At 40.7% G+C, this 115,124-nt stretch overlaps 3 protein-coding genes, 2 long non-coding RNA genes and 1 pseudogene across 6 annotated transcripts; 2 read left to right on the forward strand and 4 right to left on the reverse strand.

Annotated features, from left to right (window-relative positions):
* Positions 1-1,704: 1,704 nt before the first annotated feature.
* Positions 1,705-24,331, reverse strand: LOC122647628 (50S ribosomal protein L20-like). Its single transcript, XM_043840981.1, has 2 exons — positions 24,135-24,331; positions 1,705-1,985 (listed from the first exon to the last, which is right to left on the reverse strand). Exons 1-2 carry the CDS (start codon positions 24,318-24,320, stop codon positions 1,794-1,796), a joined length of 378 nt encoding a protein of 125 aa, XP_043696916.1. The 5' UTR covers positions 24,321-24,331; the 3' UTR covers positions 1,705-1,793.
* An 11,520-nt stretch (positions 24,332-35,851) lies between these two features.
* On the forward strand, positions 35,852-59,354 carry LOC122647629 (annotated as a pseudogene).
* Positions 59,355-63,775: 4,421 nt separating this feature from the next.
* On the reverse strand, positions 63,776-69,408 carry LOC122647630 (dolichol-phosphate mannose synthase subunit 3-like). 2 transcript variants are annotated; one of them, XM_043840983.1, is made up of 3 exons: positions 69,242-69,408; positions 68,991-69,128; positions 63,776-63,950 (listed from the first exon to the last, which is right to left on the reverse strand). In XM_043840983.1, the coding sequence occupies exons 1-3, from the start codon at positions 69,341-69,343 to the stop codon at positions 63,891-63,893; spliced, it is 300 nt and encodes a 99-aa protein (XP_043696918.1). In that variant the 5' UTR covers positions 69,344-69,408; the 3' UTR covers positions 63,776-63,890. The 2 variants fall into 2 exon arrangements, with proteins under 2 accessions (XP_043696918.1, XP_043696919.1); XM_043840984.1 differs by having other exon boundaries at positions 68,991-69,098; positions 69,242-69,402.
* A 10,212-nt stretch (positions 69,409-79,620) lies between these two features.
* On the forward strand, positions 79,621-90,910 carry LOC122647626. The gene is made up of 5 exons (XM_043840980.1): positions 79,621-79,812; positions 80,087-80,201; positions 80,366-81,064; positions 81,292-81,400; positions 90,757-90,910. Exons 1-5 carry the CDS (start codon positions 79,730-79,732, stop codon positions 90,780-90,782), a joined length of 1,032 nt encoding a protein of 343 aa, XP_043696915.1. The 5' UTR covers positions 79,621-79,729; the 3' UTR covers positions 90,783-90,910.
* Positions 83,195-94,317, reverse strand: LOC122647627. The gene is made up of 3 exons (XR_006330940.1): positions 94,194-94,317; positions 87,434-87,439; positions 83,195-83,204 (listed from the first exon to the last, which is right to left on the reverse strand). It is a non-coding gene; the product is annotated as an uncharacterized LOC122647627 (long non-coding RNA).
* Positions 94,318-98,652: 4,335 nt separating this feature from the next.
* Positions 98,653-110,613, reverse strand: LOC122647631. Its single transcript, XR_006330941.1, has 4 exons — positions 110,591-110,613; positions 110,309-110,313; positions 105,156-105,158; positions 98,653-98,793 (listed from the first exon to the last, which is right to left on the reverse strand). It is a non-coding gene; the product is annotated as an uncharacterized LOC122647631 (long non-coding RNA).
* Between the last annotated feature and the right edge of the window lie 4,511 nt (positions 110,614-115,124).

Genomic DNA, 115,124 nt, shown 5'->3' on the forward strand with positions numbered 1-115,124 from the left:
CAAAATAATGCTTCCTTCTACCAAAAAACAATAACTCCATCCAGAACATTTTAAAACCGGGTCTGTAGTTCCTACACAAATCAAAACAGAATAGTGTAATACAAGGAGTTGTGGCATCAAACTAGAACAAGTTACACAATTATCATTATACATATCACCAGGGGATTAAGGGTTGGGGGATATAATTTCAAATCAGTGATCCACCGTGACACATTAATAATAACCCAACTAAGATCGGGTTTTAAAGATCCATGCATAACTTTGTTTCTAAATGTCCAAATAAAATAACAACTGATGAGAAAACTACTAAAAAGAACCATTTGAGAGATCGCTTGTCTAGAATCTTGGCATGGAAAATACAGATGTAGAGATTTCCCAATGATGAGGCGGAAAATAATTCCGTTGTCAATCTCAAAGGACCCGTACCCCATATCCGCTTGATCCATTCACATGATTGAAAAAAATGCCAATAGTATTCCATATTGGATCCACAGAAAACACAATTAGAATCAATGTATAGCCATTGCGAAAGGTGAGCCTTGATCGGGAGACCTGCATGTAACACACGTCAAAAAAAGATTTTAAATTTTAGGTAAACTGGGAGTTTCCACAAGAACTGCCACCACGACAAGTTTTGTGTAGAAAGATCCTATGTGTCTGTTGTAGACAGGAATAGGAAACAGAATGGCATCTGCTCTTCTTATTTAATGTTTCTAAACGTATCTGGATTTCAGGGCCGTCGAGGGTTCGAACAGAGAATTAGCTCTATACGAATCTTTCTTGAGTGATTCTATTCTATTAAATCTGACAAAACTAGAATTTCGTCTATTTCAACTATAAACTTGTATTATCTTCGAATTTCTCCACAACAAGTGTGTCTATTAGCATATACTGCTCCCAATCCCCTTTTATGATTGCTCAAGTCATTTCAAGATGGTTCAATGACTCTAAGCTCTCATAGCCCAATACTGTTTTAGAAAATCTCCAAGGAATGTTATCTGCCCCTGTATGAATAGTTGAAAACCAAGCACTATCATCTGTGGATACCAAAGAAGCTAGATGGGTTTCTGTTTTGCTATTAAACTCTCAATTTCTGTTTGCTAATATGGATCATTGTTTTTCAGAGAATGCTCAAGTGTTGGAAGCCAGAGGACTTTCGCAGGGCTTGCGATGGTCAAGGGAGCAGGGAGATCTGGAATGGTGGTACTAATCTAATGACATGGCTTATGCAAGGAACTAGATCGAGCCCGCCTTTGGAGTTGTTTTCTATCCCGTTATAAAGGTTAAACTTTGCATTTTTTTGAACCAGGTAAGCTACTCAAGCTAGAATCACTAAGCAAGAACAATATATATATCTCAGGATGAAAAATAGGTTTCTTCTTCCTTGATCTATTTTAGTTTCCATTTCCATCAGGAAAAAAAAAACAAAACAAAAGTTCACACCTCCTAAAATATAGATTAGCACCAAAAAGAAAGCATGTACATTAATTTTCATTCAAGAAAAACACTAGCTAAGCAAATACAAAAGAACATTAAACCCTGAAAGCAAATTGGTCCTCCTTGGTAATCATGTCATAGTTATCTTAGAAATCTTTTTCCAGAAATTTGTCACTGCATGATATCTATGTTCTCCCCTCAACCTCCTGAAGATGCGTTAATTTACAATTGGGATAAAGAAATCCGCAAAGCAGAGCATCTCTACAAAGGTAAAGAAACTTATCAAAGATTTTTCTGAGCTTTTCAGTTCCATACGGCCTCTCGCATTGAACTAGGAGTGTTATCATACTGGACAGTTAAACAAGAATCGCAAGGCCTTCCTTTTTGGGAGGAAGTTCCACCTTCTTGTTTCCAGGGAATGCATTCCTTGAGATGTCTACAAGGGCCTTGAAGCTATATGGCTCATGCATCGAGATCTCTGATAGTACTTTCCTGTTTAATTGGATGTTCTCCTCCATCAGCCCATGCATAAAGTTACCATAGTTTACCTGACACAGTAAATATATAAATAAATTGAGGAAAAGTAAATGAAATTTTAAAATATTAAGGCTTTGCTTGGTTGCAAGGGAACATAAAGGGAAGGGAAGTGAAATTTTTATACTTAAAAAAGAAACTTTTGTAACCATTACCCCATGTGACTATATTACTAACTCCAAATCATACCATGTTTGGTCATTAAATCTCACTTTACTTTGCATCCATTTCGCTTTGGTTTAAAAAGTAAAATAAAAAATACATGTAAAATGTATCATTGCTAAATATGGTAAGAAACTTAAGTAATTTATACAATCACATGGGGTAATGATTATAAAAGTTTCTCTTTTTGGTTTAAAAAATTTCCCTTCCCTTCCCTTCTCTTCCCTACCCTTCCCTATAATTCCCCTTCCAACCAAACGTAGCCTAAAGGAAACACATAACAAAAACAATAGTAAGTCATACTTAAAAACCTTAAACATCGTATCGTGAACTAGATAAGGCTGATACATAGTGTTGTAATATGGGTACAAGGGTATAATTGTCAATAGGGGTATTTTGGTCTTGTACTCATTCTAGAATTTTCTATTCTTCATTATAAATAAAGTTGGCCTGTGTCACTTTGACACAAATCATTCTCCCTAATTTTCTAGATTTCATCATGGTATCCAGATCAAAGGGAAATCAACCTACGGTTTCGGGTTATGTTTGAGATTCGAAAAACAGCAGCCACCTTCCACCCAATTGCAGCACCAGCACCAGCACCGTAGCAGCACCATTACCACCACCACTTCCGCCTTCCACTTTTTCCGCCACCACCACCCCTTCCGCCTCCTCTCTCCCTTCTCGCGTCCCTCTCTCTCTCTTCTCGCGAGACTACAGCCCCACCTCCCTCCACTTTTTTTTCTCGTTTTTTTTTCCCACTTTTCTCCACCTCTACAGCCAAAGCCGCAGGGTTTTTTCCTTCCATGGCTCTCTCTTTCGGCCTCCCTTGGTGGTGAGTGTATCCCACCAAGGGCCTTTTTTCCCATCCACTATGTACTAAATCTCCCGCTTATTTTGGAGATTTTTTTATGTTCTGCTTCTCTGCATGAAGCCTTGTGATTATTTTTTCCTGTCTCTGCAGCCATGTCAGACGATGAAAATTCTGCCATTTCTTCTGGACAAGGAGGGTCCTCTGTGCACCGTGAGAAGGATTTCCCTACCTTCCAGACTAACTCTGTTAAACTTGATGGCAACAATTACCTCATGTGGTCAAGGTCTGTTTCGCTTGTTGTTGGTTCCCGTGGTTTGAAAGGCCATCTAACGAGCACCTCTGTTCGTCCAACTACTACAGGGAAGGCCCAAGATAAATGGGATCTCGATGAGTGCCTTGTAATGTCTTTTCTTCTCAGTTTGATTAATCAGTCTATTCCCAGAGTTACCTTCTGTTAGAGACTACTGCCTATGTCTGGAGTGTTGCCAAAGAAACCTATTCTAAGGTTGGTAATGTTGCCCAATGCTATGAACTCCGCCGGAAGATTCATAAGATGGAACAGAAAGATCGCACTCTTAGCCAGTACTATAATGCTATGCGAGGTATCTGGCAGACCCTGGATCTTTATGGGAAGTTTACTGCAACCTGTTGGGCTGACACTATTGCCTATCGCCAATGGGAAGAAAAGCTTTGGGTGTATGATTTTTTGGCGGGGCTGAATATGGAGTATGATCCCATCCGTGCTCATGTCTTGAATAAGGATCCCTTTCCTACCTTGCATAGGCTGATGCAATTGTGGCCTCTGAAGAAAGCCGACATGATGCTATGGTGCACCCTCCACCTGTGGAGTGTGCTGCCCTATATACTGCTCCCTCCAAAGGGACTATGACTTCTTCTGCTTCTGCTGGCTCATCTGGGGTCCAACATCGTGGTCCTGCTGCCTCTACTGGTCACGTTCTTGTGAAGTGTGACTACTGTGGGAAGGAACACCATACCAAGGATCGTTGCTGGAAACTCCATGGTCGTCCACCTGAGCCTCGTGGGCGTGGTCCGTCAACAACTGGAGGTAGTGCTGCCCACCAATCGATTTCTGAGGATGCTTCCTCTAGTACACCACTCTCGACCAGTGAGATGAGTCACCTGCGGAGTTTGATGTCAAGGCTGGAATCTACTACTTCAGCACCTTCGCCCACGCCAATTGCTTCCGCCACACCGCACCTTCCTCCGATGGGGCTTCTTCCACGTGTATTTCATTTTTCAGGTCATAGCCTCCTCCACAAATCTTTTTCGATAATCGACTGAGCCACGATGACATAATGAAACCCGGTCAAATTTCATAATAAATTTCAACTTTTCGAACTGTGGTGATTTCAAGTTCGGGTTCAACTTTGCTAACATACTAGCCTCCAAGTTGTGGGCCGTCCTGATTAATAAATTCGGGGCGTACTCTAAGCATCTCACGACTCGCCCTGTAAAGGCATTCCGATCAGCCAACCACTGCGCCTTTAAATGAGTCCGAGGTGTCTAGCGGAAGACAACACATAAGCTTGCAGCATGTTTGATCGATGGCTACAAGCCTGCTCTCTCTCTTTCGCCTTCACGGCAGACTTACTTAATTAAACTTAATGTAAGTATAATTTAAAATATATTTATATAACGTTTTGCTAACAACCAAATAGAGTTAGAAGGGTATTTTAGTAAAATTGCATCAGGACTCAGCTTCCCGAGTGGGGAATGTAATTCCCGCTTACTCCGTATCCCGGATCATCTCGATGTCGCGTGACATCATTCTCAGAGCCCCGGAATAAGGTAATAAATACAAAAGAATCAATTTTAGAAATAATTTATAACCAAATGACCATTCGCCCTTAGTGGTTAAGTATCCTATATCTATATAACTTCTCATATACTATTTACAAAACACATTACAAAGTTAGAGAAGCTGAAAAATTGCTCCACTTGAGAAGGAAGAAAGAAAAGGGAAAGAGAAGAGAAGAAGAGAGAACAAGGTCGCCAAGGCTTACCTCCCACAACCGAACCTCGAACTCGAATCTCCATTAGTGCTCTCAAAGACTGCTTCGCCTCTAACTGCAAGCCCCGAGAACCCTCACGATCCTTCTCCTTCTCCTCTAAGTTTAGTTTATTTTTAGTCTAAATACACCTAAGATGGCTGGACTCCATTAAAGCTTCAAAGCTTAAGTAATAATTAGATTTTGTGAGATCAGCCTTTAACTATTTCAGCCCAATCGGATCCTGAAATTGAGTGTTAAACTCTAATCAAACCTTCAATGTCAAGCTATTACTTGTATAGTAAACCCTAACCTAGCTAATTTAGGTTTAATTGAAGAAATTCCTAAATTAACTAACTATTTATAAAATGAACACCCAAAATAGATCGACCCACCTTCAATTAATCATGATGTGAATTTATGATGATGAATTCGGTAAATTATAATTCAGATCGTCTTGCCTTCATCATGTTTAGCTACTTATCGCACTAGGTTGATATTCATTACCCGATCGCCCCTTACCAACAGGGGGGAAAGGTGTTGGAGCCCGACCCGTGCGGGTAGACCGATGTGTTAGTTCCAGGATGCCATCTTCGGCCCCGTGTTAGCGGGTCCCTAATTCCGCTTATGGGAATAAGCAGCAGGGGTTGGTCTGTTTGGGGTGTCGGGGTCCGATGTGTTAGTTCCGGGCCGCGGGTCCTCACCGTGGTAGAATGGTTTCGCTCGGGTGACCAAAGGGTTAGTTCCAGGGACCAGGTTACATCTACCACTAGTAGTAGTACTTATACCCATGAGACTTAGTATTTATCTTTAGGAACATGTTAGTTTTTGCCATGCATCGTGGATTTATTGTGTTTGTATGCTTGTCAGACCCCCTCATCGGGCTCGGTTGAGAGCTCACCTATGGATATCCTTATTTTTCAAGTGATTTAGTTACTTCTAATGTTGGATTTGCGGCGCCGAGTTGGCGCACGATACTTCATGCACGCGATGATTGGGCAACCTCTCGATCTTGCCTCGATAGTCCAGGCTACCTCTCCACTCTTTTACGCTTTATAAATGCTTTATATATTTATAGAATAGTTTTTTGTATACTTTTGCTTGTGCTACCTTTTGAGAACTGTATAGTTGTATCACAAGCCTTATCATTTATATAAATGAAATATCATTTAGACTTCTCTTACTAATGATGTTATCTCTATTAATTAAATTGTTTCCGCCTGCCTCTCGACATCAGATCGCGAGCAATGATCGTGAATAGGGTACTGCACTTGTGATCCTTGGGGATTGGTTGGATGTCAGAGACATCCCGCCACACTTGGCCCTTAATAACCGGGCCGGGGTGTGACAGATTACATGACGAGTTCTCCTAAAAAATTTTCCCAGTATTTTCCATTAGTTGGTAACCATAAAGTCCGGGTTGCTAATGGCTCTTTTTCCCCCATATCGGGCAAAGGTGTTGTTCATTGTTCCCCTTCCCTTTCATTATCTTCTGTTCTCCATGTTCCCAATTTTTCAACTAATCTATTATCCATTAGTATTACACGTGAGCTCAATTGTAATGTGATTTTCTTTCCTTCTCACTGTGTATTTCAGGACTTGGAAACGGGCAGTATGATTGCATATGGTAAGATGGAAGGTGGCATGTACCTGTTAGAGCAGCCCCCTATTGCGTTATCTACCGTGGCTTCTCTCCCAGGATCAGCATCGAAAGCCCTTGCTGATTTGTATACTTGGCACCGTCGTGTGGGCACCCACCCTTAAGACCTGTTCAGAACTAGAATACTAAAACCAGAACTGAGAAAGCTTGAATGATCAATTGTGATCACCCAGGCACCTTTATTTATAATGTTGGAATATGAAATTACATGACCAAAATACCCCTGCCTAGCCGATACAGCTAGGCAATACATAAACAACTATAAAACATAATAATAAAGCACCCAAAAGACCAGAATACCCCCACGGTATTCTGGTTTACATTATTCAACACTCCCCCTTAAGTTGGAGCAAATATGTCGATCATGCCCAACTTGACTAGATTAGGGTGAAATAATTTTCCAGGCATACCCTTAGTGAAGATATCAGCAAGCTGATCCGAAAAAGTCACAAAGGGAATACAAATCTGCCCATCTTCTAATTTCTCCTTGATGAAATGCCTATCCACCTCAACATGTTTGGTACGGTCATGCTGCATCGGGTTGTGTGCTATACTGATTGCAGCCTTGTTATCGTAGTACAGCATCATAGGAAGGCAAATAGGGAGACCCAAGTCTTGTAGCAGCCCTTTAAGCCAAAGTAACTCACAAATTCCTTGTGCCATAGCTCTGAATTCAGCTTCGGCACTAGAACGAGCAACTACATTCTGCTTCTTGCTACGCCAGGTAACAAAATTTCCACCTACAAAAGAACAATATCCAGAAATGGACTTCCGATTTGCTGAACCAGCCCAATCAGCATCGGTGTATGCCTCTACCCGTAGGTGACCATGTGAGGACAAAAGAATGCCCTTTCCAGGAGCTGACTTCAAATAATGTAGAATACGAAGAACAGCCTCCATATGAGAAGTGTAGGGATCATGCATAAATTGACTCACTGCACTTACAGCAACAGCAATGTCTGGACGAGTGTGTGAAAGCTAAATCAGCTTCCCTACAAGTCTTTGGTACCGGCCTTTATCAACAGGCTCACCACCATTTTCCTTGAGCCGAACAGTAGGATCCATAGGAGTATCCAAAGGGTGGCAGCCTAGCAAACCGGTTTCAGCCAACAAATCTAGGACATACTTTCTTTGGGAGAGAAATATGCCTTTTGCAGATCTGGCCACTTCAATCCCAAGAAAGTATCTTAATTTGCCTAGATCTTTAATCTCAAATTCCTGGCCAAGGAAGGTCTTCAACTGTCTGATCTCATCACCATCATTGCCAGTAACCACTATATCATCAACGTAGACTATAAGAACAGTGAGTTTTTCACCAACCCTCTTAATGAAGAGTGTGTGATCAGCATTACTTTGCTTATAGCCCACAGAAATCATGGCCTTGTGGAATCGACCAAACCAAGCCCGGGGTGATCGTTTAGCCCATACAGCCGCACGCTTCACTTGCATACTTTTCCTCTATTACGCTCACAAGAGAACCTGGTGGAATGTCCATGTATACCTCCTCCTCCAAAGTGCTCCATTCAGAAGGCATTTTTAACATCTAATCAGAAGCAACTCCCAACCAAGGTTGATTGCACAAGATAACAACACACGAACTGTATTCAACTTTACAACAGGTGCAAAGGTCTCCTGGTAGTCTATGCCGTATGTCTGAGTAAAACCCTTGGCAACGAGCCATGCCTTATATCTATCCACGGTGCCATCCACCTTCTGTTTCACCACAAAAACCCATTTACATCCAACGATTTTCTTCCCAGGTGGAAGAACAACAAGCTCTCATGTGTTATTTTTTTTCAAGGCTTCCATTTCTTCCATTATGGCTGCCTTTCACTTTCCATCTGATAAAACTTCCTGCCAATTATTAGGAACACGAACAGAAGAAAGAGAAGTAACAAAAGCACGAAATGATCGGGAAAGGGAGTCATAAGAGATAACATGAGATATAGGATGCTGAGTACAAGTCCTGATACCTTTGCGAAGGGCAATAGGCAAGTCAGGAGAAGGAACATTACCAGGTGGAGAGGCAGGTTCTGGATCCAGGTTCGGCAATTGGATGGGTACAGGAGCAACAGTGGATTGAACCTGATTATGTCTCCTTCCATAGGTCTTCATAATGCTAGCATCAATCCTCCTCTAAAATTCCCTAATGGTCCTCTGGACAGGAGTTTGGGCTTGAGAGGTCTGCTCCCCCTGAACAGGAACCTCAGTCTGGACTGAAGTGGTCTGCTCCCCCTGAACAAGAACTTCTCCCCCTGACTCAGGGGGAGGACCAGAAGTAGGCTGAACAGACTCATTATAGACAGACTGGAGTGGAGGAGGATGCTCAACAGTCAACACATCTTCGCTAACACTCTCCCCCTGAAGAGCTGGGGACACATAGTAGGAGAGACGCTCATGATACACAACATCCATGCTGACAAAAGTCCGGCGGGATGGAGGGTGATAGCATTTATACCCCTTCTGAGTGGCAGAGTACCCCAAGAAAATGCACCGAAGACTGCGGGGTTCAAGCTTGCCCGGGGACCTGGTATCCCGGGCATAGCACACGCAGCCAAACACCTTAGGGGGAACAATAAAGGAGGAAGAGCCAAGTAGTAGCTCAACAGGGGGTCTAGAGTAAAGGACCCGACTGGGCAGCCTATTAATTAAATAGGCGGCAGTGAGAACAGCATCCCCCCAATGAACTGAGTGGACGTTCCGGGCAAACAAAAGGGCACGAGCGACCTCTAAGAGGTAGCGGTTCTTCCTCTTAGCCACACCATTTTGGGCTGGAGTATCAACACAGCTGGTCTGATGGAGGATCCTATGGGCAGCCAGGTATTTTTGGAACTGACCTTCCATATACTCTCGCCCATTATCACTCTATAAAATTTGAATAGTGGTATGAAATTGAGTTTGAACCAGCTAGTGAAAGTGCTGAAAACATGAGAAAACCTCACTTTTGTTGTGCATCAGATAAACCCAAGTAAACCTAGAATAGCAATCAATAAAGGTGACATACCACCGATGACCCGAAAGAGCAACTTTTCTACTAGGACCCCACACATCAAAATGAACAACATGAAATAAAGAAGATGACCTTTTATTAGAAATAGGATAGTTGGAATATGTCTGTTTGGCCAAGACACAAGGCTCACAAAAAAAGTCTTCTTTATTATAAGTTTTGCCTAATGCGGGAAATAAAGTAGATAAGGTTCCTAAAGGTGGATGTCCTAGTCTAGAGTGCCATAAGTGTAATTCAAAGGAAAAAGATGCTGGTGAACAAAGCCTAGAAGGTAAAGCCTGTGTAGATGCAGGATCTCCATCAAGCAAGTACAATCCGCCATACACTTTACCCGATCCAATCGTCTTCCCCGAGTCCAATTCCTGAAAAACACAATTAGTAGGAAAGAATGTCACTTTGCAGTTTAAAGATTTAGTGATACTACTAATGGAGAGAAGGTTAGTAGTAAACTTGGGAATATGTAACACAGAAGATAAAGTCAATGAAGGAGAACAACCAATGGAGCCCTGCCCAAATAAGGAGGAGAGGGACCCATCATCAATTTTTACTTTGTCTTTACCAGAAGCAGGGAAGTAGGTATTAAAAAGACTAGAGGAACCTGTCATGTGATCAGTAGCTCCAGAGTCTATGATCCAAGGAGTAGAGACTACTGATGCATAATGACCAGCAAAAGAAATACTTGTATGGGCAAAGAAGGAACTTGAATTGGCAATAGATGTAGTGGGGGCAGCAGATGTGTTCAACAGACGCCGGAGAGCTTGAAGTTCTTCCTGGGAGAAACCAATGTCAGTAGTGGGAGCTGAAGCTACACTTTCAGTGTGATTGGCCTTGTTTTTAGATTTAGCACAACGTTTGCTCTCAAAATCAGCAGGCTTTCCATGAAGCTTCCAACACTGAGCCTTAGTGTGATATGGTTTGTGGCAATGATCACACTTCACAGGCTCTTTACTAGCAGCAGTAGCAGCAACATTATCAGCAGAAGTGTCAGCAGTGATGGAACCAGTAGTCTGTAAAGCTGATCTGTCAACCTTAGGAGTAATCATCATAGCAGCCCTCCTTGTCTCTTCACTGTAAACATATGAAAATGTTTCCTCCAAAGTGGGAAAAGGAACCCGGCCAAGAACCTGCACCTGAATAGGGTCATAATCATCATTAAGTCCAGCCAGGAAGTCATAGACTCGAAACTGATCCACATAAGTGTGGTAGGCTGTAATATCTGCAGCAGTAGTAGGCAGGAATCGAGCATAGTGATCCAATTGCTGCCATAAGCACTTGAGGGCAGCATAGTACTTGGTGAGTGTCATCTCTTTCTGGGTAGTGTTTTGAAGAGTCTTTCGGATCTCATAAATCTGAGCAGCACCCCTTGAACGACCATAAGTACCCTTGACAGCAGTCCATATCTGAGTCGCAGTGTCAAGGAGAAGGTACTGACTAGAAATGTCAGTGGTCATAGAATTCAGAACAAAAGACATCACCATCGCATCATTGGCTGCCCATTTAGTGCGGGCAACCCCTTCTTCAGTGGGCTGTTTGGTGATACTAGTAAGGTGGCCAGTGAGTCCCCTGCCAGCCACAGTGAGGGATAAGGATCTGGCCCAAATCAGATAATTGGTACCATCTAGTTTTATGGCAAGTAGCATAGGGCAGTGAAATCAATCCTAGTCCGATCTCCTCCAAGAGTGCAGTGATGTAACCTCTGAGTCACCCATAATGCAGCAAGGTAAAATTCGAGTTTTTTGAAAACAAACTGAATTTCCAAAAATTCTGTAGTAGTCGATCTGAAATTGGACAGAATTCTGATCTTCAAAAAACCGCAGGAATTCAAGGCTGAAACAGAGTTGAGTACAGCAATATAACCAGGGAATAATCCCTCAAAAAATCTTCCCAAACAGCAGCCTAGAAGAACCAAATCGATAAAGTGTCAGGGTTTTGCAAAACCCTGACAGTTGAGATCGATAAGAAGGGGAAAGAGGCTGCAACTGTGGGGTCTTCAATCAATGTGAAATCGGAGAGGATAGATGCTGTCGTAGGCCTGCATTGATGCTCCAAAGAAACCAATCGATCTCCCAACTGTTATGAGATCGATCTCCAAAAAAAAACTGAAGCAATCCTGAATCGCAGAGAGAGATAATGGCAGCAGCTATCGATCTGAATTAGGTTTTAAAATTGAGGTGAGATGGAGGGCAGCACTCTAACCATAGATGGATCACCTCATGGGTGCTGCCCTAAAAAGGGTTGAATGGATCAAAGGAAGAGAAGAGAGAAGGGAGAAGGGAGAGGAGAAGGGAGAGAGGAGAGGAATCAAGGGAAAAGGGTTTTTTTGAACAATCGAGCAGGTCTTAAAACCCTAGCTCTGATACCATGTTCAGAACTAGAATACTAAAACTAGAACTGAGAAAGCTTGAATGATCAATTGTGATCACCCAGGCACCTTTATTTATAATGCTGGAATATGAAATTACATGACCAAAATACCCCTGCCTAGCCGATACAGCTAGGCAGTACATAAACAACTATAAAACATAATAATAAAGCACCCAAAAGACCATAATACCCTCACGGTATTCTGGTTTACATTATTCAACAAGAACTCTTTCTAGTTTATTTCCTAGTTTTACTAAGTTATGTAATTTGAATAATTTTCATTGTGATGCTTGCATTCTTGCAAAGCAAACTCGAAATACTTATCCTATGTCAGATAATCGTAGTATGGTTCCTTTTAGACTAATTCACTCTGATGTGTGGGGCCCTGTCCGTGTGGTATCTTCTTCTGTTTATCGATGGTTTGTGACTTTTATTGATTGTTTTAGTCATACAACTTGGGTTAATTTAATGCAACAGAAGAGTGATGTATTTTCTATTTTCCAGCATTTTCACCATATGGTTTCCACTCAGTTTCATGCTAAAATCAGAATTCTTCGGTCTGATAATGGCACTGAGTACTCGGTTGGGACATTTCAGTCCTATTTTTCTGCCCATGGGATTATCCATCAAACATCCTGTGTTGATACTCCACCTCAAAATGGCATGGCCAAAAGGTAAAACCAACACCTTCTTGAGGTTGCTAGGTCCATTATGTTTGCTATAAATGTTCCTATTCGTTTTTGGGGGATGTTGTTACCACTGCTGCCTTTCTCATAAATAGGATGCCTTCCCGTGTCCTCAATAATAATAGTCATATCGAAACTCTTCTTGGTAGTGTTACCTTTCCTATCCCTCTTGGAGTCTTTGGCTGTGTTGCTTTTGTTCGTAATCACCATGTCCATGGAAAATTAGATCCTCGGGGTCTTAGATGTATTTTTTTGGGCTACTCTGCTACCAAAAAAGGATATAGGTGTTATCATCCTTCCACTCGAAAAATTTTTGTTTCCATGGATGTTGTTTTTCAGGAAGATGTTCCTTTCTACCCTGTCCCTCTTTAGAGGGAGTCCGTTTACCAGGAAGAGGTCCTTCAAATTCCTATAGATTCCCCATGGGAAGAAGATGTTCTTGAGGATGGGGTTACAAATTAGGAACACGTGCAAAGCTAGAGTGAGGCTCCTGTTCAGGGGGAGATTCCTGTGTCTCCTGGTGCCTAATGGAACTACCATTCAGCCAGAGAATGAAAAATGGTTCAAGGAGATAGGTCACTTCGAATATATGACAGGAAGAGAAAGCTCGACTAGAACTGGCCTACTACCATCTTTCTTATAAGATTGACCGAAACGGTCAAGTTCTACTAACTCTGAACCCTCTGGTAAGCTTCCATTTGTTCCTCCTTATGATCCTACTCTAGACCTTCCTATTGTTGTTAGGAAAGGTAAATGTAGTTGCACTCATCACCCGATTTCTAATGTGGTTTCTTATGACTCATTGTCTCCTAGTTTCCAGAACTTTCTTGCTTCCCTATCCTCTGTTTCTCTTCCTAACTCTTGGCAGGAGGCAGTGGCACATTCGGATTGGAAAGAAGGTATGGAGGAAGAGATGAGAGCCCTTGGCAAAAATAACTTGTGGGATTTGGTTCAGCTTCCACTGGGAAAGAGAGCTGTAGGGTGTAAATGGGTATTTGTGGTCAAACACAAGGCTGATGGAAGTATTGAGAGATATAAAGCCAGGCTAGTTGCTAGAGGCTTTACCCAGACGTTTGCGATTGATTATTTGGCTACGTTTGCTCCAGTAGCTAAGATGATACTGTGAGGGTCCTCCTGTCTTATGCCGTAAATCAAGGATGGAACTTATTCCAGTTTAATGTAAAAAATGCTTTTTTGTATGGTGAATTGGCTGAAGAAGTCTACATGGATATTCCACTAGGTTTTGATTCTCAGAAGACTCAGGGAAAGGTGTGTAAGCTCAATCGAGCTCTTTATGGGTTGAAGCAATCTCCTAGGGCATGGTTTGGTAGGTTCCACAAAGCTATGGTCTCCATTGGGTTCAAGCAAAGCAATGCAGATCACACACTCTTTATTAAAAGGACTACCAAATATGTGACGATGTTGATAGTGTATGTTGATAACATTGTCATTACAAGGAGCAGCCAGGAGGAGATTGATGCTTTGAAGAAATTTCTGGGTACAAAGTTTGAGATCAAAGATCTGGGTATGCTGAGGTATTTTTTGGGAATTGAGGTTGCCTACTCTAACAAAGGAATCTCTTTATCCCAAAGAAAGTATACCATGGACTTATTATCTAATACAGATATGTTGGGATGTAAGCCAACTGACACTCCTGTGGAGTCTAATTGTCACCTTCGATCCAAAGAAAGGGAACCTGTTGATAGAGAGCAGTACCAGAGACTGGTAGGACGTCTGATTTACTTGTCCCACACTCGTCCTGATATTGCCTTTGCAGTAAGTCTGCTAAGCCAGTATATGCATGACCCTTACTCTACACATATGGATGTTGTCCACAGAATTTTGAGATATTTGAAAGCTTCTCCTGGAAAAGAAATTTTGGTTTCTCCTTATGGACTCATGAAGGTTGAAACATGTACAGATGCAAATTGGGCTGGGTCCCCTGATGATAGGCATTCTACTTCTGGCTACTGTACTTATGTTGGAGGAAATCTTGTTACCTGGAGGAGCAAGAAGCAAACAGTTGTTGCTCGTTCCAATGCAAAGGCTGAGTTTAGGGCTATGGCCCAAGGTATTTGTGAGGCTCTTTGGCTCCAAGGATTGTTGCAAGACCTTGGAATTAAGGTTGATTTGCCTATGCGATTGAACTCTGACAGTAAGTCTGCAATCAGCATTGCTCACAACCCTGTTCATCATGATCGAATAAAGTACGTGGAGATAGACCGTCATTTCATTAAGGAGAAACTTGACAGTGGTCAGATGTACATTACGTTCGTTCCCTCTGATGATCAGCTTGCGGATATTTTTACCAAAGGCCTAAGTTCTAAGTTGTTTAGTCCTATTGTTAGCAAATTGGGCATGATTGACATCTATGCACCAACTTGAGGGGGAGTGTTGTAATATGGGTACAAGGGTATAATTGTCAATAGGGGTATTTTGGTCTTGTACTCATTCTAGAATTTACTACTCTTCATTATAAATAAAGCTGGCATGTGTCACATTGACACAAGTCATTCTCCCTAATTTTCTAGATTTCATCACATAGATAATGCAAACATTAACATGGACAGTAACCAGTCTAGAACTTGATATATTGAAAGAACAATGGTTGGATTGGCTGATCCAGGTCAGAACCAGCTGAGGTCAATCGAGAACAGTGTCTGGTGGATCGAGTCTTCTGGGCCAATCCAACCGATTCTCTTACAATGCAATGTAGCAAACATGATGGACACATGACCAACATGCAGCAGCACACATGTCACCACCTTGTGACTTCAAAAATAAAAAAAGGACAGGGGGAACAGAGCTAACCAAAGGAGAAGAAGAAGAGAAGAGGGAGGGGGAGGCTCGTGGTGGGGTGACTCTTGGGGACAACAGGCCTTCAAGATTTTCCAGCAGCTGACCACATGCTGGCACCGGTGATCCCATGCTGAGGCAGGGCAAGGGCGGAGCCAGAGATGAAGAGGGGGGGTGGGGAGGAGAGGAAGAGGGGAGAGAGAAAAAGAAAGGAGTGTTGCAGTGGGACTCTGGGAGGAGGAGGGGGACGGAGGGGCAGGGGCAGGGGCAGGGGCAGGGGCAGTGGAGGGGAAGGAGATGGAGAGAGAAGGGAGGGGAACAGAGAGACCGGGGGGTTGCAGGGGCAGGGAGCTAGGGAGGAAGGGGAGAGGAAGACGGAGAGGGAGAGGGGGGGTGAAGAGAAAGTAGTGGGAGTGGGAGTGGGAGTGGGAGTGGGAGGGGGAGGGGGAGGGGGAGGAGGAAGGGGGAGGAAGTCGGTGGGCTTTGCAGCAGGAGAGGGAAGGGGGGAGGAGCCGAGAAGGGGAAAACTCTGGAACATCAGAATATTGTTTAAAACCTTTAATTAAAAATAATAAAAAAAAATTCCTAAGGCCGATCCAGGACCAATCCCAAACAGGCCTGATTCTGGCTGATCCAGACCAATTCCGAGGACGGATCCAGATCCTCATTCGATCTTTATAACTCTAAAGTGTATAGACTACAGCGACACAATGGGATAATCTTTGTCAACATTCTAAGTTGACTCTTTGAGGTGTCGACTCTAAGAAGTTTACCGGAGACTATTAACTGTAATTTTTCCAACCCTCAAACAATCATATATGGGAAACAACTAGGCCCAAAAAATTGCATTTAATTAATAGACATCTGTTTGCATCAGACAATAGTCACCATGTACCAATGGAATGAATTGGACATTCAAAAAAACAAAAAACACAAAACATTTGTTTCTGGAAAAAAGAAATACAAAATAGAAACCCCTGATTCCATGGCATCACAATCTGACGTAGATCACAAGTCCATATGTACCCGCAGAAACAAGCCCCAAAACCAGCCCAACAAGGTTGTGGGATTTGACTGCTGTGAGAGGTAGCTAGGTCTGATGATGTGGCAAGTTTTTGTTGGTCCGATGGAGCATCACCTAAGACAGCCCCAGCCCAGAGAGAAGCATGAAGAAGGTAAGAGACCAAGACAGAAATTTTTATTAAAAAAAAATAAAAAGTTAGTACCCGAGTTACTGTTCACATGAACAGTGATTTGGAGGCTGATATGGACAGCTAGTGTGAAGATTAGCTGCTGGATGTTGTTGGAATATTCTATTAGAAGCTGCAATTTACTTAGTTTCCATTTTTGTATTAGTTTCTTAGTTATATTAAGTCTAGGTATCTAGTAGTTTCTAATTTTGTTTCTTTCATTTTTAGTATTCATGTTTGTTTAAAAGGCTGGGTTCTATAAAGCCTTATTAGTTTCTAATTTCAGTTTGTTATTATTTTTGTTATAGGAACTACAAAGTTTCTATTTTTGTTGTAAGCTACTTGGTAGCAAGCACTTTCTATTTTTATTGTTTCTATTTTGGGCTTCTATATTAATGTAATGCCTTTAGAGGCCTCCAACAATTGAATGAATGGAATCATGTTGCTATTTTGCAATTTATTGTCCTGAGAGAGGATGAGAGGATGAGATAGCCAAGATCATTGTTTCAACAGCTGAGATAGCTGTGGGTGAAAGGCCCAAGGCTGAGATAGCCTACTATCGCTATCTCCACCTTCATCAATCGAAATCTGCTGGGTTTTGAAGCATAGAACCAATGCCCGCTTCTACCCCATTCCATTGGCTAGAATCATCCATATTCACAAACCTTCTATTTTCATCCCCCCTTCATAACTTCACTTTTGTCCATCAAAATTACACCAAATTTGCTGCAGATCACCTACTCCACAAGGCCTCCCCTCGATCCTCATTGGAGCCCAAACAAAGTGTTGGTTTGTGAGATAACTCTTAACCTTCTATTTTGGTGTCGCTGCCATATCTTCCAATTCAATCATCAGAATCAAGTGAGACTTTCAGCAGTGCTTCTACTCCATACAAGCACCAATCGACTTGAGTTTGGTTCCCTTCCAATGGCTGGTTTGGCTTTTATCCACTAAATTCTACTTTCTAATTTTCAGACCTGCCGATAACTTGTGACCTGCTCACCCTATTCTGTCCCTGTTTAGAGGGTTTGCTGAATACCCTAGGACCTGCACTCGATAATATAGTCCTATATTGGTAGGAGACCAACTAGGAGCCAATAAACTAGGATCTGATCTGAACTGGTGATCCGATTAGGCCAAAATTAGGGTTAGAGTTTGTGCTATTGGTTATGCTAGGCAAGTTTAGGGGAGTCTATCAGTGAAGATCCTGAGATGTTCTGATAAGCGGAAGTGTGTAAACTAGAATAGGAATAGGTTAGGGTTATGGGTTTCGGGTTTTTGGAAAGTGTAAAGTGAGGGATTCTTGGGTTTAATGGGGGAATTCAGGAGTGAGCTATGGATCGAGTTTTCCAAGTATGGAAAGGAACACTAGGCCAGCTTTGGGCGAGGTTCTGATGGTTGGGATGGGCTGGGCAGAAATTAGGGCTTATGGGGTTTTAATGGAAGTGATGGAATCTAGGGTTTGTGAGGAAGTTTGACGATCAAACTCAGATCGAGTTTCCCAACTGAGGAGGGGAAGATTTGATCCAAATTTGGGGCAGAGATGTTGGTTGGTTTGGTCTGTGGGTGACTTAGGGTTGTGGGAAATTGAAAACAAGAAGGGGGAAAACTTAGGATTGGGCTGTAGAGGATTAGAAGAAGTATGGGGTTGCAGGTACTTCCAAACTTACTTGCAGTAGTAGAGGACGATCGGCAACAGCTTGCAATTGCAGTAACTTGAAATAAAAATTGGATCTTTGACAGAAACCTGAAGTAGAAGTTGAATGAAACAGCAATGGGGAAAACAAATAACCAATTCGAACCACCCGGCTTCCCACCGCAATGTGTCAATCAGATCAAACACCGATTCCTTCAAACGATCCACCTGGGCTTCACACCGCAAGGTGTCTATTGGATCAAACACCAATCCCACCAGCCTTGATCAAACACAAGACAAAAATCTTCAATGGAGAAGAAGAGCAGAAAAAGCTTTTCATTAATATCAAAATTCGTGTTCAATACTTCTTTCTTAAGATCAATCATGTCACCTATTAACCTATTCAGCTCCCTAACACTATCCTCCCTGCTGGCCATTGTATGGCTCTGATACCAAATAATGCAAGAGTCGATCTCGAACCAGGGAGAAACCAGTGAGAGATCGATTGCAGCCAGGATCAACACGGTAAGGATCTATTAATGGTGTGTAACAGCAGCAAATCTCACCCTAGTAGGGAGGAAGGGTGCTGAGATTAGGATCTTCGAAACAGCAGCAGAGACTAAGAAACTGATGCAGACGCAAGCGTGGAAAGTGGTCTTCTTTGCCTCTGGACAGCAACAGCAGATTCAGTTGTTTTTTTAGGATGCTCTCTAGATCTTCACAGATGTAGTAGCAGGTTGCAGCACTTGATTGCAGTCACACAACAGCAGGAACAGTAGGGAATCAAATAAGCGAAGTAGTAGAGGATAGGAGAAGAAGAGAGAAGGGGAAAAGGAGATTCGGCTCTCACCAGCCAAGCTCTCTCAGCCCTAGGATTTTGGCTCTCTCAGCCAGGCCCCCAGCCCTTCATGTCACAGCCATTGGACAAGAGAATCTTTTGCTTCAAAGCAATTTTTTAATTCAACCATTCAAATCTTCGGGTGGCTGAGAGCAGCCTTACAATTATAAAGGAGCAAAAACTTGCTTCCCAAGAAAAGACAAAAGTAGAAACTAAGTTCTGACTAAATCTTAAGAATTAGAAACTACTCTAACTAGGACGGAAATAAATAGAAACATAATAAAATCTTCTAAATCTTCATTGTGGGACCCAGTTGGTTGACTTAATTGTTGCAGCCGAAATCTCCAGCCTGTGGTCCCCATCAGTTCTAACTTATTAGCTTTAGAAGAATGACAAAATTGCCCCTTCACTTAAGAACTTGAATAACTAATACTTAAAAGACTAATCTGCCCCCACAATTTATTCAAGAAATATTCTCATCAAACCAAAATAAAGGGTTGTGACACTGTTCACGTGAACAGTGTTTTGGCCTATTTTTCTTCAGGTTTTAATCTGCATCACCTTGTCACTATAGGTCTCAGCAGAACCACCCTTCCCTTCTTTGACCTCTAATATGAGTAACTGAGGTGACCATTCAGTGATTTAAAACAAAGTCAACCAAGATAAGATGGAAGGAGAAGTTGAATAGATTATCAAGATGAATCTCATTAACAAATTCCATGACCTCCCAACCTACTTTGAAGTATGAACAGCATAGAAGTTGCATCAAGAATCACAATATATGAAACCCCTCCCTGAAACCAACTTGCTCCAACACTGAAACAACAAAATTGGAAATATATGTCCATCATAAGCTAACTGGATATGGCTGTGAACATTGTGACCCTCCCCAGACCCCGCAGTGGCGGGAGCCTCGTGCACTGGGTATGCACCTTTTCATAAGGTAACTGTTCACATACAGATTCTTTCACCACTGCCACTGATATATTTTCAGATACACACTTATCATACTCCTCATTATCCTAATCTGTAGTTCCACACTCATTTCAAATGACTTCAAGTTGGAATCTGCAGGTAAAACTTGTTTCACTAGAAATATCTACCATGCTCTTTTTGGATGTCCAGATTGTAAGGGAAGTGGTTTTTTTTTTTTTTTTTTTTTTTTTTGGGGGGGGGGGGGGGGGGGGGAGGAAGAAGTTATACTTTCCATACTGTTTTGTTCGCTTCAGAAACTGTAACCTTTTATGAAAAGGCATTTGCCCTTAGTTTGCAATGCATTTCTAAGCTGCTTTCTTGTGATGTACTGATACACTCGTCTCGTCAGCTCATGTCTCTTCTGGAAGTTGATAGTAAACTTCTTAGAGAAGCCCATAGTAATATTCCTTCTTTTTTTTTCTTGGTTGAACATCGAACACTTTTTAGTGCATTTAGTTAAAAGGAAAATGTAGGAACTTGAATTATTCAAATACCACCCCCATCAATCAAAACAAGCAATGAAAGGAAGCATGAAGTAACAGCCAGCAGCAATATTAAAAAACTATGTGCTTGTCTTTGAGTGATTAATGATACTTCGTTATTCTACTGCTTTTAAATAAAAATAATGTTTTTAGAATAAACGTGAAACAAGAAGGTTCTACTCAGTATCATCTGTTGGTACTAATGACATGATCAATAAACCATATGTAAACAATTTCCCATTGACAAGCCATAAAAATCAGAAGCAGTGCTCCTGTCTTATAGTTATACTTAACTAATGAGACTTAATGATGCAGGCAACATAAGGTGGACCCCCTCCCTAATGAGGACATCAGCCCAGTTGATCTGGATTTATTGGTTCTTTTGGTTCAATAAACCAGCCCCAATTTGGGCCACCATTCAGCCAGCCAGATTGTTGTTACTGTTCACGCAGCCACTATTCACGTGAACAGTACCTTGGGGTCCAATATTGACAGCTGGCTTTGAAGAGATGCTGCCAATAGTTGTTAGGATATTAGATATTGGTTTCTATTTACTTGTTTTCTTAGGCAACAAGTTATTTCCTTTGTTTGGATTATTGTTAAGCAGATTTTTGTTTCCTTTTTGGTTTCTTTTATTTGTTGGACAAAAGATTGAGTTTGTTAGTTAGTCCTAGTTTGATTCTTTCTTGGTTAGCAAGTTATGAAGATAAACTAGAAGTCTTATTTCAGTTAGAATTTTCTTATTTTAGAATTTCCTTCTGTAAACAGTGTAAGGCTATTTAGATAGCCTCCATCGATTGTAAAGATTTATGGAATGAAAGAATGAATTGAAGCCTAAGGCTGTGTGTGTGTGCACACCCCCCCCCCTCCTACTTCTTCTTCTTCTCAAGGTTTCTCCTCTTTCTCCCCCTGCTGCTTCTTCTTCTTCTTCCTCTCATGGTTTCTTCTTTCCCCTGCTAATCTGATTTCTTCTCAGATTTCCCCTCTCCTATTCTGTTCCCCATTATCTAGTATCAGAGCCCAAACTCGGGTGAATCTCTTCCCCTCTCTCTCTCTGATTCTTCATCCTCTCAGTCTCTCTTCCCTGCTATTTCATCAGTCTCACTTTTCCTCATTCTATTCTTCGTCCTTCTCTTTTCTATTTCCTCTTCGCTGCAGTTGTGACTGAACCTCAACAGCAACCATACCACCAAGCCCAACCCCACCCCCAGCAAACCCTATCCCTGCATCTCCTGAATCTCTCAACCCCATCCTTCACTCCCACATTTAACAAAAAAAAAAAAACAATCCTGTTGTTACCACAGCACCCTTCCCCTCACTTCCGACCCCCACAACAACTTCCGCTGAACCCCCACCCACCGTTACACCACACTTCTTTTTTCTCTTTAGCTCCACTACCCAAATGAATCCTAATGACTTGGACTTGGACAGAATAATTCAATAAAATGAAGAAACTATAAGAGCGCTTCAAGCAAACCATGAATTGTTGAAGGCTGAGTTAAAACTCAACAATCAGAATTCGATCCAGGCAATTCCATTGGCAGATGAACATCAAAAAATCGTGACTATTGGTCACATTATTGATCCATTTGATTATCTGCTTCCCCATGGTTACTTCAACCAAGATTTTTGGTTAGTGTGTTTTATACAAGTTGAACACTGATAGTTGGCGTCAATCACACGATTTTGATTCTGTCGTTCTACAAAACTCGTGGACGAGTTTTTCTGAACTCCAGGAGAATTGATGCAGGCAAAATATGGTGGACCCCCCCCCCTTAATGAGGACATCAGCCCAGTTGATCCTAATTTTCTGGTTCTTTTGGTTCAATAAACCAGCCCTAATGTGAGCCACCATTCAGCCAGCCAGATTGTTGTTACTGTTCATGTAGGCACTGTTCACGTGAACTGTACCTTGGGGTCTAATATTGACAGTTGGCTTTGAAGAGATGCTGCCAATAGTTGTTAGGATAGTAGATATTAGTTTCTATTTACTTGTTTGCTTAGGATGCAAGTTATTTCCTTTGTTTGGATTATTGTTAAGCAGATTCTAGTTTCCTTTTTGGTTTCTTTTATTTGTTAGACAAAAGATTGAGTTTGTTAGTTAGTTCCTAGTTTGCTTCTTTCTTGGTTAGCAAGTTATGAAGATAAATTAGAAGTCTTATTTCAGTCAAAATTTTCTTATTTTAGAATTTCCTTTTGTAATCAGTGTAAGGCTATTTAGATAGCCTCCATCGATTGTAAAGATTTATGGAATGAAAGAATGAATTGAAGCCTAAGGCTGTGTGTGTGTGCACTCCCCCCCCCCCCCTCCTTCTACTTCTTCTTCTTCTCAAGGTTTCTCCTCTTCTCCCCCTACTGCTTCTTCTTCTTCTTCCTCTCATGGTTTCTTCTTTCCCCTGCTAATCTGATTTCTTCTCAGATTTCCCCTCTCCTATTCTGTTCCCCATTACTTAATCGACTGAGGTTCTGATGGACTACTCATGTGAAATCAATTTCTAATCTTTCAAAATTGATTAGGACAAATGCCATAGACATTTGAGAAATCAATGAAGGGTTCCATAGATCAATCAGCAACAATGGCAATCTCTTCATATGACCAAGCTTTACAAGAAGAAAGAAAGAAAGAAAAAGAGAGGTCGAGGAGGAGAAGAAAGAACTGACAGTCACAACTTACAAATAAATGTCAAATCATGGTTTAGTTTAACTCTTGACTTGTTGGATTAGGCACAGGATACTAGAAACTGAGTTTAAAGTCTCCTGCTTAGGTTTTGTTCCTTTTCAGGGATAGTAGCACAAATGATGTCATCTCCTCTGTTGAGCCTCTAGCATAGTTGTCAAGGAGTCACCTACACGTCCTGGCTCTTTCTTGGGTCCAAGGTGACAGGACTCCTTGTTGATACTTCACAAGTTTACGTTGATTTATATTTATTATTTTGGTTCGCGATGAATTTGCTTATATTGTATCCAATACTTTTTTTATTATATGCTGATTTTCTCATATTAGCTTATTACTAGCAATAATTATATCATATTGCATTGATATGGATTCTATGTGACATACATGCATAATTATATAAAATTATCATTGATATATTGCCTATGGGCATACACTTGCCCTAGGCCATCCCTAAGCGAGCACCTCATTGCCTTGGCACCTCTCCAATGCTTTAGGTGGCGTAGGTGCCTGGATAACTATGGCCTCTAGTCCACAGCTTAGACAATCATTCCAAATCATTTTTTTATCAACTAAGATACCAATAATCCCAACTTAGCTAATGAAATAAGATAGATGACACCAAGAGTTTTGAGAGTGGGATGGCAGAATCTCAATCTTACTTCTACCACATCTCACATGCATCCAGTTCAATGAAAGAAATTTGATGAACCCACAAAGCAAGGCAGGCACAAGATGAGTTAGAGAGCTACAACATTTTCTTTGGGGTTATTAGAAATTCTTTTATAAAACCCAAAACCCAGTCCATTAAAAACCATAATTTTTAACTTTTTTATGGGTTTTCCAGTTGACTATAATTAAGAATCTTACTCCATGAATACGAGTGCCAGCGTTGATTCTTTCGATCCAAAGGGAGCGCATGTCCCTCTTCTTGTTGCGTCGATCTCTGTAAGAATACTGCAAAGCTTTCTCCACCCTCTCCCTCGCTATCCTTATACAGTTCTTCGCCCTCCCTCTGAACCCTTTGGCTAACTTGAATATCTTCTTCTTGTTCATCTCTCTCTCTCGTCTCTGCTACCTGGCAACGCTGCTTGGATTATATATGCCCTTCTGAATAAAATTATGACTGTCAGATTCATTCGAATGAGAATCTTGGGTATTCCCAATGAACGGTTTGATACGAGTTCTAAAAAGATTCGAATCGGACGGTACAGGATTGGAACTGTTCCTTATCGGGAGCGTCAACTCTGCTCCTGCACCCCGGCCAATGGGAGAGCGTGCGGGCATTGACCATTGGGAACAGGTCAACAGGTTCGTTGGTCTTTTACGTGCGCCCCTATTTTTAGATACAGCAATTCAACTCCTCTACTTCCACCTGCCCCTACAGCCGTGTGCGCCCCCACATACAAGCAAGGTGAAAGTACCGCCTTACCCCTGTCCAAACGCCTAGCCCCCAGCATTGATAAGGCAGTCCTTTTCACCGAGCTTGTGTGTGAGAGCGCACGACAATACCAAACAGGCGGAAATATAGGAGTTGGATTCACCGAGCTTGTGTGTGAATTTGCTTATATTGTAACCAAAATTTTTAAATATTTATATTTTAATTTCACGCATATTTTATTATTATTAAATTATAAAATAATAAGTATAAATAATCTATTTCATATTGCATTTTATCACATTTTGGGTAGATTTAGGTTTCAGAATCGGGGTAACCAAATAGTTATTCTATCAGTTTCGTTCATCCATAGATACTTTGATCTATAGATGTTACATCTGAAAGTGTGGGTACATCCAAAAATTTACACAACCAAACGCATTGTAACGAAAGCTCACCCATTTGTTAGCCGTCAGCGAACCTTCTTTCACTATCTTACATCTCCCGACTCTTTCGTATAGTCCGAGAACCTCTACTAGACCATGGAAATCAAGTTGCAGAGCAAGCTTTCTGGTTGAGAGAACACCCAGAATCCATTACACTTGGAAGCTCAATCTACCCTGCAACAAATACCCTTATCAAAGTTTTTTTCAATTTGTAATTTTATTTTAATGGAAAAAAACAAGTTTATTAAGCAACAAATTTGTACAAGTTATAGATGTTATTTACTACGTTGGAACCGAACCGTATACCGTTCGAAGAGACCTGAATAGCTCCGTTCGAAGATCTTCTGCAGGTACTTCCTTCCTCTTTCGCGCTCTCAATCTCTCTATCTCTCTCTGTCCGTCTTTCTCTGCTCTCTCTGTCCGTCTCTCTATCTCTCTCTATCTCTCTCAAATTCGTTTTCAAATCTGTTCATTGTCTTCGTCCTGCAACTACCGTTTCCTCCCCAAGAAGAGAAGCAAGGCTCCAATCTCCATCATCTTCTACCGCTAGAAGCTCTACCGCCTGCTACCTTTGTTAGAGAGCGATCTGCATCTCCATCGTCATCCAAGCCTAACGTACCATCTGCTACGCATCTGCGTCTCCTTCAACTCATCTTCTACATTTTAGAGGTCTGCATCTCCTTCATCTCTTTCTTATTATTCTGAAATAATGCATTCATACAGCCTTAGTGACCTAGGGTTTAAAACCCCCTCTCTGATTCCTGCTTCTCTATATCCCTTCCAAAGGCGTAATCTCCTTCAACTCATTTTCTACATTTTAGAGGTCTGCATCTCCTTCAGCGCAGGTAATGTCTCCCTTCTTCTTCTTCTTCTTATTATTATTATTCTGAAATAGTGCATTCTTACGTTTAGTGACCTAGGGTTTAAAACCCCCCTCTCTAATTCCAGCTTCTCTGTATCCCTTTCTGATTTAGATTTCGAGCATTTTGGTTCCAAAATGAACATGTTCTTTCTTCTCTCTCAACTCCTTGATAATGAAATTGTTTGTAAATTGAGTTAGTAGACTCCCTGACACAGTAGATTTAGTCATTCTGTTCAAATTGAATTGCTTCCCATGGGATAGATTCACCTGTCATGCTTCTTGTAATTGCCTTGTGGGAACCTACTGTTATAAGAGGAGGTCAAGGTCAATTCTGTAGCTATTTTGTATAAACCTCAGGATTTCACTACCATTTGTAAACCATTACATATTTATTTGGGGGTGAAACCGTTCAGTTCTACTGCCCCTTGTTGATCTCCCTCCCTCTTTCTCTCATATTTAAGATGTCTTGCCTCTCTCCTTCCCTCTTTTCTGTTAAGATGAAGGAATGATTAAATAACTGATTTTGGAGGGGGATTTTGGGAATTGCTGCTTTTGAAAAAATTATAATAACTGTAGTAAAAAGAAGGAGAAAATGTAGGTAGGTAGAGGCTATAGATCAGGATCGTCTATGGCCTGCTGCCCGTAGCAGCCTCCTAATGAGGTGCGACGCAATGACTGCCTTACCCCTGCTCAGGCAAGGCGCTCGGGCAGGTGTAAGGCGGTCATTGCACCGCGCCTCATTAGGAGCTGAGGCTGCTACGGGCAGGCAGACCGTAGACAATCCAAATTCATGGAGGTCCTACACACGTGGCCTTGCCTAGTAGGCTGTGATTTAATGCAGGGATTGTGGGTCAAAGCTGCATATTTGGTTTTATTTTTCGAATTACTGCTTCTTAATAATCTAGTCATGCTTCAACAGGGATAAATAAACATGAAAGTAGTAAAACTACCAACCAAAGGCTAGAAACTTGTCAGTTTTCCTTCTTCTCGGGATGATTAGCAAACTTCTAATGCTTCTATTAAAATGAAAGTTTATCTCATTTGATGAACTGGAATGGTAATTACTTCACACCATATAGTACCTTCTAGCATGCCATTCTGAGAAGCAATATGACTAATTATGCCATGGAATTATCTTCTACAGTTCCAACCTTGCAAGAAAGCCCCCTTTTTGAGGGGATTAATAACCTTGTAAGAAAGACTTAAGCTTTACTATTGATTAATTCTAGTTATAGTTCTGGGAAGTGGGAACTTCTCCTACCTATTCAATAACACTATTCGGACTATGGTATCATTGGTTGGCATCAGTGCAATTTCACATGGTACCAGGTTTTATTTTGAGAAATGCCAAGGCACTAACAGATGTGCAATTTCAGCACAAATGTGCTGTCCCATTTTTACCAACACTGCAATAATATCCAATGTGTTAAAGTGTTTGTACCTTTACTTGAGCCAACTGATTCAAGTTGCAGCATTGGCCAAATGGTACTGTCTGAGGTTCTTGAGCTTTGTCCCTTATTTTTTCATTAATGTATGTATGTAATAGAGAAATCCTCTTTGTGAGGTTGTCATCATCATACTCACCATCTGTATGGTAAAATTGGGGGAAAAAATACCTGTTACTGAAATAGAACCATATGGAATGCAAATTAACAAAAATGGTGGTGATAGTTACCAAAAAAGGAAGAAGTGGTGGTGGTGGCCTCAATGAAAGAGGTGGTGATGGTGGTGGTGCTAGTGGGGAGAGGGAGAGAGTCTGAAAAGGACTGATAGAAATCCAGCCATGATTATGAGATGGACTTACAATCAAAATCAAAACAACTACTCTTGGTCTTTGGTACTACATGTTTCATTTTGAACATCTTGTGTGGAAAATAAAAGGTTGTCAGCCGTATAAAGTACTAATATTTGTTGTTTGTGCGCTGAAAGGTTACTCATAATAGAATGGATAATAGTTATAGCTGATTGGCTGTTGAGTGTGGGCTTAGTTCATCGGTAGACATGTAAGTCTTGTGTATGTCATGTCTTTGTTTTGGTTTTTGTGGAAATCTTGGATCTAGTAGTGCAACTTAGTCCAGGTTAGGTTGAGCCAGATATTCCTGAACCTGATGTGGTTTATTTTTGTCTTTTTAAGATACCTATGTCTTGTATACTTGTATGTATATGCATCAAATGGACCGCAACATAGATACCTTTCTATTTAGGGATTTTGGTGTGTTGAGTTTTGTCCTAATTTAAAAAAGGTGTTATTGTAGATATACATTTACATGGATATCGTTCACGCAAATGATGAGGCCTACCGGAAGCAGAAGCGAAAGCGCAAGAGAATAATTATCTTAGCTGTTGTTGCTGCTGTTTTAGGAGCGGAATATTATTAGAGGAAGTATCTCCGAAGACACCCTTACCGTGATGAGAGTCACCGTGGCTATATTGAGACACAAAGAATTATAAGGGTATCCGACACCACATGTCGTACCATCACAAGAATGACTAGGAGTGCATTTTTTAGTTTAAGTCATTTGATGAGAGAGAGGGGACTTCTTTATGATAGCAAAGCATTGCTAGTGGAGGAGCAGCTGGTCATTTTTCTAAAAACAATTGGCCACAATGTTAAGCATCGTATCAGTGCGCATGATTTTGGCCATTCTGGTGAGACCATAAGTCGGTACTTTAACATTGTGTTGGGTGCAATACTTCAATTGTACCCCATATTAATGATGCCTCCAAGTACCACAACGCATGATCGAATATCAGGTAACCGTTGAAGATTCTACCCATGGTTCAAGGACTGCATTGGAGCCATGGATGGTTCACATATCCTAGCGTGAGTTTCAGTAGACCAACATAAGAGATTTCGTGATAGGAAGGGAAATATATCTCAAAATATCCTAGCTGCTTGTGATTTTGATACGAAGTTCACTTACGTACTTGCTGGCTGGGAAGGATCAGCATCAGATTCTAGGATATTAGATATTGCCCTTCACAAGCAAGGAGAAGCAAAGTTAGTGGTACCGAGAGGTAAATACTATCTTGTTGATGCTAGATTTGCCAACAAGAGGGGGTTCTTGAGGCCATACCATAATGTTCGGTATCATCTGAAAGAGTGGAGAAACTCTAACATGCGTCCGGTTGATAAAAAAGGAATTGTTTAACTTGAGACATTCATCGTTGCGCAATATAATTGAACGTGCTTTTTCACTATTGAAGTCACAATTTAAGATCTTGAAAAATCAGGCAGAATACCCTTACAAGACGCAAGTCAATATTGTACACGCATGTGTTCTTATGCACAATCATATTCTTTCTAAACATAGTGTTGAAGATGAGGACTTTTTTGGGCAAGAGAGTGAAGATGAAGATTCTAGTTCCGTTGATGAAACTGATGATGAAGATTCTAGTTCCATTGATCAAACTGATGCTGAAGATGCTGATGTTCACGGTGATGCTGAAGATGAAGATTCTAGTTCTTAGAAAATATGATCTTATCAATACGGTCAGTGCTTATATAGTAGAGAAAGATCTATTTCGTTCATCGGGGGGCTTGGGTTCGTCGTAGGAATCTTTCTAGTTCTCGCTCCCTCCTTCTCGGCCCTCTTGCTCACTATTAGTTCGCTTCCTAGAAGTAATTAAACTGCTCTCGATTTAGAGAAATGTTATTGTTCTCTAAGAAATTTGACTAATCAAATGATTTTATTTTTACATGAGACTTTTTGTATTAGGTAGAACACAAAACCAGCTTTCCAACAGATCCAAGATTGCATAAATCTAATTTATATTGAAGGAGTTATGTTCCGGTCAAACCTTATTTGGTGTGTGTAAATGTTGTCAAAATCGCTCTGAATGAAAATATTTTTTTAAATATCAAAACAAATGAATCTTTTACCGCACTTTGGGTTTTTAGCAATGTTTTACCACATTGAGATTTATGGAATTTTTAGATTCGAGAAAAAACTCAGCATTAAAAAGTTAAAAATTTTACCTACCGTTAAAAATCCAGTTTTTGTTCTTGAACTAGGGGTTTGACTTTTTATCCTTTTGGAATTTGGAATTTGATTTTTTAACTAATTTTATTGGATTCAAATAGGGGGGTATTTACTTATTTATGAATAACATCTTAAGTAAATGAAATACAAATTTAAAAACATTTACTTAAATGATACTTGGCATAAATAAGTGCCAGAACCTGGTCCGATATCAATTAAGCCAGTGCAAGGCATCCTGCACTATGGCGGCAGTCGTCTAGGCCCCTAGAGATCTGCTTGGACGCCTAGGCGGCGCCTTGACAACTATGTTGGGAAGGTGAAGTTAAAGGTGGGGTTGAGATTTGAGAGGGATAAATAGGGAAATTTAGAGTAGGACTAACTTAAAAGGCAGGTCAATTTTCAAAGATTGGGTACCCAAAATAACCTTTTCATGAAAATTGGGCACCTGTGGTGTAATTTACGCTTATTTTTTGGATAAAACAAAGTGGGACCCACTTCTTCCTCCTCCGTATTCGTCACTGTCCTTAATACTCTCCCACTGCAAACTCTCTCCCTCTGCAACTTGACGCCCCTCCCAAAGTCACATTGCCCTGTAATCAAGGTTTAATATTTCGCGATATCTCGATATCTCGGGCCTATCGAGATATCCGAGATACCCGAAATATCGCGAAATATGACCAAAATATTGCATTTTTTCTGTAATATTTCGGGGGTCCATCTCTAGGGTATTTGGCCATATCTAGGCCTAAAACTTCATAGACAGCCTTATTTAAGCTTAATAAACACATTTAAACCATAAAATTGCAAAAATATGAATTCAAATTGGTGTTTTGGGCTTACACCCTTGATTGACATACGATCGCCGACCCTAATGTATAAATAGTTAAATACACATAGATTAGGCAGTTAATATTTAATAATAGTATTTAACTTCATTACATTTCAAGTTAAAGCCAATACACATTGATGAGTACCATGATTCTCATAAACTCCATAATATTCAATAACTCAAAACTCAATAGCTCAAATGCTTAAAGCCTTAAAGGTAATACACTAAGTGTCAAAGTCACAAGACTCGCAAGTCACAACTCACAAGTTCATAGATCAATGAAATCACAACTTAAGTTACAAATTACAAATGCTAAACTACTAATAGTAGTTGCTGTGCCTCCTTGGATCAATCCCACTCATGCCTCGCTAGAGTCGACGTCCATTGCTCTCTGTTTGAAGGACATATGTGGACCACGGTATAGAATCGAAGAAGAAATGAATGTAGTCATCCACAAGTGTCACGTAAATAGAATCATCAGCATACTGCCATACTGTAGGTAACCTATCCTAGGATATAAGCTAGGGTTACCAATCAATCCAGTCCGTGAAGAAGATGATCCACTGTGATATGATGTTGGCATCGGCGCAAGAGGCGATGGCATTGGCTGCATGTATGGCTGGTGAGTTTGGTAGCTAGGTCCGCTAGGGTATGCAAAGATGTTATCTACAAAAGATGATCCAGTATGTCCCTGGGACTGAGACTGGTAGTCATAGTCCCCGACCCCACTAAACTACCCATATGATGATGATCCATATCCATATCCACTGTAAGGTTGTGATGCACCATAATCCGATGCCAATGGAGTGGTATGTGCGTTAAAAGATGGGGCACGCCAATGTCCAGTCGGTCCTCCCTCCCTATCACCAATACTCATCAATCTCACTCTTTTGTTGAGGTAGATAAACATTCATTACCTCATATCGGGTGGGGCCCTTGAATCCTTGGCCACCTGCAATGGTATTTATCATGGTATCATAATGGGGGCCTTTGGTGTTTCGGGATGGTATGGTATAGCATCCACTTAGCTATTGATTCTTTAACCAATCCCTTCAACCCCTTCCATGCTCCTTTGATTCTGGGTCGATCGCTTCCTTTCGTTTTATGCAATTTAGGATCGGATGTTGATGGTGGTGCTGATCTGGTAGAGGTGTTGGGGCTGCCCTCACACTTTGTGATCTTCTAAAAGGATTCAAAGATCTAGGACCTCCGGAATCGCTAGCTCCTCCACTACCCCCTACTCTTTGTCTCCGATCATCTTGAAAACTTACTCTACTCTTGAAACATCGCTTAAAATCCCTAGCCTCCTCTGCTGTTTGTATGTCATCGAATGCAATCATCATCATCATCATCATCATCATCATCATTGTATCATCTTCCTCCTCCCATCGAACTCCTCACTGTATCCTCAAGTTGTTCTCTTATCCTTTGCTTGTCAGCCTTCCTCTTCTTCTTTCCCCTCAAACTATCACCAATCTCCCTGGCTACTTCAGTAGGGACCATATGACAACCTACAACATCTTTAGATCCTCCAGTCAGATGTTATTTAAGTCTACTGGATCCACCTCCCATAAATTGCATGTGACAATAGTTACATATAGATTTTCTCTTATCCCCATCAATGGGAGTGCCATGTAACCATGCAATGTCACCCCTATGCTGGCTGGCTGGTCTCTCTTGTTCCCTCCACCCCCTTTGTTGACTACTTTCCCCCACCTTTTGCTTGCCCTTCACACGTTGTCTGTCACGATTCGCCATAATGATACTTGTTTACTGTAATGTAAGTAACACAAATAATTAAAAAACTTAATATAGATGCACTTCAATTGACACTTTTAGATTACTAATACACTTGTATAGTTATTTAATATTTTTCCCCTAACCCTTATATTTTTCACATAATTAAAACCAATTTTTTATATATAATGTTAATATAAGTATTGACCTAACACAACAAAACCAAAAATTAATAAACATAATATACATGTAATGCATTTCAAAACATATAGAAATAACTTTCATATTTTTTCATTAATTTTTAAACTTAAAACTCATATTTTTCCTTATTTATTTTTATTTTTTAATTTTTTATATATTTTTCTTAATTTTTGAAAATTAAAATAATTATTTAAGGGCAGAAAAATAAATCCGACACTGTGAAGCCGTAGATCGGCCATTGGTGTCTAACATATATTTAATTTATTACCATTTAAGTCATATTACCCCTAATTATTTCCTATTTTAGTTGTAGGAAAATGAATTTTTAAAACCAGAAAAAAAAAAAAAATACATATGGGAAATTTTTTTTGACACCGTGAGGCTGTAGATTGGCCTCCGGTGTCTAACATGTATTAATATCATCAACATCCAACAGCATTTGTACAAAGTATTTTTAAAAAAAATAGTTTTAGAGAAATAGAATTTACCTTAAATAGTGAAAATAGGCTTGGATGATGAGCTTAGATGACCCTCCGACGTCTTCCCGGCGACAAGGAGCTTTAACAATGCTTGGATGATGCTTGGAAGGGAGGAAGAAGAGCAAAAAATGAGGAAGAAGAGAGAAAAATAGAGTTTCAGTAGCTCTCGGTTGAAATATCGACCAAGAGCTGCGAAAGATGGTATAAAATGGCCCCTCACGTGACACTATTTGTCATTTTTTCAATATCTCGCGATATATCGCGAGGTCCACGATATTTCGTCGATATCTCATGATATATCGACGAAATATTGTATTTTTTTGTTTCGGATTGGTTTTGTATCTCAGACATATCGAGATATACGAAATTTGGCGATATATCGCCGAAATTTCGTGAGATTTTCAACCATGCCTGTAATTCTACCCCACATCCATTTGCAACCCTCAAAATTTCTCTTTTATGGTTGTAGATGTTTATCAACCACTGCTTCAGTTTCCGCCTTTCCGAAAGTTGAATCAGAAGTTGCAAATTTTTCTTGCTCCCTTTGCAGCATTTCAATCCCATTAGCCCAACCGGTGTGTATGCTCTTCTTTCAATTTCAATTTTTTTTTTTTTTTTGGTGTTTTAATTTCTCTATCTAGGCCGACAAGTGTTTTTGAGATCTAAAACTTCACAAATCTCTCCTGTTTGTTAGTAAAAGGAAAAGAAACGTCGGATGCATGTTGTTTGCCTTCGCTGTTTTTTTTTTTAAATTACTTGTTGGGTTTTGTTGAATATGTTTGCTGTGAGATCTGGGTTTGAAGTTTTAGGTTGTAGGTAGGATTTTTCTTTTGTTTGGGGTTGAGAAGTTTCTTCTGATTTTTTGGTGGATAAACAACAATAACAAACTCAGCCTTATCCCAACTCAATGGGGTCGGGTACATGGATCCAAACAGAACAAAATAGAGAAAACAGAGAAATACTCAAAAAAGGGGGAGAAAAGAAGGGAGAAGAGGGATGGGGAAAGAGATGAGAAAAGGCAAAGGAAAAAGACAAATGGAAGATGGGAAATAGATAGAAGGATGAAAGATAGTAATACGTAAAAGGCACAACCCAGCACTTCAGGATAATCTCAGCCTGTGGGTTTTAAAATTTCAGCCTGTCTTGTGAAAATATTTTCTTATCTTTCTTCCTTATTTTATCTCTCTCTCTTCTGGTGAAGGGTATGGGAATAGATGAAGATGGAGAGACTGGGATGGGTGATAAGTTCTTGGAACGATGAAGGCCATGGTCTTTGATGTCATAGGTGCTTGAGCATTTGATTACTTGACTTCAAGCATAGTAGTGGCCTAGTGAGGTGTAATTTGCATAACAAGCTTTTTGAGCTCGTTGAGTGCCACAATTCCTCTAATTTTAGTTAAAACAATGTGATCTTTTGGCAGATTTCCAAGTCTGCTTGCTCAAGCCTTCTATGTTTTTGTCGATTCCTCTCAACCGTCCAGCTGCGATAAAAAATGGGAAGTCCGAAGCCCCCTTGTGAAGCTCCCACGGATGGATCTTCAACTCCATTACGTTCTCTCGTTTCTTCTTCCAAAACTAGCGGTAGAGAAGAAAACCTGTTCTCATCGATGTCATTGTGAAGAACAAATGAACTGAGAATAGAGGGGGTGGGAAGAAGGAAGAATAAAAAAAGAAAAATTGGGAAGGTTGAATAAAAGAAACAAAAAGGAAAGAGAAAAAGTGGGGGTTGAACAAAAAAATTTCTGGGTTGCCACATGTTGGCTCAGCAGTGCACTTGAGGAGGATGGTCACTTCATGTAAGTGAAGATTCACCAGACTGCTGGAACTCTCCCTTTTCTCCCTGACTTCCGCTTCATTGTCAGCTGCATCTCAAACCGGCTAAACTCTCTTCTTCTCTGAGAGTTTGGAATGATTTTCTCTCAGTGATATATTTCAAAACGATCTTTTTCAGGCTTGAACGAGGGAAATCTTGGGTAGGACTCTTCTTTCATCCCCTTTTGACAATTAAAGACACTTCAACAAACCAAAAATGGAAAATCTTCTGTGCAATTTTTTCTGCTAATGACGGAATACTTGATATTTTTCCTTTTAGTTTTAATACTGTGGCATGGAAGCTTCACAATTTTCTTCAATCTTTCTTAAACACCTTTTCTTATCTTGTGTATTTAATGATTTCATTCATGGATTCTTTGTATCATATATGAATTGGGTCTAAGTTGAGGAGTTGCCCTTAGGCGTTTATCAGAACAAACTGAGAGACGCTAATAAATTACATAAGCTTTCAGCTTCGAATTTGGTTGCTGCAAGTCATACCAAAATTGCTAATTCTCAATTTAACACCAAAACGTACCAACTATTTAGTAAAGGAAAGAGAAGTGGAAGAACTAGGTCATCCTCTTTCTTTTGATTAATATATGTAACTTTGGCAACACATGTATCATTCATATTTTTTTTCCATCTGATCATTGTGTTAGATTGATTTCAAATTTGATTGTATTGGTTACTGTTGCATCTTGTCTCCGTTTCCTTGTGATTTTCTTCTTTTTGTATGTTTTTTTTGGGTGTGTCTCAACTTGTGGGATCTTCTTTTGTTTGGTTTGTTTTTCAAAATTTTCAATTAAGTATAATCATTTTAAGTTTTTTTTTCTCGTATCCTGATTCTCGGTTTGTAAGAATTGTAGGATGTCAATAGGAGACTACTTAGTCTTGCATACTAGTTGATATATTGAAAGCTGTGAGAGGTGCAGTCTTTGTGTGATCTTTGCATTTTGGTAATTATGTTCTCCTCATTAGAAATTGTGATGTAATATGAGGCAGGTGGTAGTGATTTTATTTGTTATTTTTTCCCTTAGTTTTTCAATAGATTTCCTACTTTTCTTTATTCTCAATTTATCCTTTTTCAATTATAATTAAAAGGATTACAAATAAGAGACTTATGACAGTCTAATCCTAGGATGACCTGGATTGCAAAAGAGCACCTGCTGAGATGGGGTTTCAAATCATGTCTCTTAAGAGGGTTTCACTTCTTATATAAAATATTTTCTCTATACACAACATGAAAATTAAGAAATTTATACAGACAATTATATTTTATTGTTTGTCTGCTCAATCTGCAGGTTTCTCTCATGGGATTGAGTAAAACTGAAATTAACTTGAGGAGGTTGCTTGCAGCGGCACCTCATCAACAGAATCAAGCAAAACTCATACATGTAAGTGCAAAATACTCTTCTTATACCCATGAAGTGTCACATGTTAAGATCTTATAGCTGATGCTTGTTTGGACCATTTGGTTTCGTGTCTATGACCTTGCTCTGGTATATGATTTCAAAATCATTATGTTTTTCTGACTGTTCTCTCTCTTAAAAATCTTTAGGTGGATTGTAATTTCTTGTTGGAAATGTGTTCATCAAATGTTGTCTATAAACAACATCATTGTTTATTTATGATTATGATTGCATGACATTAATGGGCTGTGGTTGTCCATAGGTTTTCACCTTAAATCTTCTTAGTTTTTATGACCAGGGATGTATTTGGGCACGCCGTTCATTTGGTCATCACATTGTGTGTGCTCACAGATGTTGATTCTGTGACACAAATGTGAGTGTATATTGAATTTGATCACATGAAAATTGTTAAGTGTACTGCAGGGGTATTATTGTCCAATACCCTGCGGTAATGTGTTGGCTGTTTGATGCAAACCCGAATGGGTAAGCAAGCCAAGATCGAATCTGGAAGAGAATAGCTAGGTATGAAAATAGTTAGCTTTGTAGAGCTGGAGTCCCACCAGTCTACCAACCGTAGGAGTCCCACCTAGGCCAATCCGGAAGAGTCCCACCTGGGTTGCTGAGTCTCTCAGCTCTTGTTTCTCACAAGGGTTCTCATAAGAGGATTTTTGTTTTCAAAATTCTAGGTTGCCTTCGAGAGCAGCCAGGACTTGTATTATATAGAGATGAAGCTTGAGTACAACTCAATAACATTAAGAGACTTTTAGAATTCCAAAACTCCTTTGGAATTCCCCATACATAGAGAACAATTCTTAGGCACAGAAATCTGCCCCCAAGACAGAGAAAACAAAAGCCAAAACATTGAACCCCACCCCCAATACATAGAAAACATAAACCAAGAAAATTAACTAACTCTTGGAATTCTAAAAGACACACTAAGAATACCAATAGTCTTCTCCAGTTGTTGTTCCAAAATAATGGACCCCAGTGGACCCAAAAAAAGGAACCATATAAAATAAATTCTGTAGGGCCAGGTCATGGCGAGTCTATCTGTAAGGTCTGGGCTTGGCTTGGTGCTGGTCTTGGACCAACATGTGGACTAGGTTCTGGAACAGAACCTTGTGAACCAATTTCTCCCTACATCACTGTTAGTCACGTTGGGGGTTTGTCTTTGTTGGGATATGGGAAATTGCGACTTGCGTCTAGACTGACATAGCCCCTTTATTTATAATAGAATGAAGAGAAAGTTGGGTTACAATATAATGACCAAACTACCTACCCCCACACCCTATATTACAATACTCCCACCTCAAGTTGGTGCATAGATATCACACATGCCCAACTGGCACAAAATCAGAAGAAACATCTTGCTACTAAAACCTTTAGTGTGGACATCTGCTAACTGCTCACTAGACTTAACAAAAGGAATGCAAATAAGTCCTTGCTCCAGTTTCTCCTTGATGAAGTGGCAATCAATTTCAACATGCTTGGTGCGATCATGCTGAATTGGGTTGTATGCGATGCTGATCGCAGACTTGTTGTCACAGTATAACATCATCAAAACACGAACAGGCAAGCCCAAATCATGGAGAAGACCCTTAAGCCATAACAACTCACAAATACCATGTGCCATATCATGAAACTCAGCCTTTACACTAGACCAAGCTACCACAACCTGCATCTTGCTACGGTAGGTAACAAGATTTCCACCAACAAAAGTGCAATATGCAGATGTGGATCTCCTATCATTAGGTGAACCAGCCTAATCTACATCAGAAAGGCCTCTATACACGTGACATGAGGCGAAAAAAGGATACCCTTTCCTGGAGTTGACTTCAGGTACCGTAGAATCCGAAACACAATCTCCATAAGAGAAACGCAACCATGCATGTACTGACTTCACCAAACTCACATCATAGGCTATGTCAAGCCTAGTGTGAAACAAATAAATAAGACGGCCAACCAGCCGCTGGTATCTGCTTTGATACCATGTTGGGATTTGGGAAATTGTGACTAGTGTCTAGACTGACACAGCCCCTTTATGTATAATAGAATGAAGAGAAAGTAGGGTTACAATATAATGACTATACTGACCAAACTATCCCTACACCCTATATTACAATAGTCTCTAACATGATATACTTGTTTTGTTTTCTTCTTTTAGTTTCTTTTTGTGTTTGTAGTTAGTGGTGTGTACTCTTAGGTAGGATTCCTACTTAGAAATTAGAATACACTTGCTATTAGCTTGTAATTGTGATTATAAATAAAGGTCAGAGTTACCACAATAGATTGCACATTGAATCTATCGTGGTTCAGCTATCTCTTCTTCCTCCATCACATTCTCTCCCTTCTCTTCTTCAAGCTATTGAGTTGACTGGTTATTAGTTTCTTCATTGTTACATGGTATTAGAGCGAATATAATCAGTCTTCACCTTCAATCTCACATCCTGTTTTGATAGTCCATTCAAGGATTGCGACTTTTTGTTGCAGCAGCCTATGCTGCTTACATTCTACCTACAGCCCTAGTTTCTGATTACATGAAGATAAGCTAGGGCCTTATACTATCTTTTTCTTGCTGTTCATGGATCTATCAGTGTACCGAAGTCAAGTTATACCCATGTAATGGCTATTGGCACAGGTTCTGGATTTTTTTTTTTGAAGATATTGAGATCTTCAATTACTTCTCATCGGGCCAGCAGTTCCTCTCTTATTTTGGAGGTTGGTTGGCACTACAAAGGGGTATACTCAATCCATAGTATAGGCTAATCAAAGTCTCTGATTTTCTGCAATTACTTTTCTCCTCTAGCCCTGGGAAACACTCTGTTTTTGGGAGATACATCAGAAAATTTAGTTTTGCAATTAGTTTAGATCTGACCAACAGATCTTTCTAATTATTTAGGGTATTAATGCCCTACTATACCAGGGCACTCGACCTTACTTGTGTGTCAATCTGACACCTGCATTAGATCCTATTGTCAATCACCCATATTCTGGGTTTCTTTATATTCAGAATTGATTACTGTGGTGCTGGTCTCTGGAACTTCATCTAATTCTTGCGATATTGAGGGGTATTTGTACTCTATTGGTCTTCTATATTTCTACTCCTTTGGAGGTCGATCTATCAGGTTTTCAGTTGCTGTTTGGAGCAGATTTTTTTTGCTGGCCATAGGTACTTTACCTGGCCCTATCGACTTCTCTTATTGGTTGTCTTAAGTCTTTACTAGTTGTTTCCCGGAGTGCATGATGGCTGATCCTAAATTTCTACCAGACAATGTAAATGTCCAGATTACTATCATTAAATGCATTAGACTTTCCAATTATTTATTATGGGCTCTGGCCGTTGAGGTTTACATTCATACTAAGGGAAGATGCAGTTTCTTACTTTCTCTGCTGATTCTAAAGATCCAGATGCTGTCAAATCTTATGAGGAATGGATGTTGGAGAATTCCTGATGTAGTCCTATATAGGCAAGGCCTAATAGGAACCAGGTAAAATCAGAATTCTGGAACTGTTTATAGATGTGGGCTGTTTAGGGTAAAATTAGGGTTTGGACTAGGAGTTTGAACTAGGGTTTTATTTAGTAATGATGTGCAGGTTTTTAGGAAGCTAATGATATAGGTTTTAATTAGGTTTAAACAAGAAATTAAAATTCTAAAATTCTAGGGTTAGGGTTTTGAGTTTTAGGAATGAAGGGGATGATGGGATTTAGGGTTTTAAGGGGGAATTAGGTCAAGGGGTTCTGGCCGAGTGTCACTGGTATGGAGAGGGTGGTTCGGTTGAAGTTTGGTGTGGTTTGGATGGTAGTTTAGGTCTGGGCAGGTTTTAGAGGCTTTAGGTGTTAATGGGGAAGAGGGGGATTAGAGTTTAACTGTAGGAATGGGGGCAGAATGGGCGATCGAATGAAGGAGATGGCCTGCAGGAACTGTGGTGTAAAATTGGAACAGATCTGATGGGGGAAGGGGCTGGACAGGAAACTAGGGTTTAAGATAATTAAGGTTTAAAGGGGAATCGATTAGGGTTAGGTTGGAAGGTTAGAAGGAGGAGGGGAAATACTAAAACAATAAAATAACTTACTGATTTGCAGGTTCTTCAATGGCAGCTTGGAGAAACTTGATTGAAGAAGAAGAAGGACCTCCCGATCTACAAGATGCAAGGAGTCGCCAGAGTCCACCAGCCCTAGCCCTTGATATGACTCACAAGGGGTCTTGATATGACTCACAAGACATGTCTCTGAAGAGAGAAGCAGCAGGAACAAAGGCTAACAGCAGGAGATCGATTTTTTTAAAACATAATAGGTGGGGGAGCCTCTTCCCACGATTCTTATTAAATAAGAGGCCAAAGGCCTTATTCCTACATCTATTACAATTCAAATCTCCCACTTAAATCGTGGAGAGGTGGACCAATTTAAAAACAACTTAAAAACTTAAAAGAAAAGACTCATCTACCCCTAATGACTTAAAAACAACTTAAACTACTTAAAATAAAGAAGATTCCCTACTAGCCAATAGGATATAAGAACCTCTTAGCCAATAGGATCACTTCACTTAAATTAGACCAATTGAACCAAGTGGATGCAACCAATTTAAATCGGTTCAATTAAAAACACAAAATAAAAACTAAGTATGGAAATAAACTAAACTAAGGCTCCTACTAAAACCCTAGGTTTAAGGTGGATTCTTCAATTCGAGGAGGCTAGGATCTGCCTCAACTCTTCCCGACTTAGAAACATTCATCTCCGATGAATGGGTGAGATCCATGCAACACTCCGGCAACTTGGGGCTGAGCTTGTTGACATCATGAATGGGAGCGCAAGTACTATGCTTGTGTGAAGAAACTCGTCCACGAACCTTGTGATGAGGAGGAGGAAGCAACATGTGGGCAATAGCTTCAACACTCCCCTGGCAGAATTCTGTTGAGGTTAGAACAGTGGGAATATGGTCTTCAAGTCATGGGGCCTTCTCTTCGAAGAACCAAGGGGGCATCACAAAGTCAATGTGTTCAACCTCCATAGGGTCTTCAACATTGATAACCTTCTCATTCAGCCCCCCCCCCCCCTCTTCAAGAACAGTAACTTGCTTGTCATTGTCTCCCTGTGAAATGTTCCCAATTACCTCGTCACAATCAACCACATTATCCATGAGAGCTGGAGCAATCGTATGGACACCTCGAGCACCACCATCTATATCTTCAAGGTAACATTCTAAGTCTTCATCACTCTCAGGGGGTAGTGCATATATACCTTGCTCATCGTGCCCTTCAAGGGTTTCCTCTGCCTTAGCAGCCACATTAACAGGTCTATGCTTTTGTGGGCAATCTTTGGCATAATGCCCAAGCTCAATGCAGTGGAAACACTTGTGGGGTTCATTGCTGTCCATGGGAACTTTACCTTTATAATCAGCACGTGGAGGGGCTGTAGGGCGGGAAGAACTACCAACGGAGTAGCTTGATCAAGTAGAACCAGCAGTAGAATTTCCAGCTCGATTGTGGCCCGTGGTAGTAGACTTGAATGCTGTAAAAGTTTTGATAGTTTTGATAGTACCCTCAGTGGAGGAATCAAATCTTCTATTTCCAGCCAATAATTCTTCAGCCTTCAATGCCTTCTCGAAACAGTCCTTGATGTCCAAAACATCAACAACTCCAATAGCCTTAACAATATCAGATCTCAATCCCCAATCGAAATCGAGATAACATCTAAGTAGCACTCTCTCTGGTATCAGTACGAGAAGAAAGAGAATCAAACTGCTGCATGTACTCGGATATAGTCATAGTCCCTTGCTGAAGGGAATTGAGTTGATCTTGCATCTGAGCTCTATAATGTCTAGGCAAATATTTCTCCTTCAAGTCATACTTCATGTCCTCCCAGTTAGTAGGTGCATCACCTACGTGTTCCATGTCTCTCTTTGTCTTTCGCCACCATTCTCAGGCAGGGCCAATCAGTTTGGTACGTGCCAATCTCATCTTTCGATCTTCCGGCAAGTCATACTAGTCAAAATAATCATCCAGGGCAGCAAGCCAGTCATAGAACACCTGTGGATCACCATGCCCATTATACTCCTTGAGCTCTAGTTTGACCTTCTGTGTATCGTACCTCCTATTTGTAGCTTCATCTCCAGTGAAGTAGGTTCTCATGTATTCCTCAAAGTTAGGTCTTCGAGGTGCTTCTGTAGTTCTGTCCCTATCTTCTATGTAGTCATCTTTGTCAGGTCTACGTCGGTCCCTATAATCTCTATCGTGTCTGGAATGATCTCTGTGGTCCCTGTGACGTCTGGGATGATCTCTAGGATATTCATCCCTTCCCAGAGTTCCATGTACTTCAGAATGAACTTGGAATCTGTCCTCCTCTACATATAGAGGGTTGTTTACAAGAAGCACAACTTGCCTTTCTTCCAATCGTGTCACTTTGTCATTAAGTTTCTGCAGCATATCCATGATTACTATCATGGGATCAGGTGGGGGGGCAGATTGGTGTCTGGGGTTGGATTACCATGGTCGGCCATGGCTCTGATACAAATTTGATGTAGTCCTATATAGGCAAGGCCTAATAGGAACCAGGTAAAATCAGAATTCTGGAACTGTTTATAGATGTGGGCTGTTTAGGGTAAAATTAGGGTTTGGACTAGGAGTTTGAACTAGGGTTTTATTGAGTAATGATGTGCAGGTTTTTAGGAAGCTAATGATATAGGTTTTAATTAGGTTTAAACAAGAAATTAAAATTCTGAAATTCTAGGGTTAGGGTTTCGGGTTTTAGGAATGAAGGGGATGATGGGATTTAGGGTTTTTAGGGGAAATTAGGTCAAGGGGTTGTGGCCGAGTGTCACTGGTATGGAGAGGGTGGTTCGGTTGAAGTTTGGTGTGGTTTGGATGGTAGATTAGGTCTGGGCAGGTTTTAGAGGCTTTAGGTGTTAATGGGGAACAGGGGATTAGAGTTTAACTGGGCAGAATGGGGGTAGAATGGGGGATCGAATGAAGGAGATGGCCTGCAGGAACTGTGGTGTAAAATTGAAACAGATCTGATGGGGGGAAGGGGCTGGACAGGAAACTAGGGTTTAAGATAATTAAGGTTTAAAGGGGAATCGATTAGGGTTAGGTTGGAAGGTTAGAAGGAGGAGGGGAAATACTAAAACAATAAAATAACTTACTGAATTGCAGGTTCTTCAATGGCAACTTGGAGAAACTTGATTGAAGAAGAAGAAGGACCTCCCGATCTACAAGATACAAGGAGTCGCCAGAGTCCAGCAGCCCTAGCTCTTGATATGACTCACAAGGGGTCTTGATATGACTCACAAAACATGTCTCTGAAGAGAGAAGCAGCAGCAGCAAAGGCTAACTACAGGAGATCGGTTTTTTTAAAACATAATAGGTAGGGGAGCCTCTTCCCACGATTCTTATTAAATAAGAGGCCAAAGGCCTTATTCCTACATCTATTACAATTCAAATCTCCCATTTAAATCGTGGAGAGGTGGACCAATTTAAAAACAACTTAAAAACTTAAAAGAAAAGACTCATTTACCCCTAATGACTTAAAAACAACTTAAACTACTTAAAATAAAGAAGATTTCCTCCTAGCCAATAGGATATAAGAACCTCTTAGCCAATAGGGTCACTTCACTTAAATTAGACCAATTGAACCAATTGGATGCAACCAATTTAAATCGGTTCAATTAAAAACACAAAATAAAAACTATGAAAATAAACTAAACTAAGGCTCCTACTAAAACCCTAGGATTAGGGTGGCTTCTTCAATTCGAGGAGGCTAGGATCTGCATCAATTCCACTACTAAGATCTGGTTGTGGAACAGTATGGATCCCGCTATTGCAGCAAATGTCATGTTCCACACCACTATAAAAGGAGTTTGGAATGATTTAAAGGAAAGCTTCTCTCAAACAAAGAATATGCCCCAGACTTATGCTTATATGAGAAAATTTTTAACTTCAAAAAGGAGGACAAGTCTTTGAATGAGTATTTCATCAACCTCTTACTACTGATCTGGAACAGTTGAAGCTTCACCGGGCTGAATTTCATGTTGCCAAGTTTCTGGCCAGACTACTTGACTTTCAGTCTGTTTAGGGTCAGCTCCTTGCTGGGGAGAAGGTACCCTCTCTTAATGAAACATTCACCCGCCTTCAGCATATGGTTACTCTTTTCAGGGCTGGAATCTCACCTTTTCCTAAGCAGGGATCTGCTTTTGCTGTTACTAGCCAAGGCCGAGGTTGGAAGAGGCCATGGTCGTGGTGGTCGTGGTACAGGTGAACAAAAAATTGATTGATCCTCCAGACCATGTTCCTTTTGTGGCAAGCCCAACCATATAGTTGAGACATGTTGGGCTATACACGGTAGACCAGATTGGGCGGACCAATTAGCCAATATTGCTGTGATTGATGGTAATACTATGAAAGTATCTTAAGGTGACACCAATCTTGCCTCTTAATGTGGAGCTTCTTCATCAGGTTCTCTGTCTCGAGACGACTACAATCAAATGCTTAAACGTCTCCAACAGCTTTAGCCATCCACATCTACTTTCTCATCCATTGCCACTTTGGCCCACTCAGGGACATCAGCTTTCCTTGCATCCATATCTTCCACTCCATGGATAATTGATTCTGGTGTTTCTACCCATATGACTGGTAAGTCAAAATTATTTTTTTCTCTGTCCAAAGTCCGTAACTACTCACCTGTCATACTTGCTAATGGATCCTCTACCCATGTGACTGGTCATGGTACTATTTCACCTATTTCCTCCATTATTTTGTTTTCTGTTCTTCATGTCCCTCAATTACTTTTAAGTTTTTTTGTCAGTTAGTCAACTTACTAAATCACTTAATTGCTGTGTCATTTTCTATCCTTCTTATTGTGTGTTTTGTAACCTTTAGATAAGGAGGACGAGTGGTAGCAGGCTGGAGCAAGCTGGACTCTACCATCTGAATTGCACTGGACCCTCTTTTTATTGCTAATACTACTATGACTGGTGCCCTTTCTCCTCTTCAATGGTGCTTTTGGTTGGAGCATCTCTCTTTATCAAAGCTTGTGAACTCAGGAAGCATCATCGGTCATCTTTTCATGCTCGTAGTTGTGTCTAGAAGTTCGTCTTTATCTGGGGTCCCTGTCATTTCAAAAATAGGTTAGGTTTTTCTTATTTTGTCACTATTGTGGACTATTATTCTTGTTTAACTTGGGTTTATCTGTTGAAAGATCGTTCAGAGTTTCTTTTTTGCTTTTAAAAATTTTATAATGATATAAAGACCCAGTTTGATGCTTCCATTAACATTTTTTGATTTGATAATGTTCTTGAATACACTCAGCGTGAAATTTCTAACTTTTGTTCGTCTCATGGTATGATTTATACGAGTTGCTCTTATACCCCACAACAAAATGGGGTTATTGAACGGAAAAATAGACATTCATTGGAGATTGCTAGATCTCTCATGATCCATATGCATGTTCCTACATATTTTTGGTGTTATGTCATTCTCACTACTTGTTATTTTATCAACCACATTCCCTCTTCTATGCTAGCTAACCGTTTACCTTTATCTGTTTTGTGTCCAAAAACTCCCGTTTGCTTTGTCACCTTGAGTTTTTGGGTTTGTGCGCTTTGTTCATATTTTGCAACCTTAGTTTGATAAGTTGTCTCGCCCAAGGGTGTAAAGTGTGTTTTCTTGGTTACTCTAGAACGAAGAAAGAGTACAAGTGCTACGATCCTCTCACTTATCGGTAGTTTGTCAGTTCCGATGTTACCTTTTTTGAAAATACTTCGTATTTCCCCTCTTATGACTAGCTCTTCTATAGATGCAAATATTGGTTGTGCACCTCCTCTTCCTATACTTGTGCCTTTTGATGATGCCTCCAACCACTACTCCGTCTGCACCATTGCAAGTGTATCAGTGGCGTAAGGAAATAGTGTCGTCTCTAGCCGAAGCTTCTACTTCTTTGTTTTCTACTGACTTACCAATTGCTCTTCGCAAAAGTACCCATTTTTGTACTCAGACATCTATGACTAATCTAATTGAAACTTTTGATCTATATCTCACTTTTCATCTCCGCTACATTATTTTGTTTTCTCATTGTCTACTAACTCCATTCCTATAAATCATCGTGAGGCTTTATCTCATCCTGGATGGAAAGTGGCTATAGAAATAGAAATGGATGCCTTGATATCTCGATAGACATGGACCCTAGTAGATTTGCCTCCAGGCAAAAATCTTGTGTGGTGTCTCTGAGTGTACACAATTAAATATAACCCTTATGACTTAAAGCTCGGTTGGTTGCGTAGGGTTATACTCAGACTGATGGTGTGGATTACTTTGAAACGTTCTCACTTGTTGCTCGTCTTAATTCCGTGCGTGATGTAGATCAAAGCATGAAGAAGAGAAGGACTAAAATAGAAGTAAAAAATTTTTTTATTGCTCACTTGAACGTGAACTTTTTTTTCCCTTCTATTTTGGTCCTTCTCTTCTTCATGCTTTGATCTACATTAGTGCGTGTGCTTATCTCCGTAGTTGTGAATTTAGACTGGCCTCTGTATTAGTTGGATATCAAGAATGCTTTCTTATATGGTGATCTATACGAGGAGGTGTATCTAGAGCAACCTCCAGGGTATGTTGCTCGAGGGGAGAATTTTTCATATAGTCTGCAAGCTACACAAGGCAAAAATTTATGGTTTGAAACAATCACCTAGAGCCTGGTTCGACAAATTCAGTTCAATTATTACTCGGTGTGGATTCACACAATGTTATTCTGATCACTCTATTTTTGTTTGGCACTAGGATTCTAAAGTGATAGTTTTGGTTGTGTATGTCGATGACATTATCATATCTAGGGATGATGCATCTGAGACTACAGTAGGTAAAATTTTATCTCCATCAACATTTTCAGAAGGAAAAATTGGGTACCCTTGGGTATTTTCTTGGTATTGAAGTACTACAGAGTAGGAAAGGTGTAAGTATATCATAGAGAAATATGTGTTACACCTTTTGTCTAAGACTGGTATGCTTACTTCTAAACCAGTTGATAGTCCAATGGATCCACACTAGAAGTTTGGGCCAAGTGATGGTGAAGAATTGGAGGGCAAGCACCGATACAGGAAATTAGTTGTGAAAGTCATTTATTTGACTGTTACTAGACCTGATATATCCTTTGCAATTGATGTTGTCAGTCAGTTTATGCAATCACCGAAGAAGACTCGCTAGGAGGTAGCATGTCGTATCTTAAGGTATCTGAAGGAGCCCTAGGAACGGGACTTATCTATCGACCTCATCAACATGTTGATTTGGTTGGATTTTCTGATGAAGATTGGGCTGGTTTTGACGGTGATAGAAGATCTATCACAAGTTATTGCACATTTATTGGTGATAAACAAGTTACTATCTACATTGCCAACAACCCAATGTTTTATGAAAGAAATAAACACATTGAAGTTGATTGCCATTTGTGCAAAATGTAGTTATACGGAAGTTAATTGTTACTCCTTTTGTTTCCTTTGTAGATTAGCTAGGTGATATGTTCACCAAGCCTTTGTTTGGTCCTACTTTTCGGAAAGTCTATTCCAAGTTGGGCATGGGTGATTTATATGCTCCAGCTTGGGGGGAGTGTTAAATTGTTAAGTGTACCGTAGTGGTATTATTGTCCAATACCCTGCAGTAATATGTTGGCTGTTAATCACGTTGAGGGTTTGTCTCTAAAATGATATACTTGTTTTGTTTTCTTCTGTTAGTTTCCTTTTGTGTTTGTAAATTGTAATTAGTGTTGTGTACTCTAAGTAGGCTTGATCTCCTGACTTGAGAGGTCTTTATCGTTGCAACCATGCATTATGGGTTTTGATGTACCAATGGTTGATGTCCCTAGATTATATCTCCATGCGTTGGATTCATGGTGTTTGACTGTGGATGAAAGAGATGTTCAATAAGGAATCCACTCCCATTTTGGTCGAATATCAGAGAGAGTATTTTGACATGATTGGATTAAAAATCTGGATCCAATGTCACATTTTGTAAAATGTTCACAAAAGTTTTCAAAAATATTAATATGTATTAACATTTATTTTCTAAATGTTTTGAGAACATTTTGAGATACCCAATTTAAAGTTCAGATTTTCTATATGGTAGTTTGACAAATCTAAGTTTTGACAACAACTATTTTATGCCTATAGGTTTGTCATGTGATATTGTTAAGTAGAGAGACCAAGTCGATAGTTGACTACTGCAACTTTGGGAGGAAAAGAGTTATAACTACTAACATTGTGCTTATTGGTAAATGTCTTTAATTGGGAATTGTCGACATTATCCACTAAGCATTTGTGGTGGATTATCCCACTGTTAGCGGTTGAGTGTTGTATATGCGGCATGATTTATTAAATATTAGAGAGAGAGAGAGAGAGAGAGAGAGAGAGAGAGACAGAGACTCATTATTTAATTAATAAAAGTTATAAATAGTTAGAGTGTACACTTTATTAGTTAATAAGATTAATTAATAAAAAAAAAGGAGATAATGATGGAAGATCCACCTTTTTAGGGGAGAGAGGGAAAGAAGTCTCTTCTCTCTTGACTAATCTCCCTCTTCCCATCACATGTCACCTTTTTAACCAAAAAAAAAAAAAAAGAAAAAAAAAAAGAAGGCTTGAGATCCTTATCCTATATATGATTTCCTAAGAAATCATTTTCTCACGGTTCTATAGTTTCGGAAGCCAAAAATCCTCCCTATCCTCTCTTCGTATTTAGTTCAAGATTTGAATTGGTACCGGTAAGTGTTGCCATTGGAATATGCCACATCTCTCAGATGCTATATTGGAGAAAAGTTACAATTCCTTAGAGGTGTTGCACCTGTGTAATGCAAAAACTCGACATCGAACCAGAGAAACCAACGGGAGATCCATTGCAACAGGATTTATACAATAAAAGAACAAAAGTTAAATAATTAAAACTCTTTTTTATTGCTATTTCCTGTTCACATATGAAGGAGGACGTAAAAGGATAAGGAAAAGAAGAAGAAAGGGATATAGAAGGGGGAATAAAATCAGCTATCTCAGCCCATCATCCTCTCACCGTTGCTGCATCTCAAAGCATCATCGATAGCTCTTTTCTCTTCAATCTCTGTCCCTTGTTCTGTTCAGCTGCATATTTATTTATAATAACCCAATCACTGTTCACGTGAACAGTGCTCGTGGTACTGTTCACATGAACAGTAACTCTTTTTCTTTTTGGGTGTTCTTCATGCTTCGATCTACACCACTGTGACACTTAAAGGTATCTGTTTCTCCCGACCCAGTAGATGGAATTTTGTTTTGAAATCCCTATACCTTCAAATGGAATGAACCTTAACTTAAATGAGATTAGAGAAATAGAATTTAATTTCCGCTACATCCTAAAACACCTACATTTCTGCTTTAAATTGTGCTTAATAAGCTTCTGGAGTGGGGGTGATGGTTCCTGCTAAACTACCATATTCTGTGTCTGGGTTTTATTTGATAGGAAAGGAAGAATAACTTTTTGGCAATGCATGTTGATGACTCTTGTATTCTTTATACATGAGGAATTTTTCATTAGATTGCTACGCTATACAGGTTTTGGAAATCCAAATTCTGATTTGATCATTGTGTTTTGCGTGCTATGTTGCTTTGAAGCAGAGATTGATTAACAATCTTTCTGGATTTTTTATTCATATGTTTTAAAGTGGTCATTCACACTTAATGTGATTTATTTATTTATTTATTTTGATCTTGCAGTATGTTGCTACTTTACGAGAGCAGTTGGAACAACTTGCACAAGAGACTACACCAGATGGCTTACCAAGGTTTCCCTACTTTATTAAGAAGTTGTAAATTGTACATTTCCTTCCACACTGCTTTCACATGAAGGGGGCAACTGCTATAGAGTTCCTCCTGTTGGTCTACCTTGCTTATTGAAAAATTTCAAGAATTTTCCTAGTTCTCACATCACTTTTATTCAATTTTTTTTTTTTTTGGTTCTTTAGATTCTTCATTGGCTTTAGGTGCTTTCTTTGCAGATTTATGTTTGTCCATATTTTGGTCTTATTATAATAGAATTGAAAGGAAATAGTCCTGTTAAATTGTGGTCCTAATAGGGGGTCCACAATTTAACAAGTCCATATATTTCCCTCTTTAGAATAGCAATATTTATGTTGAATACTTAAAATATTGGTTAGAATAAGCTAACTGAAGTTGTAAAAATGTCATTGGTGGGTTTATAAAATGGCTTAATTAGGGAGAGTAAGGACATGACCATGTTTAGAGTGCACTAGACAAGAAGAAATTTTATTTGTCATGACATTGAACACAATCTTAATTTTTTCTGGGCCTTGTGAAAGTTATACAGTCCATTTTATTCCATATGAGATGTCAAGCTTATCTTTGTTACAATGTCAAACATGTGTATGTGGTTCCATAGGGAGAAATTGTGAAATGTGAAGAGTTCTCCAAATATTGTTTTGGCTCATGGCCCTTTGTTGTTGACTAAAATTTTATTGGATCTGATAAGAATATGTTCCTAACCAAGACTGACCAGGAAAAGAAAATCTGGGTGTTTAAATAAATGGAGTGTTCATGTCCAAATATTTTGATACAGCCAACAGGACAAAAAGGGAGAACAATCCCTAGATCGATCACTGATTCCAGCCTTTCCAGCACCCTTCCAGTAGTTTCTATCAGCGACATTCTAGGAGTTCTAGTTTCTATGATGCAGATCTCATCACCAGAGAAGAGAAGGACATCAGAAGAAAGCCCAGCAAGCCCAGCCCACGAAACAGATCTGATTGGTCCATGCGGTTCCAGTTTTGGTCCTAGACTGAACCATCTATTTCAGTCCAGTATTAGTCTGTGTGGGATTATTTTGGGTTGTAATTTTTTTCTATTTTATTGTCTCTTAGGCTAAACAGGTGTCATTTATCCCAGCCTCTATTAGTTACTATTTTCACTAGTTAAGTTCTAAAATGTTTATTTTCTGTTGGGGACCTGGGGTTTCTATTTTGAAGAGCCGTAACCTGTAAGGAACCCTCTAGCCCATGCATGAGAGGTTCCATATTCTTCTACTTCCCTTAAGGTTATAAATAAGAGGAGGGGTAGACTTCAGCGCCATGATTTTGACAAACTATAGCTCTATGCTTGTTATTTCTGTGTGGTGCAGAATGTTCTCAAAAGCAACAATAACACCTTGGTGGGATGGCAAGAGGACTGGGGAGATGCTGGTCAAGTTCTAGGTGGGAGTCTTAGTCCATATCAATCTTTCTGTATCAAGGACAAAGAAGCAAATTCTTATGAAGGGGTCTGCTTATTGCCACCCTATGGATATTTTCAAAGGAAAGGACTACTAAGCAATTTCAAATTGTCTACTTGGATATATGAATGATGCAGTTGCACATTCATGGCTTGACCAACATGACCCAGGATGGAAACTCAGACCGAGAAGAACCTGGTTGTCAGTTCAATAGGGGTATTTAGGATATTCTTATGGGTGATTTTTGTTATTTGAATTTGTTTGTTTTATGCTTGTTAGCCAGAATCATGGGAGACTAAGAGTTAAGGTTCAGGTAAATTTTGTTGCCAGTTTCAGGATACGATTAGAAGATTTGGAGTCTTTTTTCCTCTTTATATGCATGCATGTAATCAACGATTAATCAGATTGGATTGAATGATATAAAATTGAGATCTCTGAAGGCTGTTAAGCTGTTGCCTGCGTGACCTGTTGGTTGGTTGCACAGTTCTTCTTCCTTCCTTTCTCTCTACTCAAACCAAGGCTGATTTCCTCCTTTAAGGTTTTAGTTTTGCTAATCCCTTCTTTCCCTTTTACTTCTCCTTCGTTATTCTTGTAGCAGCAGAGAGACCAATAACCAGTCCTTACAAAGTTTTAAGAAGAGAAAGAGAGAAGGAAGAAGAAGAGAAAAGAGAGAAGGCATGATAGAAGAAGAGAAGGAAAATCCTAGATCACGAGAAGAGTCAGAATGTGTCTATCGTGATCTAGCCTTACCACTTATAATCTTATATTATATACAAGTCATATACTCTTGGTAGGAATGAAAGTGAATAACCAAAAGCAACATAAAAATGGAAACTACAAATCTACAACTCAATATATCACCACGTGAAGGATACTCCCCCCCCCCCCCCCAAACAAAAGATGGAGTATATATATATCTCCCATACGCAGCTTGGAACAACCACTAAGAAACGCAGGCCTAAACAATGCCTTAGTGAACATATAGCCAAGTTGACCGAGTGATGGATTAGAGATCAGTTTTTGCATAACATCATTCCTCACAAGATGACAATAGACCTCAATATACTTAGACCTCTCATGGAAAACCGGATTATTGGCAATATAAATCGCAGCTTGATTATCACAATACATCTCCATAGGTTTGGTAATTGAGAATCTCAACTCTTGAATAAGAGATTTCAGCCACATCATTTCACCTGTATGTGCCATAACTCTGTATTCAGCCTTGCACTCGACCGAGCCACTGTAGTCTGCTTCTTACTCCTCTACATAACAAAATTTCCATCAACAAACGTACAGTACCCAGTAGTAGATCTACAATTACCATCAGCACTACCCCAGTCAACATCAGAGTAACCCATAATATCAGTATGACCAGAACACCGGTAACCAAGACCTTTCCCAAGAGCATCTATAAGATACCTCAAAATACGACAAGCTGCATCCCATTGGGCTAGCTTAGGATTTTCTATGAACTGATTAATAACTCCCACAACAAATGAAATATCAGGTCGAGCAACGGTTAGGTAGATAAGTTTTCCAACTAGCCGCTTGTATTGATGTTTATTAGCAAACTCTTTGTCATTACACTCTCCAAGCTTCAGATGAGGTTCCATAGGAGTATCCACAGGCTTAGATCCAACATCCCACTCTAAGATAAAAGGTTCTTTGGCAGATTGTCTACATTGTGATTGAACCTGTTGCCAGCTTCTAGATCCCATTGGACACCATTGGACCCAGTTGGTAGCCCCGTTTTGAAGATTTGTATAAGCTGAGAATTAATTGGTGCTAGTTTGCGAGGCTCTCTTATGTTGTGGGATTGATCTGTAGTGAGAGCCTTTTCTGGCCTATTTGAGAAGAGATTCTATATGACTGAGTTACATTTTTTGTGATTGATAGCAAAATTGTATTGTTAGAAGATAGCAAAGATACAGAGCATAGAATACAACAACAATAAGCGTAGACCCACAACCACTCAGAAGGACTACTCGATAGGGTATTGCCCAAGATATCCACCCCTCCCTACCTAGCTCATTGGCAAGACAGTTAGCAGATTTGACCTCTAAGAGAAAGAGAAATTTCTTTGCTCGTGAAGGGCCCTTGGCCCCTAGTCTTCCTAATAAGAGAAGGGTATCAACAAGGACCACCTGTCGAGGCGTGCATCCAACGTACCACCAATAGGGAATCGCCTTCCACTATTTCTTTCGACCAGCCCATAGAAAGGGAAACTTCTAGACCTTTAATGATGGCTTTTTAACTCAGCTGTGACAGAATCAGCTCTTCCAAAAGGGCCGGAGAAAATTAATGCCACTAACACAATCATACATTTGTGCTCACGAAAAAGTTGAGTCGATTTCTTTACTATGTAGTTTAGAGTATGCTTTGGATAGACCAGTGAAGAAGTCAATCTCGGGGACTTGGCTAATAGGTTAGATGATTGATCGTCCCAAGGAACCATGAAGGTTTTCCCATCTCATTTGTTACATCATATTTTCAGCTTCTTGCTTGGACTGCTAATTCAAATGGAACTCAAGATCAGCAAAAAGTGTTGATCCTGGAATTGTATTGGGCTTACTTTTCCTTCGTGGGCTATTTTTCTTTTAACTTTTAGCCATTTATAATCTAGTTCTGAGGTGGTTTAGTGCATCGGATTTCCAACGGGGAGACTACTCTTTATTTCAGAAATCACCAAAGATAAGGGAAGGTTGTATACAAGTTTCTTCCTTGATAGTATAATGTGTTTTTTTCACTCACCACCTAGGCACTTCCACTTCCCCGGCTATGCACTTGCTGGATTGATATTGTTTCCTTTTACCCACCCCTACCCACTTTTTTCCTCCCTTAAATATGACCTGATAATGGTTGGTAATTCAACAAGCCTATAGAAGTAAGTGTAAGAATAGGAGTAAAATGCAAAAGTTAGGGTTTGAGAGTGGGAATATTCATGTTTTTATGTATTTGTTTGTCTGTTTGTAGGTTTTTTCCTTTTCTGTTGATGCTTTGAGCTTATCTGCAACTATTGTCTGTGTTTTCCAGTTTCTTTAAGTAGTAACAGAGGTGTCTGTGGAAATCTTTTCTACAGGATTTCAAAAGCAAAGGTGAATGACTATTCAGAGAAGATTGAAGCTGTAGTTGTGAAATTATCTGCTCCAATGGTGAGTCTACTAATTACCTTATGAGAAACAGAGGAGAAAAGTTCAAGTTTTTATCTATCTCTGTTACCCTATTTAAAATAAGAGACTTGACATTTTTATGTTCCTAATTATTTTTTTCCCTTTTTAACTTTCAACTCAAGGAAAACTTCAGAGTTGTTCCATCACCATTGTAGTCTTTCTTCTGGATTGGTGGAACACTGCACTTCTGAAATGTCAATAAAATGTTTTTGTTCCAAGCAACAATAGATTGGGCTCTCAAAGCTAATAAATCAATGTTATGAAATGGACTCTATCTATGCACATGCTTTCGACCTGTTTAAAGAACATTGCCTTCTACTAGTTATGTCAATACATTACACCATCCAAGTAGTAGGGCTTGTAGAGCATTTTTCTACAGTACCTCCTTCCTGCAAGATGTTTTACTACTTGAATAATGTGAATCTTATGTCAAGATCTTGGTTCAGTGAACTTCGTACAATCTGCTATGCTGAATTGTTACTTATATAGCAATAATTTTGGGCATTTATTGGAGTATTTTCAGTGAAAAAATCACCCTATGAGGAAAAATTTTCCTCGTGCTGTATCCATTATACTATAAAAAAGAACTCCTCTATAAGATTTTTATACCTCCAAATCCATCAGGCCATTTTAGTATCTCATATGTGGTTAGTGGTGATTTTTAGCTTTGTGGTCATTTCTAAAAGCCATGAAATCTTTCTAATCACTCTAGTCATATTTTTCTGTACCTGTTCTGATGCGTAAAGATGTAAATTGTCTTTGATACTAACCATTCCTAATCAGCTCTTTAGCAAAATTTCCAGTCTGATATGCCAGGATCAATGGAGTCTGTTAGCGAGACTTGTGATAAAGAAATTTCTATAGCAGAAGAAGGATCTTGTGTTTCTCCTTCTGCAGGATTGCGTAGGAGATTTCTGTAAGATAAGCTGTGTTGATTCTTGTTGACATGAATTGTGCTGTTATTTGAGCCTCTTTCTCTTGTCCTAAGTTATGCAAATTTTAGTTGACTGACTTGGTTCAAATGCACCGGCCTCCTATAAAATCTCAAGAAAGAACTCATGAGATCACTGAGACTGATCAACAAACACTGATCAAGCTAGATGCTGCTGCACAGGCTCACATTGAAAAACACAGGTTTACACCTTTGGACCATGATGGCAACTACTTGTCTTTTCTTCATAATCCATGTTTGCATGGAGTAAACAAACTAATAGTGAAAGCTTCAATATCATATGACATTGATCATGTTGGTATTTGTAAAAGTTAGTTGCCTAAATTCATTATTGCCTCTTCCAACAGAAAGCTCCAAGAAGATTTGACAGATGAAATGGTGGGGTTAGCACGACAGCTCAAGGAGAGCAGCCTCTTGATGAACCGAACCTTGCAAGACACTGAGAAGGTATGATCGCATAATCAAATTGAAACCATGTTTTTCTCCTGAATCAGTCATTTCATAATTGTATAGGGCTTTGCTGCATAATAAAAATTTGGTAATTTTTTTCTGGGGGATAAAAGAAGCTTTATCCTGGGACCACTCTTAGATTTGTGGATGGAGTGTGGCATAGTGGCAGTCCATTTTCTTCTCTTCAGCCTGTTTGACAAAGCGATTCAGAAATAGAGAATCTTGAGTGCTATAACTCTTAATGTTAATCCTTATACAGTAGCATGGTCATATGGTCAGCATGCAGAGGGTTGGGACTCTGCTTCTGTGTTTTATCAGTAGCATGGTCAAGGATTTAAGTATCGGTATCGGGTATCGTATCGGTCGGGCGATTTTAAGAGACGTATCGTATCGTATCGGAGATACGTATTGATCGGTGTAGAAACGCATGAAAATAATCAAAATACACTTTTGGACAATAAAAACAATATAAACAAGCAATTTGTGTCATATATCATGCATATATACTAAGAATTGTGAATAATCAATAACCAGACAAGTGCGGCACATTGAAATTGTTATAAAAGATTAAAAGATGAAATTTCTTACATGTAAAGTCACTCAATTGCCATGAAGAATGTCGGGGTGGATCAAAGTCATGTCTGTAAGGGTCTTCAACAATAGGAGTGACTATTGTGATAGATTTTAGGGTAAATATATAATCTTCTTGGAATGTGATAGATCTATACATAATATAGTACATATATTATATACATTAGCATTTGTTTTAAATTTTAGAAGAAAATAAAAAAAAAAAAATCATTTTAAAGAAGCAATTTTCGGTTTTGGGTAAAAAATGCAAAGAAACATGGATTTTGAACTCAAATCTTTGTAAATGTATACAAAGAATGCAATACTAAGTTAGTTTAACATATTCCCTTTGAATCATAACAAAAAAAATACCAAAAATCAAAGATTTAAACAAAAGAATCAAGTTTTTTTCAAAAAACCTACCTTGCCCTTCAAGAACACCTTTTGATTTCGAATGTGGGCTGTTAGATGCAACAAATGATGAGATTTCACCTCCTTTAGGATCGTTTTTGGCAAAGGAATCAAAGCCCTCAACAAACTTTGGCAAAAACCAAGTTTAAAGATGTTTTTTTATGGTTTCTCAAAGCTGGAACTGTTTTTTTTCTGCCAGCCTGCTCCTGCTCGAGTTTTCTGTTTTGAGAAGACTTGGGCCCATGTGGTTTTTAAGCTGCTGATACGTATCGAGACGTCTCGATACGTCTCGATATGTATCGTTATTTCAAAAATAATAAAATAATGGTTTAAATCATGTCTCGTCTGTATCGATATGTATCGACCGTATCGTATCGTATTGATATGTATCGGTCGATACATACCGATACATTCGAGACATTTGCATTTTAAAAAAAAAAGATACATCTCGACCTGCCTCGTCTCGGCCATGACCGATACCGAGACGTATCGGCCGAGACGATACGATACGCTCCGATACTTAATTCCTTGAGCATGGTCATATCTTGAGTTGGCTTGTTCTAGTGTAAATAGGCCTTGGATTGGGTTACATATATATTGGGTTTTAGGTCCACTAAGTTTTCTTTGTAATAGGCCACTTTAATGGGCCTAAAATTGATAGGAGATAGGAATACAGGATTTTCTTTATTAGTTAGTCTAGACTTCTCTGGCTTGAGGGGACCTTGTATCCTGGTTCAGCATGCTCATCGAATACTCTGTCATTTTACTTTTTCTTTCTCTCCACTCACTCCAACATGCCATTGCTGGTGATTGAAGACCATTATTTCTTTCTTTTACATCCAAATTCTCAAAGTTATAGCTCCATAACAGCCCAATAAGTGAAGGAAATGTTTTGGTATTGTCCATTACTGGTTCTGGTCCGTGTCTATCTGAGCTCCGTTGGATATCTAATGGCACTAGGTTCTGGTTTCTGCTTTCTGCTTTCTGCTTTCCTGGTCCGTTACCTTCCTGGACAATCAGATTTGTTGACTGATTATTTTGGGACAAACTTAAATCAGTTCAACTTCATAATTGCTATCCTGTAAAATTTGAAGAAAAATTAATCTGTTTAGAAGTGTCTCTGGACTTTTTAAGTCAATTTGAGTCAACTATGGACAGGTCGCACTTTGGGTATCTACTTGAATAATCACGTGTAGATTTGATCTGTTCTGTAGGCCTATCATGTGCAGGACTTCTCCTATGTCCTGCGGCAACAGGTCTATCTCACCGACTGAAAGTAGAATAATGAGATGGCAAAAAGCTTTTTGCAATGCCCACCTAGGAAGGGCTTCCCACTTGACACTCTCATCTTGCCACATGGACTAATGATGTGCTGTTCCAACTGTTGGATAAAGAAGACATGATCTCATAGTGATAAGTCTAAATTTCATACTCAGATTCAATTAAATATCCCCACGTGTATGTCCACACATGCCTACCGTACTCCAACCATTATTGTGCACTCTCCGATGGTCCTGGAGTTTTCCAAGGTCTTTTTCATCACTTAACAAACTCGTTTGGGCTGAAATTTGACATTATTAGCAGCAGACATTGTGTTCCCAAAATTTGGGCCCCATCCGACCTGGAAAGAGCCTGCCTGTATCTGGTCTACAATATAGTTTTAAACCTAGCATTGATTACCTTTGTGGTGGTTGGTGGTGTTTGAACAACTGAAGAGAACTAGTATTTTGATTTATTGTGTATATATCACAATCCTCTAGCTATTCAATCTTTGTTCCTGCTAATGGGTATGGAGTCATTCTCTCGTGGGAAAGCTCTAACTGTGGGAACCCCTTGCACCACAGCAGGTGGATTTGGTCAAGTGCAAGGCCCACCACCTATACACTTAATCGTCTTCCATTCATCTTTGTCATGGTTTGAGTGCAGGTACTTGATTCAACGGAGATGGCAGTGGAGAGTAGCTTGGCAAGCACTGGCCAAGCAAATAAGCGAGCCATGCAGATATATTCAGAAAGTTCCAAAACTTCATGTTTAACGTGGCTTTTAATTTTTGTCATGACCTGTATCTTCATCATGGTTCTTCTTCTCATTCGTGTAACCTAGATACTAGTAGTGCCAATGAAGAAACACTCATACTTGGTACTATTACAATTCATGTTTTGTCAGGAAAAATATATAATCACTTGTATCTTACAATAGGGCTCCAACTGTTATGGATTTTGAATCGAACTATTTCTTATACTTTTGGTAAATGGTGATTAAACACACGTTATTGCATATGAAATAAAACCAATATAAATCTGAAGGGCGCACGTTCTCTATCCAAGAGCGCATACGCTCTGTGCCCAGACACATGTGGCAATAGTACTTTTCAAAAAATCCAGTGCAATAATACGCTACGACAATAATACGATACGTGTTTAATATGGGTATAATGTGTTTGTTCTATAAAAATCCGAGAGTAAAAATACAGGCATATATTCACTATGCAATAGACATGTACACCTAATAAACACAATAATAGCATTTACTGATGTGCCTAAATATATAGTTTGATTGATGTGATTTGCATGGAGCTGATTGATGAAATGGTTGGGGAGCAAAGTATAACTTTGACTTAACCAACTTATGAGCTTAAGTAATAATAAAACATGTCAAAGGCAATCATCGATTGTGTTATCTTATATGCTATCGACAAAGTAACTGATTGCTGATGCGTTAGGCGTTGAAAATTTCTTGAGTTTATATTTATTTTCCCTGTGACAACTAAGATGCATTTCAAGCTCAAAAGTACTTTGATCTGATATTAGTTATTTGAGCAGCAATGAAACAAACAATGGAACAGTAATGTGTGAGGAATTAAAATGAATATTTTCATACCTACATCATTAAGGCTGCCTGGTTGAACATAAAAGGTTACAATGTAAAATGTTGTACGAAACAACGCTTATAATCCAAACACATTCTTTCTAATTTCTTTTTTAGTTTCAGATTTTATTTTCAATTTCTAATTTCAGGTTTCGATTCTGCTGCTGAATTGAGTATTGTTATTAAATATTAACTAAATCTGAGTTTATTTCATGCTTCATGGGTTTTGGACTTTAATAAATCCCAGAGTCTGTCTCTTTGATCGTCAAAAACAGAAAGAATGGATGGTTCTGAACTACAGCAATGGAGCTATTGGCTAAGAAAAGCTTTGAGTTCTCACAAATTGTATATGTTTCGTTTGGTTGGGTTTCTTGAAAAAAACCTGAACGAGTTGCCTTGTGTTGTTGTAAACACCTTCAGAATGGAGGGGAAAATGTTTGGTTGGGCTTCAATTTCTAAGCCCTCCATACGATTCTCTTCTATAGAATGTAGGGGAAAAGGTTTCAAAAAAATACCTTAAGAATTGTCGCTTCAAGTGCACCGTTGCAATCGTCGGCTTGACAAACAGAAGAATCACCGCTGCAATCGCCAACAGAACGCAAGAAGAGGAAGAAGAGACAGAGAGGAATGGAGAAGGGGAACCAGCCGCTAGAGGTTTGGTTTTTCGCTGGAGAAGAGACGAGGGTTTGGTAGATTTTAGGTTTTTTTTTAATCTAACGGTTAGTATTAGGAATTGGTTTAACGGTTAAGATAGATTTTAGTTTTTTTTTTTTTTTTTAATATATATGTAAACGTATTATACGCGTTTCATTCGAGTATCATACGGCAACCCTTAAAATGCACGTATTTTTTCAATTCTGAAGTATTATATGCGATATGGGATTTTTTATCATCAAAACGTTTGAGTATACGTATTTACTAACTATGGGCAGGATAGTGGTGGGATTTTAGGCATTCAGGGGGGGGGGGGGGGGGCTGTCATTTCGCCCACCCCCATGTGTTTATGAGCAAGGTGCAAGGTGCAAGGTGCACAGAACTTTATCCCAAATCTGAAAATCTCCACCAAACTGTACACAATTTGCTAGCTCAGAGCTCCCAAAATTCACCCATATATGGCTTCCCCTTCATCATCTCACATAGTCATTTTCTCTTTCATGGCTCAGGTTGACACCCTCTCCCTTTACTGAACCTTTCAATTGCTCTTCCGATCCATGTTGAGGACTGAAAATCAGCATCATCACCACTCCTCACAATGCAGCTTTAATACTTGCATACAATTTCAAAGCACCCAAAAAGTTCATCCTATTCAAATCCCATTTGGTCGCTGCTCAACTCCACCAGTCATTTGAGAAAATCCTGCAAGAGATCGATGTCGGAAGCTAGGTTTAATTAATACTTCCATATATACCTGTGCTTTTGGTAGTTGTCCCTTAATTAGCTCTTCTTTCATTGGATTGGATTGGATTGGATTGTTACCATTGGCGATCATGCAGCACAACCAAACCATACCATATGGTTGCAGGAACGGCCGCATTAATATCATCCAATGGAAGTAGATGAACCAAGTGGATTTTCACAAGCAAATTATCACCTATGCCGGCCATGAAGTCACGAACCACAAACAAGTGAGTTGACAGACGAATTAGAGAGTACCTGCTAAACAAGAAAAGCGTGCGTGTTGATGAAAAATAACTAATGTTGACCCCAAAGCTTTAGTAAATCACGTTCATACAGGGTTGGGAATATCTTATCGCCAATCGGGTCGGGTTGGTGAACCCTTAATTATTGTTATGACCACACCTAATGATAGTTTGTTTTGTCCTTACACTTCAGAACCTGCCATGCACATGAAGGGGCCGAGTGTCCGACCCCGGCCCGACCCACGTATTCCATACGTAAGGTGATGAAGAACAGAGGAAAACTAAACATCGATCACTATATATTACTAACATCAACAATTTTCCTTTCGGATCAACATTAGATGGGTATTACCTAGAGATGACTTGTACTATATATGGTTATGTAATTCCATGCTCTAGGCATGAATTCTTTTGTTCACTATATCTCTGGTATGGGTTATCTATCTGATCTCATGGGACCTTGTGGAGTGGATTAGAGATTCCGATGTACCGAGAAATCACACGGAGGGACTGGAGGATAAGGTTTTCGGCGATTGGATATGCGTGATTGTCACCGGGGGAACAACAGATATAGTGGTCTATGTACAACTTTCCAATCCCGGCGACTAAATGTACACGAGCTGTGGCCGGATACTATTAATGCTGTTCACCTTCATAAGAATCAACAGAAGTGGATTCAGTCAGACCTTGAAGTACTTCAATGTTACTAACAATCTCAAACCATCTAAACTCTTATCATATTCCTTAGGTAATGTCTCACCATTTTTGTTCATTCTTTCTCTTCACAATTTATTGTTGAATAATAACCTGTTCTCAGTGATTCGTAAATTTTTTTTTCTTTTTTGCCCCTTTATTATATAAAATGTAAAGGAATTGTAATTTTCATTCAGTGAAGGAGACATATCAGGGAAGGAAAATTTATCCTATTTCAGTTCAAACAGTGCAAATAATTAAGTGGAGAAAATACAGAGATAAATAAGCGGCCTACATATTCTTTGGAAATGGAAATAAAATTCTAGATAACAGGTTAGACTCTGGATTAATTTTTAACTCCTCCTACCTTCTATTTTTCCCTGGTCCAATCAAAGGAACAAATGGGGTGGATGAAAAGATTTTTTCTTCACCATGGGTAGTGAGAAACTTGGTCTCAAAACTTATTATACAAGTTGATTTGTTTAAGGTCAAACGGGAAAAATATCACCTCAATTTGTCTGCCTGTCAATTTCCTCAATTCCCTCTAATAGAGTGAGATGGACCCCACTCCAGGCAGTATGTTCGGGTTGGGGTAGGGTGGTCATTTTCGCCCTCCTATTAGATGGAATTGAAGAAATTGAGGGACAGGCAAATTGAGGGGATAAAGATCCCTAACCATGGGGGGGAAGGGAGATGAATGGAATGGCCAGGCTGGAAAGAAAAAAGTATCCTCTCCTGTAATTGCACGGTGCAGTACTGCATCGTGCGGTGCAGCAGAGACCATGTGGCACAGTGGGCTTCACATGATGCATATGGCCTCTGCAGCCGCCGCACGATGCAGTACTGCACCTTGCAGTAAGTGCATAGGATAAAAATTCGAGTCCCTTGGGTTCATTTCCCAGCATTTCTTCCCATATCAAGCACACTATCCTGGAGAAACTTCTGATCATGTACCTTGATCTAAGTGATGATTCACAAACCTCCGATCCCTTTCTCGTACTCCTACGGAATCCCCTTTCAATCTCCTAAACTATAATGATGTCAATATCAGTCATTTACAAACGATCGCATATTCTTTAACTTTATGGGCTTGTAAAACATTGTGCCTATTTCTAAGCCCCCTTATGACTGTCACACCTAAATAATTTAATAAATTCCAACCATCAGAAGCCTTCATTACCAGAAAAGGCATTATCAAAATTGAGCTAATTTTACATCCAATCTCCAAACCCTAATTTTACATCAAAGTTCCAAACTCCCACTTCCACTCCCCATTCCCCCCCCCCCCTTCCATACACACTCACAAAAGAAACCCATGATCAGGTTGTTAATCCTTAGGAAACTATCAATGATTCATTACAATTTCTCACAGTGGAGCCAATGCTTGAACTAATATTTTCTCTAACTTCTCTGGATTAAGAAAAGTCAAGGAATTTCCTCTCCATCTCCAAATCACTTGGCTTCTTCTTTTTATCCACACCACAGGAAAAAGCTTCTGTGAGGCCTTAATCACAACCCACATCAAACCCTCTTTGTTTCAAGAATTCTTTGGCTTCTACTATGTCCTGCATGCCAATATCTTTAATTTTTAAGTTTCAGGTATATCATAGCTAAACAGTAACAAAAGGAAATCACTATTGAAACTAATGAATACTCTATAGCCCAGAAGGCCCTGAACTGTCCTAGTAGCACATATGGGGCACAGGAACAGTGGAAGCTTCCACCAACCAATGAAACCCATCATGAAGATCCCCTATGAAAAAGGAATTACAAAACTGATGATTGCAACAATCAATTATCTAGAATTTTCGGGTGTGATTAGGAAACATGAAAAAACTACACAAATTGGATCATCATAGCATCCTGTAAGGTCGACATAGTATTGTGAAAGGAAGCTATAAGAAATGAGGCCTGCATCTGTATTGTATAGCGTTTTTTTTTTTCAAAAAAAGAAGAGTATGAATGCAGATTCCAGACCACCCCGATCTAAACAAAACAGTATTAAAATAAGAATTCTTCATGAAAGTTAATGCCAATCTGAAACAAGCACTCTAAAAATCACTGAGAGAATATGCAGGGAAAGTAACCATTTAAGATGCACAGAAAGAAATACAGTACACGGACTGATACAAAACATGGAGATGGATTCTTAAGTTTCTACATTGAGCAAACTAAATATAAGTCTATCATATCTGTTATGGTACTACAGTTCCTAACCTTTAACTTTCTTAAAGTTCATATGATTGTCTCAACTCTCCACACTCATATCCATGGCCAAGTTGATGGAACTCCTAGTATTTAAATATATGGGAAGATCATATACAATACAACACACACTGTGGGTACAATTATGATAAAAAGAAGGCCAAGTAACAGAGGGAAAAAACGAAACATAGAATCATTCATTTAGTTAACAAAACCAAACCAAACCAACAAGAAAGTAAGACACTCAAACAAAGAAACAAAAAAAATGTCTGAAATTCGATTAGGTCACCATTTCAACATTCTAACTATCCAACACTTCAAATTCAAAAGAAAGCACGTGATTGGATGCAAACCAGCAGTATAAAATAGATCTGTCTTCAAAGTTCAAAGTACAGGAGCATGTGCATACAAATTACAACCAAAAAAAGTATGACATTTTCAGTTGCAGAACAGAACCTTCCAGAGGGGAAAGGGATAAGAGAAAAAGGAAAACACTGGGGGAGGAAAGCCCTTGGGGAGCAATAGAAAGAGCAACAGTTGAATTAGCTATTGTTACGTCAATTTTTCGAAACAGAAAATCAACTCGTATCAATCAATCGAATTTGTTGAATTGAGGAAATTGAATAAATACGAAAGAATAAAATTAAGTAGAATAAAAATCATCTATATAAATAACCAACTCGAATTAGCAACTACAACAAACAAGTATAACCAAGTTGGCTAAAATGAATATCCCTCTTGTTGTATATATAGAAATAGGAAGTGAAGGATCCTTTCCCTGATTTTTTTCAGTCGAGATCTAACTGCTCCAATCTGTTTTTTATTCATAGTTGGAAGTTCTTATGACATAATAGATCGGTGCCTTCGGAGAAAATGGAAGAAATCTTTTCCATATTCCTTATACAATCATCTCCCACAACTTGCACATTCTCTAGTACCACATATTCTACTGAGCCAATACAGAACAAGCACAAGACACATGTCTGTGGCCAAAACTCAAAGCCAAGATGATGTAGTTCAAGAGAACAGGAAGGGAAGCAGCAAAACAGGCCATCAAACTGGACCAAGAATGGACTAATATGTGTTATTTTGAGTGATCAATGGGTTGCAACGGCCATGGGCTTTATATTTTTTTAGTTTACTTTTGTAATGGGCAAATTTATAAGCCCAAATATTAGGTATTTAAGTCTTATACGGGATTAAGTAGTTATTTTCTGTTTCTTAGTCATTAAGAATATTAGTTTTCTACATTTTGAGTTTCTATTTTCAGTTTTAGAAAGTAGACTTTCCATTTTATGTAATAGCAATTGGAGTCTTAGTTTCTCATTTGTAATGTTTCTAGAAGAGAAATCTTAGAATAGGAGTAGTTTTGGTTTTCGAAGTTCCCAATCTTGTAATGATTGCTTTCGTATTTAATAAGGAGAATGGCTGGACAAGGCCAAGATTTGAGTTTAAGAAAAAAATGGCTTTATGCTGTAACTGTGAGGCAGATCTGTGGGATGCAGACACCCTAGTGGGAACTAGGTTGGAGTTAGGTGGGAGGCCTTCTCCGCAGTTCAAGTGGGAGACTTGAACATCTCCTTTTTCCTATTTCTTTTCTTCTTTGTTTTATTTAATTTCTAGCAGTATTAAAATTTCTATTCAGTTCTGATAATTGTATTACACAGTTAGTGCCTGCGAGCGGGTTGTTTATCAACATCATATATCGATGTTCAGTCCTTGATTTCAGAAGATCTGACCATTTTCACATTGATATTCTGATATGCCTTCCCTAGCCCCTCCGATCCAAATCTAGACTTCATCTGATTGGTGAGTTGAAAATTGCAGTAATATTTTGTTACCTTCTATTTATGAATCTATAACTTTCTATTTTCTTATTCTGTCTGTTTCTCCCAATTCCCTCATCGGATGAGCCTAAAATTTTAAGCATAAGGCCTTCCTTCAACTGCAATAATAACCTCATCCAACAGCTAGATCAGGAGCCATTGCTATTGTCTCATTCTATCCACAGATTCTGAGTTTTTTTCATTGCAATCCTGATTTTCTGCAAGTGTGGTAGTGTTGTTTTCCAGCCTACCATACCTACATTACTAGAAAATTGATCCGTGGACACATCTTTATATGCATATGATGGAATTGAACAGTATACAATAGTCGTATTCCTTCTACGGGTGATCACTTTAATGTTCATTTGAATATAATTATGTTTTCTATTCATGTACACTATGTGTAATATGTTTTCCTTTTACAAGCAACCTATCCATCCCTCTCTCCCAATTATTTTTAAGAGAAGAAAAAATACATGAAGTATCTGTGTGGATGTTTGACACATGCCCAGACAATGAAAAATAGGAGTGCAATTGTTACATAGTTGAATTATAAGTGTTCAGGTTCTCTAACCATATATAGCCTGAATTCTTTTGGTTTCACCCATTTCCTTTTTAAACATCCAATTTCATTCAAGTCATGCTTCTCATGCAGCACTTGGACTTTCAATATACAGCACTGAACCATCTCAGTCAACTTCCTTCGTCTTGCCAATTGGTGTTAACACTAGGCTCCAGGGAATGCATTCAGTGTCAGTTCTATGCTTTCTAGTTTCACCCTTCATCAATTTCAAAATAAAAAATTTCAGTACGTAGTTTAAACATTGTCAAATGGTTTTGACCATCCAGTCAAGTTCATGCTGATTAGGACCTGCCACTTGTAGCCAAGGTTCAAGGTTTTGGTTTCGAGCCTAGTTTAAACTGTGAAATTTCGATTGAAACTTGGAAGGTGTCGGTTGGTTGGTTTCCATTGATGGTTTCGAGGCCAAATGGCCTAATTAGTTCCCGAAACTTCTAGGAAACCCTATCTTAGGCCCTTTAAACATGGTTGAACCCTTAGATTCTTAAAAAAAAAAACACACTCACACACCCAAAACGGTTAGTATGGCTTCCATAGTTGTCACGGCGTCACGGCGATCCAAGTCGGTGGAGGGGTGTCACGTCGATATATCGACATGTCGCCCGCCATGGCGTTGCCATGGCGAGCATGTCGACCATGTTTTATTTTTTATTTTCTCTATTTTTAATGGTTTAATAGATGTATACTCAAGCCATGTTTTATTTTTTCTCTATTGTTTCTCAAGTTTTAAGGATGGCAATCTTGTAATTAAGCAGAATCTAAGAAAGGGCATAAAAGGGTTTTGATTTAATGACTAAGGGTAAACTTGGAGGGATGTGTAAAGTATGGACAAAGGGGAATAAAAGAAGAGAAGGGTACTTTAGGAAAAAGGAAAAAATAAGGGTTTGTAATAACCCACGATCGGATTTATGGTTATCTTCAACCTTACGACTTCAGCCTAGGACGGAAAAAGGCAAAGTACGAAGGAGATAACTCCTTCAACTCTTCTCGGTCCAGTCTAAACCTTCAAGCAAAGCATCGCCACATCATGTTCTATCAATTCCAGCAAGAACTCGTCACAGAAATCAACTAAGCAAGGAGTATTTAATTCCTGGAATCAGATCTGGCGACTTCTTAGTTGCAAAACAGAGACAGAGAGACAGGAAGAAGACATCGAAGAGGGAAAGAAGAAATAAAGAAGAAATCGAAGAGGGAAGGCAGAAATCGAAGAGGGAAAGAGAGATAGGAAGAAGAAATCAAAGAAGGACGCCATGGCGTAGGTTGCCATGCAGGCTTCTCCAGTGCCAGGACGCCATGGCGGGCCATGGCGACGCCATGACAACTATGATGGCTTCAGACCCTAGGTTTGTAGTGAACGTTGTACGTTATACGATTCTGTATACACAACATGTAGTACTAAAATGCACATAATTCAATTAAAACAACTAAAATGTGCTTTAGGAATGAACAAACATAAAATTAGAAATCATTTCATAATTATCAAATTTTTTTATACATTCATTACAAAAATATGGCAGTGATTTGGAAAAAAATCACAAAAACTAAGGTTTGCTAGGAAGTTTCACCTTTTGGAGTCGAAACTGCCGAAACAATACCAAAACTCAAAACATGGTCAAAATATCATCAAAAAATGCAAAATTTTGATTGAAACCATGCATTTTGTACAAAGGGTTTGACCGAAATTCGAAACATGGTTGAAATTTCAACTGAAACATGGTAAGACCCAGGTATCGCACCTAGTTTCGTTTCGACCTATGCCAAACCCGAAATATTTTGCAAATTTCAGTCGAAATTGACCAAAAAATTTGAACATTGCCTGTAGCATATTGAAAGGAGGATCCTAGCATTTCGGTTTCATAATCTCTAGATAATGATACACAAATAGCAATTATTCACTTTATAATAAAAACTCTGCATTATCAGCTTTCCTCATATGTAATTTAAAGCTATTAAGGAAAATAACAAAATACGTAAAGAAAGAAGAGTAAAGAAACCTGTTGTAGCAGCCCTGCTTCTTGCGGACACGTTGGAAACCTCATCAAACCAATTCCAACCATTAGAAGACCATAGCATCCTAGTGATACAATAAAGTAGACTGGTAGCTGGGAAGAAATGGCAGAAAGGAAATGTAAACTTCAAAGCCAAGAATTTTTTTTGTTTCGGGGGTGGGGAGAGGGGGAAGGAGTATGAACATAGGAGAACAAAATCTAGTTAAACTACACAATGGCATCCATGAGAAACTTACCAACCAAGCATAACTACGTGGAACCACTGAAGTCTCTAAGAGGCCAATCCAAAAGGCAGAGATGGCCACTAGCAAAGACATAATCTTTACAATATGCTTCATTTTGTCTTGACAATGTACTTCCTAATCACTATCTGTTCAAGACAAAGATCTAACATGATTCTAAGCCAATTTCAAGAATTTCTGCATAGTAATTCACAAGTTCATTGAAAATCATTCAAGCTAAACACTCAAGAACCAGCTTACTCAAAATAACTATCAAATATGTCCCAGAACAGAAGAGTAATGAATAAGAAGTGCAATTCTATTGCATATGATTGGTTTAGCAAACTAGTGTCTCTTCTTCACCCCATTCTCAGCAAAAAGAGAAACATTCTGGGCGGCCGAAGTGGATATCTATAGCCGCCAGTGCTGTAAGTACATCCAGCACCAAGATCTATTGCCATGGAGAGGTTCAGTTTGGGCGAATGACTTTTACTCTTTTCCCTTAATTTGAAGATCTTCAGCAATTCTGTGATATGGTTGCGATTTCTTATTAAGTTTCATTTTTTATTTTGTTGGATTTTATTTCATACTTCTCGGCGGTAAGTTTTGGATGTATAGAAAGATGTGTAGAGTGTGAATTGAAGTAATGCTTATAGTTTTAGTTGAAATCATCAAAACAATATTCCCTTTCCAAATTTGTGTCATTGCGATTCAATAATCAAACGCAATTGAAATCGAGTGAGATCAGAAATCCCCATACCTCGAAATAGAAAGCGCGACAACGAACATCAAAGCTATGAGAGCAGAGAATTGAGGAAATACCAAAGAACGCAAAGCCTTGCAGGTTGCAAGTCCAGCGCCGTAAGCCCCTCCCTAACTAGTCTGACTTGAACATGGAGAGCCGGGATCTGTCTAATTTAGACCAGACCGGCCCATTTCAAGAAAATCCGCAATTTTGCATCCCAATTCCCAATTCCCAATTCCTAACGATGGAACAGGGATTGAGGCATTGGAATCCCACTATCTTTTTTTTTTGGGAAAACTCGGAGCTGTATTAAATAAATAGGGGGTTTACAAACTGAGAGCTTCTACAATCTGATATATCTTCTACCATTAGCATCCTCCTGGATTAAATCGTGGAGAGGTGATGATAGGCATTTAACATCAAGGTGAAGCACTTGTTGAGTTGGGCAATAGCTAGCTAAAAAGTCTGCGCAGGTATTGATCTCTCGCATATGGTGAGCAAACGTGCAGCTATGAAAGTAATCCCGAAGGCAGCGGATGTCGTCCACCAGCCCTAAGCAGTACCAGGGCACCTTGCAGAGCCCTGTGATCGTTTGAATATCGCATTGCGAATCTGAGCGCACTTGGATCTGCCTAAGATTGAGGGATCTCGCCTTCAGCATACCATGCTTGATAGCCATCAGCTCGGGGCAAAGAATGTTGTCACCCTGAGTTGCGCCAGCTAGCGCGAAGATGGCTCTTCCCCAATTATCACGCCCAAGAGCGCCAAAGCCATTGTGATTAGCATGGATCGAGCCGTCATAGTTGATGGCTGTCCATCCCTCCGGAGGCCTCGGCCATGAGTGATAGGTGGGATTCTCAAGCCGAAAGTTGGCCCCGATTTTCCAGCGGTTGAAGAAATCTCGATTAGCGGCTGTGTCAGGGGTGTAGAGGTCCTTGTCGCTGAATCTAGCCTGGGTGTCAAGGAGGATTTGGTGAATTATTCGGCTGGTGGATCGGGTTTCGTTCCTGAAGACCCTGCTATTTCTTTCCCCCCCCAGAGTCTATAGATTGCAGTAACGAAGCTGAAGTTTCTCACCTTGCTCATCAAGCTATCTCCATGGAAGTGGTTAGTAACCCAATTTACCTCCTCCATCCGAGAATTGGCCGCAGCACGGGTGAATCTGTTGACATGGAGAATGGCCTTCCAAACTGTCGAGGTGAACGTGCATTGGAAAAACAGATGATCCATTGTTTCTTCTTCACCATTGTAGAGAGGGCGCGTTGCGTCCACCGCCAAGCCGTGGGCCTTAAGACGAGCTCATGTGGGCAGTCTCTCTCTTAACGGCCAACCAGGCGATGAAAGAAAATCGCGGTTGGGTGGAGGTGAACCAGATAAGGCTATGCCAAGGAACTTTCGAGGCTCTTATCCGAATGGGCTCCCAAGCTGATTTAAGCATGAACCTGCCAGAGGGAGTAGCAGTCCAGATGGGGGTATCGGCCTGCAGGTTGGCGTGAAGTCTAGTGCTTTGAATCTCACCCCATCAGCTTAAGATTTCAAGATCTATGATGTCTTGGTTCCATCGCTCACCAGGGGACCTGAGAGAGGCCACACGATCAGAGGGATCCCTTCCTAGAGCCGTAGACACGAGGGTTCCAGGCTGAGCCAGGCTGAGCCATGGGTCATACCATAACAAAGCCTCAGCCCTAGTGTGCAGCAGGTACCGAGTGTGACGAATAGCTGAATCCCTCCAGTGTAAAATGCGTCTAAAGGTGGAGGAGCAGGTCGTAGGCTTTGGAACCGACCAAATCGAGTGTCTACGGAGCCATCTATGAGTGACAAACTAGACCCAACAAGAATCAGTATTGGAAGCTATGTTCCAAATCTGCCTCATACGGGCAGCATTGTTCCAATCAGCAAGTCTGCGCACGCCAAGACCCCCCTCCTCCTTTGGGGTGCAAACCGAATTCCAAGACACTTTGGATGTTCCTTTCTCCCCATTTCCCCACCAGAGGAATCTTACCATGATCCTTTCCATATTCAAGAGCACACACCTAGGAACATGGTAGAAATTGAGCCAGTTGGCGATGATCCCCATGAGAGTGGTTTGGATAAGCACAAGCCTTCCGACATAGGACAAGGATCTCGCCTTCCACAACGAGAGCCTCGCCTCCAACTTGGAAATTAGAGGGGTGAAGTCCGAGGCCGAGAGGGACTTAGAGGCTAGGGGCACCCCCAAATAACGAATAGGGAGATTAGTAGAAGCAAACCCCAGTGTTTGGTTGAAGAAGATCTCGACTTTTGAGGCACAGTTGGAGAAGAAAATGGAGGACTTTCCCTGGTTTATGGTGAGTCCAGAGAGAGCTGAGAACTCTTGGAAGAGCTCAAAAAGCTTGGTGGCATTCGACCGGGTAGCTTTTCTGAAGACAAACAAGTCGTCTGCAAAACACACCGAGGTTATTTCTGGCTTGCTACAAAATTGGTGGTAGGCAAAGTGACCTTAGTGAGCTGCAGCGACAAGGCGGTCCGAGAAAACCTAGAGGACAATATTAAAGAGGGTAGGGGACATAGGGCAGCCTTGTCTTAACCCACGGTTGGCAGTGAATCGGGGTGATTGGGAACCGTTGAGGAACACCACATAGCTAGGGTTGGTGATGCACTGAGCAATCCAGTTGATGAGCATAGCAGGGAAGTTGAGGCGATGGAGGAGGGTGAACAGAAAGCTCCACTGGACGGAGTCATAGGCCTTCTTAAAATCAATCTTTGCTGCAAAGCATGGCATACCCTTATTGAGATGGTATCCATTCATCAGCTCTTGGCACAGCAGAATATTATCGGAGATCTGGCGGCCTTCAATGAAGGCAGATTGGTTGACCGCAACGAGCTTCGGCAGTACCATCTTTAATCTGTTAGCTATGAGCTTGGAGATGAAGCGATAGAGCAACGGACTCACCGCAATGGGCCGGTAGTCGTTAAAAGTATTTTGGACCTCACCCTTTTTTACTAGGGTTAGGCGGGAGAGCTTGAGCTGATTAGGGAGCCAAGGGTGTCTGAAGAACTCTTGGATAGCTAAGCAGACATCCTTTCCTATGATGGTCCATGTTTTTTTGAAGAAGTAGGCACCATATCCATCGCATCCAAGGGCACTATCGTCATTGGTTTGGAAAATCACCGATTTTATTTCCTCCTCTGTGAACGGACGGGTCAGGGTCGCTCCCTCCTCTAGATTCAGACATCTATCCTCAGGCAGATCAAAGGGGGAGCAGATGATTTGAGGGGATCCAGCATAGGCTTCCTTGAAGAGTCTCGCCACCTCCATTCGGATATTAGCTTCATCGGTAAGTCTTTGCCCTGAAGGGTCATGCACTGAAGTGATGCGGTTCGTGGCCCTTCGAGCCTTGATAGATTTGTGGATGAAGTCCGAATTACCATCTCCCAATTTCAGCTACTGAATTCTAGCCTGTCAGCGCAGCTCTGACTCTCTTAAGCCCTGCATGTGCCATAGATGGGTGGAAGTGGTACACTCTCTTTCAATTACACGCTCATCCACGTTGCCATTTGTGATTTGAGTCTGAATAATGTCAAGATCCCTTTCCAGATTCCGGATCTGCTGATCAAGGTTATGGAAATGGCCACGGCTCTGATGCTTAAGGCGAGTCTTAAGGCATTTTAGCTTCACTAGGAGAGCAAACATGGGTCCACCATCCACTGGCTGGTCCCACACCTCCTTGACCAGGGGGAGGAATTCAGCATGATTGGCCCAATGGTTGTAGAAGAAAAATTGTTTTCCCCTCAGTCGAATCCTATGCCCCAAGTCGACAACCATCGGGCTGTGATCGGTAATACTTGGGTTTTGGAAGTGAGTGTTGGATGTGGGGAAGTTCTCGATCCAAGCGGAGTTAACCAGAACACGGTCAATTTTGGAAGCGATCCGATTATTCCCCACTCCTTTATTGCTCCAAGTGTGCCAAGCTCCGGTCCATTGAAGATCGGCCAACTCCGAGTCAGTAATGCAGTCCGCCAAGGGTTAAGTTATCCTGTGCGTGACAGGTCTCCCACCTTCCTTTTCATTAGCACTTCTGATGGTGTTGAAGTCACCTAACACGGCTCAGGGGAGAGAGAGACCATTGTTAAGGCGGCGAATATCATCCTAGAGTGCCTCACGCTCAGGGGCGAAGTTGCAACCATAAATGAAGGAGACCAAGATGTGTTGTTGAGTCTGTTTAATAGTAACGTTGACATGAATGAGCTGTGTGGTGACTTCTAGCGGCTGGACAGTGGCTGAATCCTCATTCCAGAGGACCCAAATGCGACCCATGGCAGATCTCTCGTAGTTAGTACAACAATTCCATCTATTATTGAAAGTGCGGCAGGCTGCAGCAAAGTTCTCCGGCTTAACTCTAGTCTCTAACAACCCAAAGACATCAAGGTGGTTCATAAGAGCCCACTCCATGACCGCTCTTCTTTTTCCAGGCAAGTTTAACCCCCTGGTGTTCCATGCACCGACTCGGATCATTGATGTGTGTGTGTGGGGGGGGGGGTGGAGTCACGCAAGGGGCTACCTCTCCCTGGGCTCCTATCGCGAATACTCACCACCATTTCACCTTGCTGTCGATTGACTGCAGTTGGACCTAGGCCATTCTCGAGCGAGGCAGAGATGTGCTCAAGGACTACAAAGCTGTTTAGGCTAAAGGTAGCATGCTTAACACCTTTACTTGAACTTCCACGTGAATTAAATGGAGGCGTGGATCCCGTGGCAACGGGCGGGTGATTGATGGGCTGGGGTGGCGAGTGAGTAAGGTCCTGCCAATGATCAGTAGAGGGAGGAGGCGTTATGGAGTTAGGCAGTAAAGCAGGCGTGATATCCTCATCAACAAGGGTGGTAGAGGCGTTACCACTCTGCTCATTTCTTCTAACGGTGACATACATAAAATCAGGATTTAACTTTGCACCACTACAGTTACCAACTTCCAATAATCTTGGAGTGTTTGGTGGGCCATCAACCACCTTATCCGTTTCAGCCATAAATTCAGCATTAACTAGGCCATTCACGGGGATAGTTTCGATAGACAATGGCTCTTCGACATCATAGGCCACGTCAGCACGAGTGTCCGTTGTTGGGTCAAGAATCGTGGAGGTGACATTAATGTGCTGATTGGTCTGCACCGTCACCGGGGCATCGAGGAATTCTAGTGGCAGCCGTCGCTTTCCCTTCCCCCTCCGCTTCTTTGCATTCTGCCACGCGTTGTCAACCTACATGGAGTCATGGGGTTGTCTCTGAGATCTCTCGGGCGACGACGTCACGCTGCATGGGCATGCCCGGTCTACATGGCCAAACATCTTACAAACACTGCACACCAGAGGTGCCCACTCATAATCGACCCTTTGCTCAATTATTGTTCCATTGTCCATCATGATTGGGATTGACACTGGTAAGCCATCGGCTGCATCAACTAGGACATAGAACCTTACGAAGGATAATCGCTCATGTTGTGAAGTGCGACGGTCGGTGCAAATAGGTTTGCCGAGAACACTTGCGATCTTGCCTAAAGTATTGCATGCCCAGAAATGGAGGTTCAAGCCATACAAACGTACCCAGAGTGGCAGCTAGTTTTCCTCTTTCTTCGTGAGTGAGATGTCTGGGGTCCATGGGCGAAGGAGTAGAGGTCGTGCTCCAAGAGTCCAGGGCCCTTCGTTTAGAATTGTTATGCTAGAGTCAGTGTCTTGGAGCTCAAAAGCGAAGATACCACTCTGGAGTCCGAAGACTTCGACGGCTCCTACGTGAGCCCATTTCTCTTGGGTGTAGCGCTTCATACTGGAGAACGACGGTCTTGGGCCAAACACATAGCCAATAAGAGCTATCTCCCACCTGTCGGTCTCCTCAGCCAGTTCTTCCTTGGAGAAGTGCGCCACCTTCTTGCCGTTTACAATCACTGGAGCCACGAAGGGAATCTGATTATAATTAGCATGCACACACCCACCAGGAAAGAGGTTCACCCACTTACAAGGGTTCCCTTCCCCAGTAGAGGGGAAGTCACTATCAGGGACCACCGGGCCTGCCACTCTAGTGGCCATCAAGTCAAGAAGAAGAGATCAGGGAAAGAAAATCTCAGGTTGCAGTCCAATGTCTCAGCAAGCATCTAACCTCTTTCAAACACTACTCCATCACCTCAACCATCTAGCATTGGAATCCCACTATCGATATCGATTTTTGTCGATACCTCATTAAAAATTGATTTTTTATGTTTTATTTTTAGGGTGAGTGGTATCAGATTGTACGCATTGTGATCTTATTTATACGTATATTTTCATTTAACCATAGATCTCACATGAGATTAATCTCAGCCGTTCAATTAACTTTCCCTTATGACCGGTTCCTGACTACTACGGTTGTTGCCTTATGAGTCACTTCTCTCTCTCTCTCACCTCCTGCCTTGCTCCACCTCTCTCTCCCTTGTGCAGATAAAATCCCTCTCCAATTCTTTAATCTGGCAATTCCTGGCTACTACGTATATTAAAGAATTGGAGAGGATTTTTATCCCCCTTGTGCATACCCTCCCCACCCAGCTCTCTACAGACTGCATCTCCCTATAATCCATCGAAGCCTTCCCTTAATCTTTTATTGATGAGTCAAGGAGTCACCTGGACAAATTCGTTTTCCAATTTAACTTCTGTCCCTACACTCACTCCTGTTGAAGCTACGATTTTTTACAAAGCTCAAATTTCTCAAGGCCTGGGAGTCGTTCGTTGATGCTCACACACCTCTTCTTGACTACACATGCACAGTCAGTAATAGTCGGTGAAAGCCCTTTCCTCTATGGTGGTACCTTAGTCACCATCAACGCCCTTCACTGCCTTCCCTCTCTACCACATCGATTTTCTAATAATGCTACCCCAAAATCGATAACCCAAGAACCATTTTTTTTTTAATCAAAGGAAGAAACCTAACTGATTGACGGTGATTAGGGTTTCAATAAACTTCGTCCCAAATTGGAGAGATTGAATCAAATATGGAAACACTAGACTCAGGAGCTAAAACACAAAGAAAATTAGATTATATTTTTCTCCTCTATTATTTATCTGTGAGAAGAACAACTTCAAAGTGGGTATTCTAAGAGCTAATCATCAAGAAGTGTAAAAAGATCATGCAAAAGAAGATTATTTCTTAATGTTCCCAGACCATCTCCACTACGCATATCTGGGGACAAGAGAAGAGAAAATAATCTGGGAAAAGAGGGAGGTCGTCAACGGAGAAATGAGTTGCAGCGGCATGTCACCGTGAAGGGATGAGTTGCAATGGGAACTGGGAAGTGGTTAAAGCTATGTTTGATATGCATTCTGGGTCTAGAATGCATTCTGAAGCGAGAAAAGTTTTATTCAGTACGCATTCACATTCTAAATTCCTAGAATGGGGTAAAAAGTGTGTTTCGTTGTGGAACATGCTAAAAGCCTATTCTGACAAAACTGGTGTTTGGTACATCCGTACATGTACATTGTTGTTGTTCCAAAATGCATTTTCGACCTATAATGCATTATGGGAATGCATAGCAAGCACATCACATTCTAAAATAGTACTTCATCATTGCTCCGTACACCTCAAAGTGACAAAATAGGGTGTCTACAAGAGAAAGGCTCAAACCCTAGTTTATGAAGATTTATATCATTTACACATCTCTAGCTACTCTGCCCCCCCATATGTCGTTATTTGATTTAATGGACAAATTAATTATTTATTGATTGGGGAAAGATCCCCATGATGACAGTAGGAACATCCTTTCCCATACCCTCGAACATCCTGATCATGTGGGACCCACACTTCTACACTCTCTCCTCCTTAATCATGTGAGTCCACTTGTTGTCAAAATCATTTTCCATGCCATGATTGGTGTGTAGTATGGGAGACTCCTCTCACATTGGCAGTGTGGGGAACCCTCTCCCTGGATTGATTTTATTGAAATTCAAATCAACTTAAAAGTTGAAATTGGTTAAACTAAAGAGTAGATTTGAATCCCACTTCTTTAGTTTCGAATCCCACCCTCTTTTGTCTTAAGCATTTAAAAATACAAACCATAAATCAAATGTATGGTGAATACAAAATTTATCATAGAACACATTATGAGAACTGTTGGACCTAGGGATTGCGATCGGTCCAGGCTGGGTCAGGTTTTTTAAATCCCCAACCCAATCCTAGATCCTCTTAACTCAGTCTACCCAACCCAAGGTTGGACTGGGGATACCTCAACCTAGGGCGAGCCATGTCGGGTTCAGCTCAACCTAGCCCAGCCAACCCAATCCGGCCTTACTTGACGACATAATTGTGTATAATAATATAGGGGAAAAGAACATTACCTGGTTGTGTGTGGTGCGGGGCTCCTGCGGCTAGACACGGCCGTGCGAAATAACCGCTGTGCTCCCATGGAAAGGCAAAAATCCTTGAAGATATAGCGGTCATTTTGTGCAAACCCTGTGTTTAGGCCCAAGAACCATGCTCTGCACACGATTAGGTAGCATTCTTTTTCCCAATAATATATTATATATTTTCATATATTTATATAGACAGGGCTGGGCCAGGCCTAACTTGACCTTGCCCTCAACCAAACCGGGTCTAGAAATCTCAATTCTAGCCCAACCTGTATCTGTTAGGCTCAGGGGCCTGGTCCAATTTTAGAAACAGCCCCAACATCCATCTTTTTAAACATTACATATTCGGCATTTTTTCTTAATTTTGAATTATGCTTTGTTTGCCTTGCAATCTCGGAAGGAACTCTCTCTATCACGATTAAGAGCGATAGCCAATCTGTTATCTCGTTCTTGCTGGATCCTCTAAAGAAAGCGACCCTGGGTCTACTACCTATTATTGAGGATATTAGACACATCTCTTCGTATTTGGATGTTTGCACTTTTTCTTATATTTCAAGGAATGCTAACTCAGTAGCAGATTGCCTTGCCAGGAAGGCCCTATCTGTTTCGAGAATGATGGTTTGGCCCAATTCCGATATCTGTTTATCTGAAAATTTTCTTTCAGAACTTAGGAGTGTGTCCCGTACTCTGCAATAGAACTATATCCTACCAAAAAATAAAATAAAATAAAATAAAATTATGCTTTGCCCTTCATTAAATACTCCTATTGGGCATTTGGGCTGAGACTTCCATATAACTTTTTTTTCTTGGGTAGAAAGACTTCCATATAACTTGGTGGTGACGTGGTTTTCTATCACATAAACAGATCAGCATCTAATATGGTTTGCCACAGGCGAGGGATCATGGGCTAGTGAAGGTGATGACAATTCTTAAAAAACGTGAGATTTATATTTTCTCTTCAAGTATCTACTATCTAAATGAAATTTATTACGAAAACAAAATAATATCTAAATGAAATTACATTTTTAATCAAATTAAATTATTACGTCATCATTGGGATTGCATTTGGTGAGTCCAACTCCGACAGCAACACAGAAAGGGACAGCTCAGCGCGCCAATGACAAATGGACGTTAATTGTGGTGGTGGTGAATTTCCGGTGAATGGGCAGCCCACCCACCTTGTCACCTACTGCAACCGCCGACGCCTGGTTGGACTTTTGGTTCGATGTTCGCCATCTCTATAACCAAAGAATAAGAGTGAGAAAGAAGAAGAGAGAAGCAGAAAGAGAAAGGAAAGGCTAAGCCGCTTACCTTGTGTCATTGGCACGTTTATCTTGTGCCCTTTTTGACAGATTTGATTTGGGTTCATTGCGTTTCCTCCCCGGTGGTTTTTTCTGTTGTTGTTCGTGTCGGTGAAGATGATGGTTGCTAGTAGTTTCGATCTCTGGCAGAAAGATGCGTTCTTCTCTGCGGCTGAAGAGGTTCAGGAATCCACAGACATGTATGTTGTGTTTTCTGTTTCAAATCTGTCCTTTTTGAAGGGTTCGGTGTTGTGGGTAGGGGGTTTCTGGTTATTGGATTGTTCTGTTAAATTTGCTGCATTGTTTTACTATAAACGATGGGTTTTATTTCGTTTCTCTTTTTGGCGTTGGTTTGATTTGTGGTTGTTGAGCATTTGAAGGATTTTTATCAGTACTGTTTCCTTGTTATAAATTTATTGGTTTGATTGGATTATGGTTTGTGGGTTAATTTTGGTTTCTAATTGGTTTTTCCAGAATGGAATCGGTATACAGGACTTGGTTAAGGGAGAGAAGAGAAGGGATGGGACCAGAGGATTCAGAAGAGCTACGAAGGGAACTGCAAATCACTTTAGGCACAGCGAAATGGCAGGTTGGTTTCTGATTTTGTTTCTCGGAATTGGATTTCTGCCATTTTATTTTACAATTCTTACAAATATCATCTGCGGGTATCGATTTTAGATAGACCCAGTTGTATTTTCTCTTTTCATTCCTTCAGTAATGCTTATATTAGTAGAGTTTTGGTCGCTTAATCAGTTGGAAGAGTTTGAGAGGGCCGTCAGATTGAGCTATGGAAATCGTTCCGAGCATAATACAACAGTCAGGCATAAACAATTCATTGCAGCGATAGAAGACCAGATATCTCGTGTGGAGAAGGCACTAAGGGAATCCCTGTACGAGGAAGGGAAGCAACCCATGCGATGGGTAAACTTGGATGAAGAAGAACGCAATGATTTAGCTTCATTTCTTTCTAGAACTTCAGGAACCTTGCAAGGTACCAAGGATGAAAATGTAGAGCTCAGACCTTCCTCAAGCAACTCCGTTCAGGGGAATGAACAAAGGAGAAAAGTTGCAGACCTCCCTATCGATGCTGCCTGCAGAATAGATATGCCAAATTGTGTAAAGGATATTAAAGAGGCTGTGACTTTCAGGCAAGATGCTAATTATGCAGAGTTAGACGCAAAAAAACCTCCTGGAACCAAGGATGATTTAAGCTGTCAAATGGAGAAATCAAATGGTCATAGAAGAACATGGAGTACACCAAGCTTTGATGCTTGGAAGATTGTAATACCAGATGAGGATAAACAGAGAAAACCATTGGTGGCACTTGATGAATCCCCAATCAAAGGAAAGGGGTTCAAGAATAGCTTCCGGAAGCAGAAAAATGGAGAGCATCTCCTGGCAAGAGGGACTTCAAGTTGCCTTGACTTGAAAGGAATCAATTTGCTTTATCGGGTTAGTTCACTTTCTTCCATTTTTTAAGTTGGTCCTCGAATTTTGTTTTATAGTTCACTTACATACCAGCTTCCAAATGTTTTGTTTACCAGTTTAATCATCACCGTGTTAGAATAAAATGAAATTTTAGAAATTCTGTTTTTTTTTTTTAGGAAATATGATACTTCTAGAACACAGAGTGGTTATAATAGATTCCAGGGAAATTCTAACATGTGCACATTTTGCAGGTCTTTGGACGGTTAGGTGGATCTCAAAGACATATACAAGATCCACAGCACATGCAGTTTAGCTCTCTCAAACTTACGTTTGTGGCGGTACTAGCTATTTTCTTGATTGGTATGCTCATGTGCTTTATTGCTTGAATCAGTGAAATACAAGGACTAGCTGTAAATGAGAATTTAGTTAATAATAACCTTCATTGACCTAGAATTTTGTTCTCGACCGAAAACAAATTAGAAAAATTTTCGTGGTTCTCTTTTGTTTTTTCTCGTGTGGGTTGGCTTGGAGAGTTATGGGGTTGCAAAACATGAGAAGAAATACATAGAAAAACTCCATAAAATGAAAATATGAGCATCATAATCAACAAAATGTGAACTCCTTCCTACGTTAACTTCAATTTTGGTAAAATAACAGCGCCTTATAAAATATATGGAGACATCTTATAAAATGACCATAAGGGCATCTATGCTTTATGAATAAAATCACAGGCAATTAAGCAAAAACAGTTAAAAACTTACTAAAACAAGAAAATAACTAAAAATAAACAGCACACAAATAGAAAGTATAGCTGAGATTATGATCAAGAAGAATAAAATAAATGAACTTATTTTAGTGGAAATAAGCCTTAGGTTTGTAATGTAGCTCACAATAGGAGATGGATCCTATTAGAGGCCAAGCAACAGGATCTAAGGCTAGGCAGTTTGGGGCTGTTTAGGGCAAATCTAGGGTTTAGGCTAGGGTTAGGGATGAATGTGATATATGGTAATGATCAGCAGATCTAGGGGATTATTTTGATATAAAAAAAATAGGATTTGATTGGGTTTTATAATTCTGTAGATTTAGGGTTAGGGTTTCGGGTTTTAGAAATTAAGAAAAATGACCAAAACTAGGGTTTTGAGTGGGATCTAAGGGCTGGGACTGAGGTCGAGTTTTCTAAACTGGGAAGGGGATGTTCGACTGTAATATGAAGGTTTTCTGATGGCTGAATTGGGTTTTATAGAAATTAGGGTTTTTAGGGTTTTAATGGAGAAGAAGGGATTAGGGTTTTGAACTAAGGATGGGGGCAGCAGTCTGGATCGAATGTACGACTGATGGAGGGGAAACTGTGATCAGAATATGGTAAGATTCTGATAAGGGGTTGTTGCTGGATAGGGCTTAGATGATCTAGGGTTTTTAAAAATTCAAACAGAAAATAAGAGGGATCGAATGGGGAAGGAGAAGGAATGAAAAAAAACAGAAATTAAACTCAAACTCACAGCAGGAATCCACTGGCAGCGGCTTGACAATTGAAGGAACCTCCCGATCGTCTTAATGCAAGGAGTCGCAGGAATCCACCCACCCTATCCACCTTGAAATCCACAAGGATGCACACTCAAGGGAGTAGGAACAGCAGCAGCAACAATCGGCCAGCAGTAACAGTCTTTTTTAATTCAAATTCAATGTGGGGGAGCCATCCACGATCTACTTTATTTATAATAGAAGGCTTAAGCCAAATCTCACTACAACTTAACCTCTTACCACATAAATCGTGGAAGGGTGGGACTAAAATAAAAACAACTTAAAACTTTTAAAAGAAAAAGACACAACTACCCCTACTAACTTAAAATAAAAGAATCTAACTTAAAACAACTAATTTAAAAGAAGATTCCATACCAGCCAATAGGATATAAGGACTTATTAACCAATAGGAACACTTTACTTAAATTAGACCAATTGAACCAATTGGATGCAACCAATTCTAAACCGGTTCAATCTAAAAACAGGAACATAAACTAAGTATGGAAAATAATAATCCTAATCTATGGCTCCCTATTCAAGCCCTAAGTTCAGGGCTTCTTCTTCTTCCCTCTTGGAGCTGTATCAACTCTTCCCGTCTTGAAAGCATTCATCCTCGATGAATGACTGAAGATCACAGAATGGTCTTCCAAATCAGGATCAAACTTCTTGAGTTCATCTTTAGCGGATGATTCAAGCTTGTATGCGGATAATAGCTCTTTGACGGATGAAGAAGGCTGGAATTTTGGCTGGGCGGCAGCCTCTTGAAGTACCACATGAACACCTCGTAAATCATCATCATCAAAATAATTAGCCACATCATATTCATCATCAGGAGGGAGTGCATGAATATGATTTGCGCCTTGGTCTTCATCTTCACCTTGAACTTCTTCCTTTTCAGCCACATTGATAGGCTTCTTCTTGTGTGGGCAGTCCCGAGCAATATGCCCCTTGTCTTGACAGTAATAACAAGTGAAGGGGTCATTTCGGCCCATAGGAGCTTTGCCCTTATCATCCACACGTGGGGGAACAGCAGGGCGAGAGGTGCTGCCTATAGAGGAACCTTGTTTTGAGGTGCTAGTGTTGATGTAGGCCGGCTTAGAAGTAGAACCCGACTGTTTACATGAAGCTAATAGCTCCTCTGCTTTCAAGGCCTTCTCAAAACAATCTCGAACGTCTACAACGTCAACCACCCCAATTGTCCTGTTGATCTCACTTGACAAACCCAACCTGAACCGGGAAAGCATTTGGATGCCCTCCACCCTAATGCCAGTGCAAGAAGAAGAGCATCAAATTGTCTTATGTACTCAGTCACAGTCATGGTCCCTTGGCGGAGGGAGTTGAACTGATCTTGCAGCTGAGACCTAAAGTGCCTTGGCAAGTATTTCTTACTCAGGTCGTATTTCATGTCTTCCCAAGTGCGAGGTGCAGTACCATTAAAGTCCATCTCTCTTTCAGTAGTTCTCTACCACTCACGTGCTGGTACGACAAGTTTAGCGCAGACTAACTTCATTTTCCCCTCTTCAGATAGGTCATACTAGTCGAAATAATCTTCTATTGCAGCAAGCCAGTCATAAAATACCTGGGGGTCAGAGTGACCATTGAATTCTTTCAGCTTAAGCTTCACCTTTTGGTTGCTTGTATAGTGCCGATTAGTACCCTAGTCTCCAGTGAAGTAGGATCTCATATACTCCTCAAAAGTAGGCTGTCGACCTCTGTCTCTGTCCCGGTCTTCTCTATTTCTGTCTCTGTAGCCTCGGTGGTGATCTCTGTGTTCCCGAGAAGGTTCACAGGCATATCTAGGTCTGTCTCGACGATCTCTATAATAATCTCTATCATCCCTGTCATCTCGGTCAGTCCTGAATCTGTCCCTATGACCTATGTGTCCATCTCTATAACCCTTGTAGTCATCTCTGGGGCTCCCATCTCTATCAGGTAGTCTCTGTATCACTGAATGGAGTTGGTACCTGTCTTCTTCTATGGGCAGGTTGCTGTCCCTATTAGGAGGGATTCTCTGTCCTTCCAAGTGTTGCAATCTAGTCATGATTGCATCAGTTGTAGCTTTTTGATCTGCAATAAATTTTCTGAACATCTCCAATATTGCTGCCATAGGGTCGGCCGGTTGTGGCAGCACCGGATTTCCATGTTCATCCATGGCTCTGATGCCAAGTTAATGTAGCTCACAATAGGAGATGGATCCTATTAGAGGCCAAGCAACAGGATCCAAATACAGCTGCTGGTTTGGCTAGGTAGTTTGGGGCTGTTTAGGGCAAATCTAGGGTTTAAGCTAGGGTTAGGGATGAATGTGATATATGGTAATGATCGGCAGGTCTAGGGGATTATTTTGATATAAAAAAAACAGGATTTGATTGGGTTTTATAATTCTGCAAATTTAGGGTTAGGGTTTCGGGTTTTAGAAATGAAGAAAAATTACCAAAACTAGGGTTTTGAGTGAGATCTAAGGGCTGGGACTGAGGTCGAGTTTTCTAAACAGGGAGGGGGATGTTCGACTGTAATATGAAGATTTTCTGATGGCTGAATTGGGTTTTACAGAAATTAGGGTTTTTATGGTTTTAATGGAGAAGAAGGGATTAGGGTTTTGAACTAAGGATGGGGGCAGCAGTCTGGATCAAATGTAGGACTGATGGAGGGCAAACTGTGATCAGAATATGGTAAGATTCTGATAAGGGATTGTTGCTGGATAGGGCTTAGATGATCTAGGTTTTTTAAAAATTCAAACAGAAAATAAGAGGGATCGGATGGGGAAGGAGAAGGAATGAAAAAAACAGAAATTAAACTCAAACTCACAGCAGGAATCCACCGGCAGCGGCTTGACAATTGAAGGAGCCTCCCGATCGTCTCGATGCAAGGAGTCGCAGGAATCCACCCACCCTATCCACCTCGAAATCCACAAGGATGCACACTCAAGGGTGCAGGAACAGCAGCAGCAGCAATCGGCCAGCAGTAACAGTCTTTTTTAATTCAAATTCAATGTGGAGGAGCCCTCCACGATCTACTTTATTTATAATAGAAGGCCTAAGCCAAATCTCACTACAACTTAACCTCTTACCACATAAATCGTGGAAGGGTGGGACTAAAATAAAAACAATTTAAAACTTTTAAAAGAAAAAGACACAACTACCCCTACTAACTTAAAATGAAAGAATCTAACTTAAAACAACTAATTTAAAAGATGATTCCATACCAGCCAATAGGATATAATGACCTATTAACCAATAGGAACACTTCACTTAAATTAGACCAATTGAACCAATTGGATGCAACCAATTCTAAACCGGTTCAATCTAAAAACAGGAAAATAAACTAAGTATGGAAAATAATAATCCTAATCTATGTCTCCCTATTCAAGCCCTAAGTTCAGGGCTTCTTCTTCTTCTTCTTCCTTCTTGGAGCTGCATCAGTTTGACCTTTGGTCCAAGGGGTTTTCGTTGTGATTGGCTAATTTAATGGGCCTAAATATGGGTAAGAGATAGGACTACGAGATTAATTAGATTAGCTTAGTCCAAATTTATGTGGTTATTTGAGTCATTTGTATGTTAGAAGTTAGCTGAGTCAAGTCTTAGAGTTATTAGGAATCTGGTTAGGTTTTACTTGTTTTAGTATATGCTATGGTTTTAGAGTTCTAGTTTGTATAGAAGTGTCAAATACTAGTCTATTTGGCTTTTCGAAGTAGTAGTTTGAATTCCAAATCACTTTAGGATTGTTAAAGAATTAGTTTATGAATTCTATATAATTGTATTGGCATATGGCCTAACCTAAAAGTTTACGAGTAATATTATTGTTTTTTTAAAGATTTGGTTGTGAGGATTCATGGCGTGTTTGGATGAATTTCCAGAAGTGCTAAGGTAGATTCCTTAGTGGAAGAGTGGACTCTCCTCACGGTTTAGGTGGAATCCTGCCCTATTCATCCTTTCATCTGCTAATTCTGTTATCAACAATTTTGAGGTCTGATTTCTTCACTCTTAGCATTGATCTGTTTGGCATGAAATTACATATTTGATCTTTTTATTAGCTGTTCCCTGTGGGTGAGCCTTGGCACAACAGTTAAGTTTCGCTATTGCACCCTATTGGTTGTGGGTTCAACACTTGGAAACAGCTTCTCCTGCAAAGCAGGGGGTAAGCCTACATACATTTGCCCCTCCCAGACCCTGCAGTAGTGGGAGCCTTGTGCACTGGAGTGCTCTATTAGCTGTTCTCTAATACTCCGCTGATAAAGTTCTATTCTGGTCTTCACTCTTCAAATTATCAGTTTCCTAGTTGCTGGACTACAATCCTTTTCTTCAGTCGAGCCCCAATCCTTTGCTTGATCAATCATAAAATTTTCCAACAAGTAAATCATCTCTACAGGCTCACTCAACCAGGAGAACAGGTCATTCTGACCAGTCTTCTGTTAGATATCAATTTTCTCCTTTACTTTAATCTGAGATTCAATTGCCCAGTTTTCTCTGTTTGTGAGTTCCCTTGTTTGCAAAACAGTTTCTAGTTTCTACTGGGACTGGTTATTGCATTAGATGATCTGTTGAAATAGAAGAGAGGCAAGCCTACAAAGAACAGAAGTGGAAATAAACAACTGAAAAGCTTTATGTAGGACCAATAGGGGATGATATAAATGGAAGTTACTAGAGATAGTTTAATTATTTGTAGTGACTGCAACTGCTAAAGAGTGATATGGTCCAAGTTGAAAAAATATGTACGCCAGTAATAACTCGGCCTGTAGTGAGAAAATGCATTTTGATTCTGATGATACAAAAGGATATGAATAACAAGAAGTAAACGGGAGGAGGCTATCTCGAGTTGAGTTGTACTTAGTACTCTCTAGTCCTCCAAAGCAAGGTTCAAGATTTCGGTTTCGACCGAAACCTGGCCGATAGCTTGCAAGTTTTGCCTGATAGATTCGATACGGCATTTCGGTGGTCAAATGGCCATATTTTGGCCAGAAACTTTAGGAAAACCCTAATTAAGCATCTCTAAGCATAATGGAATCTTTAGATTGTTAAAAAACACACCAAAAATGTTAGTTTGGTTTTGTACCCTAGGTTGGTAGTCTATGATGTACCTTGCTGTATACTTTCTCAAATATACCCTATGCTACCCATAATTTAGTACTGAAACACATAAAATTCGATGAAATCAACTAAAACATGCATTACAAATGAAGAGAAACCATTTAATATTACAAAATGTCAAAGTGTTATGAGTACAAATGTGCAAGTGTCACAAGTATAAGTGTACAACCAAGGTGAAACTTAAAAGATCCCTACGAAATCGTTCCTCCAACTCTATGTCAGTACTACATAGAGCTCTGGGAAGGCTCAATAGCTGAGGAAGATTGCTATCATCAATGAAACCGTTCCTCCGACTCTATCCCAGTGGCAGTATACAGTGAGAGGTTGGTCGTATCCGACCATATATATGACTTCGAACTATGATATTAGTAATAAGTATGAGTTAGGAACAATAGTCCCACATGATTATCTGCAATTTTATTTTCACAAAACTAAACAGAAACTCTTTAGTTTGTTCAAAAGATACAGAATATATAGAGAGTAACTGTTTCACTTTCACAGTCTGTGGAGTAACAGGTCTGCTGAAATATCAGTTGTGGAGCTATGCAAGTGGTGCTAGAGCAGGGTGATATTTTGTGACTTCCAACTTGGAAGCCTTCTTCCTTTTACTCCACTGTCACTATTTGGGCTTTAACCACTCTCTTGGATGGTATTGAAATGCAATAAATAGGGCTAATACAGACAGAATCTGGTAATATTACATATCCTAAGTGGAGTCTGTCGATATCTTGGCCCTGCTCTGCATGTGTTCTATTTATATTTCTTTTGGGGGAGGGGTGTTATCCTAGGCATGACTGCCAAAGGACGACCATAGACTTTTTCTCAAAATAAAGATGTGACAGGAGTACAGGACTAGATTTTGAGTGCCACTACTCAGTTGAGCACTGGAAGATGACTCTTGCTATCAGTGTATTTTGGTAGAGTACAAAATTCAATAGCATAGTGTATTTGGGTAGTACAAAATTCAAATCCAAAGGCTCCATTTGTTTTTGCATAAAATAGTCAGGACAAAATTTTTCTGTAAAATCCACAGCTTATTTTTAAATTTGTAAAATTTTCGGACTACCTAATTCAGATTTTGCCCTGCACAATTTGACCATAAAATCTTCCTTTGTAAAATTTTCAATATCTGGAGCGTGCCTTTGGAGGAATACATGTCTATGCATTTATAGGATTCATATCCTTGTGTGGAAAAACAAGGAAGGATAAAATACAAAATGAACGTATTAGAGCAGACTTGGGAGTTGCCCCAATCAGTGACGGGACTTGGGAGTTGCCCCAATCAGTGACAAACTCCGAGAGAGTCATTTAAGGTGGTGCAGTCATATTCAATGGAGGCCTAGGGACGCCCCAGTACGGGGGGTGATATGATTCCGGTTGAAGGAACTAAAAGAGCTAGGGGCTGGCCTAAAATGACCATAGGAGAAGTGGTGAGGAAGGACACGCATAGTCTAGGTCTTGTACCAAGTATGACCTCGGATGGAGCCTATTGGAGGGCAAGGATCCATGTAGCAGACCCCATGTAGCTAAGATTCTCCTGACTTACTGGGTTGTGCCTCTTTCCTCTTATTATCATTCATTTTCCTTTTTTTGTCATTTCTCTGCTTTTTCCCCATCCCTTCTTTCTCATCTTTTCTTTCCCTTTTTTGGCTAGATCTCAGTCGTTCTTACTTTGTTTGTTTGGATCCATGTAGCCGACCTCATCAAGTTGGGATAAGGCGGAGTTTGTTGTCGTTGTTGTTGTTGTATATCCTTTTATGGTTCTCACAATCATATGATAGGGACTAAATAATTCAAATTTGGATAGAATAATTCAAATTTTAAAGAGTTGTACCATGTGAACAAAGGGCAAACAAACATTGGAAAATCTTACTATGACATATAACATCAGAGTTTACCTCCTAAAGAGAAGACATCGGAAATTTTTTCATCAATGCAAACCTTTTCCAATTAAAAATTTTACATGGAAACAATGAGCCTAAAGGACTATTTTTCATATTGTGGATATTGTTTGGTCTCTTTATTTTTTGTTTGGGGGGGGGGGGGATGTTGGTGAATGCAGACTAATCCCGACCCAAAAAATTCAGTGAGACTAGTACTTAACAGGATCGTAGAACAGGTAGCAAAACAATATAATTGAAAGAACAAATCAGAATAGTCCAAGTCTTAATCAAATGGTCTAGATTTGTAGAATCTAAACTGGTTCTGATAACAAAAAATGTAGTTGCAGAGGAGTCCTGTTGCTACTAGGATTTCAGGTAGTAGGTCTAGAACTCTAAGAATCAATCTAAAAGTTCAAAAATCGATAACAGAATCTCTGAGAATTATCAGGAATAACTATATGAAATTTGGGTACAATCCATGTAGTATAGCAACAACAAAACTGAACTGAATGAAGAAACATAAGATCTGCAGGGTATAGAAGTTCAAAGGATTTGATCTGTAGATCTTGATATAGATAGATAGAAGAGACAACGAGACTAGGAAACCACTTAAGCCCCACTTGGAATCTACTATGCACACTACTGAATTTACAGCAGCAAAACTTCTTAAAACCAAACTGAATATATTTCATAAATTGGTGTCTAAGGCCCTAGGACACTTATCTATATATAAATTTCATAAACTGGCGCTCTAACAGTTCTTAAACTCCACTTGGAATAGTCAAAAGATACTAGTATTTGACATTCCTACTCAAACTATGACTTAAAAACAGACCATTGACTTAGAATGTAGTATGGATTTAAATTTCTAATGATTCTAGGGATTAACTTTGTTAAGTGCTAACCTAAAAAAGACTCTAAACTAATCCTACTTGACTAATCTCGTTGTCCTAGATTCACCCCATACTGTAATATGGATCAATGCTTATGTTAACTTAAATAAGCCCACTTTTGTGATATATCTGCATCAGGGGGCCTTGGTACATAACAATAGCGAAAACTGCGTCTTTTTTTTTTTTTTTTGGTTGGGTTGGGAGGTATTTAGACAAGAAGGGCCTTCAGCATACCATTTCCTTTTCTTCTTCTTCTTTTTGTAATATGTTATTATTTCTTTCCCTCTCTCTTTTTGGGATTTGTATTGCTAAAACTTTGTTTTAATTGTTTGCAGTCCCTTTGGTAGTCTATGCAACATAAAGGAGATTTATTCATGATCAGGATTAAAGGTATCCATGTAACCTTGGAAAATCATTATCTCAATGTTGTCCCTTTCTTTCCCCATTGTATTTCATCTCCCAACGAAAAAAACTTAAGATTGTACCAACATCACAAAGCATATCCAATTGGATAGTTAATGCAAATGAAATGTTAAGAACTGAATATTCTTAGCAAATAAATTGAATCATTAACTAGGCTCCCAAGGAGCCAAATTATGTCAAAAGGCCAAATATTGAAATGGGTTTTCCCTAATATGTTATAAGTAATAAATAATGAAGGAACAAGATGCCTCAAAGAAGGAGGCCTTGTTCCACTTTGTAGGAATGATATGTGGTGCAAGACCGTATTCCTTATTTGAAAATAAGAGTAACATTTTCTCAGTTTTCTGAACCACTTCCACAGCTTTGGGTTACTTTCTCCTTGAAAATCTTTCTGTTTCTTTTCTTCCAAAGACTCCCATCTAACTGCAAGGTATAGCTTTTCTCCAGAGAATATATTATCTGCCTCTAAAAGCCTTTGAATAGGCTAGTGAGATTGATAATCTTTATAATCAATCATCCAGAATATATTTTAAATTAACAATTCTGCTTAAAACCTTTCAGAACTGATTTCATCTTGACATTGTAGCACAATCCTCGGATTTTGCTGGCTCTGCAGATCTTCAATGGAGTTTTTTTTTTACTGAATAATACAGGAATCCACGATTTAAACGTGCGGGTGTCCAAGAAATCCACAGATTTTTCCGTAACTATACGGAAAAATCCGTAAAAAACAATTTTTTTTATTGATACGTTTCATATACGTATAATACTTACTAAGAGATAGACACCCTTAACATGCTCTATCTCATTGCTACTAGAAAGACTTGACACAAAAATGATCTTCAGAGTACAGGTATCAGTTATTTATTTATTTTTATAAGCACTTATTACAACCACACACATTTCTCAGTCAGTAACACAGCAACAGGCCTTCCCAGTACTCATTGGATTTAATACACATATACCTTCATGGTACAAGAAGGCCTTGCTGCATTGCTGAGTGCAATCTATGTTATCTTCACATGCCCTTAGCCAATGACAATTATCAATGTCTTGGGGTCCCGCAATCACAAAAGTTTATATTCATCATCAGATTCATTGTCGAGAAATATCTAATGGCTAATACCATAATATTGTTCTTATAACCATAATGCTTTAGAAGGACCATAACACCACAGTTAGAGATTACTAGGACTATTGACTTGAAGGGTTAAAAAAAATATAGGAATGATTAAATGGACTATCAAGAATAGGTATTTTCTCAATAGGCTATGTTAAGATTATTTTGCTGTATGAATAACTTGAAAATACTAAAAGGGAAAAACTCATTCTCACTGGCACTTTGATAATAAACTTATGAAAGCTATCCAACAAGAATAGATGATGTGGCCTTTTTGACCATTGGATAGAGAATGATTTGGTCTGGTTTAGCTATGTGTCAAATGCCTACAATACTTCGACCACTATCACCTTCTTTCCCATAATATCGAATTTGTAAAACCGTGAAAGGGCAGGGGACCAACTCAATGGTTCAAGTCATGGAAAGGGCTATCTCAAAGAGGCCTACCTGAAGTAGAGTGAAAGCTGTCAAGAAAGGTCTACTTATTGCCAGGTAGTAATCTTGGGGCAGGGTGGAGCCACTTGGAAATGGCTTCCTACCACTAGAGTGAGAGCTGCCTAGTATAGGTGCTTAAGGGTGTTAAACGCTTTGGTTTCGGTTAAACCATTTAATTAAATGGTCTCAATTTTGAAACCATAAATGAATCATTTATTAAATAGTTTCATGGTTTTGGTAAATAGTTTCTATTTGATTTTGGAAAATGGTCTATTCCGGTTTAAACCGTTTAATTAAACGGTCTCAATTTTAAAATCATAATCGAATCATTTATTAAACAGTTTTATGGTTTCGGTTTAAATGGTTTGGTTTTGGTTTGACTTTGAAACCCTTATGGGCACTAAAATAAGCCGACCTAGTATGTGATAAGTTAAAGGATTTGATTTAATGTTTTCCATCAACTCTAGGGTTTTTGACATATCGATCAAGTACCTAACATACAATAAGATAACACTCCTTAAAGGAGAATCCATGACAAATTGGGTTTGCAATCACTAGTCACTACATGATCAGGGTCTCTACATGGACTCCACATCCATACATGAATGAATCCCCACTCATTCAGTGGTTGGGATGCTTTGCATCAGGTGAAGCTCCTTTGGTTTGCATCTCTCTCACGGTAGGTGGGTTCAATCATTTCTTCGTTATCAAAGACTTATGTTTTTTTTGATGAAAGTGTAGTCACACAAACCGCACACCAATCCATAGTGTAACAACTGCTTGCAATCTTTCATCTTTCATTAATTAAAAGTATAAAGATTTCTTTTTGTAAGGTTCAAAAGTATGAAGATGAATCACGTTATCTTTCACTAACATCAAAAGTGTTTTATAATTCACCGGAAAAAAAAAAGTGTTTTATATAAAACAGAATTTCTTATTGACATTTGCAGTGTCAAATAATACTTTATTTTTTTGATCGAGTTTTCCTTCAGTCACAGTGAACAAGGAATCTATTAACTACAGTGGGTTCATATGCGGGCTGAGGTATTGGGAGGGTGTTTTGGAGAACATACTTAAAACCTATAGGGGTTTGTGAACTCTTGAATGATGTTGCGAACGTTCAGCTCGATGGATAAGAACTTACAAACTTTTTTTTGTTAAAATAAAATAAAGTTTTCTAGTTGTTAAAAAAACAAAAGGATGTCTTAAATGTTTCTGTACGTATTCTTAGGCCTCTACGCTAGTGCAAGCGCTACATGACCGATTCACATTCTCTTACCTTTTTTTTAATAATTTTTTGATAAAAAGTTGTGTGCATGAGCGTGCATGGTGCACAACTGCACACAAGATCTTAGATGGAGACAAAAGCTCCCATTGAACTGACTTCCTTATTTAACAAATCGTTGATGCACTAGAGATTTCCGTGCATCGATCCCTTACCGATATGATAGTAAATTGATAGGAAACATTAAGGCAGCGTTTGGTATACATTCTATGTTGTAAAATCGATCTAGAATGCATTCTCTGGGATACATATCAAACACAGCCTAAAAAAAATTTGAGTAAGAACCAAAATCGACCAATCAGTTGAGAGTTGAGACTGAAATCGAACCAAGTGAAACGGGCCAAACCCACGGTTCGACTCCCTTACATACACCTAAACCGCTTGACAGACGCTGAAACAAAATTCTTTCTCTTGCCTAGCAAGAAAGGGTGACGACTGATAAGTGATTTCCTCTCTCTCTATCTCTCTCAACCTTCCTTTCTCCCAGTCTTGCAAACCCGTTGAAGAACAAAGAAGAGATAAGGAACATGGATCCGAAGCTCACTGCGGTGGCTCAGTTGTTCGAGCGATTCAAGGCTGCTTTTGTGAGAAACGATCTCGATACATGCTCACATCTCCTGTCCCAGCTCAAGGTAACGCTCCCCACTTCCTTTGTCCGGGTAATAGACTTATCTTCTTGTTAATGCTTTTTACTTTCTCGGAAACCCTAATTGTTGCCACGTTTGCATTATGTTTCATGATTGAGCTTGGTGGCGTTCGGCTTGGTCAAACTTGTTCAATTGAAGATACTTAGATTTGAGAAACTTATAGAATGCATTTGTTCTTTTCGGTTTTGAGTAAGTAAATATCCTGAAAGACAGCCTTAGGCCAAGGATTAACTTCAGTCGATAATGAATTTTAGATAAATTTTGGATATTTTATCAGTTCCCGTTTGGTTTCCTCGGGAATGACTGGGTTGATTGTTTAAATTTGAAACTAAATTTGCTTTTAATATCTCTTGGTTTTGAATATATTGGTAATGTATATCATGGAATTCAAGTTAATTTTATATCAGACGTCGTAATTGAAGGAGCTGAGGAATTTGGAGGTTTGAGCTTATAACTATGGGTTAGGAAATATAAAATATGGAGGAAAGGATAATGTGAAATTATGGCGAGAATACACGGGTAAATTGATGCAGTACTGAGTCAAAATCAACCTTTGTTGAGACAAAATGGTAATTTCATCTTGACAGCCTTTGACAATTGTTGAGAGATTTCTGTAATCCGCCACAACAAAGATATGAAGCAAACTCCCTTCCTCCCCCTGGGTGGTCTGTGCCAAGTTGTTAAATCACCATGCTGGATATGTTAGTGTACTTATTATCATATCACTAGGTCTGTTGCAAGTTTGGATCACCATGCTGAACTTATTCTCATATCCACAGGCTGTGCCAAGTTTAGATCACCATTCTAGATCTGTAAGTGTATTTAATGTTATATTGATAAGTAGGTAGGATTTAAAGGGGGCAGAGGCAAAAGGACAATAGTGAAAGTATTCATAACCCCCTCCCTCCCAAAAGATTGAAAAACAAAAAAAGAACAAAAAAATACTACGATGAGAAAAAGTATGGGGGCAATTTACCTGCATGGCTGCAAATGAGCAACTGAAATGACCGAATATTTCCATACAAGAAGGAAAGTGAAAAAATCATTCAGACTGCACAAACACTTGGTACAACTCTACAAGTTGTCACTTCCTTAACTAGATACTCTGCAACATCATCTTCCTTTTTCATGAGCTGGAAAGAGCTGTTAGGGATTGAGCTTCTCCAATAATTGATGCAGATCAACCAGCAGGTACCTGGTCCAAATTCTTGGTTTATTCAAACCCATTGATTTCTGCCCCAAAGAGAGCTATGGGCAGCCTGTCATGAAGGGTTTAGTTTCCAGAATTGAATAGATATCGTTCAGCTCAATTGGGAGGAGATCTCGTGATCAAGTGGGCCCCACAGCCAACTAGCTAGTGAATACAAATTGAAGACTCAATTGCCAATACGTGGAGGACTCCTACAGCTGTTATAATTAGTTATATTACATAGGTTTCTATTGGAATTTGTTTCTGTTTTGTGTGTTTTTTTAGTTAATTTATATGTAATCTGAAATTAGAAGGTTAATTAGATTTAATTTCCTAGGTAGAGAATTTTATTGGGTTTTCTTTAAATATATTTTAATAGCCATTAGCTAGGAATGATTGAGATAATGAATATTTGAAGTTTTCTTCATGAAGCTGTGTGATTCAGTTTGCCTTGAGAGGGTGAGCGTCCTAGGAGAGAGTGAGAAGCTCAATCCAAACCCACCTTTTATTTGCTTGTGAAAAATCTGTGTTTTGAATCTACTGCAATCTGAGATCCATTCGAAGATCTGATTGGGTGGTTGCTATCCTTGTTCGATTGCTGAGAAGTGCCACTGCTGATATCTTAGTGATCCTGCTGTGGAATTAGTTCCTATTTGGGAACTGATTATACATTATAATGTGCAAAATCTCCAAGCCTCCCAACTTATCACTTTTGCCCTTATATTATCTGCCGCATCATTCCACTGTAGAAATTGGGGAACCTCCTATTTCCATGTCATAGGAGAAGAAGGTGAAATTTAAGAAATGCTGTCTACTTGAACCATATTTTTTTATATTCAGGTCTTTAGAATGCATATATTATCGAATTTTCCTTTCAGGATCTCGAATTTATTGATAAAATAAGCTAATGTGTTGCTGAGGTTAACAATGACTGGTCACTTTAACAGTAAATGTCCAAGTGAAAACAGGCTTTACTTCAAGAGTAATGCTACTCCAAGAACAATTGAGCTGTGGCATGGTTTTGTTTCTACTTAGATAAGATTTTCTAGCAAAGGGAAGGATGTATAACTGGAACCAAGGAAAAACACTCCAATAAAGTTTTATGAATATCAAGGGTTTAGAGTGCGTTTGGTAATGTTCAGAACAGCGTTCTGAACAGTTCTTTTGTTCAAAAAGAACAAAAAAACATGAAAAAGTGTTTGGCTTTGTGGTTCGTTTTTTCGTTCTTTTAGAACGAACCGGAGGTCTTGAGCACCAAAAGAACGTTCTTTGCAGACCGTCTCTGAGACGGTTTGCAAAGAACAAAGAACGACGAGCGACGGACAAAAGTCACAAAACCCGTGATTTTTTGAGAGAAATCACGAAACTCATCTCTTGCTCTGCTAGCACCAATTTGGGAGACGACAAAGGAAAGACTCGTTCTGCAACCCTGGGTGAGATCTCTCACTCTCTCTCTCTCTCTCCCTCTCTATCTCTCGCATGCTCTGGTAACGTTCGCTCGCTGTTTCCCTCTCTGTTTCTCTCTCTCCCTCTCTATCTTTCGCACTCTCTGCACCTCTCTCTCACTCTTTCCCTTTCTCTGTCTCTCTCTGTCCTTCTCATACTCTCTGTGTCGTTTTTTGGCTCTTTTCCTCTCTCTGTCTCTCTCTCTCTCATTCTCATACTCTCTGCATGTATGTGTATCTCATATTTTGTCTCAGATATTGGTAGAATCACCCTGCTGTGGTAGATCGAAGAAATCTGAGGTGGGAAGGTATAGATTTGATAGGATTCTTTGATGAAAATTTCACGGTTTTTGAAATAGATAACTTCATCTTCAATGTAAAGTACAAAATCTGCAGTTATCTCTCTCTCTCTCTCTCTCTCTCTCAGCCTCTCAGGTTAGGGAAGATGGAATCCCTCCGTTGGTCTCTCTCTCACAGTTAGGAAGCGCTCGAGCGAAGCACAAGGTAAGAATTATAGTTTGGGGGCGTCGGAATACAAATCTGCCCTTTTCTTACTCTCTATTTTGGGTCTCTAAATACTGAAATTTTGGTAGCGAATAGAGATTGAAACTTGAAAGGCTATGGGTTATAGGCCCAATTTGATGATATAGGTTATCAGGGCAATCTCTGGATGTCGCAGAGAAGTGGGTTTGGAAGAGGAGAACAGGGCTTTAATGGAAAATAGAATCCAACCCCTGTCTCTTAGGTTCGATGAGAAGGTCTCAATTGAATCCAGGCTCAATGGGTTCAATGGATTTCGTGAACATGAACTCACATCTTCTGATGATCTTGCTCTGCTCACAAAATCCTTTTTTTCTTCCTTGTACTAATTCAGAGATGAGTTGATTCTTTGAGTTTGGTTGTGTGACTCCACGGGCTGAAACATTACTTGGGTATCTGAGAGAACCGAGGCAAGAGACATCCTCTTCTAACCCTTTGTAGAGGTAATGAAATTCTTAAGTGGGTTCTTGTCTATTTGACTCTATACATAGCTGAGTGAGTGTTCTTCTCATGGTTTTGTTTGTACAGTCTGTGAACTAACTTAGGTTATATCTAAACTAAAACTAGATGTGGAGTATGTTATATCTTGGTGGATTAAAAAGGGTTTGGGTTGTGATCATGGGTTTTGTATGGGAGATCCAAATTTCTACTGAAACACATTAAGAGTTTTGTTTTAGGCCTTACAAGATCGATCTTAAAACCAACATAGCCTTCTCATGTGTAGAGCTAGTGCTTTGTTCACGTTGTACACTAGACTATTTTCTTCTTCCCTCTCTGTCTCTCTTTCACACACACACACACATAAGTTTGCTGGTTCTTGAATGTAATAACCCCTCTTTGTTGTATTGGTTCTTAAGGAACCCAATAGCAATTTTTCCATTGTGATCTGTCATTCTATAAATTTCCTACTGTGAGCTTATTATCTCTTCTGTTTGTAGTTTGGTTGCATAAATTGCTTGAATGTGTTTCCTATTTTTTTTTTCAATGAACTCATGGTAGAGAGTGGGGACTGTTTCAGTAGATTTTGGAGGAAAATTTGGTTGCATGAATTCTCAAGCTAGTAGTTCTTTCTGTAACCACATTGTTCAGTGCACCTTTTTTCTCCGCATCCAATAATATGGCATTGGAGGAAATTTTGGTTGCATAAATTCCTGTTTTAGTTCTCCAGATTCTAGTCCAATCTCTTGGATGAGGAGAGAGTCCAAACCCTCTAAGATTTTGGTTGCAAGATCAGAAAGTATTGCTTCTGCCATCCTTAATTTCTTGGTTAATTAGGAAGGCCAAAGAGCTCTTTGGGAAGACAATTGGGAGAGATTGCTCCCCAAGCTAATTACAGTGTGTCATTTGGGAACCTAGAGTCAGATAATTAGGGTTTTTTTTTTTTTAAATTTTAAGCAATTAATCCTTAGTTTTGGCTGTAATTCCATTTTTAACAGTTAATCCTTAGTTCTTTCTAGAGTCCAAAAGAATGGAGAATATAATTTGGTTTAATCTGTTGTGTTAATTCATTGACAACTTGATGGGTCTTTAGCTCAAATTGGTAAAGCACTTGGAACATGAGCATGTTCCAAGAGGATGGTGGTTCGAGTCCACCAAGGCCCTCTTTATTCAATCGTTCATAGCATAATTAGTTATGCCACTAATCCACACAAGAACCCAATTTTAATGGCATCTTTGAAATTTGACATCTTTTTATATTTACTTTGGTTATGTTAATGAGATATTTTAATTTTATACTAAGGTTGGTAAGAGAAAAGGATTTTACAAGTTTTTTTTTTGGTATAACTGACAAAGAAATGGCATTATTGTAATTAATATCAAAGAGGGAAGAACAGATTTTATCAAACACCATTTTCGTTCTGAACAGCGTTCTTGAGAACATTACCAAACGGTTATTTCGGTCTCAAAACGCCGTTCTAGACTAATAACGCAAAAGAACGTTTCTAGTCAAGAACGGGCATTCTTTGTTCAGACCGTTATCAAATGCAACCTTAGGCTACGTTTGGTAAATGTCTGAACAAAGAACGGGCGTTCTTGACTAAGAACGTTCTTTTGCGTTCTTTGTTTAGAACGGCATTCTGAGACTAAAAATGACTGTTTGGTAACGGTCTCAAGAACGCCGTTCAGAACGAAAATGGTGTTTGGTAAAACTTGTTCTGAACGATGTTTGATATTAATTACAATAATGCCATCCATACAAGGAAATAAAATAAAATGTGTCTTACATAACAAACTTAAATTAAAAATATCTTATAAAAACATATTAAAATAATTTAAAATATAAAATCCAGAACCAACCTTACCATAAATTAAAATATAGTATGTTATAGTTAATTAAAACAATTATTACAACTTTAACACCTTAAAACTGGTATTAATCTTCTTCTTTCTTCAGGTCTAGCTTGGTAAGACCTTCAAGGATGTCTTTGAACATCTTGGCTTGATTCTTTGCCGATGTAATTGCACTCTTGCAATAACCTTTCAGAAATTCCGATGAAGGCGTAGCCGATTCACTCAATTCCCTGTGATGAATGAGAGCTCAACATAGTTCATGACTGATAAATACTGATCACTAAAATAAAATAGAAAATCTACATCACAAGTTCCCATCAAACCAACTTAAAAAAAATTGCAGTGTGTGGATGTTTAAATCAATGCTCAGATAACAGTCAAATTGCACACTACACTTGATAACCTAGAAGCAGCTAACCATCCATATTTGACCACCTAATTTAACCAACAACATAACATGTTCACTCTTATATCTTTGGATAAGACTCTGCTACCTACAGGGTTTTCTGGCCTAATACGTCTTTAGATAATGCCACCTCATTGCCAATTACATTATCTCACATTGCCTTCTCCACCTTAACTGTGATGTTTCATGTCTTTCGAGTATAGCTGAGAATCTGGGCTTCACTACATACGCACCTGCCTACTTAGTAAAGCTGCAAAAGGGAACAACCTCTTAAGTGGAGCAAACTTTGCCTCAGCTTCCTTTGGTTATTATCACAAGACAGCACAATTATATGTATCACTTCCTTTCTTTCTCTCTCTCAATTACACATGATGGATTGATGGTATAACTAATAAATACTAAGATTTTTATAGTAATTATTTTGGATTTTACTGCTGTGTAGAATGCCATTTCATTGACTCAACAACTTGAGTACTATAAAGAATACCTAAGAAAAGTAGAGAGGATGGCAGGGAAATCCAATGCTTCCTCTATCTCCTCACTATAACAAGTTTCTTTTCTATTTAATTACTTAATTAACAACTAAACAAAGCTTAAATATAAGTCACTTGCAACTCAGGCCAGATGGAGAGGACAGGGACTCCTAACTAAACTTGCAACTCAGGCCAGAAGACTAACGGATATGTCAAATGCATACCTAATCTAAAGCTTCAAAATATACTGATTTTTCCTTCTTCCCTGGTTGATTTCAGAATTTGAAGGTATATCCCATATACCTTGTTGTGAGACCTATGTAGGAGATAAGAAGAGGCAGAGTTGGAGAACAAATGAAGCGGAAAAGAGAAGGATTTGAGAAGAGAAAGGCTCAGAGATAAGATCTGTCATTGGCATTCACCTTTGGAGCACACCTTCAATGGCTCAAGGTTTGCAGACTTAAACAATCTATCAAAATTGAAACACCAACAAATAAAATGCAAATCACAGAAGAAACGATCTGCAGATATAATCTACAAAAATATTTCCATTCTTTCTTAAAATAAATAATGCTAAAAATGAAAAATAAAAACACCGTTCCATGGCATAAATCCAGGAAGACATTAGCTTCAGCCCAGCAAAAAGAAAGCAAAAAAAAATACACAAAAACGGTTTTGGAAATCCAGAAATCCAAAGATCGCAGATTTGCAGCTTTACAGATTGGGGAAAAAATAGAATAAGGGAAGAATAAACCAGAAATCCAAAGATCGCAGGTTTTGGAAACAAATATAATTTGGAAAATAAGTTATGGAGTAAGGAGAGGTAGTCACCTTCACAGTAGCAGAATCCTTCAAGGTATTGCTCCAAAGCCTGAGACAAAGGAGAAAAATGTAAAGTCAGATCTCCATCCCAACAAACGACCGATAGAGTTCATCAAAAAAAAAAAAAAAAAAGGACGACTGAGAGAGAGAGAGAACGAGACAGGGAGAGTGAAAGGTAGAGAGAGTACAGAGCTACAGAACAATACCTTACAGAGAGAGGGAGAGAGAAAGAGAGTCACCTTCACACTTCACTTGCAGAGAGGGTCGTGCTAGAGAGGATCACTGTAGCAGAATCCTTCAAGTTGTTGCTCCAAATCCTGAGATAAGCAGAAAAAATCAGAGTCAGATCTCCATTCCAACAAACGGCCGAGAGAGAGAGAGAACGAGACCGGGAGAGTGAAAGGTAGAGAGAGCAGAGAGAGGAAGCGAGAGAGAGAGAGGGATTGAGAGCGAGAGAGAGAGAGGAGATCGACCTGCAAGTTCGTCTCCTCCTCCTCTTCCTTTCCCCAGATCTGGCCTTTGGAGTAAACTGCGTTTTGGGTTTGTGGTTGTCCTCGAGGGTTGCTCCATTTTGATCGACAATCGCGATGCTTGCGTTCTTTGTTCTTTGTAGACCGTCTCCAAGTCGGTCTATAAAGAACGTTCTTTTGGTGAAGATTCCCACCGGTTCATTCTTAAAGAACAAAAGAACGAACCGACAAGCCAAACATAAAATCCCATTTTTTTATTTTAAAAGAACGAAAAAGGCGTTCTAAACAACGTTCAGACATTTACCAAACGCACTCTTAATCTCATGGAGTTCCTTTGATTAGTAGAATGATATAATGTGGTTCAATCTGTTGTGTTAATTCATTGACAACTTGATGGGTCTTTAGCTCAAATTGGTAGAGCACTTGGAACATGAGCATGTTCCAAGAGGATGGTGGTTCGAGTCCACCAAGGCCCTCTTTATTCAACTGTTCATAGCATAGTTAGTTATGCCACTAATCCACACAAGAACCCAATTTTAATGGCATCTTTGAAATTTGACATCTTTTTATACTTACTTTGGTTATGTTAATGAGATATTTTAATTTTATGCTAAGTTTGGTAAGAGAAAAAGATTTTACAAGTCTTTTTTTTGATATAATTGGCAAAGAAATGGTATTATTGTAATTAATATCAAATAGGAAAGAACAGATTTTACCAAACACCATTTTCGTTCTAAATAGCGTTCTTGAGAACGTTACCAAACGGTCATTTTCGGTGTCAGAATGCCGTTCTAGACCAAGAATGCAAAAGAATGTTTCTAATTAAGAATTGGCGTTCTTTGTTCAGACCATTACCAAACTCAGCCTTAGTCTCATGGAGTTCCTTTGATTTGCAGAATGATTTTGACTAGGGAAGGATGTTTAGATGATGGATGATATAAATATGAAATGAAGGCAACAAAACGAAGTCGGGAATGAAGCATGTGACAATATAGATCTAATGATGGTGCAAGTCTTTTGACTAGAATTATTTTAACATTCCAGATATTGGTAAGATTGGTACGTTCTATGTATTTTGCAAGTGCATGGTGATGCAGTTCGACGTTGGGTTTAGTAGGGATAATTTTGTAATTTGATGTTTATTTATTATTTTCCTTTTTCTTTTAGTGTTTGCTATCGATAGTGTTAGTAGGAGTTAGAGTCCAAAGTAGATTCAAAGTCTATTTCAGAGTTGATTAGGGGTTAGATTCAAAATCTATTTAGTTATAGAATAGTATTAGGATTTCTTCTGTTTAATTTTACATAACAGCATGTAAGCCACGATTCTCAGTTGGATTTTTTGAATGAAATTGAATGAAGGTGCCTCCTCTGATTTTTTCTCCCTCTGCTCGGGTATAGTTCTTGCTCTTCTTCTTTCCTTTTTTATTCTCTCTCTCTCCTTGTTTTTCCTCTTCTTATATTTCAGTTTACTTTATACCTACACTGTTACTTTGTTTCTGGGTGGTAGCGTCAGCCATTGTTAGAGAACTCGTTTCGTTTCTGTATTTCGGGTTGACCGAAATATCCGAAATATTCGAAATTTTGGATATTTCGGTCAAAATATTGTTATTTTTTTGGTATGTTTCGATAGGTCATTTCGATGGGTTTTAAGCTAAGTTAAGATCTGAAATTTCATGAAAACCCTATTTTAGACTATATAAACACATTTAAATGTTCAAATTGCAAAGATAGTCACCCAAAATGGTGTTTTGGATTTACACCATATGATTGACAATATACGGTTGAATCCTAATGTATAACTTAGTTAATTACACATACACATTATACATTAAACAAGTAAATTGACTTGGAAGTTGGACACCGTGAAGTTGTAGATCGGCTTCTGGTGTCTAATATATATTTATTTCATCACAAACAAACATATTGATCATGCATTTTCCTAAAAAAAATCAATTTTGAGAATATGGTTTTATCTGGAATAGTGGAAAGGCTTCACAGATGTGCTAAGAAGTTTGAATCTTGTGTTCTCCAAGTGGTTCCGGCGTAAATGCGGCAAGGATTCAAATGAGAAGTGAAAGAATGAAGAAGAAATGAGTAAAAACAAAAAACCAGAGCTGTTTTGAAGTCTCGAGACTGACGAAATGGTGTCTTTTATATAAAGTGGTTTGACGAAAAATTCGATATCTCGCGAGATATTGAAAAAATCTCGAGATATCACGAAATTTCGAGAATTTCGCTCAAGATATTGTATTTTTTTTATTCGAACTAGCATTTCGTTTCGAGCAGCTCAAAATTTTCGAAATTTCCGAAATCTCGATCTAGATTTTGTGAGATTTTGAACATTGGCGTCAGCCCCACATTATTGGGTTGATCACCTTCGTGCGTTGTCTTCTCCCACTTGAACTTTGGTTCCTTGGTAATTATCCTTTGAGTGATTCTGCAGCTGATCTTTGGTGGCAGAACATTACATGGTCTGTATAAATTGAAACCTGCAAACCAGGTTGCTTCAAAACCACTGTCATACTTAGTTTCAGTTATTAAACTATATTATTTTGCTTGACCTTTTTGATGCTGTTTGAATGGATTCCATAGCTATACAGCATAGTTGTCAAGGCATCGCCTAGGCGGTGCCTTGGTCGCCTTGATTTTGGATCCTCTCCAACGCCTTAGGACGCCTAGGCGCTGTTGCAACTATGCTCTACAGGTTAGGAATCCATGCCTGAAATTTCATGTGGATTGGATAGCAATTGACAAGGATACTTCACCCTAAACCAGCTTGGGTTCTCCACTGGTTGTTCATATCATGAGGAAGAGTAAGCCAGGAGGTCACTTCTTTCTAGTGGCTATTAAAAGCAATTTACAGTATTTACACACTACCCCTCCACTTCAAAATTGCTTCTGTTTCATCCCATGCTTGTTTTAACTTCCGAAATAGTAATTCTAGATATATCCCAGCTACTGATTACTTACTTTTAGAGACCTTTTTTCCTTCGGAAATTATGGGTTTTCCACTGAGCCTTTCGAGTTACCTACTATTTTTGTGGGCCCAAAGCGATTCCATTTGAGGGTTTCGGAACTCGAGATCACTTCACGTGGACTACAAAGTGAAATTTTTTAACCTTGATTAGTGATGGGGGGAGTGGAGAGAATTTAGCCTTGAGTAAATGGACAAACTAAAATTAGAGACATACTGTCATCTCACTGTCCATTGGTGTCCATTGGTCTTGCATTGGTAAATTAAAATGCTCTTAATATGGTTTGTCGTTGAGCGTCGGTACATTACGGAAGGAAACAATTACATTTTAAGCAAGAAAAGGAAGAAAAATTGCACGTAGCCCTGGAGAAAATTGGGAACCAAGGCCAATACTAAGCATAACTCATGCATAATGATGATTAATTCTTTATGGAAGAAAGTCAAGAATTTTTATAGTGGATATTGAAAATACATTGAGAAATAGAATGAAAGTCCTGCATAACTTAGTTAAGCCGTGATACAACATAAAATTACTTCACCAGTCATAAGCCGCCACGTGGCTGAGCCGAGGTCATCCCAAGAATTGAACCGAGCTGAATCAGAAATCGGGCCGACCTGCTCTCCACCAAGTCGCATGGTTGGACCAAGCACTTGGTTGAGCCCGCGACACATCACCCATGCCGACCTCCCTGGCCGAGCATACACAGGACAACCTAGGCCGAAGTGACTGCCGAGATCTACCTCTCATGCCGACCTTCCTGGCCGAGCATACACAGGACGGCCACGGCCGAAGTGACTGCCGAGATCAGCCTCCCATGCTGACTTCCTTGGCCGAGCATACACAGGACGACCTAGGCCGAGGTGACTGCCGAGATCGACCTCCTATGCCGATCTCCATGGCCGACCTCCGAGGCCGAGCCCTCCACCAAGGTCATCACAACGGTCCGCCAGGAAACGCGGAGCCACGTCAGCATATCCCAAAAATCACGGGATAAGGATCGAGTCACGATCGTAACAAGATACGAAGTCACGTCAAGTATGGACTCTTACCTTAACAAGAGTCTGACCCCGAAAATGACTCTCCACTCCGCTCTATGCGAGAGCCTTCCAAAAGAAGAACTCCTACCATACTAGGACTCTCCCAACTGCCTCACCTCATCCACACTCTATAAATAACCAGGTATGGAGCACAATTCCACATCTCACTTTTTACTAGCTGTTACGCTGTTGCACTGGAGACCTGACTTGAGCATCGGAGATTCCTAGGCCGGAGCCACACCGGCTGTCTTGCACTCACTCGGTTTTTTGCAGGCTCATCCGTGGGCGAACCGGGTGACAGAGGTTTTCACACGCAACAGATTTGGCACCGTCTGTGGGAATAACGTCAGCAAGCCATCGTCGTTTCTACCAACTTCAAGAGCAGGAACAATGGTGCAAACAAGATCAGGACAGCACGGCTCCGCCTCCCGCGGGGATGAGCCCCAACCTGATAGGCAAGCGAGACGTTCGCCGCCCCCTGAGGCATCACGGCAAGGCGCGACCAGAAGACCCCCTCGGGCAGGGGGTGTGCAGCCCAGCACGAGCGCCGCGGCCAATCCAACTCCCCTGCCGGAGGGTGGGAATGGTGGAAGTGTGCTCCAGCAGCGGCTGATCGGACACAGGTCGAGACAAACTTGAATGGGCTGAGCCTACCACTGCCACTACCCTTACCGGATAATTTGGATCCGGAAGCCCCGGCGAATGACTGGCAAGTTATGGATTTGCAGCTGCAGATGCTCCACACCAATGAGATGATGCGTACTTTCATGACCCAGATGGCCCAGGGTGGGCTGATGGGTCAACCACTGATCGCGCCTCCTCCAGCCCCGGTCCGCGTAGAGGGAACTTACCGCAGAGTGGTGGCCGACATTGGGCCAAGAAGAGCCAAGCCGAGCCAAGCTGCATCGTCACATCCGCCTTGTCAGAAAACTCCTCCTCTGTGTCCCAATAGGAGCGCTCGACAGAGTGAGCAGGAGCATCGTCGGAGCCTGAAGGCCGGGCAAGAGATCTAACCGGTGGCATCGGTAGCAAGAAGATCGATATTTTTGGGCCGGCTCAGAGAGGACCAACAGTCGAGGGCACACCGAGAACAGCAGGAGGTAGCCCCCCGACGTCGAAGCCCGTCGCCTCACCGAGAAGAATAGCCGAGAAGCCCTCGTGGGTCCAATTTCCAGATGGAAAGAAGAATGAGGAGGGGTGATGCTGACCGAGCCGACTAGAATGGTCGACCTCAACGGGATGACCAAGGGAACCAATCCCGAGCTGAAAGATAAAATGGCCGACCTCGGCCGAATGAACAGGACGATTTGTACCGGGTGGACGAGCCAAACGACAGAGCACATGAAACCGAGCTAGAAAAGCGGCTATGAGACTTGGCCGAGCAGATTGAGGGATTGAAGAAACAGGCAACCTCGAAAGCCTATTCACTGGTTGGACGACACCCTTATCCTTCCGAGATCATGACCGCGCCACTATCGGTCGGGTTCAAGCCTCCTCCCTTTGACCGATATGATGGGACGACCGACCAGACGGATCATATCAACTACTTCAATGCGATGATGACCATGTACGGGGGAACCGAGATTGTCTCTTGTCGGGCTTTCCCTGCATCCCTCAAGGGCACGACGACCTCATGGTTCTCCTGGTTGCCACTGAACTCTATAACAGGCTTCGCTCAGCTCTGTCGAGCCTTCGTTACGTGCTTTCAGAGTAGTATGAAACATAAGAAGACAATGATCAACCTCCTCAGCGTGAAGCAATGATCTGATGAGTCAATTCAAGCGTTTGTCTCACGTTTCAACAAAGAATCCTTAGACATCAAGGATTTGGATGAGGCCATGGCCCATACTGCGATGAGCAACGGGCTCGCTGATATGGACCTCATCAAGGACTTGGCCCAAAAGCCAACCAGAAACCTGGCAGAGCTCTTGGAGAGGTGTAATGAATTTGTAAATATGGCCGAGGTGCTCCAAGCCCGGAAGGGAAACGAAGGCCGAGCCGAGAAGAAAAGGCCAACGACTGATGACCACAAGGAGGACAAGCGGCCCAGGATGGATGGTCGAGCCGAGAGATCAGACCGAGCTCGGAGTCCCGATTACACCCTACTGAATACCTCGCGCGAGGAGATTTTGATGCAAATACAGGATGCAGGTACATCCGCCGACCCCAACCGACGCAAGCTGGGTCATCTCAGAATCCCAACAAGTATTTTCAATTCCACAAGGACACCGGTCACGACACCGAGGATTGTTATCAGTTGAAAAGAGAAATTGAAGAGCTGATAAAAGCGAGACACCTGAAGCGATATGCCAAGGGATGCCGAGAAGAACGTGGGGGTCGGCAACCTGAAGATTGCGATCAAAGGAGAGTCGAGCCTAGGTCCAAAAATAGGCGGGCCAAGCGGGACAAAGATAAAGCCCGAGCTGATAAGAAAGATGATGGATCCGGGCCGAGCAGTGACAAGGGAGCTCCCATGTATACTATCCTTGGAGGGCCCGAACAAGAGTCCACTCGGAAGGCCAAGGTAAATGCACGGTTCATCGGAGTTGCCGAGATGCCAGGCAAAAGGCCGAAGTCTGAGGCGACGATCTCCTTCACCGAGGCCGACCTGGAAGGTATAAGCCTACCTCACGATGATGCTTTGGTGGTGCAGGTGGAAATTACAAAGAGACCCGTTCATCGCGTATTGGTCGACACGGGCACATCCGTGGACCTTATGTCGCTAGACGCGATGAACGCGTACCGACAATTTGGCTTTGGCGATGAAGCGCTCAAGCCAGAGGGAACTATGCCCTTGATCGCCAAGCCAACATCAAGGAAGAAGTAGAGAAGCTACGCCGATCAGGATTCATCTGAGAAGAAAAATTCCCGACTTGGCTGGCGAACGTCGTTATAGTTCCCAAGCCGAATAAGAAATGGAGGATGTGCGTCGACTACACCGACCTTAACAAGGCTTGCCCAAAGGACGAGTACCCACTACCTCGGATTGATCTCTTGATTGACACCACGGTGGGACACGAAATATTGAGATTCATGGACGCATACTCCGGCTACAACCAAATCATGATTCATGAGGAGGATGAGTCGTACACGGCATTCTGAACTAACCAAGAAAATTTTTTCTACAAGGTCATGCCATTCGGATTGAAGAACGCTGGAGCGACATACCAGCGGCTCGTGAACTATATATTCCATGAGCAGATCGAAAGAAATATGGAAGTCTATGTCGACGACATGTTAATAAAGAGCTTGAAGGCCGAGCACCACTTGGCCGACCTGGAAGAGGCCTTTGGCGTATTGAGGAAGAACCAAATGAAACTGAACCCCGCTAAGAGTGCATTCGGCGTGACCTCGGGAAAGTTCTGCGGCTTCATGGTCTCCGTCAGAGGCATCGAAGCCAATCCGACAAAAATCAAGGCCGTCCAAGAGATGAGCCCTCCAAGGACGATCCGAGAAGTATAAAGGCTAAACAGGCGAGTGGCGGCATTGGCACGATTCATGTAGAGGTCGGGCGACAAGTGCCTACCGTTCTTCAAGGCCCTCAAGAACATCCAGAACCCGAAGAACTTCATCTGGTCGGACGAGTGCTGGTAAGCTTTTGAAGAGATGAAAAAATACTTGGAGAACCCGCCTCTTCTCAGCCGACCCGAGCCAAAAGAAGAGCTTCAAGTTTACTTAGTCGTTACCCCGGTGGCGGTCAGCGCGGTGTTGGTAAGGGAAGAAGACCGAGCTCAGAAGCCTATATACTACATCAGCCATGTTCTTGTCGATGCCAAGACGAGATACTCTAAGTTTGAAAAGGTAGCATTCACTCTTGTCACAGCCGTGAGAAAGCTAAGGCCATACTTTCAAGCTCATCCAATTGCGGTGCTGACCGACCAGCCTCTCAAGAAAATATTACACAAGCCCGATGTGTCAGGTCGACTGATTACCTGGGCAGTCAAGCTGAGTGAGTACGATATAAGCTATCTCCCGAGGACCGCGATAAAAGGGCAAGCACTTGCCGACTTCATCGTCGAGTACATAATGCCCGACCTCGAGGTCGAGGAAGAGAAGACAGCAGAAGAAGCCAATGCAGGAGCTAAGACCAACCTGACCTGGACCATGAACGTTGATGACTCGAGCAACCCCAGAGGGAGCGGGGCCGGGCTGATCTTAGTTAGCCCCGAGGGGTTTCGCATACAATAACCCTAAGATTCAAGTTCCCAGCCTCGAACAATGAGGCCGAGTATGAAGCCCTCCTAGCCGGGCTCCGAGTGAGTAAGGCTGTAGGCGTCAAACAATTGAGGGTATGAGGAGACTCGCAACTTGTGGTCAACCAGGTCAACGGAGACTATGAGGCGAAAGATGAAAGAATGATAGCCTACTTGAGCCGAGCACGGGAGTTGATTTTTGAGCTCGAGCACTTTGAGATGACCTGAGTACCGAGGAAAGAGAGCGTCGTGGTCGACACCTTGTCTAGGTTGGCCTAGGCTGACCTCCCAAATCTGAGCCGATCAGTGTACATCGAGATTCCGAAGAAGCCATCCTTGCAAGAGGAAAGCGTCGAACACATTAAGGAGGACGGACCGACCTGGATGGATCCCATTGTAAACTATTTGGAGAATGACCAGCTCCCGGAGAATAGGGAAGAAGCGAGGAAAGTCAAAATCCAAGCTTCCAAGTACACTAGGATCGACGGGGTGCTCTATAAGAAAGCCATCTCAGTGCCCCTTCTTTGATGCCTCAGGCTGAAGGGCGTTGAGTACTCCCTGGCCGAGGTGCATTAAGGAATATGTGGGAGCCACATGGGTGGCCAAGCCCTAGCATACAAGATATTGCAACAAGGTTTCTACTGGCCAAAAATGCAAGAAGGGGCCATGAAGTATGTTAAGACGTGCGCGAAGTGTCAGCTCTTCATACCAGTGCCGAGCCGACCTACAACCAAGCTGACCTCTATGCTGAGTCCAATTCCTTTTGCCATGTGGGGGATGGATATACTTGGAGACTTCACCCCGGCTTCTGGAAATTAGAAATACGTGGTCGTCACAATTGACTACTTCACCAAGTGGGTTGAGGCCGAGCCCTTGGCCACCATCACCGAGAAGAGCATGGAGAAATTCTTTCGAGATAAGGTCATCTACCTGTTCGGACTACCAAAAGTGCTCATCACAGATAATGGCGCACAATTCAACAACCCGGCCTTCTAAGAGTTTTGCAAGCACTTCTATATTGACTTCCGACCAGTCTCAGTAGCTCATCCACAAGCAAATGGACAAGTAGAAGTGTCCAACCGAACACTACTCGCCGGCATCAAGAGAAGGTTGGATGAAGCCAAAGGAAGATGGGTGGAAGAGCTCCCAAGTGTCCTATGGGCATATAGGACGACTGTAAGAACACCAATCGGGGAGAGCCCTTTCCGGCTAGCATACAGGACAGAGGCCCTCACCCCGATCGAGGTCATGGCATCGTCATGCCGAGTGCTCAATTTTGATGAGAAGACCTATGAAGATGGACTAAGAGCCAACCTTGACTTCCTCGACGAAGTTTGAGAAAATGCCCTACTCCGGAACACAACATACCAACAGAGGACGTCAAAGTACTACGACTCAAGGGTAAAGGAGCGACACTTCCGCCAAGGGGATCTCATCCTCAGAAAGCTCAGCGCGTCCCATCCAAGACAGCAAGGAAAGTTAGCACCAAATTGGGAAGGCCCGTACATAGTCTCCAAGCAGATTTGCCCAGGGACGTATCGCTTGCAGACTCCGAGGGGCAGGAAGGTACCGAGACCTTGGAACTCAGAAAATTTGAAGAAATTTTTTCAGTAATTTCCTTAAGTATTCTGCTCGGCACAGTCTATGACGAGCATATTTGTATTTGGCTTCGGCCTCGATGTTTGATTCAATAAAACAAAGTCTTTCTCCACCACTTAGCGTATTTTCAAGCTCCAAAATCAAGTCGTAAGACCGGTCCTCATAGACCTGGCCGAACTCCAAGGCCGACCATCATAGCTCGGCAACCAAGTCGTAAGACCAGTCATCATAGACCTGGCCGACCTCCAAGACTGACCCTCATAACTCGATAACCAAGTCGTAAGACCGATCCTCATAGACCTGGCCGGCCTCCAAGGCCGACCCTCATAGCTCAGCAACCAAGTCGTAAGACCGATCCTCATAGACTTGGCCGACCTCCAAGATCGACCCTCATAGCTCGGTAACCAAGTCGTAAGACCGGTCCTCATAGACCTGGCCGAACTCCAAGGTCGACCCTCATAGCTCGACAACCAAGTCATAAAATCGATCCTCATAGACCTGGTCGACCTCCAAGATCGACCCTCATAGCTCGACAACCAAGTCATAAGACCGATCCTCATAGACCTGGCTGACCTCAAAGACCGACCCTCATAGGTTGGCAACCAAGTCGTAAGACCGGTCCTCATAGACCTGGCCGACCTCCAAGATCGACCCTCATAGGTCGGTAATCAAGTCATAAGATCGGTCCTCATAGACCTGGCCGACCTCGAAGATCGACCCTCATAGGTCGGCAACCAAGTTGTAAGACCGGTCCTCATAGACCTGGCCGAGCTGAACGAATACCAAAGGTAAAGCAAAATTTTCAAGGCATTAGGCTTGGCCATAGCATTGGCTCGGCAGAGTAGCCACTCAAAGGGTATCTGACCCGAGCTCGGCTACATGGCCGGGTCGGCAATTCAATCTCAACATTCAAAATAAATTCACACAGAAAGGAAAGCAAACAACTGCCGAGCTCAAACACTTAGGCAAATTTGGAAAAGAACGTTCTATTCATTGAAGGCCGACACCTCGGCAAGGTTACAAAAAGTGGGCAGCTCGGCCCTGTATAGTAACAAAAAATAAAAAATAAAAAAAATGAGAGAAAAAGATAAAAAATTTGTTCAAAACCCTCGCAGGGGGACATATACATCAAAGAGGAAAAAAGGGGGGCCTAGAGCTCGACGGTATAGAGGGGGTCCTTGGCTGCAGGGTCCTCGATGACAACCTCCTTGTCAGCGACATCCTCAGTGGAAGGGGCGACCTCATCCCGGGGAGCGGTCTCGGCCAAGCCGGCCTGGTCAACCTCCACCCCAACCTCGTCTCCCAAATCCTCGACCATAGTGGTTGCGTCATCATCAAATCAAGAAAGGTTGAGAGTGGGGAGGGCGGCCTTTATCTCCTTCAGGAGGTTGGCTTGGCCCGTGTCATAGCCCTCTCCATACGGCGGCTTCCTTATCTCATGACACACCTCAGCATATTCCGCTGACATGAGGTAGTCGCTAACAGCTTTTGCTCCAGCCCGGGCTAGGTCATCCTTGGCCTTCTTCTTGGCTTGGCTGAGCTGAGCCCTCAAGGTCTCAACCTCCTCCTTCTGCTTTGCCAATATCTCCTCCAGGGCCTTGACCTTCTCCTCGGCCTTGACGAGCTTCGCGGCAACCTCGCGATGCGCCACCACGGCCTCGTGAGCCTCTTTATTGGCCTGCTCGACCTGAACCTCGAGAGAGTCATTCGCGGTTAGAAGCCACTTAAAATGGAGCATGGTCTCCATTGCCTTGACAAAGCCCTGCAAGAAAATAGCCTACCCAAGATCAGATCACGTCATACCGGTCGGGTCAAATTAAAGAAGCCGAGCAGAAAGCTCACCATGTTGAAGTCCTAGAAGAGAGTGGAGAGGAGCTCGGGGTCGAACAGCACCTCGAGCTTCTCCTTATCGGTCGAGAGCCCACCCGAGTCTAGCCACTCCTCGACATACATGGCCGAGGTCAAAGCCGAATCCCTCAGGAAGAGCCTCCAGGTCGGCTGAAGTGGGCAGTTGCTGGCCGAGGTCCTTCCTAAGATCAGCCGAGCTATATAGGGAGGCGGGGCCACTGACGGAGGATTGCCGCCCGTTAAGTTAACGGAGATCATCTTGGACCGCTTGGGATCCCTCGACGGGCTCGGCTCTCCCCTCCAATCCTTCCCCTTCCTAGAAGGGCTCAGCGGGGCCTTACCCTTGTTGGCCTCAAGGCCTGCATCGACTGGGCTCGGCAGCATCGCCTTTCCCTTCTGCACCTTGGAAGACTCGCCTTGAGACTTTTTCTCGGCGTTCTTCCTCCTTCTGTCTGCAATGGTCTCGGCCCTGAGCCGAGCTGAATCCATTGGGGGAATGTAGCCGACCACTGCAAGAAAGACAGAACGTTAGAAACATACCAAAAAAGAAAGAAGACTAAGTAAATAGGTTAGCTAGGGCAACAGAAACCGGCTCAGCTCGGACTCCTACTAGGGGTCATATGCCACCTTTGAAGGAACCCCTTGTCCTGAAGCTGGAGGACGTTGAAGGGCTAATGCTGGAGGATCAGGTCGAGTGAGGTCAGCTCGTTCTTGGTCAAGGGTAAGACCCTATTGACGTAGTTCAAGTGGATCTCCTTCCACTCGGCTCGGAGAGGACTGTTTGGAATGGAAGCAAAGAAAAAAGGAGGATTCCAAAACTTATTGAAGCTCGACGTACCAACTAAAAACTTGTGGCCACTCAGGGCCGCACTCTTCCTAGTTCGGTGGGTGAAATAGTACCACCCCTTCTCTGGCGACTTCTTCAAGAAAAAGAGCCGAGAGAAAAGCGCTACGCTTGCACCTCGGTCCATCTTGCAAAATAGGGTTTAGAAGCCATACACGGCCAGCCAAAAGTTTGGCACAAGCTGACCTGGGGACAGGTGGAAGTGGTCTAAGATTTGGTCCACCAGGTCGAGCATGGGGAGCTTGAACGCATACTTGAAAGGCAGTTCATACAAAGCCACCTCGCCGGGCTGATATAACAGGCCATCTCCCCTGGGTTGGGAGCTCGGAGCTGGATGTTCTCGGGGATGGCGTAGGTCGTCCTGAGGCGATTGAGGTCGGCATCCGTGATTGTGCTCAGGACAGTACCTACACTCCCTTCTTTGGGTTCAGGGGTGTCAGCAGACGAGCTGACCAAACCAACCCCTCCTTTTAAAGAACTATCCTTACTGGACTCCTCATCATTGGACAAGGACGATCCGGAGCTCTTGGCTCGGTCTTCGGGAATTGGTTGGGCTTCGAGGTCGGACTCCAGAGGCAGCGAAAGCTCAAGAACGTCTGCCTGACGAGGCTCCACTACACCGGGCTCATCTGAAGTCAAGCCCAACAAGTTTATCATGGG

The sequence above is a fragment of the Telopea speciosissima genome, unplaced genomic scaffold, assembly GCF_018873765.1.
Source record: "Telopea speciosissima isolate NSW1024214 ecotype Mountain lineage unplaced genomic scaffold, Tspe_v1 Tspe_v1.0097, whole genome shotgun sequence".
Taxonomy (NCBI): domain Eukaryota; kingdom Viridiplantae; phylum Streptophyta; class Magnoliopsida; order Proteales; family Proteaceae; genus Telopea; species Telopea speciosissima.

Coding starts and splice junctions, on each gene's coding strand:
- LOC122647630 (XM_043840983.1), bottom strand. CDS start 69,343: ATGAAGCATATTGTAAAGATTATGTCTTTGCTAGTGGCCATCTCTGCC. Junction 69,129..69,241: donor CACGTAGTTATGCTTGGTTG/GTAAGTTTCTCA, acceptor TGGCTTTGAAGT/TTACATTTCCTTTCTGCCAT. Junction 63,951..68,990: donor AAGCAGGGCTGCTACAACAG/GTTTCTTTACTC, acceptor ATTGGCATGCAG/GACATAGTAGAAGCCAAAGA.
- LOC122647628 (XM_043840981.1), bottom strand. CDS start 24,320: ATGAACAAGAAGAAGATATTCAAGTTAGCCAAAGGGTTCAGAGGGAGG. Junction 1,986..24,134: donor CTGGCACTCGTATTCATGGA/GTAAGATTCTTA, acceptor TTACTGTGTCAG/GTAAACTATGGTAACTTTAT.
- LOC122647626 (XM_043840980.1), top strand. CDS start 79,730: ATGATGGTTGCTAGTAGTTTCGATCTCTGGCAGAAAGATGCGTTCTTC. Junction 80,202..80,365: donor TAGGCACAGCGAAATGGCAG/GTTGGTTTCTGA, acceptor TCGCTTAATCAG/TTGGAAGAGTTTGAGAGGGC. Junction 81,401..90,756: donor ACTAGCTATTTTCTTGATTG/GTATGCTCATGT, acceptor AATTGTTTGCAG/TCCCTTTGGTAGTCTATGCA.